The 144,179-nt window shown below is 36.3% G+C and overlaps 1 protein-coding gene and 1 long non-coding RNA gene across 2 annotated transcripts; one reads left to right on the top strand and one right to left on the bottom strand.

Annotated features, from left to right (window-relative positions):
* Positions 1-27,207: 27,207 nt before the first annotated feature.
* LOC105712639 (uncharacterized) lies at positions 27,208-39,964 on the bottom strand. The gene is made up of 3 exons (XR_002479427.2): positions 39,882-39,964; positions 28,289-28,400; positions 27,208-27,445 (listed from the first exon to the last, which is right to left on the bottom strand). It is a non-coding gene; the product is annotated as an uncharacterized LOC105712639 (long non-coding RNA).
* Positions 39,965-54,872: 14,908 nt separating this feature from the next.
* TMEM26 (transmembrane protein 26) lies at positions 54,873-97,771 on the top strand. Its single transcript, XM_012445790.3, has 6 exons — positions 54,873-55,388; positions 71,858-71,936; positions 76,793-76,906; positions 78,964-79,184; positions 93,267-93,343; positions 96,064-97,771. Exons 1-6 carry the CDS (start codon positions 55,198-55,200, stop codon positions 96,486-96,488), a joined length of 1,107 nt encoding a protein of 368 aa, XP_012301213.2. The 5' UTR covers positions 54,873-55,197; the 3' UTR covers positions 96,489-97,771.
* The last annotated feature ends 46,408 nt before the right edge of the window (positions 97,772-144,179 follow it).

Here is a 144,179-nt window from a genome sequence, read left to right as displayed (position 1 = left end):
CCTTGTGGAATTATATTTTTGTTTGTAATTGCATTTTTATTGATTCTTTTCAAGTATACTATCATAATTCATACATACAGATATATTTTTTATCTTTTCCTTTATAATCATTATACTCCTAATTATTGTGCTTATTATTACATTGGGTAATTGTATTAGTCCATTCTCGCATTGCTATAAAGAAATACCTGAGACCAGGTAATTTATGAAGAAAAGAGGTTTAATTGGCTTGCAGTTCTGCAGGCTGTATAGGAAGCATGATGCTGGCATCTGCTCAGCTTCTCGGGAGGCCTCAGGAAACTTACAATCATGGTAGTAGGTAAAGGGGGAGCACACACATCACATGGCTGGAGTAGGAGCAAGTGAGAGAGAAGCGGAGGTGCCACACACTTTTAAACAACCAGATCTCATGAGAACTCACTATCATGAGGACAGTACCAAGGGGATGGTGCTGAACCATTCATGAGAAACCACCGCTATGATCCAATCACCTCCCAACAGGCCCCACCTCCAACACTGGGGATAACAGTTCAACATGACATTTAGGTGGGGACAAGGATCCAAACCATATCAGTAATATCTCCAAAACAAGACAATATATTCGTGGAAATGACAGGCATCCTTGCCTTATCCCTGCCTTAGAGAAAATTTATGTGGTGTTTTCTACACAATGTTGCTATTTGTGTTGAGGACTAGATATACATACATACATAGACACACAGACACGTATATAATCATTTTAAGGATGAATGCATTGAATTCTATTTCACAAAGTCTTTTTTTTTTAAGTTAGAAAATGATGTTGAATTTTTAAATGCCTCTTAAGCATCTAGGAAGATGTATGATTTTGTTTCCTTAAATCTACTCATATGTTGAATTACATTAAGGGCTTTTTAAAAATTGTTGAACCATTCTTGCATTATTGTAATGAATTCTACTTAGTCAGGATGTATTATTTTTTAATGTGCTGTTTGATTTTGCTTGATCATATTTTATTTGAGATTTTTGCATTGATATTCATAAATGAAATTATCGGTAGTTTAAATTATTTAGGGTTCCAGTTTTCTAGTTTCAATATTATGCTCTAATCATAAAAATAATTTAAATATTTTCCTTCTCTTAGCATCCTCTTTGATGGTGATGTTATTTGTTGTTTGCTCACATCCTTGATCTGTATAGTTTTTGGGAGAATATATGGAGGAGTTAGAATTTGCTGATGGCTATTATATAATACTAACCTGGAATTTTTATCTTATAATACCAATGCATGCTTCTTGAAAAAACTTTATTAATTACAAATAAGCAAAGAGAAAAACACAAAAAGTTACAATATTAATAAAAGCAACCATCCTTTATTATTTTGAATAATATTTTACAAGATGATTTAAAAACATAGTAAGTGATCAGCATCAGAAAAATAAATGTACCTTAAATATCTCTTCTTTTAGTAGAACATTAGTCTGAAAAGCCTTGCTTTTGATTTACTAATGTATTTTTATTTCCTTTATAATAAAAACATATAAAAATATTTTGATGTACATAGCTCTTCTAAGAAACTAGTGATTCTATACTGTTGGAAGAGTAAAAGATGATCTTTTAAAAAATGAGGAATAGCTCATTTTAGATATGCTAGATGGGACCACAATATATTAGCTATATGAACAACTAAAAATTGACTAAAATGAAAGCTGTCATTCTTCAGGCAGAAAACAAAGTTTTGAGAGCTTACTTTAAACTCCCTCTCTAAAAATGTCACTTGTATACTTCCTGAATTTATACCTTAGGTAATAATGTTTTAGATTCTTCTTTATGATTGGATCTGAGTGTCGAATTCAGATACTCTTACATGAATACCTGACATATAATTTTTTAAGACAGCAAAACGTGTAAAAGAAAATATTTGTTTTCTGTTTCATGTTCCTCTGTTTCACCTTTTTTACATTCCTGTGGGTTATTTCAATATTTTATGAAATTTTATGCTGTTTTTTATTGATAGTAATTTTAGTTTCAGGAGGGGTGGTCCAGGTTATAACACTATGCATATTAGTCTGGTGTTATCAACATTTTGTCACTTTGAGTGAAGCTTAGAAAGTTTACACCCATTGGGTTCCCTTTACCCTACTCAACTTAAAAATATAATTGTTTTACATATTTGTTCTGCGTACATTAAGTACCACATTAGAGGGTGTTATAAGTTTTATTTTAATCGTCAAATATGATATAAGAACTTTACAAGAAGATTGCCTATTATATTTATTCCTATTTTTATCCGTTCCAATGTTATTTCCTTCCAAAGTTTCAAGCCTTCTATTAATATTTCCTTCTCATTTATAGAACGTTCTTTAATAATTCTTTAACAGTGGATTTGCTAACAAATTTTCTTAGTTTTACTTCTACTGAGAATGTCTATTTTCCCATCATTTTTAACAGCTATTTTTATCAGATATAAAATTTGTGATTGAGTTCTTTTCTTCCAATACTTAAAAAATGTCACTTTGTTCTGTCCTCACTGGTTTTAGGTGTGAAATTGGAATGTTCTTATAAGTAATGTATTATTTCTCTGAGGCCATTTTAAAGATTTTTTCTTTGTCTTGAATTTTCAGAAGTTTATTTATGATATATGTATCTTGGCATGGATTTCTTTGGATATTCTATTTGCAGTTTGCTCAGCTTTTTGAGTTTGTAGGTTTATGTCTTTTACCAAATGTTGAAAGTTTTTAATCAGCCTTCCAAAGTGCTGGGATTACAGGCATGAGCCACCACGCCTGGCCTGTCATTATTTCTTTGAATACTTTTTCAGTTCTATTCTTTTTCCTCTCCTTCTAAGTCTCCAATGATACTAATGTTTATTCTTTTGTTATTGTCTCACAGGCCCTTGAGATTTTATTTTTATTTTCAATCTATTTTCTTGCAGCTGTTTAGACTGAGAAAATTTTATTGATCTATCTTCAAGTTCACTGATTCTATCCTCTGCCATTCCCATTCTACTCTTGAGCACATTCAGTGAGTTTTAAAAAGAAATCGGCTGTTGTGTTTTTTATTTCTATAATTTCCATTTGGTTCTTTTTAAATGACTTCTATTTCTTTTCTGAGATTTTCTATTTTTTCACTAGTTTCAAGAGATTCTGTGATTTTTGATTGAGGCATTTTTATGATGGTTGCCTTAAAATCCTTGTCAAATTGTTGAAACATCTGATTCATCTTGGTGCTGGCTTCTGTTGGTTGCTTTTCTAATTCTTGTGATTTTCCTGGCTTTTGATATGAAAAAAATTTTTTATTGTGTCCTAGACATTTTGGATATTATATTATGAGACTCTGGTTCCTATTTAACAGCATGCCATGCCCCTTCTAAGGGGCACCTCAAGATCTGAGTGGCTGTATGTGTTCAGCTTCTTGGAGGGGCTCATCTACCACACCCTGGCAAAAGTGGACACTGACTCACACTGCATGGTTGCTGCAGGGTGTCGGTGAAGCTTGTTTCCATACTGGGCCTGACACCAGAAGAAGAAGTGGAATTTCAACTATTCCTGCCTCCCACTACCTCTTCTGCCTGTTCAGTGCCAGGCAGGGTTAGCTTCTCACTGGCCCTGCTGACACTAAGGTAGAGGGCAACTATTCCATTGTCAACTACCCTGCCTTCTACTACTTTATTCCATCTCTTTGATGCTAGATGGGTGTGGAGGTTTAGTTTCCCACTGAGTCTTGCTGACACCTGGAGTGGAGGTAGAGTAGAGCACAGATTAGCCACAACTGGTACCTCCTTATTTAATCTTGTTGACTGCAGGTGGGGGTGGAGGTTCAGCCCCCTGACCAGGCTCCACTGCCATAACTCTCGTGGGGAAATTGGAGTACTGCCCATCTTCACCAGAGAGGGGATGGAATATCATCTCCCTGCTCAGCCCCATGGACATCGATCAGATGTGGGGAATCAGAATGCTGCCTATTTTCACCTGGGTGTGGAAGATTAACTTCCCACTGTGTGGCTGAAATAAGAGGAAAGCAAGATATAATTTTTTTCCATTCATGTTTGGTTAGAGTTGGGTGATGTTGCCAAGCAAGTTTCCTAATGTCGGGCCATGTTTCCTGGTCTCTTGGCTTGGGCTGAGCAGGTTTTTCTTGGAGCATTTTGGTTTGTGGCTGTTGACACTTCTGGGTTGGAAGTTTCTGCCTGGCACTGTCTGGGATAAATGGGAGGCAACTGAGGAGACACAGGAAACTCATCACCATGTTGTTCCTCAAGTCTCAAGGTCCCTTTGCAGATGGCTTTCTTCTTTCCCCTGTTTCTGAGAATTTCAATGCTTGTGTTATGTCCAGGGCTTTTTTTTGTTTTTGTTTTTACATTGTGTGTGGGGGTGGCGAGAGGTTGGAGAGAAATGTAACTACTCCATCTTGGCAGAACCAGAACTCCCTATCATCTATTAAGATTTAAAATTTGTAAAAACACATTAGCCTTTATTTTTTACTTCACATGTTGCACACTAACCTGATCAAAGATCCATTTAGTTTTGTGATCCTCCTTGTCAAATCAGACTCTGGCAGATCAAGAGCAGATCAGGTTTAAGTCTTCATTAATCTGTTAAAAGATGGAGAAGGGAGAAACATTTCCACTAAGTAACTAAGGCAGAATTTTTTAATATGTCTTTTGATGATAAATGGTAAGTGAGAATATTTGATCCAGGGACAAGTGCAATATTTCCTCTGGATTTATATCTACCATTTAGCACCGCCACGGTTAGTTCATGAACACATTTAATGATAAATATCCCTTTTAGGTTAATTTTTCTATATCTAAAATAGTGGCCCAGTGGGAAGAGGTGGCCAATCCATTCCCCAATGGCTTCAGGTAGAGAAATACTGAGTTCATCATCAATCTTACCCTTCAATCCTCCAGGGAAGATTATCTTTGCAGAACATTGTAAAGCTAAATAAATTTAAAAGATTATCACAGAGAGAGATAATAAATCTAAGCATAAGTTCATGATTCTGGGCACTTATTAGAATCACCTGGGGAGTTAGAAAAAAAATAACACTAATGGGTTTTCATTGCCTTAGATCAATTACATAAGAATTTTCTGGGTAAGGCCTGAGCATTGGTATTTTTTAAAGCTCTCAAGGTGAATCTAATGTGCAGCCAAGACTGGAAATAACTCGTATAGGTGGGTGTCGTTTTTCATGACAAGGAAAATCATTGCATCCACCATATCAGATAGAAACTTGGACTCAATAGAAGATGTTCTGGTTTTATGAGAGAGGCAGCTCAAAGATGGTCGCTTTAAGATTGCTCCTCTCAACTTCACCAGTGACTTATTTGGCTGCCGGAATGTCCTTTCAAACCAGGAGAAAGAGTAGACAATACTCCAAAAATATTTACCCCAACAGATAAAGAATCAAACGCCATGAATCTAGAGAGATCGATGCTTTAAAATGTAAGTCTCTTGTACAGAAATTGTGTTCCTAACCATAAAGTTCCTTAACCATAGGATATACAACTTCCTGACATAAAAGAAGCCTTCCCTTTCAAGCAATACCTGCCAGTGAGGCTGTCAGGAGCAAAGCACTGAAACTGTTGCATTCCTGTGTAGGGAGCACTGAACCCTGTTATTGGTGGAGAGCTCATCTCAAGCCTAGCAAATCGATCTCATTTTGTCTATGGAGAAATTTCTAAGCAGGAATTTTCATTTTTGAAACTTCAGGGCCTCTGAGTTGGGTTGGTTAGTTACAGTGGTGAGTTAGCCACACCTGGAAAATGATGAAGGACTTTTTCCCAGGGGAGTGGTGTTGAGCTGAGAAGGATGACGGCAAAAATATTCAGTGTCCCCATCTGGAGGGCTAGCAGAGGGTGCCAGTCCCGAAGCCAGGTACAGGCTTACAGGTTATATAATAATGTATCAGGGCTGTTGTAGGAAAAAACAAGCCTCTTTGTCAGTGGAATCTTGCAAGGAGACATGATAGAAGTTTCTAGATATGATGAGTATTGTTATTAGGGCAAAGGCATCAAAAGTTGTTTAAATCACCTTTCATAGAATGCAACAGCTATTTATTGGTCATTAACTTAATCACCCTTGGGGATATGGAAAAAGGATAGAAAAACTCCAGTCATAGCCATATCCTTTTTCTATGAGAGGTAAGTCTGTTGACTGGGATAAAAATAGATCTCTCTTCCGTAAGTTTTCTTAGTTTTTCTGGCAGTCACGGGCTCTGACAAACTAATTCCTCCACAACTAATCTCATTTACAAAATTCTACGAAGATTTCACTCTGTCCAGGTTTTCATTAATTCATATTGATGCTGCAGAGGCATTTGCAGCAATTAACCCTAGTGTCCAGGTATTTTTAAGAATGTTTCTCTTGATTTAGGGTTTAAGATTTGGAGTTAGCATCAGTTTAAGATTTGACAATTTCTAGTTAAATAGGCCATTTTTCTTGGCTTAACAAAAACAGGAGGCAGAGGGTTGCCCAAGAATTAGCCAACCTGGCTTCTAGAAATCTTACAGGTAAATTTAGCAACCAGTTAGCATCCACATAAGTAACCCAAGTGGTCAAACAGAGCTGTTGTATGTAGGACAAGCAGAGGATTCTTTGGAAGCCATGCCATCCCTAAAATTCAGGAATGGACTAGTAGGTGATTTAACATTCTAGGGACAATGCTGGGCCAGTTTAACAAAAAATTGTTGAATACTATTACATGATAATATGTACAGAAATGGATAAAATATGGTCTCTGTCCTTTAGAACTTTACAGATACCACAGTCTTTCTATTTTCATCCAGATTTGGCCCTGAGACATGCACCTAGCTTTAGACAGTGTTCAAAGAAAGTTTAACTTCTGCTTTATAGTTCACCAATGATTACATAACTAAGGCCCTTTATTCTAGCCTTGAATGTAATTACTGCTGGTTGACTTACTCATCTCTCATTTTACATATTTATTATTAAAGCTTTTCTATATAAAGAACTCTACAAGCATTCAAATTGTATGAAGATGGCTCACCAGACCAAGTACCTAAATTATGGCTGGTGGCTCTTTAAAGTCTTAGCATGCAGCCACCAACATTCTCAATATTTGTCAGCCACCTCTTACACGTCTGTGTCCAAAAGGAGTCCAAGCCTCATTGTCTGCATCTATGAAGAGCTACAGTCCACATGTTGTGTATAGAGCTTGTTGCATGATTAATTAGTTCTCCAAATAAATTGAGTGAGAGTAAAATGAAAATAAAAGTCCATGATGGATACACTTAATGCTCGAAAATATCTAATTCATTTGTACTTAATGATGGTTGCAAGATTTATCTAAAATTAAGACAATTACCTCAGTGTATATTAGATGTTAAAGCTGAAGTTGAAGAGAAAAAAAAATTCCATTTGAATCTCCCTAAGCAAATGGCTGGTGAAGAGACATCAGCTGCATTACATCACTTCTTTCTGTATTGGCTAACTAAATTATGTGTTCATTAGTTTATTGGGTTAATAAATGAGACGCTAAAAAATGTACAGGCTCTTACAAGTGAAATATTTTACAGAGCCAAAGGAAGCCTGACTAATTCGAGTTAAATTTAAATCCTCTGTCTTTGGTATGATTCGTACCATGAGACAATGAAAGAGTAATCAGCTTCTAATTCTGATGTGGCCTGCGACCCACCAAGAGAGAACCTGGGAAATCCTATTCACCAAAGGACTGCATCTCCATATCTGGAAAAGGATAGACTAAACTGATGCTTAGGGCTCTACTCCATCAGATAACAGATTCTAAGGGGTTTTATATTTATGTTTATAACTTCATCTTTGATATAACAAAATCGATCTGTTGTTACTAAAGCATATTCTTATAGAGTCAAGTTCATTTAAAGTCTGAGGTACATCCTAGGCTGAAAAAAAAAACACTTCAGAGCCAAGACCCATGATGTAGCTGCAGCAGTGAAATTGCTGAGCTCTCAAAGGAACATGAGCTGATGATATATTAACATGAGATATGATAATGTAAGTGAAAATGCTTTACAAACTATTTGGGGTGATATAAACATCAGGTATTAGGCATTATTATTACCGTCTCCATTTACTGAGAGAGATCAACTTACAGGCATGACTTCAACAAGGCCATATAATAAGTCAAGAGCAACTTGGAAGAAAAGCCATTTTTAAATTCTGACATTCCTTCCATTTCTTCATCCCGCCAATATTTATGGATTGCCTTCGACTTGCAAAGTACCAGTGGGGAAATTAAAATGGTATCTACGACACTATCACGATCTTCAGTGAGTTTGCAATCTAATAAATACATATAGAACAGCATCGTCTACTTTTCTTTAATGGCTTTATGAGTAAATAATCATTTTCCCTGACTGGGTTTTAAGTTCTTTGAAGGCCCCAAACAGACTTTTATTTCTTTTGAACTTATTCACAATGTTCAATAGACTATTGGGCATATTATCCCAAGAAAAGTTGATAGGAAAATAACAAGCTCTGTAATAGTATTTAGATTCTCTACAGTGTTATACAAGTGTCAGTTATCATCATTATCTGTGTTTGAAAGTTTTTCTAGTGCAACTTGAGAAGACATCTAGACACAGATTTCATTGCTATAAAATGATAATGGACCAATAACAACCCAAAATAATAATACAAAAAGATCAACTTTTTTTGAAGATTAATAAAATGATAGGCATTATGTTATATGTTTATATGCAGTATCTTATTTATTACCCACAACAATCCTATTAACTTGAAACCTATTATCTCCATTTTATAAGTTAACAGACTAAAATTTAAAGATGAAAACCAAAATCACAGGGTTAGTGAGTAGCAGAATGAGAAATTGAATTCAGCAGTATTGTTGCCAACACCTGAAAGGTGATATAACTGGGATCTGAATCTACCTGCTCTACCACATAAATAATATCTAGAATTTTATGTAGATTGAGATTAGTGGTTCTCAATGGAGGATGACTTTGCCACCCAGGGGATTTTTGATAATGTCTGGAGACATTTGAGGGAATCACAGCTGCAGGAGTCCTATGGAGTGTAGGGCATAGAAGCTAGGGATGCTGCTTAACATCTTCTCCACAAAGAGCTGCCTCCCTCCACAAAGAATACTCTGGCCCTGAATGTCTGTGGAGAATCCCTGATCTAGACCTCTTTTTCCATGCCTAGATAGTTCTGTTCTAAATTAGGGACTTCCTTCTTATGGCTTAGACAGTCAGGAAGACACATGACCTAAAGCCCTCATAAGATTAGTCAAGTATGAGAGTACATCTGTGATCCCAAAGCTTCTATGCAAGGCAATGCTAGGTAGAGTATTTTTTTCCCAGAAGGTAAGAAGAACATCCTCCTTTGATATTTATTATTTTTTGGTTGAATTTGGAATTTGTAAAGGCTTGGTTTATAGGTCATCTTTCCCCACAACCACCCCCATTCTTCTTCCTAATTTACACTCATGTCCTATAATTTTCTAAAATATAAAATAAAGCTGAAGTCTTTCCTATACTTGGGACTCTTTCCATTTAATAGTTATGTGGCTTTATCTATGAGTGGCTAAGATAAATAGCTATAGCAATTTCTTGGTACTTAAAGTCACATTTCTTGATAATCTCCGGATTTTCAGGGACCATTAGAGATCCCTGTGTGAATCTTAGAATAATGAAAAGTACATTCTAGCAAAGACTTTAGGTACCCTGCTATTACTGCATTGATTTAGAAACACATTTCTAAATCAATTTTTTTTTGCAATTTTAACTTGTAATAAAATGAGTCTTAACCAAGGTGCCTTTTGTAATCTAAATGCTTGGGTTTGAGAACAGCAGGCCAAATTGAGAATTAATTAACATTTTGAAGTCAGAGTGCTATGTTGTTTAATCCTAAATTGTACTTCAAATAGGGATTGATTTCTACACCGCAGAAAACAAATGTTGCCTCTTCCTATGCCCCTTTTAATAAAAAATCTGGATAGAGTATACTTAGAGAATAAGATTAAATAATTCAATCATTAAATGTTTTTGATGAAGCCATAATAATGTTCTATTACAGAATCCATGTTCTCCAAGTCATCTTTATAACTTTAAGAAAACAATTATTACAGAATAAGTAAAACAGAAAACCAACCAATACTGAACACATTAGTATAATTCATGTATTCATTAAACCGATAATAGGCATTTATTTCTAAAAATTCTTAAAGCACAGGTAATAATGGAACCAGTCAGCAATTTGCCACTTACAATTAATCACTCTCTTCATATTCACAACATTCAATTTTTCTTGCTATTTGAGAGAGTAATGATTAATTGATAAAAGTTTAACAAGTGCACTAATAGCAGGTGCTCCTAATTGCAAAGTCTTCAGAATGATTCTCCCCAAATCTACCTTATGCTAATTTGTACAGCATTAGTCATAACACTTTATGATTTTACTTTTAAAACGACTTTTCTTTTAGCCACCCTAATTTAATTAAGAATTTTAACTAGTTACATGTATCAAGAACACCAATGAATTTTAAATTTGTGAGTTTGATTTCCATAAGAGATTAACAGGAAGACTCATAAAAATGCACGGCTGCCAATTAGAAGCATCAACACTGTGTAAATTAGAATTTGTTAATTGGTTTAGCAAATGTAAATTCAATTTTTTGAAATTTTATGAACTGAAAAATTGATTATATTTTTTGTGAACCTCCAGAAATATCTTATTAGTGATGATATTTGTTTCAGTCATTGCCGAGATTATACTTGTATTTTAGCTGCAAATGTTTCTACTTCATTTATTTCAAAAATATCTGACTTTAGCATTCATTTTTCATCCACACGTTTGCACCTCACTCTCCACACTATTAAATGAATACTTAAGTACACATTTTTCTTTCATCCGTCTTTCCTCTCAGCAAGACAGATAAAATATGCATTCTAGGTAAGGTTTGTTATTTTGTACTTTCAGTATTAAAGTGCATGTAATTAATTTAGTTTCCTTCAACACTATGTGTTTATGACAAAACCTACAGATGCTTTTGCGAAAAACACATATTGAGAAAGCATTTCAGGTATGCAGATTAATACCGTTTGCCTCTAGGAAATAGACCCAGCAATCTTGCATTTTATTATTATAAGAGCAGAGCTATAGTTTAGTATACGTTGTGGAAAAAGGAGGTCTCTTAGCAATGTAAGATAAAAATTTATTCTCAGAGAAATATAGACCCAGTCTGAGCATTAACCTTCAGTCAGTTACTCCCATGCTGAGTTGCAGTCAAGAAACTGGGGGTAGAAATTAGGACAGGCCTCAAATATTCTTATGGCTGAGTTTACATATTATAAGTGAGAAAGTGGGGAAGAATAGAGTTGAGTTCCTCTGTAAACTCAGCACTCTGAATTTTCCAGATAAGTTGACTCATTTGACTTGTGAACACCCTCACTCTGCCTCCTACCTTCTCCAGCTCCTCCCAGAGCTGCATTTGAAATCACAGTGCTAGATAATCTCTCCTACAGGTTCCAAATTCGGCATATCATTATTTGGACACTCAAAACCTCTTGCATGAATACAGTCTCCTAGGTTGGGCATGGTGGCTCATACCTGTAATCCCAGCACTTTAAGATCCAGAGGTGGGCAGATCACCTGAGGTCAGGAGTTTGAGACCAGCCTGGGCAACATAGCGAAACCCCGTCTTTACTAAAAATACAAAAATTAGCTAGGCATGATGGGGCATGCCTGTAGTCCCAGCTGCTTGGAAGGCTGAGGCAGGAGAATCACTTGAACCTGGGAGGCAGAGGGTGCAGTGAGCCATGATCAAGCCACTGCCCTTCAACCTGGGTGACAGAGTGAGACTCTGTCTCAAAAAAAACAACCAAACAAACAAAAACAAAAAATAAAAAACCTACTATCCTAAATTATAGTATGTAACACTCTACCTCAATTAGCTCCAAAAAACTAAGACGCAGAATGAAACTGAAGGGTACAGGAAGAATAAATTTAACACCTTCCCCTTTGATCAATAGGGATAGGAAGGGACTTAACATTAATTGAGGATATGCTTCATGCATTTAGTTCTGCACCTCATCATCTTTAAGCAGGAACTAGAGCCTAGACAGCTAGACTTGGCAACCAAGTAGCTGCAATAAGGCATCTGACAGGGGCAAACTGCTCCAGGAACCCTGATTTAAAAGAGATGTAAGCACTAGAAATCAGTTGGATTGTGGGAAGCAGAGCAGCCCCTGATAAACAAGAAAGAGGGTGGGTTTGTTTCTCTAACCCTAATCTCTTCCTCCTTTCTCCTGTCCCCTCCCTGTCATAGTCCTCATGTTACGCTAGTTTAAAAGAAAAAAGTAGAAACAACCTCAACTTCCAAAAACAATATACTGTTTAAATAAATGTGGATACTAGTGAAGTACTATGCAGCTACTAAAATAACACTGAAGACATATATATATGTTTTGACATGGAAATATGTGCATGATTCATTCATTGATTCACTAATATTGCCTCATGCCTCTTCCATGGCAAGCTCCGAACTAGGTAATTCAGTGGAAAAGAAAACAGGCCTGTCCTCAAGAAGGTTACATTCTAGTGGTAGATTCAGACAAAGAAAAAGTAAACAAACATATATCGTAATTTCAGGAGTGATAATTACAATGAGAAAACATAAAACAAGCTAAGGGGTCATAGGAGGTGGGAACAGCATTTCATTAGATACACATTTGAGAGATTTGGGGCCTACACAATTCTATAGGTCAAAAGGGTATGAGATACAGGGATAAGAACTTTCCCAGCAGAGGGAGAAGTCAGAATGAAAGCTCTGAATTGGGAGTAGAAAGGCCAGATACAGGGTGGAAAGACAGGCTGGAAAGAAAGCAAAATAGGAAGTGGGACAAAGAACAGTTAGAAAAACCACAACAATGGCAATAAGTTGGGGATACTCTAGTACTCTCACTCAGATTTTTGTTTTGAGAATGGTAGCAAGAAAGGAGGCATTATAGGCTCTGAGCTGGTGGTGATTCTGGGTGTACAAGGAGGCATCTCTCAGTAGTATAGTCTATACATATTTACCATGAGTGTTAAATACATTGTCTCATATCCAATGGCGCATGGACAAATGTGGCTGCACCCTAGATAAGTTCATTTAAAATAAAAACAGTGTGTGGGTGTGTCTGATATATCTGTGAGTTCGTATGTGAGCCTTTTGGCTGGATTTTTTTTTTTACCCCCATCTTAAACCTGTTTAGTGACCATTCCAGAACTGAATGTTCTGGAGGAATCAGAAAAACGTGTGTTGCTGTCAAAGGAAACTCTTTGAGTAGGAGATTTTCTCTGGGAGTGTATCAACTTTCGTTTCCAATATGTCAACCTTTTTTCTCTTTCCTAGATGTGTCCTAGGACTTTTTCTCTAGTAATCAAAGCTGTCTGTAAATTTCACTGTTTAAAACCTTCTCTCATAATGTGGTATTGAACATTTATGGTATGTATATACAAAGATTCTAATTCTCTAATCTCCATTTGGAGTTTTATGGGGGAATCCTGAGCAAAACTGTTCCACTTGAAGCCACAATTTTATAGGTTATAAATGAGAAGAATAATGTTTATCTTTCCCTTGAGATGGTGCATTGGTTGATTAATAAATGCTTAACGGATATTCTGAAGATTACAAGTGTCAGCTACTATTGTGATTATTATTAGCTGATCCTACAATCCAGAATTAGAATGAGCACAAAGTTATGACTAACTCTTTCATCTTCTGTATATACGTTCTATCCACTGGAGAAATTAAATGTAAGCCCAGCATAATTAATTAATGTTTATGAAGCATGTTGTGAGTCTCAATTTCTCTAAGTGCCAAGTGCAGTTATGAGAAATACCATAGCTTTCATTTCAACCTTGTAGCAGTATTAGATTCTGATTGGCTTCATTTACATTATAGATCATGTTCTCAGGGTCTCATTTCTATATTCTGTGCAGTGCCCGCTAGCCTGCTGGTATATTATAAGTGTCCAATAAGGGCTGTAATAAAGTTGTAGTATCTTTTCTTTTTCTTTTGATTTGCCTTTATACACACACACACACACACACACACACACACACACACATATATATTTTAATGGACTACAGGGGAAAAGAGAGTGGTTTCATTTTTGGCAAAAGATAATTCGAAATCTCTGCTGATGGGAATATGGAATCTTTTTCTCCTGCTTACCAATCAGGAAAATGAAAACTATTTGCTCTGAAAAGTCTAGTTGTATCACTTCTAAATCATTTATAGTCCACTAAGTGCTTTGAATAATGGAGGAGCTAGGAGAGCCCCTGATTTAATTTTGTCTCTGTGTTTCTTCAGTTTCTTTCTGCTTTCTTGCATTTAGAGGAATAGCACAGAACAGAGAGTTTAGATGATTTTTTTTAAAGAAGGCTATTAAAAGCTTTTACAAGGGACCTGAGCTTTAATAAAACCTCTCTGTATGCAGAAAGGCCAAATCTCCAGGGATCTGGAAAGAAGCAACCTCAAAGTTAAACATTTGCAAAGCAAACTGAATTCATGAGTTTAACATCATTTTTTTCCATCCCCCACCCTTATCTTCCTTCTAATAAATACAACATTGGTTCAGTATATTCTTTCACCCAACGTCCTCAATAGATCACAGTACCAAATTATAAGAGCACATATTTGCCTGACATTTTAGTTTATAAAATGCTATATTACATGTGTATTTGTTTTCTGTTGCTGCCCTAACAAAACTACCATAAATGTATTGGCTTAAAACAATCACTATTTATTATTTCAGAGTTTTGTAGGTTGAAAGCACAGGCTCGGTGCTGGCTCTTTGCTCCAAGTTCCAGAAGGCTGAAATCAAGGTGTCTGCGGGGCTCTCTTCCTTTCTGGAGGATCTGGGAAGGTCTTCACTTCCCATCTCATTCACACTGTTGGCAGAATTCAACATTTCTGGCAGAATTATAGGACTATGGTATCCATTTCCTTGCTGGGTGTTGCCTAGGGTGATTTTCACTTGTTACAGGCAGCCTGAATTCCTTCATTAATGGCCTAATTTCTCTATCTGCAAAGCCAGGGATAGTGGATCAAGTCCTTTTCAAGCTTTGAATCTTCTAATCTTTCTTTTGCCTCATCTCGCCTCTGCTCGCTGCCTGGAAAAAAAAAATCTCTTTTAAGGGCTCATGTGATTAGACTGGACCCTGCCTGATAATATAAAATGGTCTCACCATATCAAGATCTATAAATTGTATTATGTCTGCAAGTCCCTTTTGCCATGTAACACAACATATTAGCAGGTTCCAGAGATTAAGCCATCTTTAAGGGGAAACTATTTTTCTCCCAATAATTCCATAGAATTATCATACCAGGCAAGGTGGACAATATTATCCTTATTTTATAGATGAAGGAATACAATATTTCAGGAGCATAAGTTATTTGACCCAGGTTACAGAGCAGATAAGTGGCAGAGCCCAAGAGTAATGACCAAAATCCTTTTGTCATTTTTAGTTATTCTTTGCTTTTAATAAACATTTAAAGGGCTCATAGTAAGTGTCAGGTTCTATATCAAATCTGAGGATACAGGGATGAAAGATGTCTCTGAATTTAACAGGGTCGTAATCTTACAGGCTACACTGACAAGTGTGCAAGAAATTTAATATAGTTTGTAAAGGCTTGATAAAGAACATAGAAGGAGTATAATCTCAGGGAGGAAAATGAGTGGGCATTAAGAAAAGCTTTACCAAGAAGGTGATCTTTGAAAAGGCTTTTTAAGACCATGTAGGAGTTCATCAGTTAGATATCCAAGGTATAGTGGGAATAGCATATGTAAAATCTAGGTGTCAAGAAATTCTAGGGCTCCTTTGAGACCCAGCAAATGAGGTGAATGGCACCAGTAGAGAGGAATTGACAGATAAGCCTGCGAAGGTGGGTATAGATATACTGTGATGAAAATTTTAAATAGCATTGTACACCCCCATGGTGAAGAAAAGTTGAAGCATCTAAGCCAGGGTCGACATATTCCAATACACATATTAGAAAGTATAAAATAGGGGGCTCAATAAAATGAGCTGAGATGGTGAACCATGGTGACCATTAAATTTAAGGCACTTATTAGATATTGTGAACATTACAAAAAATGTAAATGGTACATATGTCACCACAGAGTTTTTCATCTTATGTCAAAACTCTTTCAGTTTCAAGGAAAAGAAAGCCAATCCAAACAAACTTTAGCCAGAAAAGCAGAATATGTTAATTTACATTATTGAAAATCATGGGACAGATGACTTCAGGCAGAGCTGGATCCAGAAGCTCATTTGATGACATCAAGGCTCTGTCTCTCTCCATCTCTGACATCCTCTTTTCTGGAATCACTTCAGAGAATGTTCCTTCATGTTGCAGCAAAGATGGCCAGCAGCAATGTTTGAATTTGGATTATCCGTACAATAATCCCAGAGAAAAGAGCATTTCCTTTCTCCCACCACCCATATTATTCTGAAAAAAGACCTCTGATTGGTCTTGCCTATACATGCCCAGTCATGGACGAATTACTCTGTCTGCAGGGAAAGCATACTCTAAATAGCTTAACTTAATTATATACCCACTTCTGCATCAGGAAAAATGCAGCCACCTCATGTGTTGGAGCATTTCCTGAAATAGAGAAATGACAGATTTCCTGAAGTAGAGAACGACAGTTAAGCAAATGTATCAGGTCTCCATCACATGAGCGTACAAATCACCTGAGGATGTTATTAAAATGCAGCTTGTGATTCAGTAGTACTGGAAAGAGGCCTGAAATTCTGCATTTTTAAAAAGCTCCTGGATGACGCTGATGCTATTGGTCCACGGAGCACATTTTGGGTAAGAAGGCATTATACTATCTATTGGGTAGCCAAGCTGAGCATGTGAAAAGATAACCATAATAATAAAAAATGCAAGTGGTGATTCAAGATGATGACAGAGAGAGGTAAAAAGGGGGATTGTCAAACAAATTGCAATGACAATGGGTACCCCACAGTAATACAAAGAATTTCCTCTAGGATACATTAACAACCTCCAACTGTGGTCTGCAGTTAACCCGAGATGTTTTCAAGGGGTCATGAGGTCAAAACTGTTTTCATAATAATACTAACATGTTATTTGATTCTTTTTTCCCATGCTAACATGTAGTGATTGTACAAAAGCAATGGTAAATCAAACTGCTGGCACCTTGAACAGTAACGATAATTTTATCATGAACATGCCCTCACCTTATTTAAAAAGGAAGAAAAAAAGAAATGTTAAAAAATGTCCCCAATGAAGCAGAAAAAACTGTTAATTCATTAAATCCCAATCCTGAATTTTATTAAGTATTTTTAACATTCTGTGTAGTGAAATGGAGATGTATAAAACATTCTGCTGTATGATGGTTGTCAAGAGGAAAAACACTTGTGAGATTGAGTTACAAGCTCAAGTAGCCACTTTTTCATGGAACACATTTATTACTTGAATGACTGGCAGATTATAGCTATTCTGACTTTGGCATTTGGATGTTTTCTTAAAAATGAATGAATGAGTCTCCTACTTCAAAAAAAATCATAGCTTTTATTCTTAATAATAACATTAGAGCTTTCCAGCAAACATTAGAACTTTCAAAAATATGTCCCCATGATCTTGATGGTATCTCAATTCTTAAAAGCTTTCATGTTAAGATTGATGGCATATTAATAAATGTAGGTTTAAAATTGCTATGTAATCATTTGGATGGTTTAAATGATCAGTGAGTCAAATTTTCCAAATGGCCAATGCACAATGCTGCAAATTCATTTATAGGTGAAAAATCCATTGGAAGTGCAAGACAGATATATAGACATTGCTACAATATGTACTAAAAATACATTGATGTGGTTCCAGATTCCATATTGCAACTAAACTTTAAGAAACTGTTTCTTTCCAGGTTTAGTACCAAAGAAGAGTATCCATAATTATCTTAAAAAATGAGTAAAAAGTGCTCTTCTTATTCGAAAATACATATCTGTGAGGGCCAGATTGTCTTCACATACTTCAACCTAAACATATATTGCAACAGACTGAATGCAGTAACTGATATGAGAATTCAGCTGTATTCTTTGAAATCAGGCATTAGGGAATTAGCAAAAATGTGAAACAATGCCACCCTTGTCACAAATGATTTCTTTTTGGGCCTTGGAAAACATAGTTATTTTGTCAAACAACTATTTCATTTATTTTAGTATGCATTTGGTTTAATATTATTTTTAATAGCATTAAAGTAGAAATATTTAAAATTTTTTCTCAGTTAAAAATTTTCTAATTAGGTAAATGTTTATTGGTATAAGCTGCATAAATAAAAGCTCTTTGGGATTCCTAATAGTTTTTAAGACTGTAAAGTGGTCCTGAGACCAAAATGTTTGTGAACTACTGGGCAAGGCTAATCAGAAAAACCTGAGATTGTCAGGTTTTTACAACCTCTTAATTATGGAGTATATTATAATAGCACAAAAACCATGGGTCCTTACTCCTTGAATAAGCTTCCATCATCTAGTTGGGTGTTGCTAATCTTTTGGATAAGGTATTTAGAATAGACCTTGTGCTTTTAAAATATTTCAGACGAAAAATAAAAAATAAAAAAAACAGAAGTAAAAAACTAAAAAAATAATACCCGCAAATAAATATAATTGGTCTCATTTAAATGCTACTGGATATAATACAACATTAAATGTTTGTACCTTTATTTAAAATGTGATTCTTCAAAATAAAATTTACAGATCAAGTCTCTCACATTTCTGAAATAAATGCTATTTGGCAAGGGCTTCTGTTTGTCCCGATTTTCTTTCTTTCTTTATCTCCTTTCCCTCTCTCCCTTCCTCCTTCCTTCCCCCTCCCTTCCTCCTTCCTTCCCTCTCTTCCTCTTTCCTTCCCTCCCTCCCTCCTTCCTTTTCTTCCTTCTTTCTTTTCTTTCTCTTTCTCTCTCTCTTTTCTTTTCTTTCACTTTGTTTTCCTATTGCTTTTTGAGATGTCAAAACACACTTAAATAGTTGTTGAGAGTTGGTCCTCATTTTTCAGTACTTTCCTTTCCCTTTTCCTTTAAGGCTAAACTAAAAGTTGGGTCGCTAGAGGGTTGGTTGATAGATATATTCTATCCAAGGTTACCATCTCAGAATGAGGTTATAAAGCTTGTTATGTGAATAGTCATATTTCTTCCACCTGAAAACAAAGCTTCAGAAAAAGAAAACTTTAGCATTCCCCATAGCAAGATTTGCACCACTTGCTATTTATCACATATCATTCTAGACACTTTATAAATATTGACACAATCAAACCTCTTAACAATATTATGAACAACCTATGAAGACATTGGAAATGAGTTAAGTTACTCATTCAAGATCATATAGCTATTGAGTGGTAGAGAGCCCTGGCAATCTGACTCCAGACATGTGTTCATAGCCAAAGACATGATGCTGAATTAGTGTGTTGGAGATTATTCAAAAACTAACATTTCAAATGAACAGTTGCTTAATTTTTGTGGGAATAATATTAATTAGGATTTACTTGTTCATTGGACACATACCATGTGCTTGCAAGACTTCCAAGAAGAGATTCAGGAGAGGTTTATGTCACAGGAGATACAACTTACAATAATTTAGAGTTGGTAGAAATCTAGTAATGCTCCTCAAACTTTGCCAACAAAATACCCACCAAAAGTATGCAAAAGTGTGCAAACCTTCGTTCTCTGTTATAAATGACAAAATGTCTTTGAAATTTCATACTTTATCTTACATTTTTGAATTTTACATATGATAACACTTAAATATGGAAATCACATTTTAAGCTACTCCTCATTCAATAAGTATCCAAGAGATCAACTGCCACAAGCTTTTGTAGCTTGTAGAGGCTCCTGGCACATTGTACCAATCTTAGCTAGAGAAACCTAGCTCCATAGAATACTTTTGGAAGACCACGGAGTATTTGTTCTTCTGTGTCTCCTCTTTGTGCATACTGCTAAGACACTCTATACCAGCCAGAAGTTGGTTGCCCATCTCTAAATAAAATGTTGAGAAGAGGGCTCCAGGTGAGAAACCGTGTATGCTAACTAGGTTTAGTGAAGTCATCCAATGGTCCTTCTTTACCTCATGCCAGTGGTTGCAGTATCAAAAATCTAAAGAAATTATGTAACTTGAATGAATGAACTAGATCAGGTATGCATATTATAGGAAATACTGGAGACTCAGCTAAATGGAGGGCACATGTACTATTTAATGTGAGATGCAGTACACACTTCCAGCCCACTAAGAATGGGGGTCAGGTTGCCACATGTTTTGATCTTTAACAAATTAGAGAAACAATTTAAATTATTATTTAAAATAAATTTTTTTATTTTGGTGAAAAATTCAATTTTATAAAATATGTGGACAACCAAACAAGTTTCAGACCTCTATGTTGTATCATCCTTCAGTAAAGATAATACCATTTATATTGCACAATTATATATGTCTTTGATTGTTAAGCAAATATTCTTAGGCTGCATGTGTGTCAGGGAAAGGGTGAGAAGAGAAACTTCTGTTTTCTGATCATCTCAAGGTTTTTGTTTCTGCCTACTTACAAGTCCCAGGAGGAGAATTAAGTTGTATCTTTTCAAATAGGATAAAGAATGACCTCTTTAACCTGTTTATGGCATCATCCTCTGAGGAACATACACTTCCTTTGTTCTCTCTTGAATGGAAAAGTGGAACAACTTTTTCCCATCTTCTGAAAAGTTCTCTGTATGTTGAAATAGTTATTCAGGCTCTCCTTGTCCATGTTTTTGTTTTTGTCAGATAAAATAACTCCAAATCCTAAAGTATTTCTTTAAAGATTTCTTTTTTCCAACTTTTTAATTATTTTCATTGTAGAACGATGGACCCTCTTCAAGTTTCCCGTATCTTGCTTATAACATGGTCGCTCTGGAACAACTTGTTCTCATAAAAGTTTAGCCAAAGCTAAACAGGAAAAGAACATTATTTGCAGTTACGTTTTATGTCTTTGTGTTATTTTCAAACAGCATTGCATTTCTGACCGATATGTAACTTATAATCTGCTACAAGCCCTATATCATTCCCACTGTATTTATGCATAGCCAGTTCTTTCTCTTTTTTTGTCCCATAATTTGTAACTTTAACTGCCTTATAATTCATCTTAAATACTTTCCTTTCTGTTTTTTTTTTCTCCATTCTGTGTCCAGAATGCTGGAGCTTTAATGGCTATAACTACATGGTGCCCAATACATAATAGGTGGTTAAGACAGGTTTAATGAATGAAATAACTAAACTATGATTTAGGCAATATATCCTACAAGAATTTTTATTGGCTTTAACAGAATATAGGTTTATTGAATCTAGTAAAATCTCTAGCAGTACCTTTTTCCATACTTGACCAAAGGTCTGCACTCTATCTAGAGAAAGATCTTTGTCTAAGTCTTGGCTCTTGCTTCTTATTAGCTATTTCCTTTGGAAAAATCATTCAAATTCTCAGCCTTTGTTTTCTAATAATAGCTACTTTTAAAGTTATTGTGACATTTATATGAGATACTGCATGTCAAATTCTTAAAAGTATTCTTGGTACATACTGATTTCCCCCTAAAATGCTAACTTATAAGAAAATATAATACCCAAAGCACTGTATCTAATAGATAAGCTAAAGAGGGGAATGTTTTTCTCATCTCATGTTTTCCCTTCTGAAAGGTTTTATGCTGGAAATTATTCTTAGACTCTTAAGAATTCTTGTTCAAGGTATTCTCTCTTGATACTTAACTTTCTCATCTTTCTTCTCAAACTGAATGCATAGCACACATGTTTAGTCCCAGAAAATGCTCACTACAAAATTCTAAGACTTCAAAATGAGCAGTATCATCATTTTTTTCCTATTATCTTGGGATAACAGAAAAAGAGATAAGAATCTAAATGGAAAGTATAGCCCACTGATGCAATAAAATAGGTGTATAACTGCTGTTGAAATACTTCAGAGAAAAATAAAATATTTGAGAATTCAGTGAAGAGGGATGGTACCTTTGGAAAAAAAAGGAATCAGGTCTTACACAGAGGGTGTGCCCGAGGAGATATAGGGTCAATGTCTCTTGGGTGATGATGGCAGAGATGGTAGTGATGATGACATGGAAGAGTTCCCATAACACAGATAAGAGGGCTTGGCCACTACAGGAACAACAGAGTATTAGATATTCCAGTGAGTATCCGACTATGGCAAAGCTTTAGGAATGTAAAAGTAAGAGGAAATGACAGTTCAGAAGTGATTCACAGCAACATGAAAATAACAAACCGACAGACTTCATGGATGCTAAAATTCACAATTTAAAAATGGCCACCTGACACACATGCCTCAGCAGATGTTGTGGTTTAAAGTGAAGATTTACAGTTTCTTTGGCAGGAAGTGAGTTGCTCAGGAAAAGGATTTCTGTAAGGCTTCTTAATTGTCAGCAAATGATAGTATTTAGGGATGGCATTTTTTAGCACAAGTTGCTATAAGGTGGTAACTCACACAAAGTTTATATTAGGCTTAGGATTGATTATGGTGATTTTCAAAATCCAGGTGACCTTGCAAGGCAATTTTCATTTTCAGTGACTGTAGAACATCATTTCCTACTGGGAAGAACTTCAAAATTATAATATGGACACACTGAATTTTATTTTTACGGCTTTCTGGTTTTACATACATGGGGAAAATGGCCATTGACTTGAGACGAATGAAAATCAGAAGATCCTAGAGTTATCACTCTTGTTGTTAGGCTTATTCTTGGATTACATTTTTTTTTCATATTGAGAAGTACAACACCCTTAAAATTATAATGTACCAATGGCCCTAACATTTGGAGAGCCAAATTGCTTGTGGATCCACTTGGGATAATTGTGTATGCAAGTGCCTGGAGAAAGAGTGAAACTGAAACTAGTTTAAGAATCAAATTGCAAAATTTTGTTTTGGTTCTACTATTCACTAGCTGTGTGTCATTTGTTAGGCAAATACTTTGAACCTCACTTCTCCCTTTAGCTAAATGGGAATGATTTCACAATGGCTGTTTGATAGGACAAAAGCAATAATGCAAGGTCATTGAAAAACCACAAGGGTTGACCAAACATACATAAGGCACTACTATTACTAGCTACTAATACTATTTCTACCACTGTTATTATTGCTATTGTAACTGCTGCCACTGTCACTAACAGCATTACTTTCATCTTGGGTTTGCTTTGAGGAGCTATTTCTTATCCTGGGTTTGAAGATGAGTAATATATAGATATACTACATATATACTATATTCCTCTGATACCTGTATAATTAAAACAGAAGTAAAGATAAGGTAAAACATAGTAATATACTTACCATATTTACTTTTAATAAAATACTTGTCAATTATAAAAAAGGATCAAAATAATACAAAATTATGATGTAAAAAGTGAAGTATTTGAATAAATAAACAGAGGGCTATCTTCTGTTATCCTTTCCCAGTTCCAGTCCCTAGAGGTTACCCGGTCTATGCATTTTCAGTGTACTTCTCTCAAGACTGGTTGTTTCAGGAACGAAATAAGTACATCTTGGATGTAAACACTGTTCCAGCTGTGCAAGTCTATCTTAAAATATTGTCATTAACAAATAGATTGTGAGTGCCTGTTACTCACAGGGCGGAGTACTGGATACACTGAGAAGTGTGGATTTTCAGCTTTCCTTTTTGTTAACCTTTGTACAGGTTATTGTTCTCTTCTATCTATATTCACCATATGGTGTCACTCTTTTTATTTTAAATAGATTTTCAGCTCTTATCTCACAGTTCTAAGTTTGTAATTTATTTCCTCTGGAATGTGTTCCTTATCACATATAGTCACTGATTTCAGTGATCCCATATACCTCAGTTCCTTTTCAGGTTGCCTAAAGAGAGTGAATAGCATCTGTTTTAAATGGAGTGGCTGGAAATCTGAGTGAAAGACAGGATCGGGTAGGCAGGTGCTGAAATGGGTCTGCCACAGATTGCCTAAGTTTGGCTGGGTTGGGATAAAATATGGTTTCTGATATTGGTATGACTAACGTTATATATGGCTGGCACAGGTGAGGGCATAGAAGGGTGCTGGGCCAAGAAGACATAAAAACACACTTTAACTTAAAATTATAGCTTAAATCTTTCTCTATGTACACTTAAATGACTATGCAAGAGTCAAGAATATGCTATAATTGCCCTAACCATTTACCATTGTGCATTATATTGTTTCCAATATCGTGCTATGAATAATGGCTGCAGGGAACACCTTTGGGCATACGCATCTCTTCATATTTGTACTCTTTTCTTTAGAACAGAGTCCCTAAAGTAGAAGTTCAAGTCAAAGGATATAAAAATTGTAATGGCAGGGTTATAATTTTTATATCACCCAAGTAGCAGACCACAACAATTTAACTCACAACAGAATGCTTAAGATAGCCTGTCTCATGAGTTCCTTCTCCACACCCCACCCCCTGCAGATTCTTCTTTAGTTAATCTCTGCTAATTTGATAAGAACAAAAAAGGGATTGTGCCCCCATTTTCCTGATTGCCATGTCCATTAAATATTATTATTTCTTCCTTTGTGAATTGCTGATTGGTATGGAAATCCTCATACAAACCTTAATAATTTGTATGACCTTTTTATATAGAAGTGATCTCAATCCATTGTGATACTTATTATAATATTGTTTCCAGTTTATTTTTGCCTTTTAATTTGAATTATGTTTCATTTACAGAATAACAATTATTTTATGAGAATATAAACCAAAAATAAAATTCTAAGCTCCCCCCACAACTGACTGAATAGACCCCTCTTCTTGGCCAAGGGCATTAAAGGTAACCTGAAAAACTAGTTCAGGCCATGATGGGAAGTGGAGGTCAGATGTGCCTCATTATATGCTCCTCCCTGTGGAATTCAGGCACCATAACTGACCAGCATTGACATTAAAAAGGAGATCTCAAGACTGACAAAACAGAATCTTTGTAGCAACGGCACCAAATTCCAATCTGACTCTAGTATAGCATCACATGACAAATAACAGGCTCTGAAAAGAATCAAAGCATTTTACCCAAAAATATGTTTCTTTGACATATTTTTAAATGACCCTTCAAAGCTGTTGGAATCAGGAGAGTAGAGCATCTTTTAAGGTCTAATAAGAAGGCATTTACCATCTATGTCTCTGAAGCCTAATAGCTGGACGTTTCATCTGCCTAATAAGAACCCTGGCTTCCACAATCTCCCTTATCTTAACTCCAAGCATTCCTTTCTGCTGATTTCAACCCTTTAGACCAAACAACTCTTTCAACCATTTGCCAGTCAGGACATCTTTGAATCCATTTATGACCTGGAACATCCACATCCATCCCACCCCTGCTTTGAGATGTCCTGCCCCCCCAGGCTGAACCAATATACACCAACATGTATTGAATAATATCTGCCTGTAACTTCTGCCCACTTAAAATGTATAAAATCAAGCTGTGACCCAACCTTCTCAGGACCTTCTTAGGCTGTGTCGTGGGCATATCCTAAAACTTGGCAAAACAAATTTCTAAACTGATTGAGAGTTTAGAAAACTCAGATACTTTTTGGCTTACAAAATCAAATAAATGATTTTTAAAATTATGTTATTTCTATTAAACAATGTAATAAATAATGCAAGATCTAAATTTAATAACTCTGAACTACTCTTAGCATTATTGTTATTGCTACTACTAGTACTACTACTACCAATGCCACCACCACCACCACCATCACCGTTTTCATTTGGACCATACAGAACAAAATGTGAAAGTTCATCTTCCCCCTCTCCCAAACCCAAATCTTAGATAACTGCTAATGGTTTGATGTATATCCTTTAGAGCTTTTCTTTTATATGAATTTACAATCTTCTTTGCACTTGCCCTTCTCATCCTATCAGTCATTGAGCCCAGTGGATGCAACCTTCAAAATGCATCTTTAATTTCCATGTATTTTTGTTTCCAAGCTGCTTTTATGGTCCAAGTCATCACCATCTCTTACAATAGCCTAAAAGTGGCTCCCAACTTCAATTCTATCTTCTCAACAGTGCATTATCTTCACAGTGGTCCACAATGATCATTTAAAAATGCACTTTCCTTTAAAGCCATGGAGTAGTTTTCCATTACAATTAGATTAAAACACACATCCTTACCCAGTTTATAAGGCCCTGCAGGGACTGGCTCCTGCCTGTTCCTCCAGTTTCCTGCATTACCTTTTTTCTGCTTACCAACACTACTTTTATTTTTTATTTCCTCGAAGCTCTTTTCCCACTCAAGCCACATACTGTTTCCTCTCCTCAGGATGTTCTTTCCTCCCTATTCTCTTTGCCTAACTAACTCCTACTCGTTCTTCACATTAAAGACTACTTTTTCAGATTTGTGTTTTCTCAGTTTCACAAATCTAAATTACGTTTCTCTTTTCATACTTTGAGTTTTTCATTGTAATAGTGATATCAATTATTAATAAACAATCATTTGTGTGGTTGTTTACTTAAGTCAACAATTTGTCCTCCTCAGTAGACCATAAGCTCTATGCAAGCTAGGACATGGTCTCTGTCTTTTTTTTTTTTTTTTTTTTTTTTGAGACAGAGTCTCACTCTGTCACTAGGTGCCGGGCTGGAGTGCAGTAACGCGACCTCGGCTGACTGCAACCTTCGCCTCCCGGGTTCAAGCAATTCTCCTGCCTCAGCCTCCCGAGTAGCTGGGAATACAGGCACCCACCACCACGCCCAGCTAATTTATTTTGTATTTTTAGTAAAGACGGGGTTTCATCATGTTGACCAGGATGGTCTCGATCTCTTGACCTAGTGATCCGCCTGCCTCGGCCTCCCAAAGGACTGGGATTACAGGTGTGAGCCACTGCGCCCAGCCTGGTCTCTGTCTTATTCACTTATCTGTAGAGGGTAGAGAAGGTTACTATCTAGGATAGGGCACCAGAAAAACTCCTGAAGTGCTGAAAATGTTTTAGATCTTCATTTGAGTTGTAGGGACAGAAAGGTGTGATACCTTTCCTCACTCATCATAAGGGTCCCAGCTGATACTCCTATAACAAAAGACAAGTTTACAAGAGAAAACCATCAATTTATTTAATCAAAGTTTTCTGTGACACAGAAGGAAGCCTTCAAAAATGAAGACTCAAAGACCCGAGGGGAAACTTTATTTTTGTGCTTAGATTGGGGACAGCCATGTAGAAAGCTGATCGGACAAATGGGTATGATCTAATTAATGGTGATAGACTCAGATGAGGAACCCAGCAAGGCCTATTTGTTCAGATTCTCCTTGGCTTCTTTGCATAGCATCCTTTCCTCCTGGGTATGGGGCTGGACTCCTCTGGAATGAGGGTCTTCAAAGGAGAAGGGAGAGAGTAACTTTTCTAAGTTTTATGACTTGCTGTGGAGGAGAGGGCTTCTAGTTTCTATGATTTGCCTTGGGAAGGGAAATTCTCGTTGCTTTGACTCACTTCTGGGGAGAAAGAAGTGGGAGACAGCAGGGCAAGAGAAGGTCAAAGAGAACTTGCTTTTGAGGCCCTTCCAGTGTTCTTCAGTTCAAAGTGCTCAGCACGTGAAAGTGCCATACTTTTAGGGTGTCATTTTCTGAGCCCCACAGAGTGATGGTTACAGAAATGATGACATTTATTTTTACGTGTACATGGATATATAAATTTGTAAAAACTCTTAAGGTTTGTGAAATTTATCATATATACATATATTATTAATATTATATATATATTCATCAAGTAATCAAAGACATACCCGTTTCAAATTTTCATAGTAAGTGCCAGATTGTGCTTCAGAAGCTATAACAACTTATATTCCACCAACAGGATGTGAAGATACTCTTTTCCAACAATATGACAAGCTAAAGGCAGCATCTCATTGGTGCCCAAATTTGCTTCTTTGATTGTTAGTAAAATTGAACTATGATAGTATTTTCAATCCATCTGGGACTTATTTCAGTATACAATATAAGAATTAAATTTATTTTTTTCATCCTGTTGTCCTAGAACCATTTATTGAATAATCTTTCCCTTTCTCTTTGATTTGTTATGCCATTAATCTTTATCATATTTTATGATGTCAATGGCTTTGATAATATAATATATTCTTGTGTATTGTAGGATCTGTTTCTAAGATATCTATTCTCATCTATTCATTTGTCTCTTTATTATTGTACTAGTGCCAGGCTGATTAAATTAATAGAACTTTTAAAAAGTCATCCTCATTAATCTTCTTTTTCAAATGTAAAAAGAATCCTGATGCTTTAAATGATGTCTAAAATGGTTTCCTTAAGTTAAAAAGTACCCACTGAGATTTTAATTTGCAATTCATCTTAGGTTGGGTTCCTCTTCAGGGAAACAGATGCTGAGATGGAGATTTGCATGCAGGAAGCTTATTTGGGAATCTCATGGGAATAACACCTGTAAGAGAGGAAAGGATGAAAAGGGAGATGTTAAACTGTGATGGAGTTACAACGGAGGCTTCAGCTGGCCCCATAGGGAGCTCTGAGGCTAGGATAGTTCTTCTGAATTGAAGGGAATTAAACAAAAGAGCTACAGCAACTAGCTAATGGATACAAGCTACCTCCAAGAAGAGGGTGTAGCAGGCAAGGCCAAGGGCAGTTTCTGGAAAGGACTCAGCTGTGAGCTGTCAGTAGCCAACACTCTGTCTCTGGAAATCAGTGCCTTGATCTTGAATAGGGATATGGGCAGTGCACCACAGTACCCACATCACAATTTTCACAATCCTGCTTGCTTTTCCAGGAAAATGATTAGCTTTCCCGTGTATTCAGTATTTTATATTTTAAATAACTTCCTTAGGCTAAAAATACAAAAGAAAACCATCAGAAATATTGAGTAACTCAAAAATTGAGTGCAGTGAGTAATAGATAAACAGAAGCTCAGTAGATGGGAATCATGCATCCAAATCAACAAGAGATCATAGTAGAAATAAATAACAATCTTTTACTCAATATTAGCAGAAATCATAATGTGATTCTTAGAAAGATATATAGTGCATTCCTTTGTTTCCCTTTGGTTTTTCCAAACCCTTTCATCCTCCTTGAGCTATGAGTAAACTTTAAGAGCTTCCTTTCACTCTTTTTCCTCCTTAAACTCTGCATCTTTTGACATAGCTGACCATCAAACGCAAAATTTGTATGTCCAGATGTCTCCTGAGCATCTCTTTCATCTTAATAGACTCATTATTTCCCCCCCTCAAACCTTTTGTCCTGTATGTTCTCTTCAGGGCCATCTCCAACTCTTTCTCATAGCCTACTTTTAGTTTGTGGTCAGGACCTGCCACGTCTACCTATGAGGGGTTTGAAACTGCTTCTCATTTTTATTCTTGATGCTATAAGCAAAATTAACAACAATATTATTTCTTACAGTGCTGTAAACTCCTGTTTTCCATGTCTCGAATTGTTTCCATCTGTAACCAAATATATCACTGACAATACCATCATCAACACCCAAGTTCAAATATTTTGATGACTAGTACTCACAGAAAAAAAAAGAATCTAAGTTTGTTCACATGGAATTCAAAGCCCTGCATACTCTGGACCTCACCTAGAGTCTTGGTCTGTAGCCCAGATTTACCATATTGCTTGCCTTCTCATGCTTCTTGTTTATATTGCTTCCCTGTGTCTCTTTTCTTTGTTATAAATGTGATTTTTCCTCTGTCCCTCCCCAAAGACATTATATTTATTTTCAAGACCCAGCTTGAATGCTACCTCAGTGAAGAATTCTTGGATTCCCACAGTAGAAATGAATTGTGCATCCAAGTGTGTTTTGTTTATGCCACTCTTGTAACATGTATCTTGTGTATGTCTATACTTGTATGTGTGCCTCCCTGACTACACTGCGTTTTGCAAGGCAGAAGCTGTTTATTTAATTCATCTTTGTATTCTTCACAAAGCCTGGTTTAGCCCAATTCTTTGTTGTGTGAAATATATGGTTGTGGAATATAATTTGGATGTCTAAGGCAAGGATGTAGCTGTTTCATTCATCCTATTCTTACTGAAATGCATTTAGAGCTGTGCTGTTCAATATGGTAGCCACTAGCCACATGTGGTCATTTAAATTTAAATTAATTAAAATAAAATGAAAGGAAAGATCCAGTTCCTCAGTCATACTAGCCAAATTTCATGTGTTCTAGCAGCCACACACGGCTCATGGCTACCCCCTATGATGACCACTGCAGATATGGAACATTTCCATTATCACAGAAAGTTCTACTGAACAGTGCTGCTCTATAGGATTTGCATTAGAATGCTTTCAGCTGCAAGTAACAGAATTCCCAACTCATCTTGAGCTAGGCTCCTCAAAAGCAGACCCTGAGACAAGGTTTGAGGCTTAAGCAATTTATTTAGAAGGTGACCCCAAGATCAAATAGAGCACATTTTTTAGGAAAAATAAAAGTAAGAAAATGAAGGTAAAAGGGCCAGTAAATGTCATATTAATATGCAAGTTTCTACAGTATGCAACTTGGACTCATTTGGAATCCTCTGAGAAAACTAGCTTCAGAAATGTCCCACCAGGTGTGGAAAGGCTTAACCCCCACCTCCACAAAATCTCCTTCTCTATTGTTTGAGGATGGGGGAAAGGGGCTTAAATTCCTCCTCCCCGACTTCAGTATTGCAGTTTCAGGAAGAGAAGAAGAGCCACAGGTGCTCGAGGCGGGAAAGTGTCAGAGTGCTAGAAACCATTGCAGCAGCAGATCATCTCAGGGTGGCAAAGAGGATGTGCTGGTGCATCAGCAGACTCTTCTACACGTCTCAATGGGGATAAAACAATAACCAAAATCTATTGCCTCACATAAAAAATGTCTGGAAAAAGGAAAACTTAATATCTGCTAATTCAGTGCTTTAATGATGAAGGGCCCTGGCTTGGTAGTTCTGCAATACTCTTGAGTTTCCTCCTAACATCATCTCAAGTTGTCTGCAGCTCTTCCAAACATTACAATTTCAGAAGTAAATATTCCAGGGGCAGGAATGAGTGAATTCAGGTTTGGGGTCTACTATAAAGAGTACGAACATTTCTAAAAGCCCTGCCAGAAGACTTCCTTTTGTGTCTCAGAGGTCAAGACTGCATCATGTGGCCATGACAATGGCAGAGTCATAGACTTGTTGTGATTGGTTTGAACCCATCGACAGTCACCTCTTGGGTCCAGGGATTCCTGAGTATGATACTCCCCAATATCGGAACACAATAGGCTTCTGTTGGCAAAGAGAAGAGGGTGATGTGTCTGTCCTGGGTGAGCAAGAGTATGTCACAGGTGTAGGCAGCAACTTTTAAGAAAAATATCAACAAACTCAAGAGAATCTGAGAAAAATGACCAGGATTTCCAAGGCCTAGAAACTGCATTGTATTTTGAATAAATAAAGGAACCAGGCACAGTTGGAGCTCTGATGTCATTACACCACTAAATTAACCAACCTGTGAACTTCTCTAATAAACAGAGGTAAAAAGGATATTATGGTTAGCGATCATTAAACATTTAAAAAATAGCATTGGTTGATAGATATATTTAATTCTGTGATTGTTGGGGTCTGCGAGAACGGCACGTCTGCTGGGGTCCCTTGACCTGCAAGAGGGTCCCAATACCTGGAAGAGAGAGTGCACGGAAGAAAAGAGAGACAGAAAGCTGGAGTCTGGAGGGCTGGTCAGGCAATTGCCCAATTTAGCAATGCCTAAACCAGTGACTTTATTGTGCACATAGTATATATCTTTGCCCTAACTCATTCACAGAAACATTCTTTTGCCCCACCTCATTTACATAAGCATTCTTTGTCCCATCTCATTTACCGGAACAGATGCCATTATCTTATGAAAGGGAAGAGAAAGCCATCGGGCTACAAGCTTAGGCAGCGGAAAACACACAATGGGTACAATCAAGTCATGCAGGTGGGTCTCATTATCAGGATGGGGAAACCTATAGTTAAAATGTTAATGATCTATGCAAGGCACCAAAGAGGCAATAGACCCATTAACTTTGCAAATAGCAGTCACAGGAACAAGCACAGGACCCATCAATAGAGGGTAAACAAAGTCACAAAACTAGCCCAGAGCAGGTACTCCAAGCCTAGTAAAACCACACAGCTTTCACCCAGCCCTTAGGTCAGTGGACCAGAGATAAACTTCTGCAAACTCAAGCTTCTTTCAATTCTTTCTTTCCCTCAGCTCGACTGCCTCCATGGGGGAGAAATGGGTCTAGGCTCAAGCTCCATTATGGCGGAGACACTTAGGGGTCTCTTACGCTGGAGCAATCCCCACATGTGATGTACCAGGGGCTATAGCTTAGACCAGTGTGGGAGTTACATTTTTTTTCGTGTATTGAACAGAGAGTTCTCCTTAACAATTAGAGCTGTTCATAAATAACATGATAAAATAGTAATATCTTCACCAATGGAAAAATTAAGAATAGCTGAATTCCATTAACAGTTTGCATTCCAATAGTTCTTCATGTTTCAAAGTATCATTTAATTGAACTATTATTAAGCCCCTATAAGTTATAGTATGTAAATACTATTATATCTATTTTCCTTATGGAAAGAATGAAGTTCAGGAAGTTTAATGATTGCTTAAGATTGTGGAGCTAGTAAATGGCAAAGATGTGATGCACACTCAAATTTTGTCTCCCTCAAATACTGGTATTCCTAAGTCATTATAACTATCTGGATTTTTAAAATGTTTTAGGTAATTGAAAATAGCTTTGTAATAGACCTGAATTTGGCTATGGTTCTATTGCTTTATTTCTTATTACAAGCAGTCTTGTTCCCAGGAATGCCCATCATTAGCCACTTCAGTCCTCTCTCCCCTGTTATCTTCCTACCGTTCCTTCCTCTCTCCCTCCCCCTTCCCTTCCCTCCCCTCTCTTCCCCCTCCTCCCCTCCCCTCCCCTTCCCTTCCTTTCCCTTCGCTTCTCTTCCTTCCTTCTTTTCTGCTTGAGATGGGCTCTCACTTTGTCACCCAGACTGGAGTACAGTGGTGTCATCATAGCTCACTGCAACCTTAAACTCTAGGCCCAAGTGATCCTCCCACCTTAGCCTCCTGAGTGACTGGGATTACAGGTGTGTGCCACCATGCCCAGCTAATTTTAAAATTTTTGTAGATATGGGGTCTTGCCATGCTGCTCTGGCTGGTCTCAAACTCCTGGGCTCAACTGATCCTCCCCTCTTGGCCTCCCAAAGTGCTAAGATTGCAGGTATGAGCCACTATGCCTGGCATAAAACCACATTTCTTATTGTGCCTGCTGCTGTATTTCTATATCCTGCAGATTCTGCTTGTATTACCTTTAGTGGAAGATGTTTTATTTGGTATTAGTCATTATGTACATTTTTACCCCCTCCCGGTATATATTGTATGGTAATCTGATTTGTGAACAAATGAAAACATAGTACAGGAAATAGATGTTGTTTCTCTTCTTGGACATTTTGAATTTTCTTTTTCTCTTTCTTGGTGTGTTCTGGTTAATTTTATGATTCATTGAAACATAATAAATTCTCTCCTTCTTTTCATTTATATTAAATATTAAGGATTACCATTGCTTCTGTTACACGGTCCTCACAGGGTGGACGTCAGTGTCTTCTATATACCCTGCACTCAGTGAAATTCTCTTCAAATAAATTAGGATATTCTATTTTTAGATGTGGAATCTTTTTATCCAGTTCTGGATGCTGCTTTATGGCTCGATTTTTTAAGATTACTGCAACCATACTGTTTCTTTAGTTTTTGAGATGGAATTTTTAATATCCACCAGAGCTTCAAGCTTTGCATGATTTGAAGCAGCTCATTATACTCAGATAACAAAAGGACTTTGCATCTCAAATATGTTTGACATGGAATGTTCCTTCAACTACTCATATGGGTAACTTTTGAGCCAGCGATTGTTGATACTATACTGCTCACTTCAATATGTGTTGTGGCTACTCCAAAGAATACCAAAGAATTTTTACCCCCAAAATTATGCAAAATGCTGCTAAAAAATACAGATTTTGTAAATACTTTTCAGTTACTGCCGTGGTGCTTGTTTGTTTCTTAGTGTTTACATTGGTCTGCTATTTCCTTCTAATCGGTGCTTTATTTTGTAGCAACAAAAATAATAACATAGATAATAACAATATCTAACAGTTATGGAGATTTTACTGTCTATGAGTCATGATTCCAAGCATTTTACATGTATTAACATAAAAACTTTTTCAACAGAGTACTACTGTTATCCTCATTTTACAGATTTGAAAACTGAGGCACAGAGAGCTTGAGTAAATTATTCTGTCACACGGCTATAAAATAGTGAAGCCAAGATTGCCACCTAGGCACGTCACTGTACTTAAAAAAGAAATATTAATAATAACATTTTGTTTTTAACATTTAGCATTTTATTAACATTTATTATTGTTATTATTACAACATGTTCTCCAAGTTGGAATCCAAATTGGAAAGTAGACAGTAAAAAGGAAACTCATTTCTTAGAATGTATTAATGAATTTCTTCATTCTCTTCAGGTAATTTCTGAGTGTTCAACTTGCATATTTAAGTACTGGTCAACTTTTAATATTTGACATCTATCTCCATATCAATCTATCTATCTATCTTTCTCTGTCTATCTATCTATCTATCTATCTATCTATCTATCTATCTATCTATCTAAAGTAAATTGTTAGATTGGGCATTCTCAAGTAAACCCTCTGTATAGACTCTAAAATCTTTGAGATTAGAAACCGTTGCTTATGAACTCACCATTTTTTTGTTAAATTTTCTGTCTTATTTTTTTAATTGAGGGTAAGGGCTGACTTGACCTGTCTTTGAAGGAAGCCTAAACTAGGAAGTAAAGGCAAGTGAGGGGAATAAAACTATAATAGCTGTGATGAAAGGATTCCTGGTAGCTGTAAAAGCAAAAAGACTCATGAATAAAGGAGATAAAAATTTTAACTCAGAAACACTAAAAGATAAAAGGAGTTTAAATATTCTTATATGAGAAGAAAAAATAGGAATACTTGGAAATAAATGTCAGTCTATAAAATCAGAAATTAGGATTAGTTTTTGTAAATTAGAGGAAAAGAAAACTTACATGTCTACATACATACCCATATGTCTACACACACACACAAACACACACACAAAAGAAAAATTGGAGTCAATACTATTTTATCATTTTTCCTCAGAAAAATGATGGAAAAAAAATAAAAAGTCAAAGAGATGAATGAGAAAAAAATGCAAGCAACAAAAGGAAAACAAGAAAAAATTTTGATGGGGCAATATTTATGAGAAATTTCTATGATTTTTAATGACTAAATGCCACAGATATGCAAAATGTGAGAGGAAGGAAGAGTTGAGTCGTTCTCACAGCTGGCTGTTGAAGAAAAGGCTGTAATGTTTCTTTATTATGACAATTGACCGGCCAGATAATTTATGATTCAGTAAGTTACAGGTGTGGGAAATGGAGTGGAAACATACAAGGAACTCAGCAAACTATAAAACTGCATTGGCTTTATCAGTGGACTCATGTTGAGTCCATCTAGTTGATGAACATCCTTATCAGCCAGCATATATAAATGACTTATGGGAATAATATTTCAAGGCATAATGACACAGCTATATCTAGTATTCTTCTAAGATCTGGGTTATTAAATATTAAATATCAAAGCTGTAAATTATAGTAGCAGCTTTATATAACTAAATTAAATTCAAACAAAACCTAATTTCCTTAATCATTGGCTGTAATCCTCCAGGAACATATGCTATTAACTGAACTACAAATGACACAGAAATTGTATGGCTTCAGTTAAGTTATTTGATATCAAATTCTAATCCAGGGCAGACTTCTCTGTAAATCTCCTACAGGGATTTTAATACCTCTACAATCATATTGGTTTTTTACAGAGTAACTAATCTTTTCATACTCTGATTTCTTGCTCCTTTATTCAATTTCTTTTTTCTCTCTCTCTTTTTTCTCTCAGAACATATTCTAGGTTAATTTTTAAAACAAACTTCTTATGGAATTTTAAAATTTTTGTCCAGAGTTATCACCACAGTTATTACAACCTGGGATTTTGCACACAGAACTAATTAAAATTAGCCAAAAGTATTTATAGCTCCAATTAACTGTTTATGGCCATGTATGTCAGTGCAAACCCAAATTAGTAAAAAATTGATCAGTCTAATTTGGCTCCTTGTCCCCGTGGCCAAATGTCTATCATGGAGTTTGTTCAGTGATGAAGTGTGTTGTGGCATTTGTAATTGTGAACAAATGGCTGCAGTGAATTAATTTTGTTCTCTTCTTGGCTAACTGTTCATTTTTTGAAAAGTTCATTATGGTCATAGAGTAAATAATTTATAATTTAGAATCTAAAATTGCTTGAAAGTAAAAGTTTGAAAGGGAGGGAAGTATCAAATCATATGATAGGGAAGTGCGCAACAGTAAGAAAATAAGGGTCCTGGAGAAAATGGATGCCTGGGAGATTTGGGCTTCTGTTCATAACCAAAGTAAACAGTGGTATGAGGCATGGGGAGATTAGTCTTGATAGACTCTTAAAAGAAGGAGGGTAACGATTTCAGGTTTTAGTATTGAATGTCAGGCTGCCTGAATGTGAGGACGAAGTAGTCCAGATCTTCCTTGAATCTAATAAGATTCCCAGAGGAGATAGCTGCTTTCCTGGAGAGCAAAAGGTGATAACTATTCCCTTCTGCCCTTCTGCACCTATATGGTAAAAAGTGGTTTTTTTTTTTTTTGTTTGTTTGTTTTTTAAGAGACAGCATCTTGCTCTGTCACCTAGGATGGAATACTGGAATACAATGGCATGATCACAGGTCACTGCAGCCTCAAACTCCTGGGCTTAAGCAATCTTCCTGCCTCAGTCTCCCTAGTAGCTGGGACTGCAGGTGCACACACCCACTCCCAGTTTATTTGCTGAAGATACTTACATTTTCTGTATCCCAGACTTCCCCAGCCTTAGGGTCTCTCTCAACTCATTTCTGCTTGCCTATGTATATCTTCACTTGGATGTCTGATAGACAGATCAACATGAACTTGACTCTTGTCACAGTCAGGGTTTCACCATGGGACAGCTAACATACTCAAAAGGTTTAATTGAAAGTTTAATGAGAGCCAGGAGCTGTGGCTCATATCTGTAATCCCAGCACTTTGAGAGGCTATGGCAGGCAGATCACTTGAAGTAAGGAGTTCAAGATCAGCCCGGGCAACATGGCAAAACTCTGTCTCTACTAAAAATACAAGAATTAGCCAGGTGTGGTGGCATGTGCGTGTAATCTCAGCTACCGGGGAGGCTGAGGCAGGAGAATTGCTTGAACCTGGAAGACGGAGGTTGCAGTGTGCCGAGATCATGCCATTGCAGTTCAGGCTGAGCAATGAGAAAAAAAAAAAAAAAAAGAAAGAAAAAAGAAAATTTAATTAGGTACATTTTACCATGGTGTGGGCAGAATTATAGGAGCCAATAGAAGGTGTTAAAGCATCCTAGGATTAGCAACATTGAAATCTATTATCCCCTTTAATCTTTTAGAGAGAAGCAAAAGGAACCCAGAGAAATCCTGAACCCGTAGAACAAGGTCCATCCAATTGAAGCAGTCATTCTAGAATGCAGGGACTGGCAGAGCTGCAGTGAGACAGGGAGGGGTCTAAAGGAATAAATTCTCTTACTTGTTTCTTATTCAGCCTCTTACAGGTACCTCATATTGCCTTAGGCCATTTGAAATCAGGTGACAGGAGCATACCCCCGCCATAAAGCAGAGCAGAGAAGTGTGGGAAATAGGTGTGTGCATGTGCATGCACGTTGTTTGTAGAGGTGGGGGTGGTTTGGAATAACTTGTACTATTACCGATCCCCATTTTCCAAATAAACACACACATCTCATTCTTTCTTCACCCTTCTCCATCTCATCAAAAGGCACCACTATACACTCAGCTGCTCATGTGAAAAAATTACAAAATGAAAAAAATTTTATTCTTTTTCTTTCTTTCATTTCCCATATTCAAACCATCACCAAGCCCTGTTGGTTCTCTGCATCTGGGCTGCCACACCCTCATGCAGACCACCATTATTTCTCCCTTGGACCATATTAGGAACACCCTAACTCTATTTCATTTTTTGACCCTACTCCTCTCCTACCTACCTCCCTATCTTTGTTAGGAGAGACTTTGTAACGTGCTGACAAGGAGTTTTCACAGTCCAAACAGCTGTCTATAAAGCAATATCCCACTTCATAATTTTATTTCATATGTTTCTCCTGGGAACGAGGCCACTGTAATAACTGTTCATTCACAATTCTAAGCCCTGCAGATCCATCTGTGAACAAAACAAAGTCCCTACTCTGCTGGAGTTTACATTCTTTTAGGAGGAGACAGATGATAAACAAATAAGTGTAAAATGTGCCAGGTATTGAAAATTACATTATGGAGAAAAATAAATCAGGCTAAGCAGATAGTGACTGAAGTGCTATTTTAGTCAGGGAAGTCCTCGCCAATGAGGTGTTTGAGCAGAGCCCTGAACGAAGTGACAGGGAGTTATGAGCCAAGAGTTCCAAGCAGAGGAAGAGGAGCTGCTAAGGTCCTGATGCGGGATCATGCTTGGATTTTATGAGGAAGTGTAAGAAGACTTCTGGCCATGCAGAGTGAGCAAGGCAGAGAGTGACTGGGAGGGATTGTGATCAAGCGGAGGCTTTCAGACCATGAAAGGGATTTGGATTTAAACTGGGTGTGATGGTGAGCCAGTTTGAAAGATCAGTGGCAGGAGCTGTGTCACAACTTTAAATCATCACTCTGGTTGCTGTATGGATAATTGAGGTATAACTGAAGACTGAAGTAGGGATAAGCTCATAAGTAGAGAGACCAGTTTAGGAGGCTGTGGTTATAGGCTAGGTGAGACCTGGATGAGAGGGATAACAGTGGGGTGATAAGAAGTTTAGGATTGAAGATATGTCTTGAAAGTAGACTTTGCTAATGGGAGGCAGGAGGTAGAGGAGTTTGAAGTGTGGGGGAAGGGAGCTGTCCATGCTAGAATGTCCAAACCTCAACTCATAACTCAATGTGCCATGGTAGGTTTTGTGTGGTCTGCCATACCAAGACTTTGATTTATTTTAAGAAACTTTTAGCTAATTGCATGCTGTATATTTTTTACCTGTGACTAAATTTTCAATCAGTTTTAAAGCTTCTTGAATCTGTCTTAAAAGTAACACTGGTTCAGGCTCGGTGGCTCATGCCTGTAATCACAACACTTTGGGAGTCTGAGGTGCGCAGATCACCTGAGGCCAGGAGTTTGCGACCAGCCTGGGTAACGTGGTGAAACCCCGTCTCAACTAAAAATACAAAAATTAGCCGGATGTGGTGACATGTGCCTGTCATCCCAGCTACTCTACTCGGGAGGCTGAGGCAGGAGAATCGCTTGAACCTGGAAGGTGAAGGTTGCGGTGAACCGAGAGTGCCCCATTGCATTCCAGTCTGGGCGTCAGAGCAAGACTCCATTGCAAAAAAAAAAAAAAAAAAATTAACACTGTCTGGTAGCTTCCTCCCTACTGTTTCCATTCACCATTCCTCACTTCTTTTGCCACCAGGAGTTTGGGAATCTGTTGTTGTTATTGTTGTTAGAAGGGTATCAACTTGATAGAATTTAGTAATATGGTAGAAGCCAAGTTGATACATTATTTTTTAAAAGGCTCTATAGGAAACAAAGGCAGCACTGGTATAGTTCTTGGGATTCGGGGCTTGTAACAAAAATTCAATTTTTTTTTTTTTTTATGTTGGGGACTTTGAAAAGACGAAGCAGTAAGAACAGCAGTCAATTTCATGCTCAATACAAAATATTACGAGCTGAAAAGTTCTGTACCAGAGACTTCAAAGAAAATATAAAACACACACGCACACACACGATTTTAAAGGCATAAAGCTCACCTGTTCCATTAGGTAATTTGTAGATTCCAAATAGCTTCAACCATTTCTGTGAAGTGTCCACAATTTTCTGAAGAAAGTTACTCTTCAAATCACAACTACCATTCAATAAAAAGAAAAGAAAAGATATTGTCATGATATTTGTGCGATATTTCTGCATTATCAACTTTTGATTCAGAGAACGCGGGGGAGAAACCTTAGTTTCCCCAAGGAAAGTCTGTACCAATCTATTAAATGAATCTAACTTTGCACCTTTTGGAAAGTTTAGAAATTGTTTTACAGAAAAACTGTATTCCTTTTATTTATAGCTTCATAGGTCATCTCCAAAGTCTGTGAATGCAGTGCAGTGAAAAATGGAAACACCTTAGTGTTGCCACAGACCACCCTTTGTTTGACGTTTCTTTTGGACTTACAGCACAAAGGTGTTATATTAGCACACATGAAGATGTTATATTAACACTTGGATGTATTTCAAGAGGTCGCTTCAACTTCATCAAAATAAAAAATAGTGTTACTGAAAGAATGAAAACCACCTTGTTACAAACATAGGGACCTTGCAAAAAATTAGGGTTCTGAAAGTTGATTATGTAGTATAAATTAAAACACACACACACACACACACACACACACACACACACACACACACACAATGTCTTTGTTACTCTAGTTTAGCTCCTAGGCATTATTGGATTGCAAATCCCCCAGACTTAAACCAGGTCTTTTACAGCCTTGATGTTGCGATGGTAGTATAACCAGGCCATGGTATCTGCTACTCCTGCTTAGAGCCAAAGGTGATAAATGAAAAAGGGAACATCTTTGCTAGTTAGGGAGCAGTGTCTTCCAGGTTAAGGCTCTATGTGTAACTGTGCTTTCTACTGGAATCTCCAAATGAGCTTTCGAAAGTCAGTTTCTTTATTATAACAACCTTAAACGTTTCGATATATTAATACCCAATCCCTATCTTACAACCTAGGTCCCTCACTAGAATCCTACCTAAAGGAAAGGACAGCACATGCCTTTTCCCCATTATATTTCTGAGGTTCAGCATATGGTAGACACTCCGTGAAAATGTGTTGACTATTCTCTGTTCCAGACATCTCGCTGCTATTGACAGGTTCATTATGCAGCTTTTAAAACATGATGAAATCTTCCCCTAAGACATAAAGGAATTTATAATTCAGCCCTCAAAATACCCAAGAACATATGTCTTCTGATTTCCTTTTAAAAAAAGCCCCACTTAAGGTCTCTGTCCAGCCTGGAAATTAAACAGAAAGGCTTAGAACATACACACAATAATTGGACTGATATATTTTAAATAAATTCCCTCTTCTGTGATGGTGAGAAATACCCCAGGTAGGGCTATAGTCATTGTGTTACACAGCTTGGCTACCATAACAAGGTACCACAGACTTGGTGGCTTAAAAAATAGACATTTATTTTCTCACAGTTCTGGAGACTGGAAGCCCGAAGATCAACAGCCAGCAGGGTAGGTTTCTGGTAAGGCCTCTTGTCCTCGCTTGCAGAGGGCTGCCTTCTTGCTATGGACCTGCATGGCCTTTCCTCTATGTGAGCAGGGAGAGAGAGACCTCTAGTGTCTCTTCCTCTTCCTATGAAAATAGTCTGATTGGATTAGGACTTCACCCTTATGACCTCATTTAAAACTAATTACCCCCCTAAAAGCCCTGTCTCCAAATACAGTCATATTGTGGGATAAGGCTTCAATATACAGATCACGGAGGGGAGACACAATTTACTTTATAACATTCTGCCCACATACTTACTTAAGATATGAGACATTAAGAAGAAGAGGCCATCATGCAAGGACTTTGCATCCATCCTTTTCTGGGGAAAGGGTTAGTGCAGTTATGCTTGTATGTGGGATAGCTGTATAACGTGGTGGAAGTATGATCTTGTTAATATCTTTATTTGGACATCATATATGTTTTAAAGAGACATGTACAGTGCCAGGTTGACAAGGGGTGGGCTTATGATAGTTAATTTTGTGTCAACTTGACTGGACCATGAGATAACCAGATACTTGGCCAAACTGGGTATTTCTGTGTATTTCTGTGAGGGTATTTTTGAATGAGATTAACATTTGAATTGGTAGACTGAGTAAAACAGATGGTCCTCCATAATGTGGGTGGGTTTTACCCAATCAGTTAAAGACCTATGTAGATCAAAAGACTGACCGTCCTGCAAGTAAGACATTTCTCTTGCCTGACAGCCTTTGAACTGAAATACCCACTTTATTTTTTTGTTTGTTTTTTGTGTTCTTTTTTCCTCTGCCTGATAGCCTTTGAACTCTGAGACACTGGCTCTTTCTGGTACTGTAGCGCCGTACAGCCTTCAGATTCAAGCTGGGATATAGACTCTGCAGGTTTTGTAGAATCCTATTAATTCTGTTTCTCTGGAGACCTCTGATTAATACAGACATGCATTTCAAAGGCCAATTATCGCCCATGTGTTGTCACTTAGTCATATGTATTGTAAAAGTATCCTGGTTAGTCATGTTTATATTTTATTGTTGCAAAATTTGGGAATCAGAAAATCTCAGCCATAGTTCCCATGGTTTTCTGACTCTTAATTTGAGTCAGAATTTTGAGTGATTACAAAATGTTCAAGTGACTGTGAAATATTTCCTAAATTCTCTAGCATACTAGCTGCATGACCTCGGGTAAATCACTTATTTGCTGCAAAATTCAGTTCCTCATTTGTAAAAAAGGGATAAAAATACATCCTCTTTCTATTTCATGGAGTCATTTTAGCATCTCATGACATGGCACATGTAAAAGTTCCTGTAAAGATACAAAGCACCATCATGTGATTGAGTTTCTTACTAATATTGTGTAATATACACATGCATTTGCTGCTATGTAGGTTTATCTTAAATTGAAAATTCCTAACTCTTAAGAAACATATATTTGATGACACACTCCTTTGGTTAAATCAGAGATGGCAACTCAGTAGCACACATGCTGCTAGTCTACCTTCCCACTTCCCTGACAGACATCTGAAATCCAAGGAGATCCTTCTTTCCCATTGAGCATGTTAAGGGTTTAGACTGGGACCGGTGGCTCACGCCTATAATCCCAGAAGTTTGGAAGGCTGAGCTGGGAGGATCCCTTGAGGCCAGGAGTTTGAACCTGCAGTGAGTCAAGATTGTGCCACTGCATTCCAGCCTGGACGACAGAGACCCTGTCTCTTAAAAAAAAAACCGTCTAATGCCTAGTATTATGTTAGCATTTTAGTATTCCTGGAAACCACTACCAATGGACTTGAGTAGGTCCACAAATTGATGCCTTGTTGATTAGCAACTAATCTCTAAATTTGTTACTAATTTAGCAATTCTGTGGGTAGCCTGTTCTGTCAAAGGAATGTCTGGATTACCTTTCACTTAATTGGTATGTGGATGGCATGGAGAACATGTTTAATCTTAATTGTTGCAGTTAGCGATAAGAATGACAACTCTTCTGCATCAACTTTGCTAAAGTACTTCCATTGTGTCCCTCAGCATTTGAAACCTTTATGGTCAGAAATACAAACATTTCTGCTCTTCCTTGCAAATTTTCTTACAAAATCTGCAGTTTGTGGGAATTGCCACTGTCAAAAAGAGTGGCTTGAAAGGAAAAAAGAAATCAGACAGACTATGCGCCAAGAGAAGAAAATGGGCCAGGCTACCTACCTTCCTCGCAGTCCCATTCCTTTCTTGCCTTCCTCCCACCAGCATGGGCACAATTAGTCCTTCTGGGAATGGTTTTTTTCAATTCCTGCTCAAATTACATAGAAGAAACCAGAGTTCTCTGATTAAGTAAGCAGAAGGTTTTATATTTCCTTTTGTCACTGAGTCATAAAAAGAAACAAAACAAAACACATTCAGCTCAATCGAAATCTAACCAATTGCATAGCTTTATTAAACATAGCATCAACAGAAAGAAAATATGTAGTCTTTGCCTAGAAAGGATGGATGCCAAGAACAGAGTAATTTTCTGGCTTTGTCTTTGATATCTGTAAATTTTATTCTCTGTGCGAGTCACTATGTTCCTGAATAGCTGTTGATATTAAACATCGGGGGAAACGTACAAATGGACAGTGAAATCCATTAGGGATTACCAGATGTTAACTAGCCACACTCCACAAGGACCCTACTCACATCTGTTTTTGACCTCCAGGGTGCATAAAACACTTTCTTTTCTCTTCTATTATTCTATCTCCTTATTTTTCTGGCCAAGTATATATTGGAAGCAAAACTTGTTCAGACCAGAACTTGGCATGTGAACTCTTGATTTGGCTGCAGTTGGGTTACCACCAATTTGTGAAATAAAGTATGAATAATAATCCAAGCTGTAAGAGTGCAAAGTAAAATAAATCTTTACTTTACCATCTTATCAAGGAATATAAATCAATCTGGCAAGTAAGTCAACCTTAATTTCATGTAAAAGATCCAGATGTAGTTATGATTCTATTTTATAAATATAACCAACATGTTCGATATAATGAGAACTAAAGACTCCATAGATCTCATGAATGGCCCTTTCCTCATAAACACAATCCAAGCCTAGATCCATGAAATTCAAATGAGTTTGCTTGATAACTTTGCCTCTATCCAGGCTCTCCTCATCTCTTTGCTCCTGTCCCTTACTCAATTCAATTTCTTTCTCCCTTCTTATTTTCTGCCAGGTATGTGCCTCCTCCTCACTGGCAAGAATTAGATTAGCTATTTGGGAAGCAATCAGGGCCTAAAAGGAAATTGTCTTTTGTGTCTGCAGTCATGATTTGGGATGTTAACCTCCAACATTTTTGTCCCTCAAAGTAGGCATAAATATTAGACATGCAAACATTTCAAACTTCATACCTTAGGAAAGACTAGAGTCACACCCGACCCTCACTGATGCTTTGTCTACCTAGCACCAGGATGTCTTTAGCCCTCTGTCCACTGTGTGCAGGCCTTGCACAGACTTGCAATACTATGTAGAGCCTTTAGCCACAGTGAAAGCTGGGGGAAGAAAACCACTGACTCTCATTTATTAGGTACTTACTCACTACGATACAGACACATTACCTTCTTTGGTGCCACAGTAGCATGTCAGGTAGTGTTCTTACAAAGGAGAAAAGGGAGGCATGGAAGGTTTAATCCCTTTCCAATAGGGCCATAGTGCTGTCAGCCTGATACTAAAGCCTGCTTTAGTATCACCTTGTGCTGCTCCTCTCCCTGCCATATTAGAAAAGAGCTTTTTTTTAACACTTCCTTCCATTTTGCAATTTTTGGTCACCAAACAAAAAGCATTCCCTTGCCATCTCCTTTCCTTGGTGTGTGTGTGTTTTTTAAATGTTTTATTTCAATAGCTTTGGTGGCACAAGTGGTTTTTGGTTACACGGATAGATTGTATTTTGGCGAAATCTGAGGTTTTAGTGTACCTGTCACCTGAGTAGTATACACTACACTATACAATGTGTAGTTTTTTTTTTAATCCCTTGACTCCCCTCCCACTCTCCCTTTTGAATCTCCATAGACCATTATATCACTCTGTATGCCTTTGCATACCCATAGCTTAGCTCCCACTTATAAGTGAGAACATACCGTATTTGATTTTCCATCTGAGTTATTTCACTTATAATAATGGCCTCCAGCTCCATCCAACTTGCTGTAAAAGATATCATTTTGTTCTTTTTTTATGGCTGAGTAGTACTCCATGGTGTGTATATGCCACATTTACTTTATCCACTCATTGGTCAGTGGGCACTTAGCTTGGTTCCATATCTTTGCAATTGTGAATTATTCCTTGTCACGCTTTTATCCCTTACTGCTTTGCAATTCTGCACCTCCAACATCCCAGGATGTATTCCCCTGGCATCCAGTTGAGCTTCAACCCTTTTGAAGTGGCATCCTCTTTTGAAGTTGATGCCATATTCTTTAATAGCCTATGATTCTGTTAACCCTCCTGTCATCTCCTTTTATTCATTCAGACACTTCGCACATGAATTAAGATCCTTTTCTACCAAATTGACTTTTAAGAGATTTTACCTTCCCTGGTCATTATAGGGACATCAAATTTCTTGCTGCCTCTATTTTATTCTAGTCAGTTGACTTCATCTGTTTTCTTTTTTGCCTTACTCCTCCTAGACTTTAGAGCTGATCTCAGAATAGTTGATATCAACATCCTTGGTTCCTTTAGATTTTTATACTCTGCTGACCCTGCCCCAGAAAACTGAATCCTAGATGAATACCACAATCCACTTTCTCTATACTTGGACAACTGAAGGTTGCTAGAGGAAATGACGTATCCCTATATTATGGTGTTAATACAAGCTCAGGATTATTCATTAACCTTTTATTTACCTTTGCTAAGATTCTACTCTTTATCTCCAAAGACAAGCTCAAATCCTCACCACTCTCCTCCAGTTCCCCACCCAATACCCACCCTTCACTATCAGCACATGGTCTCATATCCTATTACCGTGATGATTGAGATCATCAGGACTGACCCATATCATTTTCCTGTTTCACTTTTCCTTATCCAAACCCTCACCCTTCCTTCCTCCCTGCAATCTTGGAGGACAAGATACCTCTTCTTCTACTTGGAATCCTTTCCCCTTTCCCTCCAATTGGTGAACTCTTTCCTCATCTTTTAAGGCATCTCAAGTGGTCATTCTTTCAAGAAGGGTTACCTAAAGCCAGTCCCATAATTGGGTTAGGTGACTTCTTGGAGTTTTACACACACACACACACACACACACACACACACACTCTCTCTCTCTCACACACACATATTTGAAACTTTCCTGGCATACACACACACACTCATTTTTTTTTTCTAGTATTTTGGATGCAATAAAAATATCTCTTATTTCACATTCTTAAAGCTGCTAAAAATGAAATAGATCGACTTTGGAAAAATCACCTGCCCTTTCTGGGCCTCAGTTTATAAAGTGAGAAGATTGGATTAGATAAGCTTGTGGATCCCTTGCTACTGAGGTAATGATTTTTATTGATGACAACAGTCATAAAACAGACTATTTTCATGGAAGACATCAGAAAGATAATCCCGGCATTTGGAAAGTATTCTCAAAATATCAAATAATTCCTTTATCTGATATTTTGAAGTCAATGTTTAAATGATAATCTGCTTTGAAATAAAATTAAGGCAGGGTATGGTGGCTCATGCTTGTAATCCCAGCACTTTGGCAGGCCAAGGTGGGCAGATCATGAGGTCAAGAGATCGAGACCATCCTGACCAACATGGTGAAACCCCATCTCTACCAAAAATACAAAAATTAGCTGGATGTGGTGGCACATGCCTGTAGTCCCAGCTACTCAGGAAGCTGAGGCAGAAGAATTGCTTGAACCCAGGAAGGGGAGGTTATAGTGAGCCAAGATCGCGCCACTGTACTCCAGCCTGGTGACAGAGCAAGACTCTATCTCAAAAGAAAGAAATAAAATTAAATAACCAAATAAAATCTTATATTTACATTAAATACAAGATTAAAAAACCTTTAAATTTTATAATATAGATTTACATGAAATATTTGCAAAAATAGTACAGAGTTCCTATGTACCCTCCATTTATTTTTCTTACTAATATCTTACATTAGCACATGAATTTTGTCACAAATACAGAACCAACATTGGTTTTTTACTACCAGCTAAACTCTTGGCCTTATTCAGATTTCATTATTTTTCATTACTAATGTCATAGTAACTCATAACAACTATAAAATATAACTGATACAACTCATAACACCAATTTCAAATATGTCTTGTAACCAGCCCAGTCCTTGGTTTGTAAATATAAATGAACAACAAAAGATCATCAGAGTATTTGAAATCTGTCATGTTATAAAACCCTGGAAGTAAAGGATGGGACTGAGCAACCAACCAAGTAAAATTTTGGGAGGAAGATCACAGAGGTAAAGTGTCATTTTCATAACATCATACCAAAGATGCGTGCTATCAACATGACTTATCACTGGTGATATTAACCTTGACCTCAATGTACAAAGCATTTTCATATTCATTACCTTTTAATGATCATGAAATGGACAAGATTGACATTCTTAGCTCCATTATACAAAGGGGGATCTTAAGGCTGAGATGGAACTAAGATGCTAGGACTACCACCCCACTGGTTCCTTCATAGCACCCGACAACCTCTTCTAAATTATACATAAAAGAAGCAACGTCTTACAGTGCTTTCCCATGTCAACTCACTCTAGACCTGTTGTGGCTAGGAATGTTCATGATTCAGTGATTCATGTTGCCTTCTTACTATAACTATAACCCTAGGCTTATTTGAATAAATTCAGATCATCACAGAAGATGATAAAATGTATTTACTGATCTCCCTTCCTTGTGATAGAGTAAGGCACTGAGCTCAGACAAATGACTTTTACCAGCTTTATTATTAACCCCATCACTTACAAGCAGCTGGCCTTAGAATACTCAGCTATGGTCCCAGCTGGGGAATTACACCTTTCTGTTTTGGGTGGTGTTTACTCAATCCTCACTCATATCTTCATTTATTTATTCAACAAATATTTACTGAGTACCTGCTCTATTCCAGACATTTTTCTGAGTACTTTTGAAGTATCAGTTAATTTAATCCTAATAATAGGCATGAAGATCTATCATTATTTTTTAATAGATGAGAACCCAAACTCAAAGAAATTAAGTAACTTTCCAATCGTCATATAAGAAGTGGAGCCAACTCTTGAGGAAGGTGACCTCATGAAGATCCTCCACCTGCACTTTAGATTTCTATTCCTTGTTAGCTGTTGAAGTGTCTGAAGATTGATAACTACCATTGACTTTTATTAGTTTCTAAAGAAGACTAATTATGATAGTTGTTGCTAACTTAATAAAGTTCTATTTTCCTTCATGTTACGTTGTAATGTGAAATAATTGTAATTCCATTTCTTGATTAATACACACATTTCAGAACAGTAAAGCAATCTGTGAATTTTCTCTTTCAAGTCTGTGAACTGAGAATGAAGATTTTGCCTTTGAAATGGCAGAAAAGATTTTGAAAACCCCAAAAGATACAATAAAAGCAGTATTAGAAAGCATGAGGGGGTGAACCAGGAATTCGGAGGAAATCCAGGAAGACCGAATACAGACAGGACTGGGTCAAGGGAAAAGCCAGAGCAGAGGAAAACAGCGTGAGATAGCCAAGGTGGGTACAGTTCCTTCTGTGAGTGCCGCCTAAGAAGCTGAAGTGACAACCAGCAAGTACAAAGAACAGTAATGCTGGAGGTGTTTGCTTAACACCTCTATTGAAAACAATTGAAATGTCTGAAAATCACTTCTGCTTCTTTACTTAGAGGCTGTCACCAGTGATATTTGCCCTCAAGCTAAAACCTGAGATGTGTTATTTAAAGAAAAGTTATTGGGTTGGCTGTGAGGCTTCTTGTAAGGGTATGGGTAGAATTAGAGCATTGTTACAGGTAGATATGGGTCTTCACAGCAGCCAGAACTGGCAGATGGGGTAGAAGAGAGAAGTCAAGGCAGCTCTACCAAGGATTGAACGAGATGCACTAAGAACCAGTTCTCAGAGGAACCTTCCTTGCCTTGACACTCCTGCCTGCTCCTCCTCATTGCACCCCTTAGGGAAGCTGACCTGACAAGTGTTTCTTGCCCAAGTATCCAGAGCCACAGCCAGCTCTTCCACTTAATAGACAAATGGCCACTCATAACACCTATTTCAAATATGTCTTGTAACCAACCCAGTCCTTGGTTTGTAAATATAAATGAACAACAAAAGATCATCAGAGTATTTGAGATCTGTCATGTTATAAAACCCTGGAAGTAAAGGATGGGACTGAGCAACCAACCAAGTGAAAACAGAAATAATTCAGGAAGACAAAAAGACATTGCATCCACCAGACAAGAATAAACTGCTGTAAAAAAATTATCCATTAATAAATAAGGCTTATTACAAAATAAGTTGACCACCACCAACAAAAAACCACTTACAGAGGTCAACAATAAAATGAAATAATCTGAAGACTAACTTAGACATATGGAAGGTAAAGGTAAGAAACTACCAGAACATAGATGAAAAAGACAAAGATGAAAAATGTGAGGAGAAAACAGGAGAGAAAAAGGAGAAAACATAAACAATAAAGGAGAAAAAGTTATCAAAGATGTAATCAAAGAAGATTTGACTCTCCACCTAAAGACACAAGACTACTGTGTTGAGTGGGGTATATGAAAGAAACGAACAATATCCAGATGCAGTCAAATGATAAACACTCCATGGTAAAAAAATTCTACAAATTTCTGGAGATTAAAAAAATACTTATCTACACAAAGAAGACAATGAGACATAAAATAGACTTCTTATCAGTAACATTGCATTCTAGAAAATAATGGAGAAATGTCTTCAAACTTCAGGGGAGAAACACATTACATTTGAAAATATATTGAGCAATAATTATATATATGTGTGTGTGTGTATATATATATATATATATATATTTTTTTTTTTTTTTTGAGACGGAATCTCACTCTGTTGCCAGGCTGGAGTGCAGTGGCACAATCGTGGCTCACCGCAACCTCCGCTTCCCGGGTTCAAGCAATTCTCCTGTCTCAGTCTCCCGAGTAGCTGAGACTACAGGCACGCACCACCATGCCCAGCTAATTTTTGTATTTTTAGTAGAGATGGGGTTTCACTATGTTGGTCAGGATGGTCTTGATCTCTCGACCTCATGATCTGTCTGCCTCGGCCTTCCAAAGTGCTGGGATTACAGGCCTGAGCCACTGCACCTGGTCAATAATTATATATTTTAAATATCGTTTGTTGATTTTCAATTTTTAGAGTAAACCAATTGACAAGGCACAGTATGCAGGTTTAATTATAGCTGGAGAAAAGAATGTTACAGACAATTTTCACAAATTTGGGTAGTAGAGGTGGAATGAGGAAGGAAGAAGGTATTGTAGGAGTAGTGGATTCACCCAATTTCAAACTGAAAAATCAAGGTCTGTAAATTGGTAAATCAAGAAATAGAGGAATATAAAGTGTAATGTTAAAATTATAATTGTAACCATCAGAAAAAAAAATTGAAAATGTTAATTGTGAGTGATTCCTCTGGGGAATAGATATATCTTCCCATAGTGTATGTTTTTTTTCATGCATTGTATTACATCCACCCCCCCCACACACACACGTTTATGTATACAAGCAATATCTGAGTAGGATTAAATGGAGCCAAGGGAGGAATAAAGATTGCCAGGAGACTGTAGCTTCTGTGACCAATCTGCAGCTTTGGCGGCCTCCAGATGCAGATGTGACTTTGTATTGCATCCCTGTTGGTGGGTGCATAATTGCATGCACAATGTTTAAATAATATTGGGGGGGCAACTTTGGCATCGTAGGTATAGGATGTGGTCATGTTATTTCACAGCTGCGATACTCCACGTACCAATGTACCTGCCATGCCCATTTCTCCCCTACTTAAACTCTGCTGCCCAGAATCTTATGTTGAAGGATGAACAACACACTAAACTGGTATTTGCATCGGGAAATCCGATGAATGGATTTCAGTCAGTAACCTGCTCTGTGGTCCATAGTGTTGACCCTGGTACCTAGAGTTGAAGGACGTCAGTTCAACTCCTTATCTCAGCAATTTGAATTCAGTGTGTAGAAATCTGGCTGGAAGACAACAGTGTCATAGAGTTGCTGTGCAAAGGTCTGGAAACTGCACCCTTGAGATCCTTGTTGCCACGCAAGTCCACAGCTTCCTCCAGCTCCCAGTTCCCGAGGCTCTGTCTTCATACACCTCCTATTCTTCATTCCAAGGAGTTCCATCGCCACTTTTAAACTTCACATTCCCTTCTAATAACTACTCCTTTTATGTGAGCAAATTGAGAAAGTCTCTTCCTTGCAGCCAGAATCACTCAAATTGAAAGAAAATCCTGAACAACTATGTTCAGTTTGCATTCAGAAGGGAAGGAAGACCTGTTGATAGCTGCTTCCTGAATAGTGGAACCAGCTGGATACATTTTAGTGCAAACCCAGCCTGTACCACAAGACCTGGGTGCATGCAACTGAGATTGCTTTGTTTCAAGAAGAGTCGATTTTTAAACTTGCTTATTTTCCCTCCCTGTGTCCATGTGTTCTCATTGTTAAACACACACTTATGAGTGAGAACATGTAGTGTTTGGTTTTCTGTTCTTGTGTCAGTTTGCTGAGAATGATGGTTTCCAGATTCATCCATGTCCCTGCAAAGGACATGAACTCATCCTTTTTTATGGCTGCATAGTATTCCATGGTGTATATGTGCCACATTTTCTCTTGCTTTCTGCATTTCTAGTAAATAAAAAATTGCTTATTTTTACTTCTTGTTTAAAGATTATTGGGCTATTTGTCTGACAATTTAAAGATATTTCTGAAACTTCCAGTAAGAAACAACCTTTAATTCTCTTTAATGACAATTTTGTTTTTCAGTTCTAGAGACAACAGAACCTAATCTGTTTCTAGACCTTCAAAATAGGGAACAACAAATGATTGGAAGAGGTCAGGCTGACTGCCTTCCCTTTTTTAAAGCTCTCCTAGAGAGCCCTTCCTAGTAGGCTTGAGAAAGAGAGAAGCAGTTGGCACAGTGGCTCTCACCTATAACCAGCACTTTGGGAGGAGAGGTGGACACTTGGGGTCGGGAGCTCAAGACCAGCCTGGTGAAGCCCCATCTCTACTAAAAATATAAAAATTAGCTGGGCATGATGGCGCACTCTTGTAATCTCGGGAGCCAGAGGCATAAAATCGCTTGAACCTGGGAGGCAGAGGCTGCAGTGAGCAGAGATCGCACCACTGCACTCCAGTCGAGGCAACAGAGTGGGACTCCATTTCAGAGAGAGAGAGAGAGAGAAACAACTCCTGACCGCAAGCAAGTGGTCTGGCATCATCAGCCAGGCATTGGTATCCTCCTCTTGAACATACAAGTTTTACAAAACATCAGGTAAGGCCACTCTGAGATCATAGTGGATAAAACAGGACAGCTCCAAAATTACTTCTGACCATGAATATAGTGCAAACTACAAACATCACCAAACATTCCTTTCTATATTAGATTTATCAACATACCCAACATAAAATTAACCCCACTTCCTAATAGCATTCAATCAAGAGTAGAGCCCACTTTTGTAAGCCCCCAAATCACCTAAGTCAAGCCCAAATCATGTCTAATAAGTTATCTGTAATGCTTTTTAACTTTTCCAACATCTTCTTACTGAGGTGCCCTGCAGTTCCCCATGGAGTGCACCCTCTCCCTAAAAAAGTAATGAACTCAATTTGTTCAGTTCCAGATGTTTCTAGTGATGCTCATCTGGGGTTTTTTGACAGGAATGTCATGTTCCTCCAATCCATTCCTGTTACTACTTGCTCAAATCATTGAAGAGAAGCTCCCCTGGAGTAACTTTCTTGGTCCTCCCAATAATCACTGATGACTACCAGGCATTTATCACTCACCCGGCACTTCACATGGATGAACTCATCTGATCCCCACAATGACCCTGTGAGTAGATAGGTTTAGTATCAAATTTACAGAAGGAAAAAAGGCACAATACTACTAAGTGACTTAGTGAGCAGTCTAAGTCAGCCGGTTGGTGGGTGCGGGGCTCTCACCCCGACAGCACACTGCTTCCTTGCACGCCGTTCCTCTGCCACTATGCTCTTCCGCTTCATTGAATGGTGTGTGGTCACTGTGTCATCAGCCAACATTGAAGGACACTAGAAACTAAACAGCACCAGGAAATCATTGCTGGCCTTCCTGTAAGATGTGGGAGAATGCTGACCCACAGGAGAAAACAAAAATTCTCTCAGATTTCACTATCGGAAATAACTTCTAAGCTTCTTCTGAGAAGTTAGATATTTCTCAGCTAATGGAGACATTAATCATATAACTCGCAATTTTTCAACTTGATTTTAAGGGAAGTATGAGATGATTCTAACTTGACTAAACCTAACCAGGAAAGATATTCCCTTTGCACATTTCTTTCATTGTTACTATGTGGTAAAGGGAGCATTCTTTCTTGGTATGATAGTAATATGACTATTAATTCTATATCTTCCTTTATAACAAAGAGGGAGTTTGAGGCACAGAACTTCGGAAGGCACTAATTAATATCTACAGAGATTTCAATAACTTAGTTCATTTTATTTTAGCTATTTTTTAATTACCTTCCAACTATAGGGAACTCTACAGGCTTTCCATTTACAAATGATACAAAGTTTATTTTTTAAAATAAATTTCTTTGAGTAAAAATTTGAGTACATTTAAAGAGAAATGTTAACTAAACAGTAGTACAGGCGGTGGGACACCAAACAAGAACACAAAAATCATGAAGGTGTTTTGGAAACCCTGACTTCGTTTCTTGTGTTGGATGCTGGAAGGAGGCGAGTTTAATTCGTAGTCATCGATCTCAAGAGCGCAGATCCTTGCAATTGAGACTGGATGCATTTTACTGTCTAATCGTATTAGAAGATGACTTTATCATCCGTCTCCTCCTTCACTTCCCCTCTGCCATCTTATCTTGCTACCCCAGTATTTTTTCAGGAAAAAAAAAAATCCGGGATAGGATGCGGTGGGGGCTGGCACAATAAGGAATCTTCAAGGAGTGAAAGTGACCAGGGCTACCAACTGGTCCAGAGATGTGCGCTAAGCTCGCAGAAAGCCCAGTGGATCTGACTGCCTCTCATCCTGGGAAGTTTCAATTCTTCACACTGGGCAGTAACTGGGTTTCTAAAACTGCTTGGATTCTTTGGCTCCACTGCGTCCCGGCTTCGTGTCACTGTGACAGCGTGAAACGTGTGAGTGAATGAAAGTACTTCGGTGGAAAGTAAGGAGGAGCTGCCAGAGATGTGCTCCTCCTCCTCCTTTCTGGCTGTGCGGCACCTTGACCTTGAGTCCACCTCCCTCCTCTTTCCACCCCCTCGCGATGGGGAAGTTCTTGGGGACCTCCTGGAGGCCCGGGGGCGGGGTAGAGGACAGGGATGGAGACTGGCCCCGAGATTGGAAGGGGGATGGGCCGCGCTGGAGAATAACGCCCAGGAGCGAGGGCAGCGCAGCCCCAGACTCCCTGGAAAGCCCAACAGTCTGGAAAAGCTGGGTTGGATTCGCCCCTCGTTGAAGAGTTTTCAGGAAGTTTGGGGGAGGGGCGAGACGCGCTCACCAGTTCTACCGGCGTCGGGCGCTGAGGGTGAGAAGGGACACAGCAGCAGCAGGTCTCAGTGCTTGTCACCTTCCTGCCCACCGGTGGGCTCCGGGCGCGCCCGGCGGGGTCCTGGGGGCGTAGGCAAGGGGCCGCAGGCACAGTGCGCTGGCCAGCATGGAGGGACTGGTCTTCTTCAACGCCCTGGCCACCCGGCTGCTGTTCCTGCTGCACTCGCTGGTCGGGGTCTGGCGAGTGACCGAGGTGAAGAAGGAGCCGCGGTACTGGCTGCTCGCGCTGCTCAACCTCTTGCTCTTCCTGGAGACTGCGCTCACTCTCAAGTTCAAGCGCGGCAGAGGCTACAAATGGTGAGAGTGCCCCGGGAAAGCGAGGGCGCACGGGGCCCTAGGGTATTGTCTCTCACTGCACTCGCGGGCAGCCCTAGAGCCCATCTTCCCGAAACCCGCCGATTCTACTCGAATTTGGACCCGGTTTGTCCTCGCTGGGAGCTTGGAAGGCGCGAGATGCTTGCACGTCTCTTGGGCACGCCAGGGCTAACTTAGGGTCCCAGTGCAACACTGGGAAGGCTCGATCCGTGAGCCCAGGCAAGAGTCACGCAGTCTGAGGTTTGGAAACTCGCAAGATGAATAAAGAGAGGAAGCGTTGGTACGTTTTACTGAATGAGTCATGGGGCAAGGGTGTGTGAGTGTGCGCGGGTTACTCTACGTGCGTGCACGTGCGGGAATGTCCTACGCTGGGCATAGCGACCTTTGCAAGAGCTGAGCGCACGGGGTCACCCTCCTAAGACTAGAAGCCTCTCGTCTAGCTCTGTGGTTTCAGCCGCTTCCCTTCCCTGCAGCCGCAGGGGTCGCGCGCTCTCTGGCACAGCGCCAGCTTCAGGTGTCTGAGTTTGGTGGCTTTGGAGCTTGGTTAATGGCCTGCCTATCTTGCCAGGAACGCGTTGTAACGCTGGTGAAGGGACCAGCAGGTAGTGGTTCAGTCTTAACCTCTGTGTGCAAGAACTACACGTCATGTGTGGTGCTTATTTCCTCCCCGAAAGGTTTGAATGGCAATAAAATAATTGAGAAAAAGATTCTCTTACCATTGACGAAGAGCCTCCCCCAACCCCCAGAGGAACTTCTCTAAGCTAGACCTCTTTCTATATTAATTTTTAAAATGGATGTGTTTTCATATATATCAATACGTTTAAAATATCCCATGCTATGAGAAAGGATAAAATGGTATTAGGCAATTTACAAATTACGTACACAATGGCATTATAGTCATTGTATTCAGAAAAATAAAACAGCCCCCCTACAGTTTTACATATTAAACTACAAAAGGCTTTGTATTTCTTGACAGTTCATGGAAAAAAACATGTTGCCTCTGAAGATGATGTAAATTTTGCTTACATTTTCTACTGCTGAAAAATTTCTAGAATTACCAATGCTCAAATTATTCAAGAACAATCCTAATTTAATACAACCAAGCTGGAAATGTGACTACCCCTGCCTCCACCCTCCCCACCCCCATGAAGAGTTTATTAAGCATGAGACATTTGAGGTACTTTCCAGTGTGCCTTTTGGAAATCTCGAAGAAAAATGGTGTTAGCTTCTCAAATAATCCTTGGCGTTAAAGAAACAAAAGGGGAGAAAAGTGTTTGTTCACTCAGCAGGTCATATAACATTGATTTAACTTTGAGTAGCTTTAATAAACCTGAGTGGAAATATCTTTGGTCATAGTAAGATGAAGTCTGAGGCTGAAAACTGTTCCATGGAAAGTCCTGCCACCAACCACCAGAGATTCTGGGAGACATTCAACCTTGGAAGAGGGGCCTGCTCTCCCCCTCCAAGAGTAGACCAGAGGCCTTAACTCTAAGTCTAACACCCCCATTGTGTATAAATACTGTAGCCAATCGAACTTTACCTTCATGTCTACATCTTTGTTTACTGCTGATTCAGACTGACATCACTTAAAACCAGGAGAGGAAAAATGGTTGGGACAAAAAATGAGTGATGGTCAATGAGTCAGGTTCTACAGGGAACTGGGGATATACTAGTGTTTAGAGTATGCACCTCAAAATTAGACAGATAATGAGGTAAAATCTGGGTTTTCCTATTTGCTTTCAGACCTTGAGCAAGCTACTTAGTATCTCAGGCTCAATTTCTTACCTGTAAACACATACCTCATAGGCTATTAGAGAATTATATAAACTAGTATGTGTTGATTGGCGATGAATAAAAAAGCAACGGTCATTTCTAGATCCAAAGGTTTTTCTTTATTTCCTTCTTATCAAAAATATTCTTGTATCAACTAGACACATCTTATGTTTGCATAAATCAGACTAATTTACTTGAGTGACTAGCCAATAAACCATTGGTTCCATGCAAAAAAGTAGAAAAAAAAAATTCTCATCTTTATTTCAGAAGAACAGACCCATTTTATATATTGGGCATTATAACACTAATTCAAGGAAAATCTTGCTGGCCTAGCTATACCCATATTTGAAAATAAGCAAAGAAAAAAGTTGATTGATTTGACTTAGTATGAAATTTCAGCAATAAATGAGTCTTTGTAACTGGTCTAAATAGGAATATGATTAATAATGCTTTATTCTACTGATATTATCAAATAAAACTGAGTATACAAATATGTTCATTCATATGGTGGACAAAACCAACACACTATTCTGTCATAAATCTGAGAAAAAAATCAGAAGATGGACTGCTAAAAAATGTAGGAAATTATCCTTGAAATAATATGGTAACAATGAAAAAGGGTTTAATTTGGGGAAGATGCCATTTCTAGGTGAAGTTTTCTGAGTAAAGCAAGATATAATTTTTGTTTTTGAGTGTTAAGAAAATATTTCCAACAGAAAATCTAGGCTGATGGAATCAAAGAGAGATGAAGTAAACATTATGGCAATATCCATACCTCTATATAGAAAAATATTAATATGTATTAGTCTATATCTGTATAGATTTACATATTAAACTACAAAAGGCTTTGTATTTCTTGACAGTTCATGGAAGAAAACGTTGCCTCTAATTAATACTAATATTAATATGTATTAGTTTATACAGATATAAAGATAAGCCTTTGTTCCATTGGTCTTATAGTCTTATATTTTGGAATCTACCCTATAGAACCAATGGTACCCATATGTGAAGACATGAGCAAAAATATTAATATCTTTATCGTTCGTGGAAAGTAAAGCTTAAAACATCCTGATTATCCATCAAAGGAAATGTTAACAATTGTGAAATATTCATACCATAGGCTATTTTACTGATATTAAAAATAATGAGCTAGATCTTAACCATAACCTCGAGGAATGTTCATGATATGTTATCAGGACCCTAAAGTTATAGAGTTGTGTATATTATGGTTCATTTTTAAAAAATAGACTTGTAAAAGAATTGCCCTTTCTCTCAATTGAAAGCATTGTTTCTACATTGGACTACTTTGGGCTACTTGGAGTATTGTTCTTTTAATTTAAATTTACACTTGGACCCAAACGAGTCCAAGCCATAGAAATCATGGAACAATAAACAGAGTTATAGAGGGAAATGTGAACTAAATATTTTGAAACATAGCAAACATATGACACTTATCCAGAGAATGTTTCTTTAGCTATCCTTTGGAAAGGAAACATGGAACTGGAATTGCTGAGCTCAGGCGTCCAGGGACAAGCAGCGTTACATCAACACTACAAACTCGCCAGTTGGAGAGGTTTAATTTGTTGGAATCCTATAGAATAGAGAGGGTGAGCCAACAACACGTCCCTGTTAAGCTAAAAAAGTGTGTACTCATGGAGGTTGCTCTTTTTTCACCTAATATTTATCTGTTTCACCTGCATATTTAATTACATTTCTATAAGATGAAAATGAATATCCCTTGGCTTAAGCTTTTCTTGATTGTATTTTCTATCGTCTGGGCAACAATCCAATGGATCTGTGAATTACCATTTAGGTAAAGTCAAATAAAAGGCAGCGTTTCAGCTGCTTTCCAGCCAATAAAATATTCCTTAGGGATAGAAAAAATTACTAAGATTGTGACAAGTTTGAAGCCTGTTAAAGCATGCATTATTTGAGAATAAGTAGAAAGCTAAGTTGAACTTACTGGCCAAAGTATACAATTTTAAGCACTGAGTTTTCTTCACCAGAAAAATCCAAGGAAAATATACTTTGTGAGTTAGTAAATAATAACTCACCTATTTGGTCACCTTGCTTTATTATCTCTCATTTCCTTTTACTTTATTAAGCTCAATCAGACAAGTATTTTTGAATTGCTTGATAAACAAGCATGGTAGTATGCTGAATACTGCGAGACCAGACAAAAGAAACAGAAAACAAATACGCTTGACATTTTAAAAGATAGCATTTTGATGAAGTGCTCAAATGTCTTGGAATCAGAATCATTATGAATATTTAGCATTTCCTATGTTCCAGAATCTTCCAAGGGTTCCACAAAGATGATTGCATTTGATCCTGACGATAGCTGTAGTTTATTTCCTGTTTCTCTGTTTGCTTCCATTTTTAGATGAGGAAACTGAGTCACAGAGCTATTAAGTCATCTCTTTCAGGACCAGTTAGTGGTCAGTTAAGAGAGAAGAGTGAAGACTCCAGGCTCTCAATCTTACACACCACACTCTAACAGTCAGAGGAGAAAGGAAGTGCTCCGGAATATGGGGTCGGGAACAGGGAACTTTGCAGCATTTGAGCTGTTGCCAGAACAATGGGTGAAAGCTGCATCTGGAGAGAGGTGTGCAAAGGCCACCTAGGGAGGGAAACTCCTGGGTGGGCAGGTAAATTAGGCAACCTTGAGCAGGTTTCTCTGGAGAAGGCACAGAATCTTTTCACTCTTCTTTCAACAGTAGTGTAAGGGATGTCTACTATATTGTGTCAGGCATTATTCAAGTACTGAGAATATGGAAGTGAATAAACAGGCAAAATTTTGCCCTCGAAAACCTCACATTTTAGTCAAGGGGCTCAGAAAATAAAGACATAAGTAATTAATAAACAGATGAATGAATAGGTAACAAGAAACAAGCGAACAAGTGAGTGATCAGAACTCTGAAGGCCCCAGTGATTTGGGTGACAGACTGAGGGGGTGTGCAGGAAGAAGGGGCCACTGGATGGTCAGAGAGGCCTGGCTGGGATGTGACATTTGAGCTGAGGCCTTATAGAAGAGAGAGAGCCAGCCAGGCATGGAGGATAAGAAAAAGGGACAATCTGCATGAGCCTTGAAACATTTCTGACATACCCTCAAATGACTGATAAATGCTGTTTTTCTACTCTTCCCTCTCTTATTATTACAGTGTCCCTCGACTCCATGTTAAAAACTCTTCCGAATTTTCTTAACTTTATGATATCTCATTTTAAACACTGTGTATTACAAATTGTCTGGATGGCCCACAGCTGAAAACAGAAAAGACAAGTTAGAAAACAGGATTCTATCCTAAATTGATCATAAATTCAAGCCAATCTTGTAAAAAATTCAATGAAATCTGTTTAGATCATTCAATTGCATTTGAAAAGTTCAGCAGTGAAATTGAAAACGTAGGCCTGACAGATGCATACTGTAGGAAATTTGATCTTGATTTATAAGTTTTGAGCAATGCGAGAGAACTTTGTGTGATGTAATTCTGTAGTATGTGATAATATGTACTTATTCCATCAAAAATGTTTATGAAAATACCAGAGAGAAGGTTTGGAAATAAGAACACTCTTCCTCCCCCACTCCCCACCCCAATCTTTTTGGACCCCAGAGAGGATGAGATATAGGGATTTGGAAGGAGACCCAGTGACTTCCATATGGCCAACTTGGGCACTGGAAATTCTCCCAGAAGATAAACCACTTCTCTCCCTCTTGACACTTGGTGTCCAAATTTCCTAAAACCTCTCTTTAGCTTTTTAGCGTATGTGAGGTTTTATACTCCAGGCATACCTCATTTTATTGTGCTTTGCAGATAGTGCAATTTTTAAGGTTTGTTGTAAATCTTGACACAGTTTTTCCAATGTGTTTGTTCATTCTGTGTCTCTGTGTCAGCATTTTTTTATTTTTAGCAATAAAACATTTTTAAATTAAGGTATGTACTTTTTGTTTGTTTTGAGATGGAATCTCTCTCTGTCGCCAGGCAGGAGTGCAATGGCACGATCTTGGCTCACTGCAACCTCTTGCCTCCTGGGTTCAAGTGATTTCCCTGACTCAGCCTCCTGAGTAGCTGGGACTACAAGAGCGCGTTACCATGCCCAGCTAATTTGTTGTATTTTAGTAGAGACGGGGTTTCACCATGTTGGCCAGGATGGTCTCAATCTCCTGACCTCGTGATCCGCCCGCCTCAGCCTCCCAAAGTGCTGGATTACAAGCGTGAGCCACCGTGCCTGGCTGGTATGCACATTTTGTTAAGGTATAAGACTGTTGCACACTTAATAGACTGCAGTATAGTGTAAACATAACTTTTATATGGACTGGGAAATCAAAAATTTTGTGTGATCTGCTTTATTGAGATGTCTGAAACCAAGGTATGCTTGTACTTATCTTCCTGTATCTTTGTGGGAACGTGTGTTTCAGATCCTGAGTCTTGAACTCACTGCAAAAGGGTGACTTAAATGTGCATCATTTTAGGAAGCACACACTGAATTTTATTAGCAAATGACTTTGTTTTAAGTAATCCAAGTCATGGTTTAGGAAGAAGAGTCTTCTCCATAAATTAGTACTGTGCTTTACTCCCAAGAAGAAGGCACACTTCCTTCTTTTACTTCACAGAGGACTTCGGACCAGTGTAATAATTATGTCTGCATGTAGAATGGGATCTCCAAGAAATTGAATCATTGAATAATGGCCATGCTTTCTTTATGAGTATGTTCAATTGAGACATTTAGAACTAAAAATTAAAGATACTGATATATATATTTTTCACTTCTTGTACTTGACTGGAAGAAAAACAAAGTACAAATTAGCATGGGCAGCTCTTATAAGTCAGTATAACTGTAGCCCTATTTTTGAATTTCATGCATTTCTTCTCATGGCAGTGACGTTATGCATACAGCATCAGGACAAATCTGAATAGCTTAATGTTTTTTCCAACAGTGGAAAATTCACATTTATATCAAGGTTTATTCTCCCCATGTGTATGTTCCCCACTACTCTGGAAGTTCCTATAAAGTCTTGGTACTAGGACAATCAGGTCTTCGGTATATAAAATGTTTTGTTAAAAAAAAAGTTTCTTCTCTTTTAAAAAAAATTTAATGTAGGCACTTTATGAAATGTACTTTTTTGGAAAGTCATGTTGAAATCATAAGAATATAAGGATTGCCAGGGTGAGCACCAATTTTGTTACTTTTCTCTGAATATAAACCTATTACCCATAGTTATTTAAGAAGATGGGTTATATTTTATCTTTTGTTTGTCTGAACCTCAAAGACATAGATAATATACAACTGACTTAATGTTATGCACTTATTAGAATAAAAATCAGTCATCCTTAAGCACATGAAGATCAGCACTGCTGTAGCCCTGGGTGAGGAGGTGGGGTTGCTCCTGTAGTGTTCCTTTGCTTTCTTATTTCCCAGATTGAGCTTCCTGTCTCATACATATTTTAATCTACCTGAAATAGCCTCCCATAAATTGGCTAGTGTCATTCTCAGGCAAGCTCTTAATACTAGTGATGACGATTATGATGAAGGTATGATGATGATGATGATAATGGAGGTGGTACCACTTATCAATTATTGAGTGCTGACAATGCTACAGCCTGCTTTCTTTCCCTTATCTCATATAATCCTTACAATGACCCTATAAATTAGTTGCCCATTTTAATTACCATTTTAGGGTGACGACATTAATGCACAGCAACACTAAATCATTAATCCAAGGTCACAACTGATAATAGATCATAAATACAATTCCTAGCATCTGGTGAGCACTCACATTTATTGAGCCAGGCATTGGCATTGCACGCATCAGCTCATTCAATCCTGACAACAGCCCTGGTGGTGCCTTCATGCTTCTGCTTGCAGATGGGGAAGCTACAGCTTAGAGGTCTGGAGAAGGAGTCTTCTTCCCAGGATTAAGAGGTTAGTAATCCTGTGTTGAGTCCTCCCCTTACTCCATCAGCCTATTTGTTATTTTTTGTATTCAGTGACTACATTACTACATAATTTTTAGGGTCAAGGATTTTCTTTAGTAGAGAAAGGATCAAAGTTTTGGTGGTGGTGTTTTTTTTTTTCTTTCTTTCTTTCTTTCTTTCTTTCTTTCTTTCTTTCTTTCTTTCTTTCTTTCTTTCTTTAAATTGTGTAGGTAAATCTCAAGTGACCAGCTCAAGGAGGACTGGCATGATTTTGCTTAGAACATAATGTAGGAAAGTCCACACTACATACAAGAGTATCTGGCTCAAATACAATCTTGCATAAGCAAACATTCTTGTAAAACCAAAACAGGATGTAAAAGGAAGAAAAGGGGTAAAAATTCTAGACTATTTTAACTTTCATCATAAAGAACCAATCTCCTTTACAGAACAGAAATAAGTACTATTGTCTTTATTTAGAATGAAATAAACTAAAGTCTTACATAAATAATAATTATAATGCCTTTTAGTTTCTCAGCGAGTACTGAAGTTCTTTTAGTCAGCAGTAATATAAGTTCATTTGTTCATTAAATAAGCATTTATTGTACTAGATGCTGTGGTGGTGGTTTTATACAAAATAGGAAATATATATAGTCGTATGAGAACAGTATAAAATAACATTTAGAGAACCAAGTAATTTTACACAAATTAAGCCCAAGAGTGTGGAAAGCCTGCAAAATCAAGATACAATCAGTAAGATAGGCTTGTTGACAAGGAACATTTCAGAGGTAAATGATTTCTGAGGTACTGGTGGTTATGAGTGCAGAAAAGAGAGATGTGCTTTTCAGGTTGAAAGAATATCATGATGGCGATAGTTAGGATTTCAATTGGAACAATTCATTTAGGAGGATGCCATGATTTTGTCTTCTTCTGAAATATTCTATGAGAAAGATAGTATGTAGATCCTCAAATGGATTAATACTTTGTTACTATAACTAGTTTAGTAATAGCGAAACATATTGCTGAAGTGTGACTGTGAACAACCTCAATTGTAATAAAGCTTGTGCTTGCTTGGAAAATTTTAGATTGAATGAGGTATATGAGGTACAATTTTGCTATCAATTTATATCATAATTTGAGAATATGACTTTATTTTTTTAAAATTGCAACAACAAACAATGACAGTTACAATTAAGAGTCACATTCAGTAGTATCTCCTCTTTACAAAACCTAAATGTAGACAATCTTCAAGGACTTTGGAAATACAAAGAATGATTTCATTGCAATGATTTCATCTCAACCTGTTTGAAGCTCCTCCTTGTCTCTTCTGTCATTATTTGTGTGGTCGTCCTTAAGATCACTGAATAAACAAACCTATCAACTGATCGTGGCACCTTTCAAAACATTCTCATTTATATTCAATTTTCCATGTTGAGGAGGGAATTGTCATTAGCTCTTGGCCATTTAGTTGTGACTCTCTTGCCAGGGGACAAGCACACGCAAAGGGCTTTGGGAAGGGAGGTGGTGGTGAGGGACATGCTAGTTAAGAAGCTTAATGGGTGGTGGCGGGGGTCACACTGGTGACTTCCCAGGTGTTCAGAGCCTTTGTGTTCTGCAAAAGCATTGGGTTCACTTTGAGGAGTTGCAGAAAGATAGAGGAAATACTGAGGCTGTTATATTGGTCATCATATTCCTCTTTCACACTAACAGAAAGCCCTTGCTGGGTAGCCTAGAATTGTACATGTTAAGGCCCATTAGAGAAGTGATTCTATATGTAAGGAGGACAGACAACCCTTGCACTGTTAGATAGGTTTAGGGAATTACAAAAGAATATCATAACCTAGTTTTTTGATTTCCATGAAAATAAACCCACTATTATAAAGTGCTCCAGAAATTTTACTGATGCCATGACATGCAAAATCTTATTTAACATGAAATTTTGAAACTCAGCTCTAGTATTCCTACAAATTCACTCTGTTTTTTTTAGAGGAGAAAATACTGAGAAATGAAATACAAATAAAAGCTGGAATCAGTTGAAGTACATTTCGAATACTATTTTTGCTTCACTTAAATATTATCCATTTTCAGATATATGCATATAATCAGAAGACAGAGAAAAACTAAACAGGGTAGTGATATGGTTAATTTTTCTTCTATGGGCTTATTTATATTGTTTGTTTATAAAAATGAATGAATGTTATTTTTTTCAATAAGAAAACATCGATAATTGTCATCTTTAGAAAGGAAAATGGAATCCTAATTCTAGACTAATGGGTGAGTCGAAGTAAATAAAATCCATTGCAGGGCTAAATTGCTAAATGTCATGACAGGTCATTTTGTAAAAAACATTATAATTTGTTGAAATGACAACTTTGTATGGTAAATAATATTTTACTTTTAGATGAAATGAACTGACAAAAGCAATGAGTGAAGCTTTCAAAGAGCTCGGAGCAGTGTCTAACATTTAGCAAAACACACACATATATATATTTCATAAACAAATAAAACAAAACAAATAAATTTTTAGATAAACAAATAAATATATAAAGAAAAAATCATTTGAGATGGTGCTCCTGCTTGTGTGTACTTAGGAGATAATTGGTAGGTAGGCTAAGAGCTATGGAATTAAAACAAAAAAACATAACTTCATGAAAAAGAAAGAATATTTTTAGGAGGATTTTATTTAGAAAAAATAACTGAGCAAAGTAATTTGGCATTAAAGAATTCTTGTTGGACAGCTTTGTTATTCTGACAGGTAATTGAGATTGTAATAAACCTGAGTTTCCAAGGGAGATAGCTCACTGGTAATAGGGCATCGTCCATCTGTAAAACTTTTTCACTTGGACATATCTTAGTCATTGAATCATATACTTATCCGCTTTTTATCAGTCCAACATGTTGTATGTCTATAAACAATTATCCAGAAACCTGATATAAATGATTTGTGAGTTGACCAGAACTTTCCATGGTATTAGTCTTCACACAAGGTACTCCACATCTCCTTACTCCTAATGCCATCAAGACAAAGACTAAAATAAAGCCTGGTTTATTAATTTTTTAAAGTTCACACTCTTCTTTGATCTAAAAATGAATTGCACTGACAACACATGATCAAGAATACTGCAAAACCTCAAAATAATAAGGAGTGGCTATGATGTCATGCTAAAATATTAAATCTTTCATAGGAGCAGAACATATGAAATTAGTTTTCTTCTGTAAAACTTCTAATAAAAATCAATTTATGATGATATTTCATGAAGAATTTTTTAGTCAAACCAGAAACAGAGTGTCAAGAAAGCAGGAACTGTAAATCAACCAGAGGCTTATCGAATCGCTAAACATTTGTGGCGAGCTCATCACATGCCAGATACTCCGCAAGGAGCTGAGAGGATACAGGATACAGTCAGCCCTCCATATATGCGGGCTCTACATTTGCAGACTCAACCAACTGCAGATCAACAGTATTTGGGAAAAAAACACAATAAAATACAACAATGTGACAATAAAACATAATATAAATAAAAAACAATACAGTATGACAATTATCTACATAACATTTACAACTATAGCAGGTGTTATAAGTAACATAGAGATGATTTAAAGTATAGGGAGGATGTACATAGGTTATACGCAAATACGACATTATTTTATATAGAGAAGTTGGGCATTCATAGTGCTTGCTTCCTACAGGGTTTCTAGAACCAGTCCCCCTGGATACTAAGGGATGACTGCAATTATGAGCAGACAGACACAGTTTTGGTGCTTGCATTATTTAGAATTGCTTGGAGTCAACACTTAAATGATATCAAATACACACACATATACATATGCACATATGTAATTATAAATTTTGAAAATCTATGGCATAAAGGTGACCAGGGAGAGCTAATTTGGGCTTGAGGAACAAGGAAAGTTTTGTGAAGTTCCATATAACTGATATGAACTATGAGGAAATAATCAGGTTAAAAGTAGGAGAGGGGGTATTTCTAAAGAGAGAAATACATATTGAGGGCTTCAGTTAAGATAGCAGTTTTTTTTTTTTTCCTGAGGACTGGAAGAAGAACACTGATATATGAACACAGTTGGAGGAATGGCAAGCAATAGAGCACAAGAGCGGGGCAGGGCCCTGAGTGGGCAGCATCTTGTAGGTCACGATGGGCAAATACTCCACGCAAACCATGACAATGTGATACTAATTGCCTCGACATTGATTGTGAAGTCAGGCACAATAATGTTTGTATTCAACAGTACAAAGAAAGGATCTTTGATTTCAAGAGTTTTACCTAGGTTTAGCTTTAGTTGTTGTTGTTTTTGTTTTTTGTTTTTTCTCTGAGACACAGTCTTGCTCAGTTGCCCAGGCTGGAGTGCAGTGACGTGATCTTAGCTCACTGCAACCTCTGCCTCCCAGGTTCAAGCAGTTCTCCTGCCTCAACCTCCTGAGTTCCTGGAATTACAGGCGTGCACCCCTACACCCAGCTAATTTTTGTATTTTTAGTAGAGACAGGGGTTCACCATATTGGCCAGGCTGGTCTCGAACTCCTGACTTCAAATGATCTGTCCACCTTGGCCTCCCAAAGTGCTGGGATTACAGGCATGAGCCATTATGTGTGGCCTTATACAGGCTTAGTTTTGAGAATCATGGTTTAAAAATAGAAGTGATTATAAATTATATGAAGAAACAGTCTTCTAAACTGGTGTCCTCTAAGAGTCCTTTGTAAGCATAGATACCAAATATGTAGCCGTGAGTACATTTTCAAAGCTGAGTCTAGGGCAAACAGCAAGTACATTTACTGAGCACCTAAGGTGTCAGTCTCATGGCATACATTGTCTTATTTAATCCTCATAACCACACTATGAGGTGGGTATTATTTTCCCCATTTTACAGACGAGGACATTAAGTTTCAGAGGAGGTTGTGAATTTCTAAAGATGAGTGCGTGGAAGAGGCAGGATTCAAATTTGGATCTTCTAAGTTTCTGAAATTTATACTGGCTCATACTAACATGTAATAATTCAAGGGTCACAGCTGAAAGAGCTTACTTGATACCAGACCTCTTGAAATGAAAGATTCTTGTAGATATCAGTAGTCTCTACTCACTTTATTTGCTCAGTCCTTCCTTCCTTCCTTCATAAATTTAGGCATTCAAGTATTTTAGCATTTGCTTAATAAGCATTAACTGAAGACTTAGTAAGACACTGTGATTCCACTGGAAAGAAAAGAAAATGAACCAGTGGGAAGAGGAAAGAGATAAAAAGATACATATAAGACCCAGGATCTTTCTTCTAGGAACTTATATTAGGAAAGCGAAGTCTTATGTACACATAACTATAAAACAATACAGCATATGTTGGGTCACGAGAGAAATACAGATTAAGATTAATTCCTGCTGTGTCTGTAAAACACAAGCTGAATATTGGTGGATAGATGTGTAAGAGAAGGACATTCCAAAATAAGCTTTCATAATTTTGGGAGATATTTGCTGTAAAACCATTGCAGAACCTCTCTCCTCAGATTAACGAAACTAAAAGAGCAGAGAGCCCTTTGTTCTTACCAGAGACACATGGTTAGTTAAACAAGGTTGAGAATTGAGTTGAATATAATTAATTCTTGGACCCTTGATATGATTCCTTTTTCTTACCCCCTTTCTTCATTAGGTCAAATAATCTAATGAAAAGGATTGAAGTGAGAGGAATTTTCCAAAACATTTTGTTTGTTTTATTTAAAATACACAGTAGATTGTAACTCCTGAGTGGCTCAGCTTGATAGGATGTGGTTAGGGAATAGGAAGGGAAAGCGAGATAAGACCAGATAAGGAAGACTTAGGATATCAGATTCTGGAGTTTAGATTTCTACTGTAGGCAACACAAAACATCTTGAATCTTGAAGTTTGTTTATATAATCAGTTTCCCATTTAGAGGAAATATGTTGAAATAGGATAGTGCTTTTTTCCAATTATAGAAATAAATCTTACACATAGAAGATGTTAAGGGTATTGTTTGTTATTTTTTAACCTCTTTCAAGAGCTATTACATGTTCAGGCTATGGTTTTCCCTAGATTATTGTTACACTATTGTTGTGGGGGGCGGGTGGTTAATCTCAAAATAAATCCCAAGAGACTCAACAAAATTGCAATCCAGCCAACATTTGATGTGTCCAAACAAAAATTTTCATATTTCAACTGTCCCTCTGACCAGAATTTACTTTCTTTCCCAATTTCACAAGGGAAATATTATCTCCTGATGTTTCCTTTGATATGTGGAGTCAAAAAGTTAATTGTTCTTTTTTTTAAAGAGCATGCTGAGCATGGGCTTTTGATATCTCTCTACAGCCTTACCATCCTCCAGATTTTAATAATATCATGACCCATAACCTTTTGTTTCAAAATTGTTTTTTGCAGGAAACCAAAGATGGGGGACTATCTATATTAAATATTGATTTTTTTAAAAAAAGATCTCTCTTTCTCTTGCCCTTTTTCTCTCTCTACAAATTGAAAAAAAAAATGATATTAGTGAAAGGGTTAATAGCCTTTAAAAAAAATTCATTCTAAATTTTCTCTTTTCATTTCACCTTTCTCTCCTGAATTATAATAACATAGTTTGGGTAACATTTCATCTCAAATAATTCTATTTGTTGAGCAATTAACATGTCTATTTTCTAGGTCATTTCAAACTATTGCTGTGTATTAAAAGCATTTAAATAAAATTATATTGACACAATTTTGACTTTGAGATGTTCTGTAATGCAAGAGTCCTCTAAAATAAAGTTCGATTTGTTTTTTTGTTTGTTTGTTTATTTGTTTTTTCTTGAGACTGAGTCTCGCTCTGTTGCCCAGGCTGGAGTGCAGTAGCTGATCTCAGCTCACTGCAACCTCTGCTTCCTGGGTTCAAGCAATTCTCCTGCTTCAGCCACCCGAATAGGTGGGATTACAGCCCATACCACCATGCCTTGTTAATTTTTTGTATTTTTAGTAGAGATAGGGTTTCACTATGTTGCTCAGGCTGGTCTTGAACTTCTGACCTCAAGTGATCCACCCACCTCAACCTTCCAAAGTGCTGGGATTACAGGTCTGAGCCACTGTGACCAGCCCAATTTGAAGAAATAAATTTGGAAAGTATATTATTTTTCTTATTTCAAAATTTTAAACACACATTTATGTTGTACCTTGTCCCATAATAATACTAGGATTAACTACCTATCATTGAATGCCAACCACTGCCAGGCACTGCTTTACAGGAAGTAAAATAAAAAAACCTGGGAGATAAATGTGTCTTCTGAATTGTGTCCTTTTCCAGATTTCTAGATTGAAGTCCCAACCCCAAATGTGACAATATTTGGAGATTAATTTGGTCATTAAGGTTAAATGAGGTTATAAAGGTAGGGTCCTAATCCAATAAAACTGGAGGCTTTATAAGAAGAGGAAGAGACAGATATCTAAGAACACATGGAGAAGATACTGTCGGGAGCCCTCACCAGAATCCCACTCTTTTGGTACCTTAATCTCAGGCTTCCAGCCTCCAGAGCTGTGAGAAAATTAATGTCTGTAGTTTAATGCTGGGTCTGTTCCACAGACCCTGGCCGAGCAATGTATGAAAAGGGTACTCAGGCACAGGTATGCAGTGTAAGAGCAGTGAGGGGATCTACCGGGCTCTGGTGGCCAGAGAGGCAGCAGCCTGGAAGAGCTGGAGCTTCTTGCTTTTATTCAGTACAGACTAATGCTGAAAGCCTGGAGCAAACACAGTCTGCGGGTAATTAACATTAACGTTCCCCCTGTCAGTGGGAAGTCAGGTGTGAGGATGATCAAAGGCCAGTTCCTGGACACCATAAGTAAATAAGCCTGTTTAAGATAAATTCCCCCACACTCCCTTGTACCTACTCCTCAGGGTAAGACAACAGCTGCCTTCAGCTATTCCCAGAAGCTTTGCACAGCCTTCTGACCTTTCAGAAACCCTGCTCCTTTCCCTATAGCTTCTCCCACCACTCTGACCCATCTCCTACAGTTTAAGCCACATAGTCTATGGTATTTTGTATGGCAGCCTGAGTTGGCTGGTACAGTGACAGTCCCCATTTTGTGGATTAGGAAACAAACTGAGAGGTCAATGGCAAAACTGGTATTTGAACCTGAGTGTGTTGGATCACAAAAGTCCACTCTTCAGATTCCTCTCTGAATTTTGAATCAGAAAATCGTGAATACAGATAACCTAAAAAAAAAATACCGAAGGCTTACACTGTTGATTGTTTGTGTTTTTATTTTATAGGATAGCAAACCACACACAAAGCCAATGGATTACTCTCATTCCTAGTCCTTATCATATGATTTTTGTGTTATTGTTTGAGCTCTCAGAGTTCCGGGTTAATGTTGAAAAATGTAGCCAAATCTTGAAATTGTAATGTTTAATGAATCCAAGATTTACTACTGCTGTATTTGCTTTTTGTAAAACATATTAAATACAAAATATCCAGTGTTGTGCCTGAAACTAATTGGCAGTGTCCCATTAAACCATATCGAAATTAGTGTCTATTAATTAGATTAGAAATTCAGTGAGAATGACAGCTGCTAGTGCCTTTTACAGTTACTTTGTTTCCTTATAATCCATATGGCAGAAATCATATAATGCTTTTTTCTTCATTGAAATAAATACTTGAGATAAAAACGATTTGACCCAGTGTAGTCAGAGTATGTGCATTTTTCTTACTTCCTCTTAAATTTTTGTTTTTGAAAAGTTAGCTTAAAATAGCTAAATTATTTTTTTCTTCTTTTTTTTCACAGGTTTTCACCAGCCATATTTTTATATCTGATTAGCATTGTTCCATCATTATGGCTTCTTGAACTGCACCATGAGACCCAGGTACTTCTTTTTGGAAAGTAGGAATTGAAATATTCAGCAATAAGCTACTTTCACAGTATGATCCAGTTTATTTCAGGAGTGCACTTTTCTAAGTAACTGGAGTTATCCAGAATTGAATAAATAAGAGTCTATCAGCAAAAGAAAGCGAATCCATGTTTTTCCAAAAAAAGCCCCAATAAAAATACTACATTTATGTAAGATTTAGGATTATGGCTGGGCACGGTGGCTGATGCCTATAATCCCAGCACTTTGGGAGACCGAGGCAGGCAGATCACATGAGGTAGGTGTTCCAGACCAGTCTGGCCAACATGGTGAAATCCCATCTCTACCAAAAATACAAAAATTAGCTGGACATGGTACTGGGCACCTGTAATCCCAGCTACTTGGAAGGCTGAGAAAGGAGAATTGCTTGAACCCAGGAAGCAGAGGTTACAGTCAGCTGAGATCGTGCCACTACACTCCAGCCTAAGCAACAGAGCAAGACTCCATCTCGGAAAAAAAAAAAAAGATTTAGGATTATATAATTAACATTTTGTGTTAGAGATCTTTTTACTAAGGCTTCCCCTGGCCCCCACCCTACAGGAGTTTACATGGGGGTATGGAAATTTGATTTTAACCCTTCCAGCTTCAGTGAGGTTTTATGTTGTGCTAAGAATGGGTGCGCCTCAATCTGGCATCCTGTAAAGTGACACTTTTAGGAATTTCAAAAACAAAAACAAAACGCTTATCTGTACTCAACTATATAAATACAGTCAAACTTGTAGGAGCTATTTAAAATAGTATGTTTTAAAATGCAGACTCCGCAGATTACAGGAGATTAATTTTTGGGAGTTCCATGGGCTGCCTTAGTGAAATAGAAATTCTATTCTAGAGCCCTGATACTAAGATTAAAGGAGAGGAGTCGTGGGACCCACCAAGTGGAAGGTGGGCTTATATGTATTAGAAGATCACACTGACCTAGAAATAAAACAGTAGCTTCCAATAAGTATCCGTAATTTATTACAGAGATTTTTAATACAGCTATTTTCTACACAGACAACTCTAGGAAGCAGTATCTAGGTTGGGTGCAGTCATTTACTGCTGTCGATGTTCCTGTACAACTCTGGAGAGGCCAAGTTAGTAATGTCCATCAGATTCCAGCTTTGACTTCGTAGTTCAGGTTACAGGACTGCGTTACAGAGAAATGTAGTTATGACATAATCATCTTTTGGTACCTTCACTGACAAAATACTTTAGAAAAGATCTGCGAGAATTTGGACTTATGTAGATTTCTTTGCTATAGTTGGTCATTTTATAGCAAGGTTAAGCCTCCAATATGTAACCCTATCTGCCACCAATGTATAACCTGCTCGGCAAAAACCTTGCTCCAAATTATAGGCACACAAAGGGTAATTTAGTTCTTTGGACTATTTTTGAAGCATTCCACAAGCAAATACCAAGAATATAGGCATGAAGAAAACATTTTTCCCCTTAAATCTCCTGCTAAAAACCACTAAAGTCATAGGCTATCTCTATGTCTGTAGCAAAAGTGTTTTTGTAACTGTATATGGTTGGCTCAAGTTATCATGGCTTTTTAAAACTGTACTGTAAGGAATTAGGAGACTGTTTCAATCTCTTTACTACTTAACTACTTTCAAGGGTTTGAAAATAAGCTCTAGTGATTTAAATCAATTCTTTCTTTCACATCCAATTCTATGACATGGCTATCATACACAATAACCATTCATTTCCCCCAAATGCTTTTATAATATAAATTTGTTACACAATTAATTGATATACAGGTCAAATCCCATTACAACAAATAACATGCAACCAAAAGCTCCCTTTTTAATAAAAAAAGATTTTTGAGCTCCGGGCAGTAGCTCTCTAATTTTCATACTACAAAGGAAATTGAACCTTTAATAGTAATGGATTTGACTCATTTTGACACTGAGAATTAAAATGAATGCCCAGAGATTGAATTGGGCAGACTGAGCAGAAAAATGAAATGAAATGAAAGTAGAAAAATAGTAAGAGAGACAAAAAAAGAGTATTGGAATTGCAGTTAAAGAAAGAAGAAATGGCAGAATAAAGAGAGTTATAGCAATTCTTCTAGTCTACTCATTTAGAACATTTTGGGATTGATAATAATCACATTTCTTCAGATAGTCTGCTGTACTTTCACAAACGTTTTCACATATGTGCACCCAACAACTCCATAAGTTAGACATTATGCATACATTTCTATTTTAAAGAAGAGGATTCTGAGACTCAGAAAGGTTAAGTAATTTCCCTAAGTTGTTACAGTGAATAAACAGTAATGCTGGGGCTTAGAACCTAGTGGATATCTAGTCCATTAAACCATATTGCCCTTCTCAACTATGTATTCTGTGTTTTAGAGGAGTTTGCATCAGAATTATCTGAGTTGTTCATTTTAAAAAAGAGTATTTAATTTTCTTTCACACATTCCATTTACTCTATATCCTAAATGTTCTAATCTATGATTTGGCATTAGGAAAACATCCTGACCTATTTCATGAGATATTCTTCTAGATGACTAATTTCTTAGCTTCATTCATGAATCTGGTTGGGACTATATGTATGGGAACAAAACGTTTATGACAATGATTGTGACCTTAACTTTTAGGTCTATTTATGAAGTAGCACAATTAAAGTAGTGGAAACATTCTGGTCTTGCTTTTTTCAGAGTCTTGTTTGACCCAAAGAAATATTTTTGAAGCTAATAAGAGTTTAATAGACATAGCCTATTAAGAAAAAAAAAGGCATGTTGGTACCCAGATAATGTATGTGAACTCACCTATCCAAGGCAGAATGTAAACAAAATAACCCCCAAAACAATACAGATCAGGCTAGGTTTTAAGAGTCAAGTCACTAGTTCATTGCAGTACCAATGTAGAGGCCACTTAGAGGACAATATCATCAATCTATAACAAATAGGATAACAAGAGTGGAGAGCAACTCAGATAAGTCTTAATACCATAGCACATAACTACAAAGCTATTTGCTCCCAAGTTATCTTCTACTGCACTAAAGCATGGCCCTTTTTTTTAAATAACAAGATGTTTATACATTTTTAGTGATTAGAATGTCAAAAACATATTAAGGTCACCATTTTTAATATATAGTCTGTTTTTTATGCCTACAAAGTGATCAAAATCTATTTCCTATCAAAATAAATCTTAAATAGAGTCACCAAAATGCTTTGCAATGAAAATTTGTTGTTTGGTTCAAGCTTTAATTTTTATCTTCGTTATCTTTTTTTGGAGCCTTAGCTGCACACGCACACACACACACACACACCACACAAAGTGTGCAAACAACTGTATTTTTGCTCCTAGAGCTATGGCATATGGCCATTTTTCTTAATTATTCTTGTCATTTCAACCATAATACTAGTTCTTTGGATAGAGGGTAGAAAAAGTAGCTTCTTGCAGACTTTCTTTTCTGCTTTTTCAAGTAACTTATAGAATAGTCAATGTTGTATCCAGAATAATTAAGAAAAATACACTTCTTACAACTTTAATTTTTGTAAAAAATAAGTCCTCTAAATACAAATATGTGATCATGGATGTGTGGTGGTTGTAGTGGTGGTGATGGTGCATGTGTGTTGTTTCAAAAATATGTTAGCACTGCAGATGTTTGAAAGACCTTCAACATTTTTTTTAAAAGCCAGTTTGTAAAATATGCATTGGGTACATTTACATTTTCAAGTGCCACACCTTTCTTCTCTTATATAATTTTTCCTTCTATTACTTTCCCTTAGATTCCCAGCATCTGGTGGATAAATGTCACGCATAATTCACTTGCAGAAATTCTCATACAAAATGAAGAAACAAGAAAGGAAAATGCCATTTTTTATGTCTATTGTTGAATTTTCCATAAACCTAAATTGGCTTTTAAACTGTCACTAAAATGTATGTTTTGGTGGGTGAACATGCTAATTTTTTAGGCTGTTACAGTGCTTGACAGGCAGAATTGAAAATGCCTGGATTGTTTACTTAAGAAAATGGTATTTTAAATAAAAAGGTTTCTGGATAAGAAACAAACTCTTAAAATACTGTATACACACACATACACACACACATAGGCACACGCTGTAGAATACTACACAGCCATAAAAATAACAAAATCATGTCCTTTGCAGCAATATGAATGCAGCTGGTGGCTAGTATTCTAAGCAAAGTAACACAGGAACAGAAAACCAAATACCACATGTTCTCACTTATAAGTGGGAGGTTAAAATTGAATACACATAGACACAAAAGGTGGGAACAACAGACACTGGAGACTACTGGAGAGGGGAGGGATGGAGGGAAATGTGAATTGGAAGGCTACTTATCAGGTACTATGCTCACTACCTGGGTGATGGGATTCTTCATACACCAAGCCTCAACGACATGGAATTTACCCATGTAACAAACCTGCATGTGAACCCCCAAAACATAAAATAAAAGTAGAAAAAGAAAAAAAGAACACTGTAGTTTCCTTGACCAGGATCATATATGTTTTATTGCTGTCACTGGTTATTTGTTTGGTTTTAAATTCTTGCAGGGTTCAATAAAGGAATCTTAGTTACCAATCTATAAATTCTACAGCTGTCTGTAATGACTCAGAATATTTACATCCTCATTGACCCATGGAAAAATAAGACTTGTATAGTTGATGCTCCTTTCGTATTGATTAAAAAGTAGTTTTCAACCTCAAGCCTATATTTTGATTTTTGGAAATGTTTATGTATATGGTATATAAGCTCTGCATATCTGCTCATAATCTCTTGAACAGATTGAAGCCATTTTGAGCTCTATCTTATTGCGCTAATTTTCTGCTGTAATTGCCTTCCCCAACCCCATTCTTAGTATTGCAGTTTCCAGGCTGAAGAAACATCACAGAATACTAGCAGAAAAGAAGCCTCTAATCAAACACTGACATCCAGTGAACAAACCAACGGAGCTGATGATCTCATTGAGACGGTGAGAGCTTTTTCCACTGTGTATTAAAGGATCTAGTAAATGGTGGACTTGATATAATCCTCAATTACATGCTATACACCTCTCCCAGCTAATTCTTTTCTGAAGAAAGTTACCAATTGTTTGGCTCAGGAATTCACAAAATAATAATATTTTAAAATTATTAAACATATTTAGCATGCATAAGTACATACATTGATATGTTTTATATATATATTAATAGATATATTTAATCTGAATCATTAAGGAACCCTTAAAGAGGATAAAGTGTGCACAATGAGAGACATATACATTTGTGAAGGAATGATATAATTAAAAGATTAGGATATGATAATATTAAGACTTAATGTTTTAAGGGCAATTTTAGATTCATGGCAAAAACTGAGAGGAAGGTACAGAGATTTTCCATTTACTCTGTGCTCACACACAGCCTCCCATCCATCAAAACCCTGCACCAGAGTGGCGCATTTGTTAAAACTGATAAACCTACATGACATTTTTGGGGATGCCAATAAAAATGGCATTTTGTTTTTAGTTTCAAATTTCATTTATTCTTTGCTAGTATATAGGAAAGAGATTGACTTTTGTATATCAACCTTTTATCCCAAGACCTTGCTATAAATGTTTACTAGTTTCAGGAGTTTATTTTTTTGTCAGTTCTTCGGGATTTTCTACCCAGACAATTATGTCAACTGTGAACAGAGACAGTTTTATTTCTTCTGTCCCAATCCCATACCTTTTATTTTGTTTTCTTGTCTTATTGAATTAGATAGGAACTCCACCATATGTATTTTGTAGATGTTTATCAATAAAATGGAGATTTCTAGCCAAAATAGTCACTTCCTTTTTCTTCTTAAGTCTGATATTTGGCAAACTGACCATGACCCATTTAAAAAGAAAAAGGCCCCAATCACTGAAACATACTTTCAATAATAAGATGTACTATTAGTTCTGTGAGGTTTAATGGAATGAACCTTGTGTTCTAATTCATGCTCCAATCACTATTTATATCACTCTGGACAAATCACTTAGTTTCTAAGTTCTTTATCTGACAATCAAATATATTAATATTTACTAATGTGCTTCCTGTATTAATTAAATATGTTGTATGTGAAGTTTCATAGTAGTAATATAAGAAAGTGTACAAATGGAAGATTATTGATTTTCATGTATGGTTTCAATCAGGATAGCATTGTGCCTCGTCTTTTATCCTCCCTTGTGCATTTGATATCAGCAAGTGATGAAGAGAGGTAAATGAATTTTGCACAAGCATAGTTAAGTCACTTGCATAAATAAGTTGGAATCAGTATCCACTTAAGACCTAAATCTTTGTAGAGGCAATAGTATATGTTGAGACTTATTTAAAAGGTAATTAGGCAAGAGTTGTCATCCAGAATATAGTGGCATGTAAGTTTCTCTGAGTCTAAGAATAATGGTAGAGTAAAATTTACTTGCTAGCTTATGGATTATTGAATAACATGTTAAGTATTCAGAATAAAAATAATAATTTTATGGTTCTCTTTCTTTACGTTTAGGTAATTGATAAGCATTATTGCATTTTTATGTTTAGATATAATACAGTTTTAAGGCAAAAAATGGGAAGATTTGTACAATGCTACAAATATCTCAAGATTATACATTCAGATGTAAAAATCTATTAAAGAAAAATATAGGAAACTTTTGTGATATTAATGTGGATTTTACAAAACTTTGCTATGTGTTATTCTTTGCTACACAGTATAATAAAATGAGACATGATCTTTAAAACATTGTAAAATTGGTTCTTTAAATACCATATGGTACAATTCCACTAGTAAGTTAAGGCTTAAATTACTTGCTAGTTATAGGCACCCCCATCTTAAGGACCACATTAGTTTTTAATATTTTTCAGAATGTTCAGCTGAAAGGTGTTTTTACTTTCTTTGGTAAGTAAAGAATAACTACTGAAAATGACTGTCCACAAAAGCAAACTCCTGATTGAAAGCAATGGTGAAGAAAATACTTCTCTCTCAGGTGGTGGCTCATAATCCTTCTGTCTGCATGGCATTTCTGTTAAACAGGCCAAAGTTTTTGTGAATAACTTATCTACAGTATGTGAGAAAGTTTGGACATTGGGACTCCATCAGACATTCCTGTTAATGCTAATAATTGGAAGATGGCTTCTACCCATTGGAGGCGGGATCACTCGAGATCAACTCTCTCAACTTCTTCTTATGTTTGTGGGGACAGCCGCTGACATACTGGAATTCACAAGTGAGACCCTAGAAGAGCAAAATGTGAGGTGAGCATTCTTAACAGCAAAAAATCTTGTTTTCAAGGTCAAGACCATGCACTTGTCTCTCTGTTCAGTGACTTGCATTTCACATGAATAAGAATTTTCAGTATATTTCATACGCAATGTTAGGATCAGAGGATTTGCTGCTATTTAGTTACATATCAGAAAGCAGCACAGCCTTTATGTTTTTTTTTTAAAAAAAATACATAAGGGAGATTTCTGCTAGAGAAAGGGATACATAATATTCCCTGTGGACAAGAACAAAAAAGCTCTGCATGTTTTCATGATCACAGGTTAGATAGAGTCATGGTTCTCTGACAACCTTCTGAAGTGGAATGACCATCCCCAGCCCCTCCTTTCCATTCCCAAGTGTCAGAAGCATAGCCAATCATAAAATCCTCTCCTAGAACACAGCATAGCTATAATTTATGAGAGCACTGAGAGAAGACATGGAGAAATATCTCCCTGGGATTTGCATTCCCTGGTGTAAATGGAGAATGGGGTAGGTAAGATTTTATTTTACTAAATTTTATTTTTAGTCAGTTTTGTTCAAAGTGCCCAAAGGCTTTCTGGTGTAGATGCCTATAAATTAAAACTTATTGAGTTGGTACTTTTAGTTTTGCCACAAGCAAATAAACTCAGAACCCATGATCACATCTGTTTATGGAATGACTTTCTTACCATTAGGGATTTAAGTCTCAGTGCCTGAATGTACTTTAAGCTTGGGTTGCTTTGCACTATGCCATAAAAATAAATTGGAATGAGGCTGGCTTTCAATGCTACAGTTTACTTTATGCTGTGTTTCTCAAACAACAAAGCATAAAGCTCAACAAAATACACTAACTTACCAAGTAAATTTAATATCCCAATTATAGCACAAATTATATTTATAACCACAAGCTACCTTTACAAGATAATTTCCTGTTTTATCTATACTAATTTTTCTTATAGCTTATTAAGTTGACATATCCTTTTAAAACCAATCTAAATAGATTCATTATCTTCAAAGTGTTGATTTTAGTTCTGTAGTTTTAATGTTTTACATATGGTCAGTGCTTTACATTGTATAATGTGCTTTCTTTTCTATTTTTTTTTTGTTTGTTTGTTTGTTTGAGACGGGGTCTCGCCCTATTGCTCAGACTGGAGTGCAGTGGCATGATCTCAACTCACCGCAACCCCCGCTTTCCGGTTCAAGTGATTCTTCCGCCTCAGCCTCTGAGTAGTTGGGGTTACAGGCATGGGACACCACGCCCAGTTAATTTTTGTATTTTTAGTGGATGAAGTGTTTCACTATATTGGCCAGCCTCGTCTTGAACTCCTGACCTCGTGATCCACATCCACCCATCTCGGCCTCCCAAAGTGCTGGGATTACAGGTGTGAGCCATGGCGCCCAGCCTGTATTTTCAAACGGAATCGATGTTGTCACAAGAAAAACATGAAGAAATCATGACAGAGCATATAAAAATAAACATCTATGGTGACAGGGACATCACGATAGAAAGATAATTAACTCCACCTATATAGAAATAAAGATGTACATGCAGAACGTTTAGGAAGATGAGAGGGAACATAGGATAATAAAAGAGGTATTAAGGAGGGATATGTTTTGTGGGGCCAGTCATAACATTGCAAGAAATGCCTAACTCAGTTATCTTAATGAACTATTAGTAGTCCCTTCCAGAAGTGACACCAAGGAGCAGTTTGTAGATCTGTGTTTTCCAATAAAGGTTGAATATTAAATAATATCATTAAATTATTTAATATTTAATGAATATTATTAAATAATAATAATAAAGGTTGAATATTAAATATTAAATAATGAATAAAAGTTGAATTGCCCAGCAAAGCAAACAAAAACCCCAAATAAACAAAAACCCCCAAACCTTAAAAACTGTAAGGCATTTTTTTCACTCACCCACTACTGATGGGTTATCTAATACGTGTCAAGCACTGAGCTAGGCAGAGATTGGGGAACAAACTGCCAGCAAGTGTTAGTAAAATGACATGCAGTCCCATCCCAATCAACACTGTCTCACTTTAGCAAAAATTTAGGGAGCACTTGATGGTTCAAGACACCATAAATACTCCTACTTTCCTCCCACCTACATATTAATCTGAATGCTTTATAAATACGTATTTTTATGATTTTAAACTTTGTAATATTCCAGGAAAGCCGATGCTTAATGGAGCTCAATACATTATGTCATAGTTTTTAATGGTTAATGCTTTTAAAATTTGTTTTCAATTGTCATTGTCTCAGGTTGAAGTCATTTTCATTTTTAATATTACCACATTGTGACTAGCCTTCTGTAATTCCCATTCAAGTCCTATGTGCCTCTATTACTCAAATATCCATCCTCACAAAAGCCCTACCAAAGTCAAAGCCCTGAAAGAATTTAAAATTTTTCTCTCTCCTAAAAATTAGCTTTCACATTCTGATTTCCCGTTTTGGGTTTCATCTGTATTGTAAGAATGGACACTGCAAATATCTATCTTTTCAAAGAAGGAGGCCCTTAATCCCTTCCCACTGGGACATATGCCTTTGATTTTGGGCTCAAGAGGATAATCATGAAGAATAATCTTAATACATAAGTAAAATATATTTATATCTAATAGAAGAAGGAAGTACTTCATTGTAGCCTACTCAGCATTGTCTATTATTACAACATTTAATTTTTCTCTAATGTTTTATTCCATAGTTTGGGCTGATAGATTTAGGATGAAGCCTACAATGATATCTGCATTACAACAATGTCTAAATCTTTCCCCTATATTCTAGCTAATATGTCAAATTCTATTTTTTGTTAAATACATTTCCTTCCTTTGGCTCACATTAAAGTTCATCTACCTGTTTTATGCATTTACATAGGCTTGTAAATCCTCTGATTCTTCCATTTTTTTCTTAACAGCTTTATGAAGTTATAGTTTAAATAACAAAGTTCAACTGTAATTCTATAGTTTAATGATATTTAGTAATTATAGATTTGTTTATCCATAACCACAGTCCAGGTTTAGAACATGTCCATCACTCCCAATAGGTTCCTGTGGCTGTTTGCCGTCAATTTTTTTTTTTTTTTGAGACGGTGTTTCCCTCTTGTTGCCCAGGCTGGAGTGCAATGGCACCATCTCGACTCACCACAACCTCCGCCTCCTGGGTTCAAGAGATTCTCCTGCCTCAGCCTCCTGAGTAGCTGGGATTACAGGCATGTGCCACCACACCTGGCTAATTTTGTATTTTTGGTAGAGACGGGGTTCCTCTATGTTTGTCAGGCTGGTCTCCAACTCCCAACCTCAGGTGATCTGCCCTCTTAGGCCTCCCAAAGTGCTAGGATTACAGGCCAATATTTACTCTTAGCAGGCAACCACTGATATACTTTATGCTCTGTGGATTTTTCTTTCCTAGAAATGTCATGGAAATTGAATTATAAAATGTGTACTCTTTTGTGTGTGACTTTTTAATGTAGCATAACGTTTCTGGGATTCATTCATGTTTCATGTTTAACTCCTCTTTAATTGCTAAATAGTGTTCCATTAAATGCTTATATCTATTTTGCGTACCCATTCAGTAGCAGATGTACATGTGGAGAACTTTCAGCTTTTTGCAATTAAGAATGATGTTGCTATGAGCATTCACTGACAGACTTTTGCCTGGCTATGTTTTCATTTCTTTTTGGTAGACATCTAAGAGTGGAATGACTGGTTGTATGTTAAGTACAAGTTTAATATTTAATAATCTGATGAGATTTTTCTAAAATAGCTTTATCAATTTATATTTCCACCAGCAATGTAAGAGGGTTCTGTTTTCTCTGCATCCTTATCAACAATTGTTTTTCCTCAAGTCTTTTTTATTATACCCTTCTGATAAATGTGTAGTGATATCTTACGGGGACATTAATTTGCAGTTCTTTAACAACTAATGTTGGTGAGCATCTTTTCATTGTGTTGTGAACTATTCATATATTTTCTTTGGTGATGTGACTGTTGAAATTTTTTGTTCATGTTTTATTGGATTGTCTTTTTATTATTGAGTTATAAGAGCTCTTTATATATCCTTGATACAAGTCCTTTATCAAATATCTAAATATAAGTATTTCATCCCTGTATACAGCTTGTTTTTTTATTTTTTAATGTCTTTTGAAAAACACATTTTAAAAATTTTGATGAAGTTCAAATCTATTAATATTTTCTTTCACATTTTTGGTGTCATATCTAGGAAATATTTTTCCTAACCCTAAATGAGAAATACCATTTCTTTTGTTTTCTTATTGATATGATTTGGCTGTGTTCCTACCCAAATTTCATCTTGAATTGTAACTCCTGCAATTCCCAGATGTCATGGGAGGAACCTGGTGGGAGGTGATTGAATTATGGGGGCAGGTCTTTCCTACACTGTTCTTGTGAGAGTGAATGAGTCTCATAAGAGCTGATGGTTTTCAAAATGTTTCCCTGAACAAGCTCTCTTTGCCTGCTGTCATCCACGTAAGAAGTGATTTGCTCCTCCTTCCCTTCCCCCATGATTGTGAGGGCTCCCCAGTCATGTGGAACTGTAAGTCCATTAAAGCCTTTTTCCTGTATAAATCACCCAGTCTGAGCTATGTTTTAGTTCTTACATTTATTTCTAATACCTGTTTTTACATAATTTTTGTGTACAGTGGGAGGTAAGGTTCCAAGTTCATTTTTCACTTTTGGCACTGTCCTGTTCCAGCTGAGACTAATTTTCCCAATACCATTTGTTGAAAGGATTCTTTTCTTATTATACTGCCTTGGTATCTTTGTCAAAAAATCAATGGATCACAGATGTAAAGGTTTTTCTCCAGACTTTCTATTGTGTTCCATTGCTTTATATGTTTATCATTATACCAATACCACACTCTCATGATTATGTAGCTATAGTGAGCTTTGAAATTGGGTATTGTAAGTCTTCCATAACTGTTCTTTTAAAATCTGTTTTGGCTATAGTAGGTGCTTTGCATTTTTATATAATTGCTATGATTCTTTTTTCAAGTTCTAAAAAAGGCAAAAAAAAATTTTAAAAACATACCATGTTCTTGGTAAAGAATAAATTGAATATGAAGATCAATTTGGGAAAAATTGTCATATTAACAACATCAAATTTTCCAATCTGTGAACACAAAATATCTCATCCTTTATTTAGATGTTCCTTAATTTCTCTCAGCAATGTTTTGTAATTTTCAGTGTACAAGTCTTGTACTGCTTTTCTTAATTATTTCCTAAGTATTTATTCTTTTTGATGGTCTTGTTAGTGGAATTATTTTTTTAATTTTATTTTCACTGCTATAATAGAAACACAGTTTACTTCTATATGATGATCTATTACTACAAACATGCTCAACTTGCTTATTAGTTTGATCCCTTAAGTTTTCTCCCTATAGGATCATGCCACTTGTGAACAGACTGTTTTGATTATTTCTAATCTGTATGCCTTTAATTTATTTTTCTTGCCTTATTGCACTGGAAAGAATGTCTTTCAAAGTCAAATAGAAGTAGTAAGAGTGGGCATTTCAATCTCAAGAGATAAGCATTCTGTCTTACTCTGTTGAAGATGACAGTAGTTGTGAATTTTGTATAGATGCCCTTTACTAGTTTGAAGAAATTCCCTTTTATTTCTAGATTGTTGAGAATTATTTTTTGGTTGGTGTTAAATTTTTTTAAATCCTTTTCCTGCCTTTATTGAGATAATTATGTGTTGGTCATCTTTTATTCTATTAAAATGGTATATTACACTAATTAATTTTCCAATATTAAACCAACCTTGACTCCCGGAGATAAATTCCACTTTATTATAACATATAATCTTTTTTTCTTTTTTCTTTTTTGAGATAGAGTGTTGCCCATTAGCCCAGACCCAGGCACCACCCAGTGTGATCACCACTGCATTGATCTCCTGGGCTCAAGTAATCCTTTCACCTCAGTCTCCCAAGCATCTGGGATGACAGGCACATGCCACACCTGGCTAATTTATTTTATTTTTCTGTAGAGATGGGATCTCCCTTTGTTGACCAGTCTGGTCTTGAACTCCTGGTTATCAGTCCCCCCACCTAAGCCTCTCGAAATGCTAGGATTATAGGTGTGAGCCACTGTACCTAGTATGTGATATTTTTCATATGTTATTGGATTCAGTTTGCTAACATTTGCTATGAGGCATATTGATCTATAGTATACTTTTCTAATGATATCTTTTTCTGTCTTTGGTAATGCTGACTTCATCAAATACCTCAAGAAGCATCCTTTCTTTATTTTCTGAAAGATTTTACATAGGTTTGGTCTTAGTTCTTCTTTAAATATTTTATAGAATTTACCTAAGGAGCCATCTGGACTAAGGTGTTTCTTTTTTTTTTTGTGGGAAGATTTTCTAAATTATCAATTTAATATTATTAATTTTTATAGGTCTATTTAGATATTCTATTTCTTCTTAAATCAGTTTTGATTACATTTTCCTTTCTAGGAATTTTTCCATTTTATCTAAGTTGTAGATTTTTGTCATAAAATTGTCTGTAATATTCACTATACATGTGTTAATTTCTGTGGAGTGAGGTTTGGTACCCTCCTTTTCATTCTTGAGTTTAGCAAGTTCTGCCTTCTCTCTTGTTTATTTAGGGGGTTAGGGGAAGGGCTGGTATTTACTTTTTTGGTTTGGTCAGGTTTATTGATTTTGTTGATATTTAAACATAACCAGCCTTTGGTTTTATTGATTTTTCTATTGTTATTCTGTTTTCCACCTCATTGATTTCTGTTTAATTTTTAATTTTAATTAATTTTTAATTTAATTTTTCCTTTCTTATGCTTGTTTTGGATTTAGTTTGCTCTTCTTTTTTTTTTTTCTTCAGAGGGAAACTTTGATTACTGATCTTTCATATTTTCTATTATATTTGAGACCTATCATCTTTTCTATTGTAGACATCTAAAGCTATGAATTTTCCTCTAAGCATTGCTTTGCCAGCATCTCATAAATTTGATATGTCTTTTTTTTTTTTACTTAATGCAGTTCAAAATATTTTCCATTTTTTTCTGTGATTTTTTTCTTTGACACGGGTTGTTTAGAAATTGGCTGTTTAACTTCCAAGCATATGAGGATCCCTTAGACTATTTTCTGTTGTTTCCTGCTTTAATTCTATTTTAGTCTGAGGATCTACTTTAAATTGTTTCAATCTTTTTAAATTTATGGAGACTTACTTTATGGTCTACTATATAGCCTATCTGGAGATCTGTGTATACTTGAGAAGAATGTGTTTTTACTTGGTGTTCGGTTGAAGTTTTATAAAATGTTAGTTACACACATTGGTTGATAGTGTTGGTCAACTCTTTTGTATCCTCACTGATTTTGTGTCTAGTTGTTCTATTGATTACTGAAAGTAGAATACTGAAATCTTCCATTGTAATCATTGGAATGTCTGTTTCTCTTTTAAATACTGTCAGTTTTTACTTCATGCATTTTGGGGCTCTGTATTTAGGTGTGCAAAATTGAATTGTTAACATCTTTTCAACGTAGTAACCTTTTTTGTCATGAAGGATCACTTTATTCTTTAGTAATATTTCTTTTCTAAAAGCCTAATTTGTCTCCTATGAATATAGGCACTCTAGCTTTCTTATGTTGGCTTAGGATATCTTTTTTCATTCTTTTACTTTCAAGTCATATATGTCTTTGTATCTACATTGTGTCCCTTATAAATAGCTTATAATTAGATCTTGCATTTTCCTCCCCAGTTAAGTATAGTTTTTGTCTTTTGATTTAAGTGTATATTAGTTTACTAGGGCTATTATAACAAAATACCACAAACATGGTGACTTGAAACAGCAGAAATTTCTTCTCTCACAATTCCAGATGCTAGGAATCAAAAATTAAGGTGGTGGTTCCTACGGGAAGCTCTGAAGAAGAATCTGCTTCAAGCTTCTCTGCTGGTTTCTGGTGACTGCTAGCAACTCTTGGTGTCCCTTTGTTCATTGGCATATTATTTCAATTTCTCCCTGTTTCTTTACATAACATTCACCCCAGTGTGTCTGTCTGTGTCTCCAAATTTTCCTTTTCTTATAAAGACACCAGTCATTGGATTAGGGCCCACCCTAATCCATATGACCTCATCTTAACTTGATTACATCTGCAAAGACGCTATTTCTAAATAAGGTCACAGTCTGAGACATGGATAGACATGGAATTTTAAGGGACACTATTCAAGCTGGTACACTGTGTTTAGACCATAATAATAGATTTATAGCTGCCATTTTGCTATTTGTTTTTCTCTGTGTCTCATGTCCCTTTGATTTCTGTGTTATTCCTTTACTGGTTTTTTTTTGGGGGGGGTGGGGGTGGTTATATGAGCATTTTTTAAGTCAATGATGTTAATTTCTCTCTATATTTTTTGAATTATATTAGTAGATGCTCTAGGGATTACAATATATGTTTTAAAATTTCACACCCTATTGTAGGGTAAAACTAACTCAATTCTGGTAAAGTCTAACAAAATGGCTCCATTTGGTCATAGCTCTGTTGTCCCATTTGCTTCATTACTGATAACTCTGTTTCTTCCTCTTCCTTTTTGCTATTATTTTTATACATATATCTTTGTATGTTATAAATCAAATAATCCAGTTTTAATACTATTGTTCTGTATAATCTTTTAAGGTTTTAAAACGATATTAAAGAAAATATCTATAGGACTGTATATTTATATGTTCCTTTTTATTTTCCATCCATTTATCATTTTGATGCTCTTCATTTCTCCATGTAGATTTCACTTACTATGTGGTGTAATTTCCTTTCAACCTGAAAGACTTCATTTAGTGTTTATCCAAAGGCAAATCTGTAGTAAAAAATACTCCAAGTTGTTGTTGTTTTTTTTTTTAATCTGGAAATGTTTTTACTTTGCCTTCATCTTTAAAGGATGGTTTTGTTATATAAAGAATTCTTGGTTGACAGGTTTTTCATATATATATATACATATGTTTTTCCTCAAATTTTTATATTTATATATAATATTTTTAACTCTAGAGTTTCTATTTAATCATTTCAGAGTTTCTGTATCATTATTTACCCTCTTGTTGAGTCATTGCCATGAGACTTTTCCTTAACGATTCAAACATAGTTTTCTTTCATTCTTTGAACATATTTACAACAGTTGCTTTGAAATATTTTTCTGCTAAATCCAATATCTGGGCCTCAGTGGAATCAGTTTCTACTGATGTGTTTTCCCCCTTGATTATAAATTAGATATTTCTGGGCCTTTTTTTTAAATATCACATACTTCTTTTGTTGAGAACTAGGCATTTTGGATAATACATTATAACAATATGTTATCTTCAGGCTCCCCCCACTGCAACCACCTGAGGCTTCTCATTTTGTTGCGTTTGTTTTCTTAATCGGAGGAATCTATCTCTCCTTGGATTGTAGTCACTGATGTCTCAGATTTTCAAAAAATTCCTAGCTTTATTTTTAGCTGACATCTTAGTGGTTACACCTATAGCTATGCAGTTTTTGATCAGCCAGTAATTTGGGCAGATTGTAATCAACTACTGTGAGCCCTTATGACTTCTGCTCTCTGAGGATCTGTGTATGGAGTGGGTAGCACATTGAGAGTTCAAGATGTTTTCATGTCTACCTCAGCTTTTGATTTTCACTAGGCCCTTTTGGGCCTTCCCTGAACATGCCTGCAGTTTCTCAGTCAGCCAAGCTTACAGGAATACTCATTTAGCCCTTCTATAGCTCTCATTTTAAGAATCTCTCTATTAAATTTAAAGTTATTTTGTTATTCACCTCAATTGGGATTGCAATCTCAAAGTAGCAAGCTACAGATTTTTAAAATCATTTCCAATCAAGTTTGTTACTTTTATTGACACACTGCTGAGTGGGAGATTTCATCCTCCACTCTAAAGCTGTCACTGGTAAAATTACCACTTTAACTGATCAAGATAGTCTACCATTCCCACAACTTGAATCAACTTCATTCTTTTTTCTGAATATAGGTCCCTAACCTATCTTTTCATAGATCATTTATGATAAGAAACTTGATATCGTAAATTCTATTTCTGTCCCTTTAATATGTAAATTTTCCAGCCTCTTGCCAGTTTGCAATCCAACAATATCTTTCTCAAGGACCTGGGAGCCATCTCTTAAAATGCAGTCTTAATGAAAGATGGAGCCCCTATCTCCCTGCTTCTGTGAGAGGGTAAGATCCTACTTTGAAAAGTGCCAATTACCAAACACAAGTGGCCTAATCAAATTTACTAACCCCCATCCTGACATTCTCCAGTACTGTTCAAGTAGGTCACTCCAGTTTTTGAAAACTCTGCTACTTTTTGTTTTAGCAGAGTTGAGTTTAATCTTTTCTCCTGTATTGCAATAGTCTTGAATAACTTCTTCCTCATCTGTTTAACTTCATTCAGTGCAATTAAAAACAAAACAAAACAAAAAACAGAAACATAGCCAAGCTGGGGATAGGGGAATGAATATATGGGTAAGAATGCTTTAGATTTCCACTGTTCTTACTTGAAGCTTGGCTGGTTTTTCATGAATAAATGTTACTCAATTTGTTGTTCGCCTTTGGTTGATTATCCAAGCCCTGATGGTTGTTTTTGACAATTTTTTTAGTATTATACATGTTTGTTGGGGAGAGGATTTGTTGACCTTTTCATTTTGCTATAACCACCTTCCAAAATTTTCATAAGTCAGAATTTCAACATCATTGCCACGAAGAGCTCCCTGGCCATTTACATCTTTGGAGATCAATTTGTGCAGTCTTTTTTTTTTCCTCCAACATATTAATAGATCATTTATTATAAAGATTTTAAGAAGTGTGTTGACATACCAGTAAAATTACCACTGCTACAATTATGTAATGTTTATTTATCATTCACTGTGTGCTAAGAAGTCTTAAATGCTTTAATTTAATAAGTTATTTTGCCTTTACATTCACACTATGAGGTAAATAGCATTATTATCACCATTTTATAAGCAAAGGCATGTCAGGCAAGGAAAATTAAGAAAGTCTCAAGATTACATGAAACCAAAAATAACTAACTTGTAGTGATCTACCATAATAGCTTGTGTCACATGCTATTCTAGGAGCTTTATATGTTTAACGTATTTAAATAATATACTTAATAAAATTATCATATAATCCAATAACTATTAATATTGTATTCCTCGCAGCATAAATGAGTAAAGTATACAGATGTTAAACTACTTATTCATATTCATATAACTAATAACTGATCAATCTGGAATTAGAGTCTCACATCCTATTTCTTCAGTGAGAGTTGGAGCTGGTGGTGTTAGAACTCTGGTCACTTGGCACCAAAGCCCCCTGCTTTGCCACTGATTTCTACTGCCTTGCAGGCAAATTGCACATAGTTTTTGGTAGAATTATTGAAGTTTTGGACTAGATGAAGCTTCAACAGTAACGATCTTGTGAAAAATTTCTTTTGCATCTATTGAAAAATCCTCGCCAAAATATCCTCAACAAATTTTTCTATAGGCTTTGTTTGAAAAACTCCACTAAGAGAAGATATACTAACCCCAAGGGGCAACTTGTTCTATTTGAGGTAATATTATTAGAAACTACTTTCCGCTATTGTGATGAAATTTGAATTCTTACAGATACAACTGAAATCCTTTGAGCCTGAATTGGCCATCTCAAGTCAAAAGAAATGTTTCATTCCTTTTCCACACTATAGCCCTTAAACATATGAAATAAAACTTCTAAGGAATTTTCTCTAGTTTTCAGTTTCTTGAACTGTTTCACATAGATCATGACTCTGAATTCCTTTACCATTCTGGTTTTTCCCCTTTGGTACAGGAAACTTTATAAATGTTTCTCCTAAAACATGAAGCACCACACATAATATTTCAGGTATGTTCTGAACATTGTAGAATAGAGGAGAACTGAAAGTTTCCATTTCATTCATGGAAATAATATAATGTAATGGTTGAAAGAGTAGATACTGAAATCAGTTGTCTAGTTTTGATTTCTGCTCTCAACACTCATAACCAGATTATTTTGGACAAATTTCCTCAAGTCTCTGTGACCTCCTTGGTAAAATAGAGATAATAATTGTGTCTACTTTGTTGAGTTGGTATGAGGATTAAGTTGATCATAGAGTTAAACATTTAGAAAAGTGCCTGGTGTGTACGTCTGATATCAGAAACTGCATATAACATTATTTAAAAATTCAAGCAGTTATTGAAGATCTGCTATGTATAGATATTGACAGTGTAAAGAGGGAAAAGTTATAGTCTGAATTCCCAAGGCATTTCCACTTAAAATTTTAGACATTATATTTCTTGTGAAGCAACCTACGATTTTATTTGATTTTGGTAAATTGTAAATTTTGTCATACTGTGGACTCATAATTAGATAATAGTAAGGGAAAATCTTTGAGCCCCTTTTTTATGGCTGCTGCTGCGAAATGCTGTCTCTTGTATCCAATTCTATTCTAATCTAGGTCATCCAGTTACTTCTTTAGGAATCCTGATTGTGTCTTCCAGGGTACTGGTTTTCTATCCACGCTCCATGCCATATGTGCATATGAGAAGCCTTCCATCAATGTCAACTAAGTCATGATAAAATGTGAAGTAGAAAAGAATCAAAAGCACAGCCTTCAGCAACCCATTGGAGAGTCTCCCTACGGGAGTCATTTACACAGGAATCCATCTAACAGTATTCACACCTGGAATATTTCTTAATTTTGTTAATGAGGACACTATGGGAGACTTTTTCAGAAACCTAGTTTAAATCTGAATGTCTGTCATCAACTTTTACAGCTTTACCTGCTTGGTAATCCTAACTATATTTTTTAGAAAGAGGAGCTAAGTTTAGTTTAGTGCAATATTTCTCACAGAAGCTGTGATGACACTTTGTAATATCTGTCTGTTTCTAAAAGGGCTCTCAGAAATCTTTTAAAGAATAATTTTTATAATCTAACTAGAGATTAATAGTAAATGTGCCTTTTGCACCTTAAGACATATTTCTGCTTCATTTTGAAAGATGAGACTTTATTTTTCTATCACCAAACTTGTCTCCACCATTAACTGCCAAAACAGATAATGATGGTATAGAAACTTCATTTACAAATTCTCTCAGAGTTTAGAGATTTAATTTTGCATTTAATGCCTCTACACTTGAAGCATTTAAAGATATTCCTTACAATCACCTCATTTCTTTTGGTTCCAATTACTCCTCCCTGATGCTTTTCAGACTTCTCCAATCTGAAAATCTCTCTTGACAGAAGATGGAAACAAAATCTGTTATTATGCCACCAAGCTCAAATGGATGACTTCCTTTCTATCTTTGCTAAAAATAAATGTGACCCTTTTTAACATCCTTTGCATTTCTGTAACCTCTATTCTTTCTGACTGTAGTCTTCATGACCATTTTCCTAGGTCTAGGACGTTCATATATTGGTCTGAGTATAGACTCTGCTTTTGTGCATTCAACCATTTCTTCCACAAATATATGTTGAATGCCTGTTATCCATCAAGCACTATTCTAGGCACTGAGGATACAGTGGTGAATGAAACAGGTTTATTCCTTGCCTTACATTCTACTATCTGGTATAAATCTTTGTTTATTAGATTCATCCCTTTACTTTTCCCTATCTAATGACAATTTTCTTTCAATGTTGTGTTTTTAATTTGTGAGCATCATTTAGCTCTTTTGAAATGTCTTTTCAATTAGATCCCTGGTTTCTTAGAATAATTATTAATCTCCCCTGCTGACATTCCTTGAAATCAGCCATTTGAATATCCATGTCAATATCTACATTTCCTCCCCTATCACTTTTCTCCCATAATGCTTCCATAATTTGGTAAAACTAAAGACAGCAATAAGGGACCAAGAGGCTTTGTTATAATTCATGCATACGTTGGGTTTTAAGTCTCTGATTATTTATTTTTCACTTCTTTATTATTGCATTATTATCATGTAAGAAATTTTTTCACTGATTTATTAAATCACTGGATATTTTGGCCACAAGAGGTTTATTAAGGATATAGTAAAAAATGAGCTGAGAAGATTTTTCTCTTCCTCATGGGATCATACTTTTTATTACAAATTTAAAATTTGGTCTGTATTCTAGGAATAGTCCTGCACTAGTCTATGCCATCCTTGTTATATGGACTTGGAGCATGCTGCAGTTTCCACTTGACCTGGCAGGTAAGTATCTTGATGTTTGTGCAAAGAAACAGAAAATTACACCTCTTGATTATAAACTATGCTAAAGCTAAGAAGGCAAGTGAGAGCATCTTCATGTCTATATCCCAGTGTTAGTTCTAGTTCAGATTAGAAGGAAAGTAGAATGAAACTTAGTAAAACCAAGAAGAGTGGATCCACTGTGGTACATGGTGAGCTTAAGATAATAGAGCAGATAATTGCACAGTGTTATATTTACTTCAAACAGCAGTTCCATCAGTTATGATTTATAAGACCTCCTGCAAACCAGGTAATATATCTGTGTCTCAGTTTTTTCCATCCATGTAATAGGGATGATAATCATAGTCACTAGGGCTGAATATTCTTGTCATCATGACTCAGTAATATACAGTTTGCTTAGCAAGTTGCTGCCATAAAAGTTTTATATCTCATTATTTGTAAGAAGTAATTTTCATTCTTTTGTCAGATCCATGTATTAGAACTTCAGAAGGCATAGGAGCAGTTAAAATTGTCCTCATTGGTGGTCCCTGGAAACCCATTGGTCTTACTTTAATAAAAACATAAACCTCTAAGATTTTGTAAGACATAATCTGTTTCTCAGGCATTTTATACTAGTGATGATCTAGAGCTGCACTGTCCAACAGGGGACCCACCAATCACATGGCTCTATAAATTAAAATTAATTAAAAATTTAAAACATTAAAAGTCCAATTTGTCAGTCACACTAGCCACATTTCATGCGCCCAGTTGCCAGAATGGCTACCATATTGGACAGCAGTAATATAGAACACTTCTACTATCACAGAAAGTTCAATTGAGCAGTGTTGATCTGGGGTCGTCCCAAAACTTCTTGGAACCCTGAAATTTTGATTTGAGAATTCTCCTGGATGTCACTTTACTCCAAAGAAATTCTAGAAATTAATAATCACATTTTCCTCAGCCTGACTTTTTATTTTTTATGACACCCTACTTGACAGCCTCAGGATTAGAATTAACCCTTAGGACAGGGATATGAATTTTTTTCTCCATCTTTTTTGGTTCACTTTTGTAAGCTCAGAGGTCTGAGGCCATTTTAAACATAGCATTCACTTTTTGGAATTATTAACACAATGGATGGAAAAACTTGCTGTGGCTTTTAAGAAATACCAAAAACAGAATCACTGATTAATAATTACGAGCAAATATATGCCAGTAACACACACACACACACACACACACACACACACACACACAGATTTTGTCATAATGTACCCTGGAAGGTATGCTATACTCATTGATCAAACTGGTGTCCATTTATAGAATATTAGGTGCCATCATTTTAGATATTGAGTTAATACCATTAGAAGGTCCTTTGGGAGCCATTTCCTGGCCCTCATTTCTTCAGAAAGGTTACCATTGATCTTACCTTGGTTCCTCTTATGTCTTTCACTCTGCTGATCCTCACCCTCCCGTATCTTGTGGTTTTTTGCCTTGCTAAGAAAATTTGTATTTAAGAAAGACATTTTGTAAACTTTCAGGGGTGATAATGTTATGCAGCTGTTTGAAAAACAAAGACCAAATGTTACTTCTGACTAAATCATTATTGTATTTTCCAACAAATAGTACATTATGTTCATCCATATCAAAGCAGATTCATAATATTTGCAGGCTCCAGTAGACGAAGGCATTCTTTGTTTGAAAACTCCAAATGGAAGGCTTCATTATTATAAAAGGATTATTTTCTGTCCTTGACCCTGAATTAAATTTACATTTGAGAAATTAAGACAAAAGTTTCTTCTGTTGATTGGACTTCCTTTTGTTTAACTGGAAAATCAGTAATTATATTCAGTCTTTCTTGTAAACTGTGAAACAAAAGCACAAGGAATTAGGACAAAATAAAAGAACAATGGCATTTATTCAGGACTTTTTTTCCTCCATCATTTGAAAAATACATTTCACATGAATTAAGTTTGAATTTGAATATAAGCACTTGAATTTTCACAGCACAATTTGCACACATGACTGAGTGTGTAAACTAACAGATCCTAAGAGGATGTAGAATGATCAGAGTCATGTACACTTTACTTGGTTTCCCAAGCTTATCAATCAAACAAATCATTTGTGATCCTAAGGGGAAGATTGAAGAACAAAGTGGACAGAAAGCAGAGCTATTATTCTAATGGAAACAAAATGAGTCAATGAATAAGGACCCCTCTCCTCACAGATATGATTGTTATCCCAGTTTTCAAAGGAAGAAACTGTGGCCCAGGAAGGCTTAAGTGACCACGCCAGCAACTGGCTGCTAGAAAATGCTACAGTCATGCTTCCTGACTTGAAGCCTTGATCATGCAACTGTGAGGTCTCCTTACACTGTGGACCCCAGGATCACAATGGCAGTTTCCTTTTTTCCCCTCATGGTGCAGCCTCAGCCTCACAAGGAGCTTGGGCTATGGGCACTTGGCGACCATGCCCGGTTCCTAGAATCTATTTAATTGTGCTTTGCCCAGGGTAAGAACTACATGATCTTACATTTCCGACATGGATGCAAGCCACAGGGCAGGGTGCTTTCACTTGTTCCACCCAGATTTAAATTACTGGATAATTCCATTTGATTTCCATTCTGTAATTAAATCACAGAATTATTATTTGCACAGCCCCCATTGTTAATGACTTGTCCCTATGTCATCATCTTACATGTCTGTGCTTCCAAGAGAGATAGTAACTAGTCGGTCTTGTGTTTTCAGTACAGAATGTCGTGTGCCCCGTGTCTGTGACAGAGAGCGGATTTCCCAGCCTCTTCTTTTGCCAGTACAGTGCGGATCTGTGGAACATCGGAATCAGCGTCTTCATACAAGATGGGCCCTTCCTTGTCGTGCGTCTCATACTGATGACGTATTTCAAAGTGCTCAATCAGATGCTGGTGTTCTTTGCCGCGAAGAACTTCCTCGTGGTGGTGTTGCAACTCTACCGCTTGGTGGTGCTGGCATTGGCAGTCCGTGCTTCGTTGAGAAGCCAGTCAGAAGCCCCGAAAGGAGAACACCGTTGCCGGGGACAGACCTCTGAGAGTGGGCCCTCTCTGCGGGACTGGCAGAGTGAGTCTAAGGAGGGCCTGGCTATTCCTTTGAGGGGCTCCCCAGTCACCTCCGAGGACTCCCGCCCCACCCTGTAGTTGTTGATTGACAGTGGTCTTCGGCTAGAACCTGACTCTCTGGTTCTTCTTACAGGGAGGATCATTTTTCTCCCCCAACCTTGGCATATAATAATTTTCAAAAGAACAACATAAAAAAGGTGATCTTAAACCAAAGCCGAGGAATTTTCTTTTTTCAACTGAATGGAAGAAACTTTGATTAGTGACTATTGCTACAACTTCTGTGTGATGGTATCAGATGTTACAGTTGTTCAACGACTAAGTGATTTGTTTGTCTTGAACTGTTTGAAAAGCTATGGAAGGGGTTACAGTGACATGCCCTCGAAAGATTTAGTGCAGACAAACTGTCGCGGCTGTTACCTGAAAATAGAGAAGCTTTGAACTTTGGCTCCATTGTCAGAATATTTTGTCTGATCTTTTCTGCAATGTCCCTCTGACATCAAAAAATGTACATTCAGTGAATGCAGAACAAATGAAGGGAAAAGGGCATTTAAAATTACCTCACTGTGGGCTGGAAGCAGCGAAAATCTCTGCCCAGCTTCCGTATCATAGAGAGCCCTATTCATCGCTGCACAGGCCTTCCCAGGAAAATCATTTTTCTGGGCTGATGTTGTATTCTGCCATGGCGCATATGCTCTTACAGAAATTTTATTGCTTTTGGCTTGGATGCTACACAATTCACAGCAAGCCATTTCGGTTACATATCTGTTAGTTGCGAGGCAGGAAATACTGGTGAAATGCTAGCAAAGTCACAATTTCTACTCTGAACATGATTTGCAGTGTTCGTCAGTATTTTTCTGAACCCTACTTTACCATTTTCTATATTGCCGAGTCGAATCATGTGGGCTGAGACAGAGAAGCTCTGAAGCAGTGAATAAAGGTGTTTCGGGCCCTATAAGTGTTACCATGGTTTCTGGTGTCTGCCACAGTAGCGAACAAAGCTGCAGCTTCTCTGAACCGCTACTACTGGGGGCGACCTTTGGTCTCAGGGAACATGGTGATGGAGGATTGCATCAGCCCCACCCACGGCCAACAGCTCTTGTTGAGTCACGGGAGTCGGAATGTGCTACCCTGTGGTGGAAATAAGGCAATTCACTTTATTTTCTTGCATTAAGACTTCATTTTCCTAGTATTGAAATAGCCATCCTTTTCCTTTACATACTTCTATACTTTCCAGATGGAGGTGATTCAGAACCTTTTAAAGTGATTTTTGCTTTTAAAGATACAGTGTGAAAATTTGCTCGGGTGTATAGCAGTAATTACATGAGGCACGCAATTCCAGAACTGTAGTTTTGGGTTCAAAACCTAATTCCCCCAAATTAGTATACTCGAGAATTCAAAGGGACATGTAAGTAGGGTATGCTCTTAATTTGGTATGACCTAGTGACAGCCAGTTGGGACAATTTTATCTGTAAATCTCTGGGTGACATGATACCTATTTGAAACATTTTATAGAAACTTTTGTCGACAAATTTTGTTTTCATACAGTCATGCATATTTTTTCATAAATGGCTTCTTCAGCGCCATTGTTATGTTTTTATTTCTTCCTTGTGCTTCTAATTTTAACAATATAATGACTGTAAAATGACACATGGAACTAATGGATTACATTTATAATTTTCCATAATAATTTCATGAAAGTTAAGATCAAGAAATTATATTTATATGAAGTAGAGCACTTGACAACTTTTAAGGGCATGTTATTTAAAGTGCTCAGCAGTTGAAAGCAAAATAATAACTGCTATTTATAAAAATGCCTCAGCAGAATCTGTTTTTATGTTGACTGCTTTATGTTGAATATTTTCTTCCACAACATGTATGTGCTGCTTATTATTGCAGATTTGCTCATGGCATACTTTTCACGTTTTAATTTTTTTCTTCCAGCAAAACAAACACTGAGGCCCTAAAAATAGATAAAGTATAAAGTAGTACGGCTGTTGCAAGGATATTTTTAAATGCTTTCAAATCTGAGACTTGGCTTGGGTTCGTGAATGAGTTTCTAGTGTTTAAATTAAAGTATTTTGTAATTAGCACTCTTCTGCTGGCCTGAGAAATAAAAAGCCTGTCTAAAGTCTAGCTTTATTTAGAGGATCAGGAAGTCAAAGAGCATCCAGGACCATCTTGGCAATTAATAGTGGCAAAAATAGACACATGCTCTGCAAGGTTTTCCAGGAAAATCTGCTTAGGGCAGCATTTGTTAACCTAGCTGCCAGTACTCCCACCCTCTTAGACTGGCTGCCTTTACAGTAGGAAAAAAAAACAATCTGCATTCCTTTGGTTTATTCAAAAAAAAAACCCCTAAACCTAAATTATATAATAGCCAGTCCTAAGACTCCTGATGAAATATTACAGATTTATTCAGTTAATTGCCTGTTTTTAGTGTGGAATGCTAAATAATGTAATGTTCCAAAACATCTAAGTGTTTGTTATAAAGTGGCTGGAGCATCAATTACCTCCCATGTGTTGACATCCTGGGACTTGTCTACATTTACATTTTATTTGTAATAAGATAACTTACTTACGTCACCTGTATAATGTGATGCATGCCATCCTGTCTATCATAATGCCTCACCCAGACACACAACGGATTAATCCCCAACCCCTGAAGAAGGTGGCTTATTTGAAGCTGTTGGTGCTGTTGCTATTATTGCCTTTGTTGTTATTTAATTGCTTGATTAAAGCTCACTCAAATATCCTTCCTAAAAACATATCATTCCACTTGAAAAAGAAAACACAATGTGCATGTTTCAATGATACTGTGTGAAAACACGCCTCATGATCATCTTGTGCATTTCCTTTGCCCTTACTGGATGACTCTCCAAAGACATGACTTGACATAGTAATATTAGTAAACTGTCTTTATCTTTGATTATTCTTTTAATTTTTATTTAAGCTGTATCAATAGCATAATAAAATAAAATTTTGAATTGGCCAATAACATTCTTTATAATGTTCCAGTGGAGAGTCTGACATAAATTTACTCTTGGCTCTATTTTAGTTCCACTAACAAATAGCACTTCAGGCCTTATAGAACCATGTAGATATGGCCAAGGACTATCAGGATTCACTATTATAATACTAATTGTTAACTATTTAACTGAAACTTTTCAAAGCTCTGGAGAGCCATGCATTTGCAGGGGCACATGCTTTAAGATTTCTATCAAGGTTTCAGGGTTGAATGTAATAATCTGTTTGGCATTTAATTCTTGATAATTCTTAACCAACTTTTCACGTTAAAAGAGCGAAAGAATTGCAAATGCCAGGTCTCTGTCCACTTTAGCCCTCCTCCAATGCCAAGGAAGAGGGATGGTGACGTATACTACAGAGACTCAGAGACGCAAATGAAAAACCAAACAGTCTTGAATTGCAAGAAGAAAAGAGGATTGTTATTTTTTTTTTCTAATTTCAGACTTTGCTTTTTACTCAGTGGACATTCTGATTTGCTCTCAGAAACATCTGATTTGGGGTTAAACTAGGCAGCTGGAGGATGTTTACAGCTTTGAGGCTTCAAATAACTTTCCATATGCAGGGAGTAACTTTACACAATGTTTGAATAATTAACTGCTATGGTCTTATATATATATTTTTTTTTTTTTTTTTTTTTTTTTTTTTTTTTTTTTTTTTTTTTTGAGACGGAGTCTCGCTCTTGTTACCCGGGCTGGAGTGCAATGGCGCGATCTCGGCTCACCGCAACCTCCACCTCCTGGGTTCAGGCAATTCTCCTGCCTCAGCCTCCTGAGTAGCTGGGATTACAGGCACGCGCCACCGTGCCCAGCTAATTTTTTTTTTGTATTAATAGAGACGGGGTTTCACAATGTTGACCAGGATGGTCTCGATCTCTCGACCTCGTGATCCACCCGCCTCGGCCTCCCAAAGTGCTGGGATTACAGGCTTGAGCCACCGCGCCCGGCCTATGGTCTTATATTTTATGAGTATCCATTCTATCCTCTGAATCTTTCTTACTAGAATACCATATAAGAATATTTTCTCTGGAGTATTTATATTTATACTATTTTGCTATTAGTGGCCTTTGTATTTTATTATATGCATTAAATAGTGTGTGCACAACTTTATCTTAATGTGGATTTTTTGCTGGCTTTTCATGTCTTTGTTCTCTACTTCAATTCATTTCCTTTACAGTTTTTAAGCTCTGCTTTAAAAAATAAAACTGATCTATTTAGAATATGATTAAAGTGGCATTTCAAACCAGTGAGGAAAGGCTGACCAATTTTACAAATGATGTTGGGAAATTTTGCAATCCATCTGGAAAAAATAAAGTTAGATTTTTATCTCCTGCAATATATAGCAATAAATTCCAGATGGATTAAAGATGTAAATGTAAAATGAAAACTATAAATATTAGAAGAAAATATGCAATGTGTCTTTAGCCTGTGGGGGATGGGAAAAATCTTCTGAAACAAGACATGAAGCTACAGAAGAATTGACAGATTTTTTTCCTACATAAAAGTTTAACACTTCTTAATGGCAAAAGATTTCATAAATACATCACTCTTATTTTCCTTTTTGGAGAAAGGAGTCAGAGAAATCAGACGAGAAATGAGAGGTATAGAAATTAGAAGGAGCCAAATTTATCATTGATTCATAGAAGATTGAGTTTTGAACATCCAAGGAAAACACATTAAAACCTATGAAACTATTAAAAATAATCTGAAATCACACAAAAATCAATAGCTTTTCTACATACAAAATTACATAGAATATATACTTGATGAAGAGATTTCTTTTACATATAAATTAAATCCATAAAACCCATAGGAATAAACTTCAGAAATGTGTAAGATCTATGTGAAGAACACTTTAAAATGATTTTGAGGGCCATATATGAAAACTTTAACAGTAAGAAATTATTTTATGGGGATTGGTAAGAAGCCTTGATTTTTTTTTTTAAAGTTTCAATTTTCCATAAATTGATCTATAAATAGGTCAAGTAGCACAATCTTCATCATGCTATCAACAAGATATTAATTTTTTTGTGATTGCACAAGTTGTTTCCAAAGATTTCATGATAAAATAAGCGTGAAAGAATAGCTGGAAAATACCAAAAGAAAGTAGAAAAACAAGAAAGATATTTCAGTATATTGAAATATATTAAACAGCTATAATAACCAAGACGATTTGGTTGTGGAATATGAGTAAGCAGGAAAAAAGTTGAACAGAATAAGTTTAATAAATAGACCAAGCTACACAAGGGATTCTGAAATGTGATAAATCACGGGGCGAGGTAAGATATTATAAATAGTTTAGGTTCTGGAAAATATTAAATTGAATCCTTACCTCAATCCTTATGTCCAAAACATTTCCAGATAGAGCAAATAATTAAACATTTAAGACAAAAAAATAAAGACTGAAAACTTTGTTTTTATAATTGTGATGGTGAGAATACTTTTTGAGCAAGATATGAAATGAGACACCATAGAAGATTCGTAAATTTCAGCTCATAAAATTAAAACTTTTAGCATCGTAAAAATACCATAAGCAAATTCAAAAGTTGAACAACAAACTGAGTTAATTTGTTTGCAACAAATATAGCAAAGCATTAGTTTTCTTAATGAACTAACAGTTCTTACAAATAAGAAAAAAAAATCCCTGGAAAAAATGAGTAAAAATGTAAGTATCTGATTCACTGAAAAAGGAATAGTTGAAGAAATGCAAATCAAACCACAATGAAATGCAGACTGAACTACAGGGTAACCATTTTTCACTTGCTGGGTTGGCAAAGACCCAAAAGTTTTTTAGAATGTTGTACTATAGGGGATCAAGGGAAGTAAGCATTCTTATTCATAGCGAGGGTGTAAATTTGTTACAACCCTTTGTAAGACAATTTGGCAACGGCAGTCAGAAAAAAAACACATTTATCATCTGACCTAGCAACTCCACTTCTAAGAATGTATCTTGCAGATATGTGTGTGCAAAAATGTGCGTATAAGGCTGTTGAATATTTTCTATAGTTGCAGCATAATGTCCATCAATGGAGTCATGGTTAAATAATGGAACCTCTTTACTACATAATACCATGCCATTTTTTAAAAGAATGAAGTAGAGCCATAGTGTTGATAGGAAACAATAGCTTAAATATTCTGTTAAGTAAAAATAAGGATACAAATCAAGTTAGTATGTTACTCTTTTTGTAAATGTTATCTATACCTTCACAAGTGGTTAATAAACATGAAATGATGATCAAGTTTTTAATGATCATGGATATTCCCTTTTTAAAATTACTTTTTATATTTGATAGCTTGAAATTTTAAAATTATGCATCACTTTTGTAATGTTAAAAGTAATTATAACAAAGAAAACCTCACCACTTGTAACCTTCACCTGCGCTTACTGCTATGTACAGATGCTTTGATATCATTTTGCAAATAAAGTAAAAGCACATCATTTATTTTCACCAAAGAAAATAAAGACCTTCTCAATATAACTAAGGATAATCTTGAGAAGTTTTAGATAAATCAAGGGCTTAAACCATGTCAAATTCTGCTTGCCTTAGGAAGTGTCAAATACTTGGGAAATGAAATAATGAATAGATATAGAAGAGCACAGAAAAATCAAACTTACCAAAAAGATTCACTGGGTCTTTCTTGATGAGTACCGTGGAGACTACTTTGAAGCTGCCAGCCTAACACTTCCACACTCCTGACATTTATAGGGTCACCAAAACAAACCATCAAGGAATTTTACTTTGAATGACACCGTCAATGCTGATTTCCCCAGAAGAGATTGAGAACTGAAGGAACCCTGACAGAGAAAACTTCAGAAAGAATCTTTGCATCTGTTTCCATGTCTGTATTCACAGCCCATCTAATTTGTGTATGTAAGCTTTTATAATTTTGCCAAGTATTTACTAAATTTATAACTGATTGTGGTAAGTGATCAAATGGATCATATGCAAATCTGATCGACTTATTGAGGAAACAAACATTTCTAAACCAACCATATGTCAAATATCATATAGTCTTTGTATCCAAACTAAGAATTTTGGGCAAGGAAAATTGGATCTACAAGACAAAATATGTTTTCTCTATGGATGCTGGTTTTCAGCTTCTGCCAAATGCATAGCTGAAGAATTCAGATGGTTGTGGCTCTGGGATCTTGGGGGTTGTTTATACCTTCTGGCAAAGAATATTTCTCTCTATTATGCAAGAGTCCCCATATGACCTAAGTGGCAGCGAACAGCTGGGTCAAATTCTATAATTATTTCATTGGCTCTCTTGGTTTCAATAATTCCTATAACTAGTAATTTTTATTGGTATCTCTAACCCCAAACTCTTTCCTTTCCTGAACTCTATGCCTGGATTTGCATCTCCCCTAGATATTCTGCAAGCATCACAGACTCAATTATATACATAATTATATATGTCTTACCACACTCAACTCCCAACCTACTCCTTTCCTGTGTTCCAAGCAATGACCAGCAGCATCTCCAGCCACTGAGGCACCCATGCCAAAACCAGATGTTTCCTAGGCCCTTGCTTCTTTTTTCTTATACCTTCTTCTTAAGTAATCCCTAAATTCTCTCAGTTATGCTGCTTATACTCCCTCTCAATCTTTATACTACCATCTCTATTCCAAGTACTAATATCTTAATTTAGTGTCATGTCATTTCTTGCCTCAGTGATTGCAATTATTTCCCAACTGGTCTTCCCACCTCCTGGTTTAATTCTCCATAGTAATCTTCCAAACTGCATTCCAAGCTGGCTGCCTTAAAATGCACATTTGATCACATATCTTTTATTTAAAACACTTTCATGATGCCTCACTGCCCACAAGATCAAACCTAAAGTCCCTCCAAAATCATTCAAGAACTTTCACACCTTGCCCCTAACCTAATTCTTCAACTTGGTTTTTCATTACTGTAGTCTCCTACACACATGCACGCACACACACACACACACACACACACACACACACACCTGCATGCATGTTCCCCTAAACATGCCATTATCCTTTACATTGCTGGTGTTTACAAGTGTAATTCTCTTTTTAGCAATGCCACCACTCCATTACTGATGACCTAATTTCTCCAGCCAGAGTTGATAGCTAGGGGAGAAAGAACAATCCCAGAAGCAAAAATTGTTCTGTGCCCTCTGGGTACTCCAGGTGAGTGAGTGTAGACATGCCCTGTCCTGAGAGCAGAGACATCCTTCAGTCCTGGGTCTCTAATTTGTAGGTTTCCTTTGAAGCAGCAATCCTAAGGATGCCAGGTAAGGCAATATAGATACAGAGCTATGGGATCCATCACTTACCATGGACCTTGACTAGAGTCTGCAAGAGAAGCAACAGGCCAATGGTCTCCAGAAGTTTTCTCCGATTCTTGAATCTGGCTGAACTATGCAATTATTCTCTGTGTTTACTAATCCAACAGCTTGTGAATATATTATAAATATATTGTCTTCTCCTTTTTCCTTTCCCTTCCAGAGATTTCCCTTTCTAGCAATATCTCCCATTTACTATTTACCATCGTTTTGCCAAAATCCCTCATAAAAGTTTCAGAAGGTTTATGAAAAATATTACACCCTCCTGCTTCCAGACCTGAACGTCTCCCCTCTATTTATAGCACTCATACTTATCTTGTCTCTATCCCTATGCTTACCATAATGTATTGTAATGATTTGTTGCTATGTCCATCTCTCCCATCAGACTGTGAGCTGTCTGAGGGTGCAGGTCATGTTTTATACTCTGCTGTAATAACCATAGAACTCCAGACACATTGAAATTTTGTCTATTGCCAGAATTCACCAACTTTCTTTCTGTCTCTGGGACTTTGTATTTGTGGATGCTTCTTCCTGGGATGTCCCTATCCCACCTCAACCCCACCCTAGAGCAGCTCCTTCTACTCATTTTGATTCCAGATGGCATGCAAAGTTCTCCTAGGGGCTGACACATAGTGGTCACCTCCACTCACATGGTTATATGAGACCCATCACCTCCTCGTTCCTCATTATTGGCTTCTTTTGTGTGCATGGGTCTGTTTAATGCTTTACTCTCTAAATTTACAAGCCCTAATTTGTTCGTTTGGGCTCAGCCCTCTTTCTGTGACTCCCCTGTCATCAATGCCATATTAAATCTGCATTTCTAGCTTTGTTCTAAGTTTCTCTTCAACATTTCCATGCAGAAACACTTCTGGCACTTCCAACTTAACATGCTCACAATTAGTTTCAAAACATCTCCTCTCCCACATCTGTTTCTCTTCTTGATCTTTCAATTTCTTTTAATAGAACCATCACCTCTTGAGTCATTTGGTCTCAGACTAAGGAGTTATCTTTGACTCTCAAAGTCATTTGCTGCATCCTATATTTTGTTTCATATAATGAATATAATTTTGTTTCTTTCTCTGATTATATAAATCATATGTGATCAATGTAATAATTTCAAACATACAGAAGGGTAAAATACACACAGAGGGCAAAACATACAAAGGGTAAAAATCACATGAACTCCCACCTTATTACAATTTATTATTAACACTTTAAAGGTTATTCTTTGGTGAATCCTTTAATATAGATAGATAGATATAAATGGAATAATACACTGGCTTATTCTTTAAAAATAAAAAGAAAACATCGAAAGAGTTCCAAAAATTTTGGCTTAATTTAAATATGTATTTTGAACACCTTCAGCTCTCAATCTTGTCAGTATCACCTTTATGAAGGCATACATAACCTCACTTGGAGAAAAGAAATATTTTTTCAGGCCTTTTGTGAATTTGAAGCCTAGACCAAATGGTGCCCCTGTGGTAAACTCTGGAATTGAAACCTCATTTTATTAGTTTTTCTGTAATCCACGGAGACTCATGGTACATGAGGAATAACTTTTGCTCTACGAATGATCATGGCATCATGAGTATCTTTTAATATCTGTCATATACAAACCACTGCTAGCTATGTGAGGGATATACAAATGAATAAGACATTTTACTTGCTTTAGAGAAAATTTTATAACAGTGGCCTTTGAAAAAAATGCTGCTACAGCCTCCATAAACTTTGCTCCCTGTCACCTACCTTCATGCCTGTGAAGGGCTCATTTTGGTTCTCTATGAGTATTGTGTGGAACCTGAAGTCCCTAGCCTGACTCCCAACATGCACTTTGAAATATAAGAGGAAATGCAAAAAAGAAAGGAGATCTTAGAGGGCTGATTTAAAAGAAATGAAAGTTGTTTGTTTTTTGAAAACACATTTTTGTGAGTTGATGGCCCTTGATCACTGTGGGATGGCCACCATAGGATCCCCCAAATATGGCAAGAGCTCGTTCTAGACATACAACAGTTTTGGCTATGATTTGCTGTCTTCTTTTCAAAGGATGCGGCACTTCTGGAGAGACTTCTGTCTGAACTCAGCCATATTTCTATGCTCAAAGTGGTGAAGCAGCATTCATGTGAAAGCCCCATGGAAGACTTAAAAGCACTTTACAGACCTTCAGAATAATTTAAAGTGTATCCCTGGTAGATATTCAGGGCAGAAGATGCTCATTTGTCACATGTGAGAAGCACTGAGAGGTTTATTTTTACAGAATCACTGGCTAACAGGAAGAATAGTTGGGGCCATTACTCTCTAGCAAATTTAATTACAGCAAAACAATGTTAGAAGATGTACTTGTGGTCCATACTTGAGGATTATAATCTCTTTTCTTAACTCTTTCAAATACTTTTTGAAAGGTTTAAATGATATTTAGTGATAGTGATACATGGCATAAAAGCCATAGAGAAAATGCTAGTTTGAGGAACGCGTCAGTCATTTTTAAAAACAGATGTCCACCACCACTTCTCTCTTTTGGGAAGCAGCCCATTAAGCTATGTGCTGCTGAATCAGATACGACAAAAAAGTTCATTCAGTCTGGTTTATTTTGGCTTGGGAGTCAACATCATGAAAGGCAACGGCTGGTATTTCTGGATCTGCTGTTGCTTCTACTTTAGAGACTGTTGAATCAGACTTGATTGAACTTACAGACATCTCTGGTCCTGCTGCACACACATGCCGCTTCACAGCCTGAGTGCTGGTGATCTATATAGCATCCTGGTAATTTGCATTTTAAAATTGCACACCTACCTGCACAGATGTAAAATCAGCACCGACCAAAATAAGCTCACCCTTGAATCTCTGCATTCTGTGTTCTTCCATAGAAGACTAAGCATCCAGGCACTGATCCATTTATTATACTATACATGGCATCTCTGGGGTGACAGACACATTCATCAAAGCTCCAGTTCCTTGAAAGGGATAATGTTCAGGAACTATTTAAGCAGCTATCAGAGAATTCACCCTCATCTTATGGCTTTTCTAAAACTTCATAAAAATTCTCTTTTCAATCAGAAGCTTCCAAAAAATATAGACCTTGTTTCTGCAACTTCTTAGAGAAGCTAAAGCAAACACTGACTATGAGAGCTTCTGTTTTTTCAGCTTCAAGTCCCTCAAAAATGCTTTTTCACTTAGTGTCACACTGTGGACTTCCTTTCAGAGGTTGCCTGTACAAGGATTTTACTCATAGACTCTGCTCTTTATTTATACTTTGAGTCTCATACTCCTGGAGCCTTTGAGCTTGAAGGGATATTGGATCTCCTTATCTCCTTGAAAGCAAAGAAATGAAAGCTGAGAAAAGGATCATCCTAGTTGTATTCTAGGGATGGCATGCTCAATACTAGAATGACCTGTACATAAAAGCAAACTACAAGAAAAATCTACAACATACAAAAAATTAAGCATCTTTACTTTTCTGCTATTAGCACATAATATCTATGATATCCCTGAAACAATTTTACTCTCCCACCATTTTAAAGTTCATACATTTTCGCATCTTTATCTCAATCTTGACAGCCACTCTGGAGGCAAGTTAAAAAAAAACAACAAATGAGGAAATGACCACTCAGAGAGGTCAATAGACTTATAAAAGGTCAAGTCTTTGGGTCCAAGGGACTCAAGTCCAAAGGTTCAGCTCCTGAGGTAGGAATGCATTATGAAATGACTTTGTTCCATCATGGAGCAGTAGTGACAACAAATCAACTTAAAAATCTAAGTAGATTTGCTTTTCCCATTGGTCTGAAATTTTCTAAACTTAGCTTTGACCAGTAAAATAGTCCCACTGTCCCTGGAAGTGGGTATAAACTCCATCTCTCAGCATAATCAGAATGGGATTGAATAATCACCACTCTTTGGGCCCTAAGCTGGTTTGTTGCCAACAGAGTTCATTTCCAGAAATATTCTAACACTCATCCGAAATGAGAAAAGTCATTTGACTGCCTCTTTCCAAACAGAAGTTAACATTGTGCACATTGGTTCAAAGGAAAACAATTGCCCTTGTTTCTGTGGTACTAGAATTATTTCTGTCAGTGTTTTCTTTTGATTGTCTTCTCTTCTATATTTAATGGGGCTGGAAAAAAGAAAACTATTTTTTCCTTCTTCTTACACTGAAACCCTTACTACATTTCAAAAACAATTAAAAGAATAAAAGAAAGACACCATGGCAGAGAATCTGTGGGGTTCTGTGATAGAAGACCCTTCAAGCTTCCATGACACAGGTTTCTCCCTTCCTTTCTCTCCCTGGCTCTTCCACTTTGCGTGAGAGCACTTTAGGTCATGGGACATTAATCTGCAGCAAGTAAAAGTGAAACTAAAACAGTGACTTCCCTTCTTTTATTTCTCTGACTTCTTCATCTGCATAAATTAAAACCTATTCTAAACTGACTTTGTCTATATTTCATGAAAATAAGTTCCTAAGTACTCATTAAATGTGCAGTGCTGGTGACGTCACCTCATCCTGTCTTCTTTTTCTTTACTTTTTGTTCCTCAACTTCTCTTAGATACCTCTTGTCAGACTGGTATAATTCTTTCTGTAGGACCTGAATTGGTAACCTTGGAAAGTCTGAATTGCATCCAAAAAGAATTCATTACTGTGTGGGGGTGACTTTGACTTTCATGAAAATGAATCCAAACCCATCAACTTTAGAAAATAATTCATTACACATTTTTTATGGTGAGGAGGGGGATACAAATGTCTTACATAAAAGCACCTCTTGTATGAGTATCCTGTGTGACCTATCTCTTATGAAAGAAAATGTTAGGACAGTCAGCTATTTGGAAACATTGTACGTGTAAGCTTTTATGCTGACTTTCAGCGAGAACAAGATGAATCATGAATACTTACCTTTTTTTCCCCATGGTTCTGCTTAAATCCTAGTTTAATTGTTTCAGAGTATGCACCTGGGAGACTCTGTATGTAATACGGATTTGGGAGTTAGAACTTCCAAGAATTGTCTAGCTTAGGGGACCAGTGGGAATGTAGCTCCCTGGAATTTTTATCTTAGTCCTCCTTTCTCTTATTATTTGGGACGATACTTTCATGTCTCTTTCTCTCTCATGGTAAAAGAACACTTACCACTAGCCCCAGTATTTTGAAGGTTAACAAAATGCTTTCGAAGATTTTTTACTTAATTTTGAAAAATTACAGGAAAATATAGAGTATAAGATTCATGTACCTAACATCCAGGCTTAAAAACTATAATATGTTGTCACATATGCTTCAGATGTTTTAAAATATGGATACATAAAGACAGTGGAGATCAACTAAAAATCCTCTTTGTACTTCTGTTCAGTTGTATTCCTCTTTCTCCCTGCCTAAAGACACATTTTCATAAATTTGGTATATATTCTCCCAGTCTACATTTTGATATCTCTATTACCTGTTTTTAAACAATATGTAATATGCGAGGCAATAAATTCTAATGACCCACCCAGTTGTCATTAATCCCTTCTTCTGTCCTATCAGAACTTTAGTCTGTGGCCTAGTGAGTTCTAGTCATCCCTCCTCCCAAGCTCTTCTGTCATTAGCTAAAAAGCCAAATGGTGGATAGAGAAGGATATGGCCAAGTTCTGGTCAAGGAGCTATAAGCAGTTTTAAAGGTGGGACTTCTAGGAAAATCATAGTTTTCTTGCTAAGATGGGGCAGATTTAGATTTAGTTTCATCTTGTGTCTTCCCTCCCTCTTTGGATCTGAGCATGGATGCAATATCTGTCACAAGAGTTACTGTCTTGTGATCCTCAGGATGAAAACATAAAAGAAGGTAAAATAAGCCATGATCCTTATGGAAGGGACCCTGGAGGCAGGTATGAGCCCATACAAAAATAAATGTTTGAGTCCTTTAGCAGAAGTGGACTAATTAAACACACTTGCACATTATCATTCCCTGTTCTTCTTTTGGACCACCAGACCAGTTAATTTTATTCTCTCCCCCTCTTTGTGGGGACAAGATTGATGGCACCTGGAAGCCAACTTCAGTTAGATTACCTTTAGCTGAAATCTTGCAGGACAAAATTACAATGATCTGTTTGGTTAAGCTACTGTTGATAAATTTCTTTAAATATAACCAAATACAGTCCTAACTAGTATTGTATTATTTTGCTGTAACGATTTGTATAAAAATGAAGTTGCCTTACTTTTTCCACTCAATATTATGTTTGAACTTTATCTACCTTGATACATATCTAGCTCATTTATTTTTAAATTCACTTTTTCTATTCATTTCTTCTTAAGAGGTATTTAAATTGCATCTACCTTTTTACCATTCCCAATGATACTGCTCTGTGTAGCCCTGCACACTCACATGCATAGGGTTTCTTTAGGATGTGTGCTGGATGCAGACTAGGATAAATCTTTTCAGGATTCTTAATTTGGATGTATGCTGGATGTGGAGTCGGATGAATCTTTTTAAGATTGTTAATTTGGGTCCAAGCAGTTTTTAGAAATATAATTGTTTACGGATTTAGAGGCAGATGGGTAATGGTAATCTGCAGGACTCTAAACTATTCTATGTCATATTTTCTTATTTTCTTACAGTATTTGTTAAGCCTCTGACAAAACTAGAAACAAAAGTCAGAAAAAAAATCCAGAAACAGCAGTACCTGAGTAAGAAACATGTATTTCCACCAGCTTTATGGCAGTTTCTCCTGTTAGTCCTCTCTGGAAGTGAAACTCTACACCAGAATTTCCCAACTTTCCAGGGTTTCTCAGCCTTGGCACTATTAACATTTTGGGCGAGATCATTCTTTGTTATGGGGGCTGCTCTGTGCACTCTAGGGTGTTTAGTAGCCCCTCTGACCTCCACTCATTAAAGACCAGTTTTACATCTCTCCTCGGTTGTGACATTTAACAATAACTCCAGACACTGCCAAATACCCTTGAGGCAGAAGGAGAGGAGGGGGCACAAAATCACCCATGGTTAAGAATCATTGCTCTACAGTAGCTAATCTTATGGGATTTAGGGCCAAAGTAAATAGAGAATCCCATGAAAGCAATGGGAGACCATGCAATTTTTAAAAATGGTCATTTTAAGCCCATTAAAGAATGCTACTATGGTACTTCGTTTAAGGAAATCTATATTTCCAATATTTAAGGTGAGGGAATTAATTTAGGATAGTTATAAAACCTTTGTAAAATAACAATATAAAATAATAATAATTGCATTTAGTCTACATGGGAATTTTTCTAAATATGATACATATGCCTATCTCTTTAATCTTCACAATGTACCTGTGACTGAGGTATTATTTTATATCCATTTTATAGATGAGAAAATAGAGCTTAAAGAAGGTTAAGGCTTGTTCTTCATAGAAATTTTCTTTAATTTTCAAGACAAGTCTTTAAGGTGTATGCTATTACCACCATTTCATAGATGAATAAATGAAAGAGATATTAAGAAACCTAGTGAATATCCCATAGTATTAAACTGTGAGTCTACATTCAGTGTTCATTAATCTGGATACATTTACGAACATGATACAAGTAAAAACTGGTACCCATTTATCAAAGCTGTTTTGCCTTGGAGATATGGATCCCTTAGAGGAATTTAATTACCTTTTCGTAATACAGAAGAATTAGGTCTTATAATTTATCACAGAACATTATGCTTATATCTAAGTTTACAAATTTTACCTTTTTTGTTTTTCTCCTCCCCAACCCCCACAATCTTTCAAGTAAGTATTTAAATAAAGCAACTAAACAGATGTGTAAAGCTAACAAAACATAATAAAACGTGGTGTAGGAACATAAAGTGGATTCAGAAGTGATGAGAAAAACACTGACTATAAGGACCTATAATCATACTGGCAAACCGAATCCAGCAGCACATCAAAAAGCTTAGCCACCATGATCAAGTGGGCTTCATCCCTGGGATGCAAGGCTGGTTCAACATACACAAATTGATAAACATAATCCGTCACTTAAACAGAATCAATAACAAAAGACACATGATTATCTCAATAGCTGCAGAAAAGTTCTTCCATAATATTCAACACACCTTCATGCTAAAAATTCTCAATAAACTAGGTATTAAAGGAACAAGAGCTAGTTATAACAAACCCACAGCCAATATACTGATAGGGCAAAAGCTGAAAGCATTCTCTTTGAAAACAGGCACAAGACAAGGATACCCTCTCTCACCACTCCTATTCAACATAGTATGGAAGTTCTGACCAGGGCAATCAGGCAAGAGAAAGAAATAAAGGGTATTCAATTTTGAAGAGAGGAAGTCAAATTGTCTCTGTTTGCAGATGACATGATTGTGTATTTATTTATTTATTTATTTATTTATTTATTTATTTATTTTTTAGGTAAGTGGGGTTCCACATGATCAATACATTCCAACATTCCTGTCTCCCTCAATCACTTGGATTCCTTCCTCTACATTGTACCAAAGAACTACAATTGTTGCTGATGAGAAATCTGCTGTACTTGTGTCTCTTCCATAACTTTAAGAATTTTTTATTATTTTTAATGGTTTATAGTTTATCTATAATGTGGAGTTTAGAAATCATGTTCAACACTTGATGAGCTTTATGAAACTGGATACTAATTTCTTTCTTCAGTTCTAGAAATATTTCCACCATTCTATCTTTTTTCTTTTTTTTTAAAAAAAAAAAAAGAAAGAAAGAAAGAAAAAAGAATGAAGAAAAGGAAGAAAAAGGAAGAGAAAGAGAGAGAGAGAATGGGAGTATTGCTTTCTTGCCCAGGCTAGAATGCAGTTTAGTAATGGGTATTGAAAACCTCTTTTATACCAATAATTATACTTAATGATGTAGACAGGAAGGAATAAGGGAAGAAAATAACAAAAAGCAGCCAACCAATATTTCATTTAAACCTATGAAATGCTATGCGATTACTGAGGAGTGATTTACTTCCAATTATGTAGTCACTTTTGGAATAGGTGTGAGGTGGTAATGTATGTTTTGTGTATTTGAAGTGGAGAGTTTTATAAATGTTTATTAAGTTTACTTGTTTCGGGTCTGAGTTCAAGTCCTGGATGTCCTTGTTAATTTTCTGTCTCGTTGATCTATAGAATCATTAGCTCTTCTTGTTACATTGATCCTTTTGCCATTATGTAATATCCTTCTTTGCCTCTTTTGATCTTTGTTTTTAAAGTCTATTTTATCAGAGGCGAGAATTGCATCTCCTGCTTTTTATTTATTTGTTTATTTTTACTCTCTGTTTGGTTGGTAAATCTTCCTCCTTCTCTTTGTTTTGAGTCTTTGTGTATCGTTGCATGTGAGATAGGTCTGGATGCAGCATACCAATGGGTTTTGGCTTTTTATCCAATTTGAATATATATGAGTTTAATACTGCCATTTGATGCTAGCTGGCTGTTTTGCCCATTAGTTGGTGTACATTTTTCATTGTGTTGATGCTCTTTGCTTTTTGATATATTTTTGGAAAGGCTGATACTGGTTGCTCCTTTATATGTATAGTGCTTCTTTCAGAAGCTCTGGTAAAGCAGGCCTGATGGTGGTGAAGTCTCTAAGTACTTGTTTGTTCACAAAAGATTTAATTTTTCCTTCACTTATAAAGCTTAGTTTGGCTGGATATGGAATTCTGGGTTGAAAGTTCTTTTCTTTAAGGATGTTAAATATTGGTCCTCACTCTTTTCTGGCTTGTAGGGTTTTTGCTGAGAGATCTGCTATAAGTCTGATAGGTTTCCCTTTATGGGTAACCTGACCTTTCTCTCTGGCTGCCCTTAGTATTTTCTCCTTCATTTCAACCCTAATAAATCTGGCGATTATGTGTCTTGGGGTTGGTCTTCTTGAAGAATATCTTTGTGGTGTTCTCTGTATTACCTGGAGTTGAATGTTACCCTGCGTTGCTAGGTTGGGAAAGTTTTCCTGAATGATATCCTGAAGAGTATTTTCCAACTTAGATTCATTCTCTTTGTCACATTCAGGTACACCCATCAAACGTAAATTAGGTCTTTTCACATAGTCCCGTATTTCCTGGAGACTTTGCTCATTCCTTTTTATCCTTTTTTCTCCAATCTTGTCTTCTCATTTTATTTCACTAAACTGGTCTTCGACACCTGATATCCTTTCTTCTGCTTGATCAATTCAACTGTTTAAACTTGTGCATACTTTGTGAAGTTCTCGTGTTGTGTTTTTCAGCTCCATCAATTCACTTATATTCCTCTCTAAATTGTCCATTCTCATTAGCATTTTGTCAAACCTTTTTTTCAAGATTCTTAGTTTCTTTGCATTGGGTTAGAACAAGTTCTTTTAATTCACAGAAATCTCTTATCACCCACCTTTTAAAACCTGCTTCTGATAATGGAACACACTCATTCTCCATTAAGCCTTGTTCCGTTGCTGATGAGGAACTGCGATCCCCTGTAGAGAGAGAGGCATTCTGATTTTGAGTATTCTCTGCCTTTTTAGGCTGGTTTCTTCCCTTTATTATATATTTATCCCTCTGTCGTCTTTGTAATTACCGACTTTCTAACTAGGTCTCTGAGCGGATGTCCAACTTGTTGATTCCCAGTGCCGAAATCTGAGCAATCCACTGCGCCAGCCAGAACAGCGGTGTTAAGATTGATGGTGCTTTTCTGCCCGGGAATCTCCGGACTCTGGACCAAGAACTGCCGCACTGAGGCATCAGCAAAACTGCCGCACCTGCCACAAGAGTTGCCCTGGTGACCCGTGGGGCTCCTCCGCTGGGAATCTCTTGGTCCGTAAGCAACAAAAATTCATCTGAAAGTATGGCGTCCTCTCGTTCTCTGCACTTTCACTGGGAGCTATGAGCCCCAGCTGCTAGTGATCAGCCATCTTGGATCTCTCTCTGATTATGTATTTAGAAAGCCCCATCATCTCAGCCAAAATCTCCTTAAGCTGATAAGCAACTTCAGCAAAGTCTCAGGATACAAAATCAATGTGCAAAAATCACTGTGCAAAAGCATTCCTATACACCAATAATAGACAAACAGAGAGTCAAATCATGAGTGAACTCCCATTCACAATTGCTACAAAGAGAAATTAAATGCCTAGGAATACAACTTATAAGGGATGTGAAGGACCTCTTCAAGGAAACCACTGCTCAAGGAAATAAGAGAGAACACAAACAGATGGAAAAACATTTCATGGTTGTGGATAGGAAGAATCAATATTGTGAAAATGGCCATACTGCCCAAAGTAATTTGAATCTATATTAAATCTATATTCAATGCTATCTCCATCAAGCTATCATTGACTTTCTTCACAGAATTAGAAAGAACTACTTTAACTTTCATATGGAACCAGAAAGAGCCTGTATAGCCAAAACAATCCTAAGCAAAAAGAACAAAGCTGCAGGCATCATGTTATCTGACTTCAAACCATACTACAAGGCTACAGTAAGCAAAACAGCATAGGACTAGTACCAAAACAGAGATAATAGACCAATGGAACAGAACAGAGGCCTCAGAAATAATGCCACACATCTACAACCATCTGATCTTTGACAAACCTGACAAAAACAAGCAGCAGGGAACGGATTCCCTATTTAATAAATGGTGTTGGGAAAACTGGCTAGCCATGTCCAGAAAACGGAAACTGGAACCCTTCCTTATATCTTATACAAAAATTAACTCAAGATGGATTAAAGACTTAAATGTAAGACCTAAAACCATAAAAACCCTAGAAGAAAACCCAGGAAATACCATTCAGGACATACGCATAGGCAAAGATGTCATGACTCAAACACAAAAAGCAATGGCAACAAAAGCCACAATTGATAAATGGGATCTAATTAAACTAAGGAGCTTCTGCACAGCAAAAGAAACTATCATCAGAGTGAACAGGCAACCTACAGAATGGGAGAAAATTTTTGCAATCCATCCATTTGACAAAGGTCTAATATCCAGAATCTACAAGGAAATTAAACAAATTTACAAGAAAAAAACAAAAAACCCAATCAAAAACCGGGCAAAGGATATGAACAGACACTTCTCAAAAGAAGACATTCATGCAGCCAACAAACATATGAAAAAAAGCTCATCATCACTGGTCATTAGAGAAATGCAAATCAAAACCACACTGAGATACCACTTCACGCCACTTAGAATAGCGATCATTAAAAATTTAGGAAACAACAGATGCTGGAAAGGATGTGGAGAAATAGGAATGCTTTTACACTGTTGGTGGGAGTGTAAACCAGTATAGCCATTGTGGAAGACAGTGTGGTGATTCCTCAAGGATCTAGAACCAGGAATACCATTTGACCCAGCAATCCCATTACTGGGTATATACCCAAAGGATTATACATCATTCTACAATAAAGACACATGCACACTTATGTTTATTGCAGCACTATTCACAATAGCAAAGACTTGGAAGTAACCCAAATGCCCATAAATAATAGACTAGATAAAATATATGTGGCACATATATACCACAGAATACTATGCATCCATAAAAAAGGATGAGTTCTTGTCCTTTGCAGGGACATGGATGAAGCTGGAAACCATTATTTTCAACAAACTGACACAGGAACAGAAAACCAAACACCAGATGTTCTCAGTCATAAGTGGGAGTTGAACAACAAGAACACATAGACACAGGGAGAAGAACATCACACACAGGGGCCTGTTGGGCAGTGGGGATCTAGGGGAGAGACAGCATTAGGAGAAATAAATAATGTAGATGATGGGTTCATGGGTGCAGCAAATCACCATGGCAGGTTTATACCTACATAACAAACCTACACATTCTGCATATGTATCCCCAAACTTAAAATGTGATTAAAAATAAAAAATAGGATAAGGACCTATACACTACTAGGAGAAGTCTGCATTTTAGAATTGTTTTCTCTCACAGCCAGCATGAAAAGAGAAACCTGGTCGATTACACAATTCCCAGGGTCCATTTTACACACACACACACACACACACACACACACTGAAAATCCATTACTCAGAAGAGATCCTAGTGTTCTTGGTACTAAGACAGACAGGATCCCTATCACTCACAGCCAGCATGAAAAGGGGGGAACCTGATCAATTACACAATTCCCAGGGTCCATTTTACACACACACACACACACACATACACACACATATGTTGAAAACCATTACTCAGAAGAGGTACTAGTGTTCTTAGTACTAAGACAGACAGGATCCCTATCACTCATAGCCAGAATGAAAAGGGAAACCTGGTCAATTACACAATTCCCAGGGTGCATCATATATACATATACACACATACACACCCATTACTCAGAAGAGGTACTAGTGTTCTTGGTACTAAGACAGACAGGATCTCTCTCACTGGGCCTGGCACTGTCACACATAGTTTATTGAACAGCACTCTTGACACCATTCATACAATAAATCCAGCAAGGAGTTTCATGAGACGACGGGAGGTTGTAGGTTTACTTGAGGAAAGCATGTTTATTAATGGTGAGGTGCCCTTTTTTGTGCTGATTTTACTTCTCTCCTGAATACCTCTAAAGTCATCAAAATGTCAAATTAACAAGAAATTTACACATTATCCTGACATCTTATTTTTTTCTGATCCTCTGGAATCTCCATTTGACACAGTCTTTATAAATCTCATGAAACGTATACTCATTTTTGACTCTACTTCCTTTTGCAGGCGTTAAGAAACTCCTGATTGAAATGACTGTATTGAACCATCGTAGGGTCACGGTGGTTTGTGCTACGAACTTAATAGCGATTTATGTAACTTTATTTCCCCAGCTCATTCAATTGCTTATATTCTGTAGGGCTCAGGGCACTTTATAAATTAATAATTTTTAAAAAGCCTGTGACAATAGTTGCAAAACCAGCAAAACCCGCAGTGGGAAGATTTCACTTTCTGTTCCAAATTGCTAGCACAGGTTTATTAACAACCAGGACAATGGTGAGGATCATAATGGCTGTTTATTGCATTACCTTTATAAAAGAAAATTCAGCAGAGTCAGTCCAGCTGAAACTTCTAGTTCCTGTTGCAATTCAGAAAGTACTCATATTTATTATTATTATTATCATTATCATTACAAATAGTGAAAGTAGGGATGCATAAATAAAGTCTGCCTTAGGGGCAGCTCAAAGCTATATTCCAGCAAGTTACTGTGCTACAATATTATGAGAATTTTTATCCATCATCAATAAAAAATGAGAATAGCAGTTACTATGGCAGTTGCCACAGTCAAGACTGTTTCTGCTATTACATCTCTTAGTAAAAGGGTGATACACTCTCCATTATATGATGTCAACTCATCCACCTTTCCGACATTAAAATATAATGTACAATCTTTATATGGATTCTTCCCTTATGAAGTCACATTTCCATGAACTTGGAGGCAAGGACACAAAGGGTCTAAATTAACTGTGGGCAGAAAGAAAAGTAAATTACATTTCTTTATAAACGAATAGCACAGAGATACCACCATTTTTTGGGAAGGAAATAGAGTTATAATAAAATTGATAAAATAAATATTTTACAGTGCAGGCCTATGCCTACCAGTGGTGGAATTATGCCAGACCAATGCCCTTGATGCTCCATTGGGCACACTGGAACCACAAAAGGAGCAAGAACATCTCAATGCCTCAGGCTTTCCAGCATCAGGCCCATGAATATGCAGTCTGAGCTAACTGGACACTGCAGTCATCTTTCTGGCAGCATGGTGGTTGGGGTTGGATTCTTAGAATATGGATGTCCTCATTCTCATAATCTGCTTTTTCTGCTTTTTTTTCCTTCCCCTAAAGCCTTTCTATTTCATTTTGTCTTTTTTTTTTTTCAGAAATGGTCTTACTCTGTCACTCATGCTGGACTGCAGTGACAGGATCATAGCTAACTGCAACCCTGAATTCCTGGATTCGAGCAATACTCCCTCCTCAGACTTCCAAGCAGCTAAGACTGTAAGTGTTCACCACCATGCCTGGTTGCTTAAAAAAAAAATTAATAGAGCATCTTGCTATATTGCCCAGGGTGGTCTTGAACTCTTGGTCTCAAGTGATCAGCTCCCTGAGTGGCTGGGATTGCAGGCATGAGACACTGTGCCTAGTTCCTGTCCTATTTTATGTATATTTTTTACCTAATCACTCTTGCTTGTGGTGATCAAAGTCACAGAAAAAACTCGTGGGTAACTCACTAAAGAATATGTACGGCGAAGTTCAAAATGCCCAAGATTTAGGACAGAAGACCCCAGTTCAAATACTGCTTCTTCAACATATTAGGGCAAATTTATTTTCTTTTTTCTTTTGGAGAGTTTGTAGAAATCTAACCAGCTCAAAATGATTTTCACTTCTGTGGGAAGCTAGCTGTCTTCTTTGCTACTTACCTATGACAAACTGGACTGTACCAATCAGAATTTCTCCTCCCAGCAAGGTTAATAAAAGGTAACCTGTGGACCAGGCGCAATGGCTCATGCCTGTAATCCTAGTACTTTGGGAGGCTGAGGTGGGCAGATCGCCTGAGGTCAGGAGTTCAAGACCAGCCTGCCCACCATGGTGAAACCCCGTCTCTACTAAAAATACAAAAAAATTGGCTGGGCATGGTGACAGGTGCCTGTAATCCCGGCTACTTGGGAGGCTATGGCAGGAGAATCTCTTGTACCCAGGAGGCAGAAGTTGCAGAGAGCAGAGATCATGCCATTGCACTCCAGCCTGGGCAAGAACAGTGAAACTCTGTCTCAAAAAAAAAAAAAAAAAAAAAAAAAAAAAAGGTAAGCTGTGAAAAGCTGTATTCTTCCACATGCATAAAGGAACAGAAAAAGCTAATCTGCAGGGAGAAAACAATGCGGTAGAAAGGAAGAGAAGAGCAAATATGAGAAAGGGAAACTGAGGCAATGCATTGCTAAGCTATCTTGAAGATGGAGAGAGAGTCAACTTGGCAGCTTTCTTACCTCACCACCCCATTTTAATCCTATCTGTGACTTGGCTATCAACCTGCTCTGTGATTTGTGAGATAGCCAATGTTGTATTGCTGGAGTTCTTTCTATTGCTTGTCTAGATTTTGTGAGTTTTATTACCTGTAATCACGAGTTCTAAGACAACTTTTGAAGTCTTGGTTTTCAACAGACTAACAATTTCTCAGCCACTCTTTGGCTGAATTTCTCAGACACTCATGGTGTCTAGTGAGGGGAAAGTGAGTTGATGGACAATGACGTGCTATTGTTAATCACTTACAAGCTCATTCATACATGTGGTCAACAAATGTTTACTGGGCATCAACTATGTCTGACACCGCCTTAGATGTGGGACCTGTGCACTGAAAAAAACAAAGTCATTGCTAAATGGAATTCATGTTCTGGGGAAGGGAAATAGAAAGTGAAAATGTTTAAAACAGGTAAATATATCATATGACAGACAGAAAAAGGAAAGAAAAAATAGCATAAAGGTGACATAGAGTGATGGAGGAGAGGGGTTGTTATTTTAGGTAGATTCGGTAGAGAAAGTATCAATAATGCAATGGCACGTGAGACCTGAAGGCAATTAGGGAGCGAGATGGGACCATTTGGAGAACAATGAACAGGGAAGGGAAGTACAAAAGTCTTGAGGAAGGAGTGGACATGGCATATTTGAGGAACAGAAAGACCAGCATGACATACTAGAAGATAAATTATAGAAGGCCTAGCATAAAGACTTTTACTCTGGATAAGATGGGAAGCTATTGGTGGTTTTTGAGCAAAGATGTGACATAATTCGACTTTCATTTTAGAACTAGTATTGGAGTGCTGTTAAGAATATAGTAGAGGAGAATGGGCACAGAGGCTCATGCCTGTAATTCTAGCACTTTGGGAGCCCGAGGTGGAAAGATTGTTTGAGTCCAAGAGTTTGAGGCCAACATGGGCAACACAGCAAGACCATGTCTCTACAAAAATTTTTAAAAATTAGGCAGGTGTACATGCTTGTAGTCCCAGTTACTTGGGAGGCTGAAGTAGGAGGATCATTTGAACCCAGAAGGTTGAGGTTACAGTGAGCCATGATGGTGCCGATGCACTCCAGCTTGGGCAACAAAGTGTCACCTTGTCTGAAAAAAGAAACAGAACAGAAAAGAAAACAATACAGTAGAGGGGAAAGGTGAGGCAAGGAAGGCAGTTAGGAAGCTCTCGTGATGGTTTAGGTGAGAGATGGTCATGACTTGGACAAGAATCATGGCTAAAGAAAGATACAGAAATGCCAGATTCTCCTATAATGTTGAGGCAGAAGCTGTAAAGTTTACTGATGGTTTAAAGATGAGTTTGAGAGAAGACAGGGGTCAACAAAGAGTAAAAATCTGGGCCAAACAGCAAGATGGAGCTGTCGTTGATGAGATTAGCAAGATGATAGAAGCCGCAGCTTTTAAGTGGAGAAATTTAAGAGTTTCGTATTGGATATGGTAAATTTCAAACAGCTACTGGCATGTAACTAGAGAAGTCCCTTAGGACTTTGGATATATCAATATGGAGGCTTGCAGAGAACTCTAGATTGGAGATCTAGTTTATATTCCTATCTTTCTCTTTCAGAGGAGCATCCCATTTGAGGCTGCTAGAAGACTGATTTTTTTTTCAGTCAAGGAGATTAAGAATTAAGGAGATTACAGATGATGTAATACTTCAAAATCAAAATATTTGGAAAGGAAATGAGAACTTTTTTAAAGCCTGATTGACTTTCACAGCTTTCTGTAATTAGTTTGGGTCAACATATCTTTTATCTTTGAACAAAATGCTATTGGCAACAAAACATTTCATATCTACAAATTTATTGGAAACACTTGGAATTTCTGAGTCAGAAAATATATAGATTACTGTGCTAATAATTAACAAGTTATTCTTTCATACATGAATTGTTGGATGAGCCTATCAGTGGTTGAATATTTATTAAGTACTGATGTTGTGCTGTTGAGCATAGCCTAATAAAGGCTAAGGCTAATAAAAATCAGTCTTTCATAAATAAATAAAATAAAATTAATTCACTGATTAATTAAATTAGATTAAAAAATTAAGTTCTGCCTTCAATGAGTTTACAAGAAAGAGCTTAAAATCTGGCATATTACCAAGGTCATCTCACAGCAAGCTTGCAAAATCTGTCTTTGGTTCTTTTCTACCACCATATTGAAAATTTAACTTATCCCATAGCCCATCCACTTTCCCAAACAACCTGTAAACCAGAAAGATTGTGTAGCAGGGCAGACCTTGAAAATTCATGCTAATAAAAAGACTGTACTTCCAGTACATCTCAAATACTGGAATACAGCTGAGAACCATGAGGGCAATGCAGTTTGCTATAAAGAATATCAAAATAGAACTGACTTCTTAATCCTACTCAGCATGTTACTTATCAACTGTGTCTTCTATGATATGCTCATATTTACAATAAGTTTATATGAAATACTTCAATGTCTCATGGATGCAAGACAGACAGCAATCATCTTACACCAAAGTCTCAGACACTTCTCTCTTCAGTCCTTCACACCTTCTTCGGTAATTCACATAGCTTTATTTTCTAATCCTTACTTTAGTGGGGCTTTATGTGCCCAACCCCCAAAGATTTTAATGTATAATTTTCACATGTAGCACTTGTGAGCCAAGTAAACATTAATTGGACACCTACTGTGTGCCAGGTACACACTGGTGACACAAAGAACAAAATGGAGACGCTCTCTTCAAGCAGAGAGGAGAAACCACATTAATCTAATGTGTAACGAAAATTTCAAAGGTGTATCTTTGTATGCCATAGTATGAGAACCCAGAGAAAGGCAATTATCAACCCAGGGAGGTCAGCAAAGTCTTCCTTGGAAAGTATTAGAGGACAAGTAGGAGTTCATCAGGCCAAGAGAAAAGAAGGTTACAGGTAGGAAGAAAGATCATTTCACTTACATAGAGCAATAACAAGAACAATGAGTCAGTTGCCTAAGATTATGTGCTGTTGGAATATAAATTTAAAGGCAGGAAGTCACGAGAGTTGCACCTGGGGATAAATTAGAATCAAGTCATAGGGGATTCCGATAACTTAATTCTGCTCTTGCTATGAAGCCATTCTTCCCTAAGCCAACTCAAATCCTTTGTGGGAGGAGGGGAATAGGGCAGGGTAAATAACTAAGTAGATGACTTTACACAACTACAGAATTTTCTTCTTTTATGTTTTCCAGATGCCTGGGGAGAAATGATGCAAAAGGCAAGAAAATAAATATTATGGAAATTTATTAATTAGGATATTGCTTGTCATATATAAGTGTTCAGAAATAATAATACTTGCTACAAACATCTTTTAAGTGATTATTGGAGATTACAACCAAAGGCATAAATATTACGTCAATAACCTTTGGGGTCCCTTATAAAACAGTTTTAAAATTCTGTAGTTATGGCAATGCTTTGAATTTTGTTTCTAAGGAATTGCTAGAGGGGAAATAACTCTAAAAAAGGAATTAAGAACTCAGTCTCGGCTTGTGTTGCAACATCTTTCTGTTCTTAGGACTCACTTTGTAGCAAACAATGAGGCTATTTACCAAGGGTTTCTCAGAAATCATTTCAAATTTCAAGAAAGTACATTATAGGAATTCAGGAGATTAGTCTGATAAAAAGCTTCTAAGAAGATATAAAATGTGAAATTATTGATTTAAGTAAACTAGACTTACTATAGGTAAACGAAGATAGATATATATGTAATATATAAACTATACCTCATTAGCGTTTTTATGATTTGTTTCTGATTCTGTTACTAAAAATTGATCCATTAACACACATATTTTTGGTCTTGGTACATTTATTTTCATTTTAAAAATTATTTCTCACATCTTCTAATTATTGACATTGCTGACTAGTACTATTTGAAAACTCTTTGTAGTCCAGGCTACTTACCATCATGTTGGATAAAATTAGGCAAATGACATATGCTCCCTTTTAAGAAATAGAATTCTTGGCTTCACCTAACCTAATTAACTGGCTAGAGTAGTCATCCATAAAAGCAGAAGCTAACACTTCAGAGCCCATTAGCATTGCCCCATGAAGCTGATCTCCTTAGTTGGTTGATTTCTCTCTTTCCAAGCCTAAGAATCCTAACCTAAACTATGTGGTCAGTCACATTCAAATTTCCTTTTACCATTTATCCTGTAAGTGGTTAGAGGTTGCTAATAGGTTAAATGATGGGCTGAAATCCTGATATTGTTCTTTGGGTTCAGACCTTGCCACAGTTAGTTCCATCAAAATTAAGAAGGCAGACAACCAGTAGTAGGTATAGCTACATATTCTCTTATAGAAAGTACACTGTAACTTTAAAAAATATCTAACACTAAATTTTAAATGTTTGTCTTATGGAACACTAATTCCCATAAAATGTCCTTTCAAAAGTAAAGGAGGAAAGGCTCCAAGGTCAACCTTTGCATGTTGTATGTTTGAAATGTTGCTGGATGGCTCAATCAACGAGACTCCCTAACATTAGCGTATTAAAGGGTCTGAAACTTCCAGATATAAATAAACCTGTTTCCCTTCATTTAACCAGAATGATGAAGCTTTCCTGATCAAGAAAGTGTTTTTTCTTGGGAAAGATGTCAATTATTCTGTGGAATTTCACAATTTTGGAAAATTTTATTGAAAGATATTTAATAAGAATTTTGGAATTCACAATGTTCAAAAAATTTATTTATTTTATATATCTACGGTAAATCTCATTTGACAGACAATTTGAGGGTCATGAATATTATTCCAAGATTGCCTTGTTCCAGTTGTAGAAGTGATAATAAGGTTTCTTCATTTCCATTCCAAATCATCTCATTGTTACCAAAGAATTCTTAATCAGTTGCCCAAAGATATTCACTAATATTTATCTGGAAGTATAATATACTTTCTATCAGTTTTGAGATAGGAGCACATTTACAATTTTTAATTTAATAACAAAGTAAGTGCCAAACGTAAGCCAAGTGGAGCATAGTTTTCACTTTTCCCATATGCACAGTTCCAAAATCATAGCAATAACCAATAAAATATATTAGGCATTTGAAATGTCATCATGAAGCTCACCAAGCTAAACTCTTGTATAAAAAAGACAGAATAGGAAAGCAAAGCAGTGAGCAAGACTGACTCCACAGGTTCAGATCCAGGTTGTACCAGCCACTGTTAGGGTGGCTTTACAAAGTTCCCCATGAAATTAAGACCCAAACAAAAATCATTATTTGAAAACATGGGCTGGGGTGTGTGGATGGTTCCTGCTCACTAAAAAGCAAAAACAAAACCTGGAAAAACAAACCCAAAAACATTACTGCTGACTTACTTCCGGAAACTATGCTGTTATAGGGTTATGGGAAGACAATGACATAACATCAAATGAAAGAATAATTTCTGCATAACAAGTGCAAGAATCTATAAAACGTAAACATTTGTAAATAAGCCCCAAAGGAGATAAGACAGACTAAACCACCATCTGGAAATGAAAAAAATATAGTCACTGAAATTAAAACTCACACACACACACCCCTGCGTGTGCACACACACTCCCTGTCTCTCTCTCTCTCTCTCTCTCTCTGTGAAACTACTCTGCCGAAAAAGAATTCATGAATTGGAAAAGTATGCTGGGGAATTCACATAGAATGGATCACAAAGAGTAAAATAAATTTCTAAAAGGCAAAGAGAAGCAACTAAGAAATATGGACGATTGGTTTCAGAGGCTCCAGGATGAAAGGATAGAATAAATAAAATTTGAACAGATATAACTGAATTTTCCCTAAGTGAGGAAAAACAAAAATGCTCATAACAAATTTTGAATTTTGAGTTGTGTGCAAGATACACATAAATACAATCAGAACTAGAAGCCTAAAGATATTAAAAAAATAGCAAAACATAGAGGAAAATCATTACAGAAAAATGACAAAATCTTTTAGGAAATTTCTCTTCAGTAATAGAAAGCCCAGAAGACAATGGAGTTCTATATTTAAGGTGTTGAAGCAATATCTGCGACAGAATTTTATTCACAGGAAAATCATAAAGATGAAAAAGAATGAAGACAGTTCCAAACACACAAAACGCTGAGTATTTACCAAAGATACTCAGCTTAAAAAACAAAGATTGTCATCAAGTAGAGAGGAGAACACAGAAATGGATAAAAATGTCACTAAATATAATTATTTATTGGCCATAACAACAATTTAGTATTTTATGTATTTTTTAAAATGTCAAATCATAACTCTAATTGTAAATAACTAGGTGATAGGTTGAAATGATTAATGCATAATTGTAGTGTGATGAGTTCTGTGCTATACAGGAGAGAAGGGGAGAAATGTTGTGTATTGTTAGAATTTGTTAAAAAATGTAACGAACTATATATTTTTTAAAAATTTTAGAGGGGAGAAATGCCAGATATAGGTGAAGGGGAGGGAGGCAGCAAATCACACTGCCACGTATGCACCTATGCAACAACCTTGCATGTTTTTCACATGTACCCCAAAACCTAAAATGCAATAAAAAAAAATAAAATTAAATAAAATTAAAAAAAAAAAATTTAGAGTGTCTACAAAAATGATTATACAATTAGAGTTTTTAAGCCTGTAGAGGAAAATGAAAGTAGCTATTAAAAATTTTAATTTATTAAATTAACTATCTTCTTTTTCTTTCAAAATTAATTTGGTGATGATTCATATATCTACCTGCATATATTAAATGATTTTAACAACTAAACAATACCCATGACATTTTTAATGAAATTTGCTTGAGAAAATGGAGCACAGTTATTTTCAATGTGGTTCTAATAGTTGAGGAAACCATAAGAGAAACTCAGTCTCTTGTGTTCTTTGCAATGATTGTTGAGTAGTAGAGTTTCATACAGAAATTTTTTTGTCCTATAATTTCCTTAGAGATTTTCTTGAAAAAAGAAAAATGAAATGTAATTCTTAAGCTAAAACAGGATTTCTACTCTGTATGCTACTTTTGTAAATAATTGTTTCAGTCAATAGTATGTGATGACTATTTCCACCTGTCCTTAAGTATTCAAAATGCAGACAAAAATATTAATTCAAAAGCAAATAGGAGAAAAAGAGAGCAAAGGAAAGGATGTGGAAGAAAACTACAAAATAAGATGACAAAAATAAAAATGAATGTATATGTAATAGATTAAGCTCACAACAAAAGAGTATGATTTACTAACTTGAGATTAAAAATCAAAATTCAAGATGCAGCTGTGCTGAGAAATAGAAAATATAGATGTGACAAAAGATGCCACATAAACAGGAACCAAAAGCAAGCTGGCAGAGAATTATCAACATCAGACAAAACAGAACTTAAGAACTGAACTGGAAGAAACAATAACAAAAAATAATAATTCACAAAGAATATATAAGAATCATAAGTTTGTGAGTAGATAAATATGTAGTTTTTATCTAAATAAAGCAAAAACTAGCAAAATTCTAAGGTAAATTTTATAAACTTACAAGCATGATGGGATATTTTAGTTCAACTCCATCAAAAGCTCCATAAACCAAGCAGCCAAGAATAAATTAGTTAAGTTGTAGAAGTTTTGAATGAAAACCAGAGAGAGAGGTTGATTTACACCTAAGAAATAGAAAGTATACTTTCAAGACCACAGGAATCATTTACTAAAATTAAGTTTATACATTTCACACACTCTTTTGAAGATAAAATTAAATTAATAAATTAATAAATAATTTATATTAGAATGTTAAAAATTTAGGAAGGCATTTCTAAATTACTAGAAATTTTTCAATATTGGGTTGAATAATAATAAATGAAGCAAATAATAAAAGTGTGCAGTATTTAACTACATATGTAATTGGAATAAACTTATAGTTTTAAATACCTCTATTGAAAGATAAGTATATTTGAAAATAAATAAATTTAGATTTCAAATCAAGAAGCTAGAAAAGTGACAACATCTCTTAATTAGGAAGAAGAAAATTTCAAAATTAAGATGAGAAATTAATTGCAAAATGAATCAAAGGAACAAAAGGTAAACAAAAGTAAATACAATTCTTTCATGAACTAATAAATCTAATAACATAGTCACATTACCAATAGGAATGATCAAGAAAAATGAAAAAAAACATAAAAAATACAGTCATGCACCACATAATGACATTTTGGTCAGTGATGGATCATTATAACATCACAGCCACTTATATAAGGTATAGCACATACAATTATGTACAGTATATAACACCTGATAATAGTAATGACCAACTATGTACATGTTTATACATTTATTATAGTATACATTTTATTTTTATTTTAGAGTTTACTCTTTCTACTTTTTTTTTCTTTCCAGTTAACTGCAAAACAATCTAAGCAGGTCCTTCAGGAGTTATTCTGAAGAAGAAGGCATTGTTATCACAGGAGATGACAACTCCATGTGTGACACAAAAAAAAATACCAAAGATAAATGACACTAAAAGTTGGTTTTTTGAAAGAATAAGTAAGACCGATAGACTACTAGCTAGACTAATAGAGAAAAAAAGAGGGAAGATACATATGAACACAATCATAAATGACAAATAGGACATTACTATTGACCCCAAAGAAATTCAAAAACCCTCAGAGACTGTTGTGAATACCTATATGTACACAAACTAGAAAATCTAGAAGAAATGGATAAATTCCTGGAAACAGACAACCTCCCGAGATTGAACCAGGAAGTAACTGAATCCCTGAATAGAGCAATGATGAATTATGAAAATTCGATCAGTAATAAAAGCCTACCAACCAGAAAAAGACTTGGACCAGACTTATTAAAAGCTAGATTCTACCATATGTATAAAGACAAGTTGGTACCAATTCTACCAAAACTGTTCTAAAAAATTAAGGAAATGGAATTCCATCCCACCACCTCATTCTATGAGGCCAGTATCATTCTGATACCAAAACCTGGGAGAGACACATCAAAAAAAGAAAGATTCAGGCCAATATTCCAAATGAACATACATGCAAAAATCTTAAACAAACTACTATAAAACTAAATACAGAAGCACATCAAAAAACTAATCCATGATGATCAAGTAGGTTTTATTCCTGGGATGCAAGGTTGGTTCAATATATGCAAATCAGTAAATGTGATTCATCACATAAACAGAACTAAAAACAAAAACCACATGATCATCTCAATAGATACAGAAAAGGCTTTTGATAAAATTCAACATCATTTAATGTAAAAACCCTCAAGAAACTAGACATAAAACTCACAACCAACATCATACTGAATGGGCAAAGGCTAGAACCATTTCCCTTGAGAACTGGAATAAGATAAGGATGCCCACTTTCACCACTTCTTCTCAACATAGTACTAAAAGACCTACCCAGAGCAACCGGTCAAGAGAAAGAAATAATAGGCATTCAAGTAGGAAAAGAGGAAATTAAACTATCTCTCTTCACAGAATATATGATTCTATACCTAGAAAACCCCATTCTCTACTCAAAGGCTCCTAGACATAATAAGCAACTTAAGTAGAGTTTCTGAATACAGAATCAATGTTCAAATATTAGTAGCATTTTTACACAATAATGTCCAAGCTGAGAGCCAAATCAAGAATGCAATCCTATTCACAATAGCCACAAAAAGAATAAAATACCTAGGAATACAGCTAACCAGGGAGATTAAAGATCTCTAGTGGGAATTACAAAACACTGCTCAAAGAAATCAGAAATGACACAAACAAATGGAAAAACATCCATGCTACTGGCTAGGAATAATCAATATAATCAATTTCATTAAAATGGCCATGCTGCTCAAAGCAATTTACAGATTCAGTGCTATTTATATCAAACTACCAATCACATTTTTCACAGAATTAGGAAAAAATATTCTAAAATGCATATGGGGACCAAAAAAGAGCCTGAATAGCCAAACTGATCCCAAGCAAAGAGAACAAAGCTGAGGTATCACACTACTGAACTTCAAACTATATTTCAAGTATTAGTAACCAAAAAGCTACCTATCAGACACTACGCTCACTACTTGAATGATGAAATAATTTGTATATCCAACCTTGCAGCAAACAATTTACCCACATAACAAACCTACAGATATAACCTGAAACCTAAAATAAAAGTTGGAAGGAAAAAAAGTTACAGTAAGCTAAGATTTAGTATTGGAGAAATAAATTATTTGTTATAAATTGAATGTATCCTAAGTACAAACTATTTACAAAGTCTGCAGTAATGCACACTAATATCCTAGGCCCTTACAGTCACTCACCACTCACTGACTCACGTACAGCAACTTCCAGCCTGCACGCTCCGTTCATGGTAATTGCCCTATACAGGCGTACCATTTTTTATCTTTCATACCATATTTTTACTGTATCTTTTCTATTTTTAGATATGCTTACAATACAAATACTTACCATTATGTTACAATTGCCTGCAGTATTCAGTAAAGTAACATACTGTATAGGTTTTAGCCGAGGAGCAATAGGCTATGCTATATAACCTAAGTGTATAGCAGGCTAGAACATCCAGATTTGTGTTAGTACATTCTATGATGTTCCCACAATGACAAAATCACCAGTAACATATTTCTCAGAATGTATCCTTGTCATTAAATGACACGTGACTTCATTATGAACTAAAGTGACATAACAATAGATATTATATCAACTTTAAAGATCATAACATAAAAAAGTTTAAAGATATAAAAACATGAATTAAATATAAATATTTCTTTAAAATTACAGATTCTTCAAATTAAAAACAAAGTATTATAAATCAGAAGTTCTTAAATAAATTTACTTTATATTCAAAAATTTTCATCCACTTTCCCTACTGGCAGCAATGCACAAAAACTTCAGATTATGACTATTCTGAAAGCACATTTTTTTCTGACCTTCAAAAAACCGACCAGTACAAAATATTTAGCAATGGTTCTTGTTTTTTCTATTCAGAAAACTCATTTTATGAGACAATTAAAAACCTTGAAATCAAAATCAGAGGACATAAAAATAAAACAGTGAGGCAGGGCGTGGTGGCTCACGCCTGTAATCCCAACACTTTGGGAGGCCAAGGCAGGCGGATGACAAGGAGAGGAGTTCGAGACCAACCTGGCCAATATGGTGAAACCCTGTCTCTACTAAAAATACAAAAATTAGCCAGGCACAGTTGTGGAAGCCTGTAATGCCAGCTACTTGGGAGGCTGAGGCAGGAGAATAGCTTGAACCCAGGAGGTGGAGGTTGCAGTGAGCCAAGACCACACCATTGTACCCCAGCCTGGGTGACAGAGCAAGACTCCATCTCAAAATAAATAAATAAATAAATAATCAGTGAAAATTATGAATGTATATAGAGAGTTTCAAAATAAAATACTAGAGAAAGAGTTAAATAACATAATATACATGTCACAATTTAAAAAATAAGTCTAGGCTAACAAACAAATCAAGAGCATTTAAATGTTATAAGAATCCAATAGAAAAATGAGAAAACTCACAGAAGGGAAAAACTACATTCTTATTAAGAGATATTAAACCTCACTAGTATTCAGAGAAAAATACAATTAATACCAAAACAAAAGTGAGGAATATTTTTGCACACACAGTATTGGTAAAATTTAAGAAATCTGGCAATATCAAATATTGACAAAAATAGGCAGAAAGTTGTAAAATTGAGAATTTGAACTTTGTTAAGAAAATAGTAAATTTCTGTAACTACAAACACTTTGTTCGGCATTTGGGCAATATCCAATACCATTGAAGAAATTTACACCTAATGATACTACACTTCTTCCTTCAAGCATATTCACTAGAGACAAATCTGGCAAAAATACACAAAATGATATTTACAGCATGAGAATTGTAGCACTGTTTATAACATCAATAAAAGTGAAAATAACCTAAAAAACTTCCAAAAAATGGATAAATAAATTGTAGTTTTTATTAATGTGAAACAATGAAATAAACAAAAGTTTAAATACATGAACTAGAGCTATACATATCAATATTAATAAATATCAAAAATTTATAAATAAGATTAAATGATACAATATGATATATATAGATACATATTTGAAAAGCACAAGGAGCAATACCATATATTGTTCATAGATTCATGTATATGTAGTAATAGTCTACAAATAGTCATAGAGAAAGCTGCTGCTGATAATGGCAGAAAAATAATTTGGATCAGTATGCCCATAGAGAAAATCTGTATGTATATGTATTTGTGTGTATATGAATGTATATATTCTGAATAAGACAGTTGAGAAGCTGTAAGTAAAAAAAAAAAATCAAAAGGAAAAGTAGACTATATTAGTATATTTTAAATTAGTGATGATAATAATGAAAAGGCTACATGTCAAAACGTGTTCACTGCAGCTAAAGTTATGGTAGAGGGACATCTGTAGCATTAAATATGTATACAGGAAAAGGAGAAATGCTGAATGTCTATGTGCTCAAGATATGAGAGAAAAAAGCAAATTAAACCCATAGAATGTCCAAGAAAGTAAATAATAAAGACAAAAGCAGAAACTTTAATGAGACTAGAAAAAAGAAAAATACTTTCAACTCATTATCTGAGGCCAGATTTACTATATTTAAAAAAGAAAAGTGTGTAAGACATCAAAAGAGAGAAAATTACAGGCTAATTTACTTATAAAGATAGATGCGAAATACTGAGCAAAACATCTTCAGTGGAAATCTAGCAACCTGTACAAGGGGTAACACATCACAAGGAAACTGAATTATTCTAGGAAAGCAAGGTTGTGTAACATAAAAACACTAAGAATAAAGTAACCACATGTATAGAATAGAGAAGATTTATGATCATTTCATTTGATGAAGAAAAATTATTTGATAAACATTTATTTTCCGGGATAGGCTAGAAAGGCCTCCAATGAATGATGTACATGACTTAATCCCCAGAACCAATGAACATGATTCCTTACGTGGAAAAAGATCATTTAAGATTTAATTAATTTGAGGATCTCAAGGTGGGCATATTCTGCATGATTATCCTGATCAGGCCAATGTAATCACAAAGGTCCTTATAAGAAGCGGGCAGGAGGGGCAGTGTCAGAGAACACGTGACTATAAAAGCAGAGGCTGGAGTGATGGCCATGAGCGAAAGAATGTGGACAGCCTCTAGAACCTGGAAAGGCAAGGAAACGTATTCTCCTGTAGAGCCTCCAAAAATAATACAGCCCCGCTGACCCATTTTGGACTGCTGTCCTTCAGAATTGTAAGCTAGTATATCTGTACTATTTTAAGCTACTGAGTTGGACGAATTTATTACAGTAACAAAGGACACTAATACTTTATCATTTATGATTTTTAAAATCTTACCAATGAGGAAAATAAGGAAAGTTGTACATCCTAAAAGGCATCTATAAAAACAGTGCAAACATCATCCTTAAAGGTGAAATGTTGAAAGCTTCTCCTCTGAAATTAGATGTGAAACAATGGTCCCCAGTGTCACTCTTTAGATTTAATATTGTATTAGGAATCCTACAGAATCCCATAAATGCAGGAAAAGAAAATGATTTTAAAGAAGTAGGAAGAAAGAAAAAACCCACCATTATTAACAGATGGAATGATTATGAATTAAAATTCAAAATAATCTATAATAAACATTATAATGAAAAAATTAATTTAGCAAATTAAAAGAAGAGAGAAGATTTGGCTAATTCCAAAGTCATTACAGTAAAGGTAAAAAATGAGCTTGTAACATCTTACAAGGTCAAAAAGTAAAGAAATGCTCAAAAAAAGAGGACATGTCAAAATGACACAAAGCCAACTTGAAGAGGCTTTCTAGTGGCCACAGGGCAAATTTAGCTTCAGAATGAATAATGATAGTCGTTACCATTGAATAAAATAAGAAACCACAAGTCCATACTAGCGGTAAGTAAATAAAAATATAAAGGCTAAGATAAAGCTCATCTCTATATTACAATAATTGAAAATGAATTCAGATAAGAATCATAAATGAATGTTTAAACCACTGAGTGAATGTGTGAAGGGGAACAAGATATTTACTTAGACTTCAAGTATCTCTCAGTTTATTTATTAATTAAAAGAGAAATGAATGGTAAAGAGAAATAAATCGTAACGTAAAGTGAAAAGGTCCGGTGGGTACCACCTTAATTAAGTGATGAAAGTTAAAACCACTAGAAGGAGAAAAACTTAACTTATGTGCCTTCTGATGTATGCACCAGGGATGAGAGAATACATAGATATAGAGACACAAATATTATGCACATATACCTATGTGTATATGTGTGTTTGTGTGTGGAGGGGGGTACATGGAAAATTTAGAAAAATTGAAGAACTAAATAAATGGAGAAATATTAATATATGCCTTCTTCAAACATTAGAATACTCATATGGCAAAAATGTAAATAATCCTCAAGTATACTTATTGGTTCCAAATGAAAGAATTCCATTTTTTTTGGCAGAAATTGATAGGGATAGTCTAAAACACATATAAAAGTGCAAGTGGCAAGAAGAGCCGAAATACTCTTGAATAAGAAGCAAAAATGTGAAATTACTTTATCAAGGATAAAGACTTATAAAGCTACATAGTTCGTTAAATACTATGGTATTAACAATAAGATGGAAATATGCTTCAACATAAGAAAGCAAATTGTCTCACCTATGATTTATAATAAACATGCACTGAAGAGCACTAAGTAAAAAAATGCCTTTTTCAATAAATAAACTCAATAAATAGACTTATGGATTCTCATTTTATTCACTTGAGTCAATTAAATATCTATATGGAAAAAAAACAAGACCATCCCTACCAGACACCATATACAACAATGGTTTTCAAGTGGATTGAATATCTTAATGTGAAAGAAAAAGCAATAAAGATTCAAGAAGAAAAAACGGGAGCATATTTTCATGACTTTGGGGTGGGGAATTATTTCTCAAATAAAATAAAAAAGAAGGCCTTATCCATAAAGAAAAATATTACAAAGGTATACATTGAAATTAAGAATGTCAAATAAAAATTATATGAGTGAAAAGGCAAGTAAGGGAATATATTTCGAACACATAGAATTTGACAAAGGGCTCATGCGCATAACATATAAAGAATTCCTAAAAATCAGTGAGAGAAAAAACAGACAACTCAATAGTATACTGGGCAAGAGGCTTAAATAGCATCTCATCTGAATGGGCCAATAAACATGTAAGTGCTCCTCTTCATTTGTCATCAGAGAAATGCAAATAAAAACCACAGTAACACTTTAGAATTATCAAAATGGCTAAAATTAAAAGACCGATCGTGCCAAGTATTGACAAGGATGCAGAGCAATGCCACCTCTTATACGCTGCTGGTAGGAAGGCAATCCTTAAAATCATTTTGGGACTTGTTTGGCATTATCCAGAAATTTCCCAGTTTCCTTCTTAGATACGCATCTAACAAAAACCTTGTGTAGAAAAATACTCATAGCAGCATTATTAATTGGAAACTGGGCACCATGAAAATACCATCAGGAATATAGAGGTTAAAAAAATTGTGATACATTGATGCAATTGCATACCATACATAATGAAAATGAACAACTACATCCACATGTAACAAAACGAATCTCACAAACATCATTTTAAGCAAAAGAAATCTGCCACAAAAAGACATATGGTTTGATTTCAAACATATAGTTTAAAAACAGGCATAACTTATCAACAGTAGTAAAAAAATATATATTGGTTACTTTTGAGGAGAATGGTGGAGGATGGTGGTTGTTAGGACGCACAAGTTTGGAGGTACTCCTTGAATGCTAATAATGTTTTACTTTCTAACTGGGATAGTGTTTGCATGAGCCTCTTCACTTTGTGAAAATTAGCTGAGCTGTATGCCTGACATTTACACACATATGTTAAAAATTCAACTAAAAAGTAAAAGTTTAGATGTGCCTCGGACTGGCCAGGCATGGTGGCTCACACATGTAATCCCAGCACTTTGGGAGGCTGAGGCGGGTGGATCACCTGAGATTAGAAGTTTGAGACCAGCCTGGCCAACATGGAGAAAGCCTATCTCTACTAAAAATACAAAAATTAGCAGGTGTGGTGGACAGCATCTGTAGTCCCAGCTATTCAAGAGGCTGAGGCAGGAGAATTGCTTGAACTTTCGAGGAGGAGGTTGCTCATTGTGAAACTTCCATAGAAGTTTCTCGATTGCACTGAGTTGAGATTGCACTACTGCACTCCAGCCTGGACAGCAGAGTGAGATTCAGTCTCAGAAAATGAAAAAAAGAAAAAAAGAAAAAGGAAATGCCTAGGACTAATAAATGTCAAACAGTGGTTACCTCTATAGAAAGAGGGTGGTGACTAAAGTTTGGAGGTGTTTATGGTAGAAAGGGTATTCAACTCCAATCTTAATGTCTTATTTCATTTTGAAAGAATATAACACAACTATAGCAAAATATTAAGAAGTAATTAAACTAAGAGCTTGCTGTACAGGTAATTGTTATATTACCATTAATCTGTACACTCTTTGTATATTTAAAATCCTCCCCACACAAACAGAAACAAATCAATGAGGTTATTCCAGGTAGAATGTTTATCAATACAAGAGACACTTTTAGGATCATACCATCATGATCTCCACATTGTTCTCAGAGATCCAAATTGTAGCTTCTGAAGATATTGTTGAAGATTGTGTTTATTGCATTTCATAGAGTGCACTTTACTAATTTTTGGGAGAAATTCCCTCTGACCTGAGTGCTGTGTATAATTGAACTTCCTTTACCCTATGGGAAATAATAGACATTTTGAATTGTCATAGAACTGATCCTATTTTTAATTTTACATCATTTATTGCAGATCTCAGAGAAAAATTTGTGGCTCTTCCATATAATACACATTTTTAGTACTAATCTAAATCTTAGTTTAATTTAACTTAACATTAATTATTGTACAACCTTATCCATTTGTTTTTTATTTCACTTAGTTTTGAATCTATTAAAACTAATAGATTAATGCTTCTTAAAGCCTTCCTGGAATATAACTGGTTAGAAAGTATTAAGCACATGAGGCCGGGCACAGTGGTTAATGCCTGTAACCCCAGCACTTTGGGAGGCATAGGTGGGTGGGTCACTTGAGGCCAGGAGTTCGAGACCAGCCTGTCCACATGGTGAAACTCCATTTCTATTAAAAATACAAAAATTAGCTAGGCATCATGGTGCGCATCTGTAGTCCAGGCTACTCAGGTGGGTGAGGCAGGAGAATCGTTGAACCCTGGAGGCGGAGGTTGCAGTGAGCCGAGATTGCACCACTACATTCCAGCCTGGAAGACAGAGTGAGACTCCATCTCAAATAAATGAATGAATGAATAACTAACTAACTAACTAAATAAATAAATAATTTTTAAGCACATGATAATTTTGATCCAATGATTTTGTTAAAAATGTTCTTTCTATTGTTACCTTCATATGCATTAAGAGATTTACATGACATAGGAATTGAAGGGCATATGGCTAAGAGTTCCTTTTTCAGTCACAAATGATTGCTATGCTGTTCTTTGTAGAAAATGTAAAATGTTGGTGATGCCTGTTAGGATTTAAAGCTTTATTAGCTCCTTATCGAACTCCCAAACTCTTCTGCATGGAGGAATTTTGTGGAAGGAAAAATTGGTTTTCTGATTCTCTTTTCTAAATATCCTGTATAGTGACTGATACTGTGTTTGCAGTTTTATTACATTTGAGTTACTGTATCTTATTTTATTAACATTAATATTTTATTATGTTTTATCACGGTGACTTTTTGTCATTAAGTTATAGTTGGTATGCTCTATGGTTTCTCCTGTTTCCCCTTTATTCTTTGCATCTACATATACACAGACACATACACACACATCTTTCAAAAAACTGTGGATGATTTGTAAACACTTCACATCTCGTTTTCCATTTCACTCTCGTTAAAATTTCCGGAGTCTACTCCAGAGTTCAAGTTTCTCAAAGATCAATGCAGACTTCACTTGCCATTGGATTTTGTTGATCCATCCCTCAAAGAGCTAATTTAAACTTATGGCCACTAGGTAATAGGGTAAGTCACTACTCTATGTCAATATTTGCTTTAAGTTCTTTTCCACTTGATGGAGTTCATGAGGTATGTAAAGCATTTTCTTGGCTCTTCAAGAGTGGGTTATACATGTATATGAAAGTAAAAAGGAAATGAGTGTAAACTTTTCCAAAAGGCCTTTCTGAAATGAAAGATCATTTTATTATTTTCTCAGATAAAATTAACTCAGTCACTTGAAAGAAATACAACACTCATATTTAATGCAAAATATTAAGATGACAAAATGAAATATATCTGTATTTATAATTCATCATAATATCTTCTATTCAATTTTCACCTCACCAAAATGCATCCATCACTGTATTTTAGAAAAATAGAGGAATTCTTAATACCTTGTGAATAAAAGTCATTGGCAGGGGTGGGGGGCTGGGATTCCCTCTGGTAGTAGTTTTATTTCAACACAAGTTCTATGTTCACTTCTTTGACACAGGCAAAAATTGGAAAGAAAAAGTTTCAGTGTTGCAATATGTTCTCTTAATATATACAATATAAAAAAGTAACTCCCTAGACTTAGAAACATAGCTACAATAGCAACCTCCCACCTCTGAGCCTATTAACTTTAGGTTCTGACTATAGGATGACAGGAGTTGGCCAGTGAAAGAATAACATTTCTGAGAGTTCATTTTACTTTAGAGTCACTTTTGCATGAAATGATAGCATCCCTCCTGGGGACTGGCCTCAATGCATCTTTCTGTAAATTACTTACCATATATCAGTCTTGATTCAATAGGCTATAAAATATAGGTGCTTTTTATTGGCAAGAACTTAGGACATTTTTACAATGAAAAATAATGCTCTCCAGCAGGAAAACTTAAAAGAATTAAGAGTTATGGGACTATAGGAAGAAACTGACCATTTCTTCCCTTTTAAAACCTTTTCCCTTATCTTCCCTTCCAGATCTGTCATGTGTGAACTTCCAATTCTTTGGTTGAAAAAAGGAAGACTAAAGTTGTAAAAATAATTTCAACTCAAACTTATTTTACACAGCTCACTTAATTAATTCAACAATATCTCAAGGTTTCTTTTCCTTTAAACCATTTTCCCCCTAATTGCCTGATTTTCTAATAGAAATTGGAATTTTCTTTTGAGTCCACTCAGAGCCTGATTTCATTGTGTCATAATATTGGAGACTAGAGAACTGTATTGCATATTAAACTTACTCTACTTTAAAGCATCTTGAATTAGTTTCTATTGGATATAACACTCTTTTAGTAGCTAAGAAACCATGAAGACTGTGTGGTGCAAAATGCTTTGATGCAATCAAGAAGGGCCTGCCTCTAGCGTTAACCATTATAAATTATTTCTTTCTGAAACAAAATTGCATATTTGTAGCATAATTCTGTTTTTTGAATTTTATTACTTTGTTCAGTTTAAATGTTTTTTTACAGGGTTCAAAATTATAAGTGGTCTTAACCAAATCCAGGTTCACCTACACAGGAAAAATCCAAAGAGAGGTTCAACAAAGGGCCATTTAGTACAAATGGTCTCTGAAGGAGGTATAAATACAAATTCACTTTGGTAGTGTAGCTCCCAGAGGAAAATCTTCACTGTTGGAAAAAGATCATCATGGAAGAGTCAAACTGCTGACCAAAGTAGGTTGCCTGATTCTATTTTCCTTTTCCCCTCCTCTCTCTCTTACCATGGAAGGAAAAAGAGCAAGTAGAAAGCAAATTAGAAATAAATAAGGCTGAGGACCTAAAGCTGAGAAAGAAATGAAGAAAGTTAGAATCCCCAGAACCAGATAATGAGAAAAAAAGTTAAGGTAAGTAGAATTACTATATATCGTCATTTTAGAAGCTAAATGCAAGCAATAAACGGCCTGGAGCTGTGAATAAAATGGGTAGCTATTAAGAAGAAAACACTAAATCTTTCATTTATAAATAAAAATCAAGGCTGAATTTAGTAAAAAGGCACTAATGATGGAAAGCTGTTCAGCAAATCCAGTCACCTTATTAGAAGAGAGAATTGAGGATCAGAGAAATTAAATGCTGTGTTCAAGCTTATGCAGGTTGTTAATAATGGGACTAGAACTATAATTGACATCCGAAATTTCCACTCTCACCCACAATACTCAAAAGGCTGTGTGTCTTTAAACTTGTGTTAATTTGCATTCATTCCACAGTTATGTATTGAGCAATTTCTCTGTTCCAAGAATCTTATTTAATTCTGTGGATACAAGAAACAGATATTATATATGAGTTACAGTCTTTACACTTATGGAACCTAAAAGTTTTGGGGAAAGTCAATATTAAACCATTATTTACAAAATGGATTACAACTGTAATGAGTGCTACAAAGATGCAGAGACTGATATAAAAAACTTCTGCAAGTACCAGCTGTTTATCTAGGGCTTCAAGCTCTACTGCTCTGCTATAATTTCTGCCACTATGGTAGCTAAAACACATCTCTCTCTTCATTATGCCTCTATTCTCTTCAACTTTTGACATTGCTAACAGTTCTTTCCTTTATGTAGTTCCCTGATTTCTTGACAACACCTTTACTTGAGTGGTCATTTACCTCCCAATCGACATAATGCAAGGGTTTTTGGAATACAGGCCAGAGTATAGAGTGATTGCAGGATGGGCTTGTAGCTTCAGACCTTGAACAAGACAGGAGCTAAAACAGAGCTTTTGGGGCTGAAACCACAGTGGTGGCAAATGGATGGTTGTAGCAGAAGTTTACCTATAGCACAATGAAAGGCATCATCATTTCTGTAGGTAAACTTAGAGAACATGACTATGGGTCATGTGGACCCAGTTGAAATTTTCCCAGGCATATTTGTATTTCCAGATGCTTAAAAATGTATGCAGTTTTTCTTATAGTACAAGAATGCCTAAGCAAACTGAATGTAAATTAAGCAATTAATTAAGGCCCATGATTTGCATTACATAGACTGCTATTAGATGTGAAAAGAAGATAAATTTATATTTAAAATATTAAACTTATATGTTTATTTTCTCCCTAAATCTTAGTGTCCTATAGCCCTTCTGCCACTATGGCTCCAAGAAAGAAGGACAAAATTTCTGCTCTGGGAAAGACACTGTCAAGGTAACTGACAGATGGGCCACAGACCAGGGGAAATGTAAAAGATATAGCTGATAAAGGACTTTTATCCAAAATATGTGAAAAAAATCTCTTAAAATCAACAATTAGCAAACAACTCATTGTTCAACACCCACCTATGAGTGAGAACATGCAGTGTTTGATTTTCTGCTTTTGTGTCAGTTTGCAGAGAATGATGGTTAAAAATTTGGATATTTTACATGTACATATACAGATTTCATGTTCTCCTTGAGAATTTTGCAGAGCTTACTGTCAGGCTTGAGTTCCCACATGGCAACAATCAGAACAATCAGGATTTGACACAATCCCCAACCATCCTTATTGTCTCTCCAATGCCAGATTCACTTCACTTATTTTACATAGTTTGACCCCTGTGGGCATTGGAGTTCACATTCTGATGTAGTCAAATGTGTGTGATTCTATGCAATGAAGATGATTACACTGATGAATCATATGATTTGGCTCAAGTGTCAAAATCCTAGATGTTTTTCTGTCTCTGGAGGGCAAACTCCACCCATTCCCCAGCTAAGAAGGACTGTGGTCATAGCAAGTGTACCGCCACCCTTAAAACAGAATATTGTACTAACTGAGATAGCATTATGTAAATCAGATTGTGTCCATTCTCACACTGCTAATAAAGACACACCCAAGACTGGGTAATGTATAAAGAAAATTGACTCACAGTTTCACATGGCTGGAGAGGCCTCAGGAAACTTACAATCATGGTGGAAGGAGAAGCAAGCATGTCTTTCTTCATGAGGTGGCAGAAGAGAGAATAAGAGCCAAGTGAAGGGAAAGTCCCTTATAAAACCATCAGATCTCCTGAAAACTCACTATCACAAGAATAGTGTGGGGAAAACTGCCCCAATAATTCAATTACCTCCCACTGGGTCCCTTCCACGACATGTGGGCATTATGGGAACTGCAATTCAATATGAGATTTGGGTGGGGACACAGCCAAACCATATCAGATTGTAAATTGCAAAGTGATATGCATATATAAGGCAGTATTACATTGGTGTCATATACAAGCATTCTGGAATTTAGCCAAAGTTTCTAGATGACTATTGGATGTTGATGACAATTTGATACGAAAAATTTCCTGGATTAGCTAAAAACCATCCTAGGATGGGAAAACTAAAAGAGCCTTTAGACACCTATAAAAAATAACATTTGAAATCTGTACCTTTTTTATTAGAGAGCATAAAGCCTTCCTAGCACATACATAGATAAAAGCATTAATTTGAAATATGAATTTTTAATTTTAGTGCATGAATGTGTACTTCTCAATAGTTGTAGGTACTTTTAGGAAAATAGTATCTTCATCCCTCTGGCATTTTTGTTGATTTAGGACTGATTTTCAAGGAAAAGAAAGCACAAACCCCAAGATTAAGCAACTAGTTGAAGGTCATACAGTGACTCAATGCAGAAAAAAAAAATTGAATGTCTACACTTTTTTTCATTGTAGCCTAATTCTTCCCAGGTATCAAGACCTAGTTAAATAAGTTTTTCATTTCTCATGTTATAAGGATTGATTAAATAATGGCCAAGATTGTCATTGAAATTTTATTATTTTGATTAATTGCATAGCTGTCAATAGTTTTGTACAGATTCATTAAAGATCATTCTGTATGAAATGTAAGAATTGATTTTCTTTCAGAAAACTGATCACTCAGAGGTTTGAGTGCAGAATTCTTTTAGAAATGTACTTTGATTTCTTAATAGGATTATGGTTAATCTCTTGATGAATGATGGTGCAGAATCCTTTATTCTTGGCTTTATGCTTTTTAATAGTTAATTTTGCTATACTCTATTATCGTATGTTTTCTTTGGCTCTGCCAATAAGGACAAATATTAAAATATTTCACTGACTGAAGATATCTCTTACTGATCTACTTTCTCCCAGAAAAGTATTAGTGGAAATAAGATAAAAACAAGCCCCCGCCAACTTGCTATTTAATATAAAATAAATTCACCCTGAAAGATAAAGAGATGATTTACAATATTTCCTTGAAAAATCTACTTTCCTGGAGATTTTTGGCCCAAGATAGGTCATAAAATTATTTTTCATCTTGGTTCCTTTAGGTTAGTTACAAATTTCTGGTAAAAAACAAAAATGGAACTGTGAGAAATATTTGAGACAATGATAAAATCAGAAATTTGGGGCTGTGGCTTCCCTTTGTTTCAGCTGAGACACAGCTGAGGTTTTCCACTAAGTGTACTGGAAAATAAAGGAAAAGAAATTATTGCCAAAAAGTAAATATAATAATAGCTGAATATATATATTAAATTATTTTCCAAGGAGCCTTTGTGTGAGAGCCTGTCTGATAGTGCACTTCAATACATTTACATCTTGGAATTTTAAAGGGTCTGTCTGTCAGTGTGCTTTCTGAATGGGTTTTCAATTGCACAAATGGTCTCT

The sequence above is a fragment of the Aotus nancymaae genome, unplaced genomic scaffold, assembly GCF_030222135.1.
Source record: "Aotus nancymaae isolate 86718 unplaced genomic scaffold, 86718_ANA_hifiasm-v0.15.2.pri h1tg000010l, whole genome shotgun sequence".
NCBI lineage: Eukaryota > Metazoa > Chordata > Mammalia > Primates > Aotidae > Aotus > Aotus nancymaae.
The sequence above is the reverse complement of the archived record's forward strand: the minus strand, read 5'-3'. Positions and strand labels throughout refer to the sequence as shown.

Bases quoted from the DNA above. Each gene is read 5' to 3' on its own strand.
- TMEM26 (XM_012445790.3), top strand. From the start codon at position 55,198: ATGGAGGGACTGGTCTTCTTCAACGCCCTGGCCACCCGGCTGCTGTTC. The intron at 71,937-76,792 runs GTACTTCTTTTT...CCCCATTCTTAG, and splicing joins AACTGCACCATGAGACCCAG to TATTGCAGTTTCCAGGCTGA. The intron at 79,185-93,266 runs GTGAGCATTCTT...TCTGTATTCTAG, and splicing joins CTAGAAGAGCAAAATGTGAG to GAATAGTCCTGCACTAGTCT.